This window comes from Falco rusticolus, chromosome 5, assembly GCF_015220075.1.
Source record: "Falco rusticolus isolate bFalRus1 chromosome 5, bFalRus1.pri, whole genome shotgun sequence".
Lineage (NCBI taxonomy): Eukaryota > Metazoa > Chordata > Aves > Falconiformes > Falconidae > Falco > Falco rusticolus.
Window position 1 is genome coordinate 77,565,197 of NC_051191.1, and position 103,257 is coordinate 77,668,453.

Consider the following 103,257-nt stretch of genomic DNA (forward strand, 5'->3'; position numbering starts at 1 on the left):
ACCTGAAAGACACTGTGCTTTGATTGTACCCCCACGTCATTTGTAAAAGCACTTACATTGCATTGGCAATTCACTCTGCAAGGGCCATCTTCTATGTCTGATTTTCAAAAGGTGTACTTAGCACATCGGTCTGTAAAATCCAAACTGTTAATTATTAGCTCCAAATGATGTATATGTTCAAGCTGAAAGCAGGAAAAGCATCAGGTTCTTCACAACAGTGATTTGTTTCTCCCAAGTGAATCCCTCAAAGTATCTATGTCTTTCTATCCCTTTCACTGTGGAATAAGAATCTATGTCCATTTGTCTTGCTAGAAAGGAAAATAATCTACGTTGTACTATACACTTGGAATGGAGCAGATAAAGGAATGTGTAAATAGGTACCTTTGCTTGTATTTCCTGCTAGCAGCCTTTGTGTTTCTCTCCTAAGGTACAATATTGCAATAGTTGTGCTATAACAAAAGGACCCATTTCATTAGTGTAGAAGGAGCTTTCCTGGTAGTGGCGTGAGATTTAGCTTAACCTTCTTCATCAAATAGAAAAAAAATAAATAGGGTTCAAGCAAGCATGACACCGATACAGAAAAAATGCATATTAAAAAAAATCCTTTTTAAGTTCTTTTTATATACCTTCTTTATTTTGGGGCCATTGATTGCACAATTGGATTGCTAATTTCATACATCCATTTTGAAAAGCAGAACACAACACTCCATAAGAGTGTACAGAGAAGTTTCAGCGTAATAGATAGAAGTCAACAGAAGCCATATGGAACATGAATAGGATTGTCTTGCTTTGTTGCCCATTATCATCTTGGTCTAGTTCCATATGGTGATTGAGCTCTGTTTACATGACTTTGATGTGTAGGCATCTATGTTACTGGAGCTGTTAACCAATTAATAAAAATCTACTGCCATATGTGCCGATTCTACACTTTGCTGGTTTATTTGCATTGGAAACTGATTTAGGAAGAACTCTGTTCTCCGTTCTGTTCTGATAACAATAATGTCCTTTTATACAGAAAATGCACTCACAGCCACATTTCTAAGTTGTGCTTATTGAGAGGGAGCTGTTGATGCAAATTGATGCAAAGCTTTGGTAGAAGTTCAGATCAAAGCAGTGCATGACCTGAAACAAGCCAGTTCTTCTTGGTCCATAACTTAGGAACAAATTCTGATTAATGAACTCATGTTGGAAAGCAAAGTTTAAGTCATCACCTTACAAGTAATTTGGGTAGATGTCAAACATGAGGTAGTAAGAAACTCATGAACAGGTTTCTGGACAAGGGCTGATGAAAATGATGAAAAGGACTTGATTTGGAGATTGTTCACCAGTTATTAAAAATTTAGAAAGGGATTTAAATGTCACACGTTGGTTGAAGACCAGATCTTTTATGGATTCCATTTAAATCTTCATGAGGGAGAGGTTTTGTAATGTCTTCCTCCTAGAAAGTGTGTGTCTTTGACACGTGGTACGCATTGAGAGGGAGGCCCTTGGGTCGGTGGACCACTGCCTGGGGCCAGTATGCTGCTTTCCGAAGCCTGTGGTTGCAAAAGATATTTCTCAGAAAAATCCATATCTGTAATCTTTCTCCATTGATCCTTACTTATCTCTGCCCTGCAGGAATTACCAGCCAGGCTCACTTCGCTTTTTGTTTACATTATCTACTAAAGCAACAGATGTGTTTGTACAGCAGTACTTCAGTAGTACTTGGGGGTCATACCACACTGCTCTTCGAGTTATTCTATGCCTCCTAATAAGCTTGTTTGAAACAAGAGTATGGACGACTTGCCAGAGTAAATTGTTTTGCTGCTAGATTCAGTGACACTAACCCAGCAAATGAGGATTTGGCCCACATCAGCCTCTATTTCCTTTAAAAGGAATGACTGAAAAGACCCCGTGGATTCAGGGGACTGCTATCACCACAGCTCATTAATGATAATTACTGTGGAACTTCCTGTTTGAGGAAATCCAACTGCGAGTTCATAAACTTGTGTGAAAGCAGTGGAGGCGAAAAACAAAATTCAAACAGCTCTTCAGTCCCTTAAATCTTGCTTTCGATTCGCAGCTTTCCTTCAGCGCTCAATTCTATTTTGTAGCAATGAAAGGCTCTGACAAGTTGCCTGAATGGGGGAAGCATTATGGAAACAAAACCAGAAACTAAGCAATTCTTTTTTATTGACGTATATTGTTTTTTACTTTAAGTGGTGTAACAGGAATTTCTTCTCACCTTTAAATTAATGTTTTTGCTTTATTATCCGTACAGTAGTACTGCACTGCCATTTTAGTAATTAGAGATGCATTGAAAGAATGCTGGAGGATCCACTGAATTTATGTATTTATGTTGCATTCATCGTGGTTACTGATATATTATACATCATAAAAAGACACAGTGCCCCATATTAAGTCATTTTATGTTACAGGGCTCTCATTTGCAACTCTCTCTAAAGCAAATTTTAACAATAGTGAACTATGTTCCTTAAGCGAACCTGCATATAAATAACAGATTTAGAGATGACAGATAACACACATTTGGTTCTGGTTCATATGAAATGAAAGGCTACAATATATACACACATTAGAGTCAAACTAGGTACACTTTCCTATATATATTCCTATATAGTACTTTCTTATTTCGAAAAAAAAAAAATATTGCATGACATATTAAGCTTCTCCTAGTGAGATATCTCAGCCTTACTCGAAAATATAACCTTGCTGTTTCTGTCGATCTTTCCATCTTTTCCAAATGTCTAAATAATCTTTTACAAACTCAGCTCAGTGCCATAGGACAGGGTCCGTGTAAAGCTGTCTCTAAACAACCTGTTTATTCCGACATGCAAAAGGAAGCAGAGGGGCTAAGGTAAACAGGGAAGAGTTTCATGCTGGCTGAAGGACACGGAAGTATGGTGGTCCAGCTATAGCCCTGGACTTGCTTTCCTCCCCTCCCATTTTTGCTACTCTCCAAGGAATTAAATGTCACTCTCAGCAAGGACCTCACCATGGTCTTCTCCATCTGGAAGAAAGCAGCCTGGAGTCTTGTGTCAATTGGGAGCTAATTAAGGGAGTGGCAACATTCATGGAAAGGTCCCTTTTAAGACCAAACTAATGCTAGAGAGAAATCTCTCTCTGGGTTCTGTAGGATAAACATAACACTTTATTCACCCATAAGCTTCACTTCTACATCTCATTTAGAGGTGGCAGTTGGCTACAACTGGAGATGAGCGAAGTGATATTGTTCTAAAATAGTAAGATTTATTCTAAATCCATTGACTGGACATGTTCATAAAGTGGAAAGTGGAAGCAGCGTTCCTTCAACTGTTCTTTTTGGGCTGCAGGTAAAATGTTAATACAACAAAAATACAAACATAAATAAATGTATTTGAAATGAAAAAGAAGTATATGCAGAGCAATGCCAGAGCATTCAGGTTGCATACATAAAATCTCAAAGGCATGACTGTCAGTAAATCTGGGAACCAAGCAATCTGAATGCACAGTTTTGCAAAGAAACCTGGAAGGTGGGATGTGAAGTAAAAAAATATGACATTTGGCTCTCTCAGCCTGAGGGGTTAGTCTAAAATCCATCACAGGCATGCTGTGCCTTAATTTCAGATCAGATCTAGTGGCCACAGCAGCCTAGGAAAGACTGAAAAGTCTACAGACTTCTGTGTGGTACTTGGTAAGAAAATGAACTGATCCAAGCAACTACAGGCTCTTTTATCTGACCTCATTAGTACACAAAGCTTTAGAACAAACGTTGAAGGAAAAACTAATTAAAGATGTGGAAGTATAGCAAAAACTAGTTAAAATGCAGCAGGACTTCACCAAAGATAGAACATAGCAGACTAAGCCAGTATCTTTGTCTGATAAATCATTTTCTCAAACAATGAAAATACCGTAGATCAAATCTATCTGGACTTCAATAAAACATTTGAGAGGATGCCATGCGAGAAAATATTAATTAAGATGGAGAGATGTGGATGAATGTAAGAAATGAAAAGTAAGGACAATAGTGTGAGCTGAAAAGGAAACTCTAGATGGAAGGAGGTTACTAATGCAGTTCCATAGGGACTGATCTCAGAACTAATCTTAGTTAAAATTTTATTAGTGACCTTGGCACAAAAAACATGAGTGTGCTAATGAAATTTGCTGATGGCATAAACCTAAGACCTGCTGTTATAACAGAAAAGGATTGGAATACCCTGTGGAAAGAATTGGATGAGTCTGCGGACAGGAGAAAGAGAAATGACATGCAATTTAATAGTGGAAATACAAAGTTGTGCACTTAGCAGAAATTCCTATTAATTTTAGTAAAGCGGGGTGAGGAGGAGGCTTCTCCAGATGAAGAGAAGAAAGAAAAGATATTGCATGAACTAATCCCTCAGAAGCAGGAATGAGTCCACAGTGAGCCAATTTCTGTTTGGAACAGGCAGCGCAAAGGGCAGACCATGCATCCAGAGCTGTAAGGGCAGTCGCACCGGGTCAGGCTCCGTGTCCTGTAGCCCCTTTTTCTGACAGTGGTCACCAGCAGAAGCCAGGGAAGGTGGGCCTGGCAGAATTTTCCCAGAGCAGTGGAAGCATCCAGCAATTTGTGACTCAGTGAGGCACTGCCCTTGTGCCTCTAATTGTGTTTTTGCCCTTCCTCCCGCCCCGTTGATTTATCTCAACTTACTTCCCACTCTTTTACTGGGAATGACAATTTCCTACCGTGAGTTTAGAGGGAGTATGAAGAAAATGGCATGATCCCGGTGAAACTGTGGGACAAAAGATCAATCTGGAGTCTTTTGTCAGGAAGATGATGGGTACCTCGGACCTCTCCTAACTGCATGGGGACACGGGGAGAGCTAGAGGAGCTAATGATGTCACGTATCTGTAAAAAAAGGTACACGAAAAGGATAAATGTCAGTCTTTTTTTATATACAGACTGGAAAATTACAGTGGTTACTTCGCGAGCAGATGGAGAACGCCACCCAACGTTCGCAGCGCCGAGCCCGGCCACAGTCAGATGGCGATGCTCGACAACGTGCCAACTAATTTATTTTTCCCCCTAAACATTAAAGAGGCAGTAAAAAGGGATCAATTTCCACATCTCGCTTTTGCATTACTTTTGTTCCCCCCTTTCCGTCACGCAGCAGGCCGGCGGGCTGGGCGGGGGGCCCGGGCAGCGCCCCCCCGGCCCGGCTCTCCCCGCTCCAGCCCGGCTCTCCCCGCTCCAGCCCAATCCACCGGCGGGAACCGAAACCGAAAGGCCGGGGCGGGCGCGGGGCCGCGCCCCGATCGGGCACCCAGCGGCGTCGGCCCCGAGGGCTGCACCAGCCCGCCGTACCTGTGCGGGAGGAGGGCGGCGGTGCCGCGCCAGCCCCCGGCCCCCCGCCCGCCGCGGTTCCCCCGCCGCCCGCCTTGCGGCCAGCGGGGCCCAGCACCGGCCCGCCCCGGGCCTGAGGCGAGGGCGGCCGCCGCGCGGCTCAACAGCCGCCCCCGCGCTCCGCGGCTTCCCGGGGGCTGGAGGCGCCCCAGCCCCGGCCTCGCCCCTCCTCCGGCCGCCCGCAGGTGAGGCCGGCCCCGGGGCGGTGCTGCCGCGGCCCGCACGCCGTGTCTCGGCCGGGAGGAGCACCTGTGGTGCCTGCCAGCCGCCGCCAGGTACGTGAGGCCGGCCCGGCGGCCCGCCCCGGGGGTGCGGAGGGGCCCAGGGCTGTCGGTCCTCGGGAGCCGGCGGCGGTTCCCTCCCGGCGAGGGAAGGTGAAAGCAGCCGGGCTTCCCGGGGGGAGAGTGGCGAGAGACTCGCTGAAGGGTGGGCTGGGGGGGTCGGGGCGGCGGGCAGCCAGGCGGGGCCCTGCGTGTCTTCCAGGGAGCGCCTCGGGGCTGCGCGCGGTACGTACGGGTCCGTGCCGAACCGAGCGCGCAGCTTCTCGTGGTACCGAGCTGCGGTGCTGCCCTTTGCGGGGAAGGCGCCCTGCCCGAAGGCGAAGCAGCCAGCTGGGGGGCTGGGGTTCCCCCCGCCTCGTTCGGCTCCGTTGGGTACCGGCTGAGCCAGCTCCCCCCGCGGGGGGTGCCCGGGCAGGCCGGGCCGGGCCGCTTTCCCTGTGCCCCTTCCGCGCAGCGCTCGCATCTGCGCTGCTTCCCGCAGTAATGAGTTGGAACGAGAGACAGCTTTGTACTGTAGCAGGTGTATATTATATATTGTATCAGGTTGTTACTGTACACCGGTGCTTCCATCTCAGTCAGAGCTGTCTTGTGGCTGTTTGCACAAGGGTATGACTCAACTGAATAGGATTCTGTACGTTCAGAGTATGTGAAATAATGTGCCAGGTTTGATGGTAGGTAGGTGAATTTGTACTCTTCTGGCCATCCCGAGACTTTGATGTGAGAGCTTTGTAGGACGAAAAGTTTCTGCATGTGAGCCGAAAGTTTCTGCATGTGAGCTGTGTTGCGGAATGGGAGCTCGTTTCAGTACAAAACCTCAGAAGAAACAGAAAATGGGGTGAAGATTACAGTAAGCATTATGTGGCTGACTGAATGTGATGGAAGTTGTGCATGTTGAGATACAGTACCATAATTATAAGCTGTAAAATATCTCGTGAAGAGCGTCTCTATATATCGATATACTGTGCTTTTAGTTTTCTTTCCTTCTCTTTGTTGCCAGTCCTTTGAAAATTAATTCCTCTTCACCCCCATTGTAATAGATACATTCAGTTAGTTCACTTTCCAGCATTCTTTCTATATGCGCCGCATCATATATTTGGCATGTAGTTAAAATCTGTTACCAGTGTGCATGTGCACAAGGGGCTGAATTCATGGTGCATATGAAACTTTTGTTCTGACGTTTCCAGATGTCTGAGTGATCCTTGGTATTATGTAGTAAGTTTTCCAGGCAGAAAGGTGGCACAAGGTTTAGTTACGGCCAGTTTAACTCCTGAGGAGGCTGTGGTAGGCTGGGAATAAAGGCTGGAACCGGTTCCTCTTGTTCCCTGCCATTCGCATTCCTGCAATTCCTCCCCTCCAGCCCCCTCTTTCCAAATGCACGAGGTAGAAGTCCACCAAGGGACTGAAACCCTTTAGGGCAGACAAAAGAGGCTAAGCCTCTATTCCGACCCTTGCAGGGCAGGTAAGCAGCTCCCCTGAAATCTAAGGGAAGGGCCCATTCCCAGTTAGATGCCTTTTCCCTTCCCACAAGGGTAATTGAGCACACAGCCAGGAGTTTCCTGTCCTTGATGGTGGATGTTGTGTTGATGACCTTGTTGTGGTTTTAGCATATTATTTTTTTTTTCTTTTTAACAGATAATCTGTTGGCCTGTTAAGCAGTCTATAGGCTGAATGAGTGCTCAACTTCTTTTCACCTGATCTTTGACTTCTGCAAGTCCAACCTAGGTGGCTGGATGCAGGAGTAAAGCTTCTCATGGAGCAGTAGTCAGAGACATTGAAGGTAGGAGCCTTTCTCCCAACACTAAAGCCTTTTCCGAGGAGGGCTGACCCCTGCTTTTGGGGCATCTGAGTGTGATTTTTATTCCCCCCCGCCCCCATTGATGTGTTTTAGACCTTTGGTATGCTGCCTAAAAGACCATGCCTCAAATCTGGCAGTTTGCCGAAAGGTCTCTGAATAGATCTGAGTCGGCCAGTGATGTTTCTGTAACCAAAGAAAATTTTTTTTCAAGTTGGCTTTTACACAAGTTTCTTATTCCAGTATCTTCAGACAAAGATAAGCAGTAATACTAGGTGGAACTAACTTTAAATAAAATGAAACTGAGCTCCCTGTGTGGTTTTCCTCATTGTTTATTTACCTTTTGAATTCCTGCTCTAACACTGGGAGATGTAAACTGTGTTTTTTAAAGTTGTTCTGGATTGAATAAATGTTTAATAATAGTACTGCTGAGGAAATGCGTAAACAGTATTTTTTGTACTCCCCTATGAACTCTAAAGCTTTTTTTTTTAAGAATATGGAGAGAGCTGTGAAGTCATTGTGTGACTGAGCAGAGTATTCTACATACTTATGCGGATATTGGTTTTTATCAGTTTTAAATTCAACAGATTTTTTCAGATAGATTGTTCAGTGTCAAAACACTCCTTAGTGTAAAGGGTTTGTGCGTCGTATAGCCATGTTTATGCTGTGCTGACTGGATTGGTTTCATTTTGAAATTCAGGTACAACAGAATTGTTATTGTTCAGTGAGCATTGTGTTATTGGAACTATAACTCCCATTTTATTTATAATCCTTTTTTAAATTAAAATGACAAAATTTTTTTGTGGGCTTTTATTATTTATTTTAATGAGACTTAACACAACATTATAACTCTAGGCTAAGGATTGTCACCCTGCAGATGATGTAAACCACAGTCCAAGATCTTGCTGTGGCTAGGGTGTAGGGTGCATCTCTGGGAGGTGGAAATTAGGAAATCCAGGCAGGCTGCTGCTCAGGCATGGGTGGAGCAGCCAAGGCTACCAGGGAGTCACTCCCCAACATCAGTTTGAGCAGTTCTTGCTGCTCACCCGGTCGACCAACTCACAGCTGGGGTTTCAGCTTTCTTGCCAGCCTCCACACCAACATAACCCAGGCAAATGATACATACTGACTGTGGGAACCACGTGTGACCTGCTTGTGAGTTACACAAGGTTTGAACCCCTTTGCTTTTGAAGGAAAAAGGGATTACATTTGTATCTGACACCTTTCTTGCATGTCCTGGGCTTCATCAACTCAGCTGAGCTGCAGAAAAGCAGCAGTTATTTCATATCTAGGAATGAAGAGGTCTGGTTAGGATTTATGTTGTTAAAACCCTCACACATAATTTTTGATGAAAAATTAGGCTGGGGGACAGTGTCAAAATGCTAATGACAAAATAAGTACAGGAAAAAAAATTGGAAATTTGGAAAATGTAAAATCTTACTGGTTGTAATAAACAACACCCCCATAAAAAAACCCCAACAACCACCCACTACCCCAAATAAACAGCAAAACAAACGTTTAGAGTATGTGGGTAAAAGTACTGATGATGGGAGGGTTTGAATCAGCAATGTCTAAGACTGAAAAGGAATGAAAGTGCAGAGTAATTGTATTGCCAAGAGACCTTTATTTTAGCAACACGGCTGGATATTACTATAATAAGGCACAGATTCTTTTGTATATAGACACTGTTTGAGCCTGACAGCTTAAAAACTGACAACTCTGTTGGTGCTTTTTCAAGGAGACAATTACCAAAAAAGCTTTCTTTGCATCAAATGAGAGACTGGCAGTTAGTATTACCAGTATTCTAAAGAGGGGCTTAGTTGAACCATCAAATTTTCCCTGACCCTAACTAAAATAAGCTTTTTTTGTTATAAAACATCAGGCATCTTTAAAAGAGAACTAAATATAATCATTGACTTTTATTATCTGGTTTAAAAAACAAGAATATTTGAAGGAACAAAAACTAAAGAAGAAATTATTTCTTCTCTGCGTGTACTGAAAGTCTTACTTTGTTCATACTTACAGAATCTTTCATTCTTTATTACTGAATTCACTTTATATGATATTGATGCAATCCATATTCTTTGAGAGTTTTTTTCATCCTGCTTGCTCTGTCTTTTGGAGGCATAATCTTTGATCTATGATGACAATAATTTTCACAGCATATGCAGACAGTGACTGCAGATGGGGAATAAGTAGCATGAGCTGACGAACATGTAAGAAATAACAATCCTCTAATCATGCAAATATGGGATGCAATGGGCCAAGATGTGCATTTGTAAGAAATTTTGAATCCTGTGAGTACTGCCATTTACTATACCCAGTACTGAAGGTGCCTCTGAGAACTGAGGACTGTGTGTCCAATGACAGGCACTCAGCACTGAATTCCAGCTGTTACTTTAGTTTTCCCGTAGACTGGTGGCTGTACTCTGTTTTCTTTTATTCTTAAGCCAGTTCTTTATGTCAGGCTAGTCTCTGCGTTCTTAATTCTTTGAAGAGCAAAGCATATATGGTTTTGGGGAATACCAAATATATATAGGTATTCCTTTAAGTTGTTTTTTTCAAGCTTTTAAGGCATTCCAAAAGTTTAGGGAGCATGGCAGGTCTGTTAGTCAAGGGCAGCAAGGTAGGATTGGCTCTCCTGACCTGAGGGAACTGCTCTGTTCATATTGTTTACATGTTGTCTCCTGGCAAAGTCATAGGTAGCCTTCAGATCATCTAAGAGAAGAATTTTGTTCAAAAACTTCAAAGTATCTCATTGGAAATTGTTGCAACTGAAGCAAAAGTGGATTCCAGATCATCCATGCTAGGTCTCTTCTTCTCTTCCCTGGATGCAGGCCTTGCTGCTATGACTACATCTACTACGTTACTTAACAAGAAGGAAAGACAGCTTCTCAGTAGAAATGAATGATTCTTCTTCAGAGCATGCTGTCCTGTACAGAAGCTGAAATCGGAATTATGTGGAAAAAAAAATAATTCTGTTCTGAGCCTGTAATGAAAAGTTTCTCTTTGTGCACATGCACAGGGACCTAGAAATCCCATTGCTGAGGCAAACTCATCTCTGGCATTCCTAAAGGTTTGCGTGCAAAGCTAAGGAAGTGCATTGATATTCTTGTAACATACTCTGTGGCTTTTGATCCATAAATAAACTTTTATTTTTCAAAAACATGGTAATTCTGTCATAGGATATCATATTGACACCACTGTAGGTAATCATCAAGGCTGAATCTCAGGATTGGCTGTACGGACTTCTGTGGCTTGATGTGATGGAATAACTGATACCAATTGTAGGCTGCTATTTCTGAGGCCAGCCAATGTAAGAGGATGTAACAGCTGATGTGCTGATAGGAGAAAAAAAAAATAAAAAAGGTGAGAGAACAATCTTGAGTTTCATTACAAGCTACATCAGTGGGCAAAGATTTCTCTGCTTATTATCCCCAGTTGGGACTCATTCAAGTTCTCTCTTATCTCATCTCTTCTCTCTTATCTTGTTCAAATCCCATTTCTTTCACTTAGCCTTTTCAGTAACCCCTCCTGAACTCTGATCTTACGTGCTGCTTTTGAGGGTGGAAAATTTCAGCCCACAGATAAAGTTGTGAAGAACTGAAAATAGGGTCTCAGACATGGAAGTTTCAGGTGGTACCAACTAGGCTGTGATACCAATCCTGTCCATAGTAAAGAAAATTCCCAGCAGTGTAACTCATTGCCCTTCAGCAATGTATGCCTTAAGGGCTTTTCTTGGATTTATGCATTCTGAAGATATCTTTTATGCTTTTTTTACATTAATATATTCTTGGAATATTTCTTTTAACTGTAAATTCTTAGCAAAGACTATAGCTGACTTTGTGTGCAGTGCAGTGCTTGTATTTCACTAGGTTTTTCTGACTTTGAAATTAAGCCTGCTGAAGACTTTGGGCTTCCTCTTTTATATGGATCCCACAACCATCAGGGAATATGCTGTCTTTTGCATGATGCTGCAGGATGGTGGTGATAAAGCTGAACATCAGAGATTCAAGAATAACATTCACCAGGAATCTTGTTCTGTGACATACAGTGACATTTTCTGATGTTGTGACGTATGTTGACTGCATAGCACAATGAAGGTAACATGTAACAAGTTACAACATATACCAAGTTTCTGCAGGTAGACACATTAAAACAAAATTAAACTAAACCTTAAACTCCTTACAGAGTTTTCGGGCATTTGTGTGCCCTCATGGTAGCCCTCAGTGGGGATTTTGCTGGCCATCCTGTGCTCACACTGATGAGCGTGGGTATGGTGGGTTGACCTTGGTTGGATGTCAGGTACCCACCAACCTGCTGTATTACTTCCCTTCTCAGCAGAACAGGGAGGAGAAATAAGAAGGAAGAAACCACTTGTGAGTTAAGATAAAGAAAGTTTAATGAAGCAATAGCAAAAGTCGTGCATATGGAAGCAAAGGAAAACAAAAGATACTATTTTCTACTTCCCATCAGCAGGTGATGTTTGGCCACTTCCCGGGAAGCAGGGCTTTACTTCATGTAGTGGTTGCACTGGAAAACAAATGCTCTCAATAATAAATGCCCCCCCCCCCCCCCCTTCCTCCTTTCTCTTAACTTTTGTATCTGAGCAGACGTCATACGGTATGGAGTATCCCACTGGTCACTTTGGGTCAACTGTCCTGGCTATGTCCCCTCCCAAGATCTTGCCCACCCCCAGCCTCCTGGCAGGCAGGAGGTAGGAGGAAGACACAGCCTTGCTGAGCAGTGCTCACACAGCAGCAGTATTCAAACCCCTGGTGTGTTATCACCCCCTTTCTAGCTACCAATACAAGCACAGCACTCTGAGGGCTGCTGCGGGGCTCAGCCAGACCCAATACAATGGCAGACTTGGGCTAGGTGTGTAAAGGGATGCACGGGAGAAAGCTACAAGGTTTTACAAGGAAATAGGTCTTCTTCCCCCAGTCTCCAAAGAAGAATCTCTGTAAACATCCACTTCTTAATATTCTCCTGATGTCTTATAACCTACGCTAATTCTGTTCTGTCTGATGTGCTCTCAAACTTCTGTTGCTTTACGCGCACACACACACACACAAGTCTACTAAAAATTTTCCACTGAGTTGCCTACCAGCGAAAAAGCTATAGAGCCACCTCTGTGGGAACGTTAAGGAAAACCTATTCCAGTCATTTGTTAAACTACTGAATATAAGTTCTATAAATGCATGATAATGTGCACACTGAAAAACCAGTGTATTGGAAGCTATATCTTGAAATACTTCATGGTATCTTTTATCACACAACTAAGAACTAGAGAAGATCCAGAACATAAAGCTAGTGAGCCCATTCTTATTTTCAGAAGACATTGAATTGTTACAGAAGAATACATAACTTGCCATACAAGAAACTGAAAAGACCAAGGTGTTTCTCTTCACAGACTTTCCACATCCAGCTTTACTATTATCACTATTTTAATTTACCACGTAAGGCAGAAAAAGCACAAAAATTTTGTTTGCTATAGAAGTAACCTGCCATGTTTTTATACATACTAAATATATAAATGAATTGAAACAATGAAAAAAGAAAAGAGTTTTATGGGCATTTTTTCCCTCTAAATCTCATTCTTTCTTCTGCTAAATGTTACTAATGGAAGTCTGCAGTGTCATGGGAGCTTCCACATCTGGAAGCTGCTCCAAGCTTGAGAAGCCACTTGCTTGAAGCTTGGGTTTGAGTTCGTAATTCAGAAATTTGGTGTGTTCCCTACAAAGCTGGCTTTGAACAAAACCTATGCACTCAGGGCTGGTCTCGGTTGCTTCAGAGAATACTGACTCTCCTGGCAGCTCGTTTATATCTAGCTTCAATATGTGGTAGCGTGGAAACCATGATAGCTTTAGCTTTAAATCCCGGTTTGATGTAACTGTGCTCTTTTGCATGGATATAGTGCTTATTGTCACCTGTTGGATGAAGTAGGAATGAAAAAGTCACTTTTTCTGAAAAATACTCTGTTGGTTTAGGTTTATGGGGTTTGCATACTCTGGTTTACAAGTTGAGAAGTGGCAGCTTCAACCTACTTGTTGAATGTTAGCTGAGATTGTGTTCACAGTAGGGTGCTAGGGAGTCCCCTGCTGAAGCCAGATGCTGTGGGGGTGACTTGCTGCGGAAGGCGGAAAGTTCTTGAATTCCTCAGAAGAAAGTTTTTAGTATAAGCGATGATCCTGTCCTTGGGAGGAGAATACCTGACAACACAGGAGTGAAATCCTATCCTAATGCAGTCAAGGACAGTGTGAGTTACAAGTTCAATGTGAGTTACAGTGGTGATTTCCTTGGGCACAGAATCTCGCTCTCTGTATGCATGAATGCCATTAAACCTGTAGGCAAGTTTTCATGTTAAACTCTGAAGCCAGAAATAACCAGTGCCTGAAGGCTTAGTATCGTATGTCTGCTCTAGTATGTCTGCTGTTTGTTGTTTATTTGGCAACAGTTTTCAGATCTTGCCTAATGGTAGGAAAATTCTTTTGTGACAGTCTTCAGGTAGCAGAGTAAGTTGTGGTTTACGTTTGCAGCTTTGTTTGTCTCTACATCTGGACTTACTATATGTAAGGTTTTGTTTGACAGAAGGATTAAGCAGACTTGACAAACTCACAGTTGTAACCTTATCTTTGCAGTCAGAAGCCTACAAGTCAGGATAAAAGTTATGTTATTAAGACTTGCAAGGGAAAATACTGCAGGAAAAATGAAAAGAAAAAAAGAGAAATTGTGCTTGATTCAACAGCGGTCTTTGCAAGTAGAGCTTCTAGTATTGGGTATTGGTGTTATACAAATGCAAGTGATATTATAGGTCACTTCTATGAGTCTTAAATTTAGTTCTGATGTGGTGGCCTCACTGATTGTTTACTGTAACCTGGTGACGTCCCATGTATAAATATGTAATGATTTGCTGCAAGCAAAACAGAAAGACCAATGACTGATATGAACCTGAAAGCTAGTAGTTTTTAAGTAACTGTAATTAGCTTTACACGTTGCATTTCTTATTCCCTCTGACAACCTGGTAACTTTCTCATCCCGTACTTTTCTATTGCTTAAAAAAGGCTTCTCTCCCTTCTGCAAAAGACCCGTGCAGATAAGCTGGTGGTTTACTGAAAAGTCTGTGAAGATATCCAAATATAGAATGGTACCAACTAGGAATCATTACAAGTACCAACTAAAAGAGAGAAACAATAAACTGGGGAAAAATCTTATCCTTAATTTCTTGTAGTTATCTTTGCTCTGAATTGTACCAACAGTAGGGAGATGTTTATGCACAGAAATGTCATTTTAATTATGAGATGCCTTTGAATGGTTAAAATAGCTTCTTGTTCCTGCCATAAATGTGGCAGGGCCCAATTATTATAAATGGGATTATTATAAATTCACCTTTCAGTTTCTTTTTTATTTCCTTTCTCTTCTTTCTTTCCCAGCACAGAGGAAGTATGAACGAATTGGCTCTAGAGCCAAATGATTCTTATCTGCCCTTGGGATAACTTACTGAGGATTTTAAAGTCAGATGGTGAGAAAAATTTACACTAATGTTTAAGAAGCCTCATGAAAGCCTAGAGAAGCCTGACTAAATCTATGAAAAAAGAAAGAGGGGAATCATTAGAAGTCATGTACCAGAGACTGGATGAAAAAGCAGTAGTACTTTACTCCCAAATGACGCTTGCCAGCTGAAGCTCATAAAGAGCTCTGCTATCGTACCGTTACTGACACAGAACAGTACGCTCCTCAAGGACTGCCGTTTATTTTCACTGAGTATCTACCAGGTGGGCGCAGGATGGGGTTCTAGCAGCTATGGCTGGGGGGAGTGGAACCAGATTTCATTGTACTCCTGCTACCTGTGAAAGTAATTTGAAGCAAAATATATCTCAACATGAGGTAAGAGTGGCACGATCTGATTAGGTGAAGAGTGGCAGAACTGCTTCCTGATTAATCAAGCATCTAACGTTTCTTTGAGGCATTGATTCGTGAAAACCTTGAACACATAATTCATTTTAGCTGGACTTCTGTTGAGCATACCTGTGGCTGGTGCTTTCTGACTGTCCCAAATGCTTTCCTCAATCTTGGCCTAATAGGGCTGTGTATCCATTTTACACTGAGGCATGGCAAGTGACTTACAGGTGTGTGTGTTCTTAATATATAAATAAAAGTGAAGAAAAGGATAAAATTTCATTTTTGGAAGGAAACAGAATATGCTATCAAGTGCTGCTGCATTGATGAGATTCCTAAAGTTTTATGCTTGAGTGTGTCACTGTTCCTGAAAACTAATCTGGTAAGCAATGTGCAAGGTTGGTTTTTGTTGGGATTTCTTTTTTGGTGGTTTGTTGTTGGGTTTTTTTTGTGTATGGGTGCTGTATAATTTGAATTGAACCTCTGAGAGAATGGAAGGCTTCTTCATCTGGCCTTGAGTTCTTTCCAAGACTTGGCATCTAAGCTGCTTCTAAAAAAGTAAAATAATAAATAAATAAAGCTGGCTTAGTAATACTCATTCTGGCTGTTTCATATGGTGTTTATTGATTATGGCCAACAGTTAGGACAAAGACAGCATGTATCAGTCTGAAGAAATAATGCTTCTCTTGCCAACCATGTTGGGTAAAGCAGGTGAGTTACATAGCATTTCTGGTGAGGTAAGTTGTGTGTCCACATCCTTGGAAAGGGTATAAATATTCAGAAAATCTAGGGATTTATTTGAAAGGTTAAATTTCTAATTGTGGCGGTTAGAGGAGAAGAGCCTCGCTTGACAACCTTATTTACTTCTGATCATTGCATTAATGACTAATTTCTATATTCTTTTCCTCTGCTATATGGCTTTGCCATTTTCCACAGCTTGCAGTATCCTTGTCCCTTGGCTTTTTTCTCAAACTCTGCACTCTTATGTTTCTATACTGCTTATTAAATATTTATTAAACATATCAAAGGGTATATTGTTGGAAGGTGCATAATATGATAAGTCACTGGGTGCACATGCTTGTTTTTCAGGTCATCTGAAGGTCTTGAGTGCCTGAAAACCTACCAGTTGTTTTTTAACCCTGCTGCATTCTTTGATTTAATAAAAAACATTGTTTGCCTCTTTGCTTGCTTAAATTCAGACCTTCCTGTCACTTCTGTTGTAGTAGTACTTTTGCCTATAACTAGCAAACACTAAAGACTACTTCAACATGTAAGTAATATAAAATTTCTGTATGTTTTCCATTTTTGTGATGTGCTGACAGAGAAAACTAATGAATAAATAATGTGGTCTTGTTAGATGTTAGCATAGGTTTAAGTAAGTGTGTACACAATTGATGCACTCATATCTTTAGATTTGTGTAGTGATTAGCATATGTATGTTTGAAAGTTCAAAAAGATCTGGATACCAGTGTTGTTACATACCTCTGAAGAGCCTTCTATTTGTGTTTCATGGAGATTAATGGGCTAATACGCGTCATTCCTGCAATATGTTACCGGTATTAGATTTCTTATGTGGGAAATAGGATTTATTATTTTCCAGATGTTAGAAATTTTGATTCTTTCTTAGGATGATAATATGTGCTTGTTTTGGGGTGCAGTTAGAGAGAGGAAGGTAATAAACCAGGTGCAATGACAGCAAGTAATTACATGATAGTAAGGAGCTAGCAAGATTTCTTTTGAAGTTTTGTTAAGGCATGGAAAAGATCTGATAGCAAAATCCAGTTAATAAGTCATCATTTCAGGCAGCACGCTACTGCGATCACTTATTTTTCTCCAATCTTTTACTTGAGAACTGTTCTCTAATGTGCATGAGACAAGTACCATTGGATAATTTCTACCATTGTCTTCAGGGTAGAAACCTTTATAATGGGGCAGTGGTTCCACCATCATTATTACCAAATGTACATGCAATCAGATCAGCCAGCAATAAAAATTTGATCCAGATCATGCAGTGATGTATAATCCCATTTTGGTCAATTTAGTCAAAGTACATCAAGGCAGCAAAAAAGCATAAATCCTTGTTTATGTCAGCTTCAGAAGGACAGGAGATACTCAATGCCACATAAATCTTTCTGTTAAAAAGTTAACCTGCCAAAATTGTTTGAACACTCATAGAGTTTCTTTATGCTGTGCCATTTCTTTCAGGTGACCTCAGTTTTTCTCATCCAGTACAGGGAACTTGAAAGTCACGCTTAATATGTTCATTGAACCATGCATGACACGAGATACTTCTCATGCAGATTTTAGCTAATCTTTTTGGAGTTAGTCTTCTGTATGATGTACCATGTAAGAGAATTATGCCTCCAAAAGGCATGCCATAGCCAACAGGACAGAAAGCCTTTTAACCATACTTCAAACTTTAACTTAAGGGTTGGGTCGCGTTGCTCTCCTTCCTCAGCTTTTACAGTTTACTATGGAAAGATCTGCCTTTCCTCCCTTTGCTCTTCTATTTCTTTTTTTTTTTTCTCTAGTTCCTATTACTCCGTAGTCTCAGCTGACAAATTTATTATTTTATTCGGAAGTTTTGCACATACAAGAATCCTTTTTCTCTTCCACAAACATTACCTGTCACAAAATTTTGCTCACAGAAGCCAGCAAAATAAAGTGTATATGAGTTGCTAATGAGTTTAATTTGGTGACAAGATGAGCAAGAAACATTTTACACACTCTTACAATTCTAACATCAAGAAAACAGTGAAGCTCTTGAAATGTAATTTATTTAAAATTTTTGTTCTGTTGTAATTTCAGAGCATCTATAGAAATATCTAGAGTGGGGATGTGGGATTTTTTAGAAATTGAGATTCTGATGGGATGTACTGATGTGAATAGAGGGGAGGTTTGAGGTGGAATGAATCTGGAAGGAGCTTGGGTTCAGGGTTGCGTTTGAAATGGCTGTTGTTGCTGCTTGATTATATTGCTGGTACCAAACGTGAACTATTTTGGGCCCTCCTAAGCCCCTTGGCACAAACAGATCAATGACCGAGTTCTCATCTGAAACAATAAACTGCAGCTTCATGGACATTGTGCATTGAACTTTGTAGTAAAACACTATCTGGCTTTATGGTAATAAATTTCCTGCCTTGCACAGTAACCTACGGTAACTTAAAAATTGGCCAGGTAGAAAATGTTTAATCTTAATGCTTGTGAATTAATAGAGAAGTAATTGTTTCAGGCAAACCAACAACTAACTGGGTCTTCAGTGCACTGATTAAGAAACAATCCAGTACTAATGGAGAAGCAGTGGAATGATAGGTGCTGTTATCATTATTTAACTTGATTTTGAATTGAGATTTATAACTAAACATGAACTATATGTTTAACATATAAAATGGCTTTTGGAACTCACCTCCTGTGCCTTACAGTAGTATTTCATTTTGGTGCAGCCTGGAGGTGGGAGGGGTGATGGTAAGCCTGGGTATTGCTACATTTTGACAAGAACTGGAAACATTGGCTTGTGGTGCATAAATATAAGCAGAATATTAATTTATTTTAAAAGCCCTAATGTATTCCAGCCAGAGGAGTCCCCAGTGAATAATTATGCAATTAGAAAACCCCTTTTTTATCATAATACACCAACCCTTTGTCCAGTAACTTGTCAGATTAATTTAATTAAAAAACAGTCTTAAAAATACACTTGTCTACAATTGAAAGTGTGTAATCCCTTGAGATGGAAGTGCTGGTTAAACATGAGTTCAGCCCAACATAATTCTGCCACATTACTGTGTATTACAGTATATTAATTTAGAGAGCAAGTTCCATAGATGACTGATCATTAATGTTTATTATGATTACATTATAGTAATCATTGTTAGTCAATAAATATTTACGTTGAATCAAAAAATGGTGGTGTAGTGTGTCATATTGCAGCCACTTATCCATGTTCAGATAATTTTGTCCTAATGGTACACCAAAGCATACATGGCTTTCTGTTAATTGGTTATACATTAGGCACTTCTCTTTTTTTCTTTTTTTCCCCGTGTGCTTGCACCGTGCCAGATGAATGAGTGGTTGTGATAAGAAAATAGCTGCAGTGCTTCAAACAACAAAAAAGTGTTTCCAAAACCTCTTTGCTAGTAATGAGTAGAAATGATCTTTTTACTTTAGTGCTTTCAGAACCGTGAATGGCTGATACCTGCAGATACTTACATGCAGTAGGGAAACAGTTTTTATTTTGCGCTGACATGCCTAATTCTTCCCATAAATAGATTTTTGACTCTTTCCAGCAGAGAAGGTATGTCATGGTGGTGGGAAGAGACCATGCTTACATATTTCATGGTCAGTGAAATGACAATGCATTACTGGTTTCCCAGTAGATGAGGAACTCTAGTGATGGGCAGTCTAGTAGAACTTGTAGGTTCAAAGTACAAAATGCTCTGTTTACCTACCTGCTCCAGTCCTGCAACAGAGGTGATCACAAGTATTATAGAGGCAGGCAAGTTGAAATATACTTTTGAGATTGGACGTAGTATATATGTATACATGGGAAAATGCTTTATTAGGTGAGTGAGGTCTGCATGGCAGCCTGCAGTCCAGAGTCAGCTCTCAGAGGAAAGACAGGAGTGGACAGAGTTGTGTTTATACATCCCATGGGGGTGGTTCATGGCCCAGGACAAGCCTGTAAAGGACGTCCCAAACGGTAACACAGCCCCTGTTGCAGGAAGGGTATGATTGTGCTGCACTAAGCAGTAACCTTGTACTTTCCTATCTTCTTCCCACTCCAGCATCTATTACTGTACTACTTAGGTAATTATGTTCCAAGGTTTCTTATATACAAGCATGTCTATGTGTAACCAAAAATAAAAAATAATTTAAAAAAATCCCTAATGAATGCATTGTTCTCCCCCAAGGTGTGCTCTGAGAGCAAAAATAGTTCTGTCCAACAAAAGCTAAACTTAGCATTTCAGGAGTGTGCTACACAGTGTTTACCATTCTCCCTGCTGAGAATTCATTTTCTTGCAGAGTGTAGCAAATGTTGCTTTATCAGTTTTATATACAGTAGATGTTTGCTTTAAATTAATGCAATGCTTGTTAAAAGTTACCCAGTTGATGGCATCAGAAACTGAAGTCTGATTTGTACAGTATAGTACAAATATTTCAGAGCAAGTACAGTATAGCATGTAGACACCTCCTCATCTCCCTTTGGTATTAATAAATTTTTGTTCTAAACAAGGTTCGAGCCAATGGTGGTTAAGAGGATGCTTCAAAATTTCATTTATCATCTTTGTTAAAAATGCATACCCTTTCTGTGAAGTTACTGGTCTCTCCTATCTTTGCTGCTATACATCCATGTGGTAAATGTAGAATTTGCTTTGTATTTGTATGGAATTTGCACTGGTAGCTCAGTGATGAAAATTGCTGGCATACCAGGTTATTTCGCCATCGAGATTCACCAAATGCTGTATCACAGATGAAAACCATTGCTTAGAAAATTACAGTTCTAGTTGCTAGTATAATTGTAAATAATAAGGGAATAAAAATACATTTACTCATTCAGTCAGGCTTCAGCATTAACAGTTTAAGCAGCAAAAGTATAGTGGGATGAATTTTTAAGCCTTAATAGTTCAGGTAGTTGTACAAATAAAAGAAGTACATGCAAATTTCAGACAGTATTCTGTTCTAATTATCAGAGTAGTAGTATGAAACACCTTGTCCGCAGTTAGGGACTTTTCGTTCTCTTTGTTTCTGGAGGCTCTGCAACCTTGGAGATTCATTTATTTATGTGTAGCCTGAGAGCTTGAAATCTGATTGTGCCATGAGTGGGAGAGATGAGAAGAGAGAGAACGTCAGGCTGGAGAACTTGGATATCAGCAAAGCAGAGGGTTTTGTTAACCAGCAGATTTGGTGGTGGTTGCAGGTGAAAAATTATGTACAGAGGAAGTAAAGTAAGGTGAAGGAACTAGGGAGAAGGTAGAAAACAAGAGAGTCATGGTGGACGGGAAAACAGAGAGATGAACAAAGGGGATGGCCAGACAGAAAGGGGAAAGGAAGAAATTGGTGGATGGGAAGACAGGAAAACAAAGTGAGAGGAGTCAAATCAGAGGAGGAATAAATAGCCACTTGAATATGCACAAAAACACAGTCATGGAGGGGACAGCAAGCAGCAGGTCACCAACTCCCCCTCCTTCTTCACATTGCTAGCGAGGATCAGGTTTACCAGAGAGTTGGCATTTAGCTGAACAGAAGACAGGATTATCCCATCCCATCTTGAACTGCAAGTGTTAACGGAGTGTAAGCACAAAGCCAGGGACGAGTTGCCAGCAAAAGCTGGCATCCAAACTAGAGTCCCTAAACCGAAGAGCCGTGAAGCCTTAGGAGTAAGGAAGTCGGTTTGAGGTGCAGGCCCTGCAGGGAAGTCATGCACTGTGGGGGTGAGGGCCACAGAAGTGCCAAATACCCATAGTGTGCTGTCCACCATAATTGCTCTGCCTGGTTGAGACACCAGCCAGGATTTCTGCACGGTGCTGGGTGGCTCTGCCATGGAGAATTATTTTTTTGTGGCTCAGATTTACAATGCAGATGTGCTTTGAGTGGCCCAGGCATTGGAGGAGCATGGAAATGTGGCTTCAAAACTTCAAAGAAACAAAGCCATTCAGGTGTTTGGGGTGGAGTGGGGAGGTGGTGAGTAATTGGAGAATAATGATTCAGTATCTATTCAGGACTAAATACTGAAAAAAATGCAGCTGTGTGAACTTGGGCTTCTTTCCGAGTTTAGAACAATACATACCATTACCAGGTAAATGCTGTTCTCCTATTTTCCAAGTGCTGAATGAATGAGCCAAGCAGTAAATTGCTTTCAGAGAAAGCAGTGCTGTTTGAGCTGTGTGTAACTTGCTATGATGGAGCACACAGACTCGTGACAGGGAGACCGTCTTCCTTTCTTTTTGATTTCCAAGGCTGTGTCTTGATCCATCGCAGGAATTAACCTTTGTATGTGCTCCTTCTCTGATCATTATATGAAAAGAAGCTCAAAATCCCCCAAACTAATGTGATACAGAAAGGATAAAGTCTTTGTTTGGATTCTTCTTAAGGCCATATGCATTTCATTTTTATTTTTACTTTTTGATTTTAGCATAATATTTTTCATCTTAGCCTTAAAACCAGATAAGTTCTTACATTATTTCTGGGACAGGGTAGTGATACTACACCACAGTGTTATTTTGTATGGAGATGGGATGGCTTTAACCATTACAAATTATTTAACTATTTTTGTTACTCTGAAAGATCAGAGGTGTCAGCTTCATGTGTAAGAATGCAAACCATGTTAAAGTTTGTGCACAAGGCAAATGGTGATAGTTGCAGGAATATTTCTAATATTTTGCTTAAAATTTTAGCATGATGTTTTTGTCTGTTGAGTGATACGGAAATAAATTTATATTGATGAAATTAAGAGTAGTGATTATGCTTTTAAAGTTGATGGAAATGTCCATACATAGTTGGATAACCTTTTGTAAACTTGCATTGAATATATGATTTTCTAATAATGATTTTCTAACTGTAAGTATGTATTTACCAACCTGTGTATCATCAGCCTCCAAACACATTTTTTTTTCCCCTGTGTGGTGAATTACTTTTTCCTTTGAAAATGATTTTTTTTTTATGGAAAGTTTGCTTAATGTTTTGACATTGCAGAGAAATGTGGCTAGTTCTGGGAAAACGTGTATATTTATCTTTACTGCATCATAATCAATGGAACCTATAGCAGTAGTAAAATTAATTTGGAATTAAAGCCCAAATGGAAAATTTAATAAAATGAAAGCTGTTTAAATTATCCTGAATTTCAGGGTTCAACAACACTTCTCATCAATATTGATATATGGAAAATAACTGTAGAATATTTAATTTTCCAGGCTTCACAGTATTTTCATTTTGAAGAGTATTTCAGTTCTGTGCAAAACCAGGGATGCAGGCCTGCAGCTTTGTTTGCTGCGTGCAAAGCCTCGTTATGCAGCTGGCATCCTTGCCCAGTGCGGGAGTCCAGGCTGTAGAGTGAATCTGTACTGGCTCTCAGTGTGGAAGAACTCATTGCAGCAAACAGGAGACCCCCTTTATTTTAAGAACGATTTCATCCATCCATCTCTTTTGGGTTTGGGTTGTTTGTTTTTTTGTTTGGTTGTTTGGGGTTTTTTTTGCTTACCTACTTCCTATTTCTGCTCTGGTCAGCATGTTAGGTACAGTTGGGTGTTTACATCACACATCAGCACGCCTCTGTGGCAGAGTATATGACTGACTTTTGGAGACTACACAGGGTCCTAAAGATGCAAGCTGCTGTCAGAGATAACAGAGGGCATGGCTGTAGGTTATAGGCTCCCTCTTCCTTCATCCTTTGGTGTGGGCGGAAGGTATGGCAGCAAGCAGGGCTGTACTGGATCTCCTCCCTACCTGCAGCCTCTCAGCGTGCAGTAGTAGCAGTGCCTTCTCCACTATCATGAGGTGAGGAAAGCCACTGAGGACCAGCTGTTGCAGGAAAAGTGGTTGTTGTTTTTTTTTTCCCCCAGAGGAAATACAATACCAAATGCATACAGCAGTTTAGGGGAATCTGGGTCCTGCGTGTAAATCTCTGCTGTCAGTTAGGTAGCAGATGCAGTATAAACAGTGGCCTGATAGAATAAGCAGCAAGAGAAAAAAGAGTGAGAGAGTAAAGAGGGTAGGTGGGAAGCATTAGTATGGCATCAATAGGTTAAAAAAACCCAAACAAACAAAACCAAAAATACCAGAACAAAACCCCTTTATGCTGCCAAGTTAAATGTGGGAGTTTCTGTGGTATAATTTGTAGAAGCTGCAAGGAAGAAAATATTTTCCATGTTTCACCTGTGATGGAGATCTCAATGCCAACATTAAAAAATACTGGCATTTTAAAATGAGCATGTACTCCATACCCTTAGGTAGGCCATCTTTGTAGCATTTTGCACAAAATAGGAAGTAGGAGCTGGAAGAACAAGAGCAGTTGTTGGCTAGGCGTTAGTGCTGCTGCAGCAGGGATCTGGGGCTTGTTGGAGGAAAAGGCTGTAAAGAGATGGTGAGCAGTGAAGGAGAGCTGCCAGCAGCTGTGCTGCTTGTATACTTGCATGGATGTGCAGCTGCTCTGCTTTTGAACCAGTTTCATTTTAGAAGGCTAATCCATGCATTGTATATGTGGAAATACAGTAATCCTCTTCATTTTACTTATTCTGTCACAAAAATTGTTCTGTGTTATAACAGACCCTTGGAGTAGCAAGGCAGGCTGTTGACATTAGTTGAACTAGTCTCAAATCTGTCCTTAAAATGAAAGAGGCCCAAAGAACCACAGTCCTATGTGCTCTTCCTGGAAGTCTTGGTGTCTACTTGCTATTCGTGGTCTAGCTGATGTTCACCAAAGTGTTGCCAGCAAAGAACGGTAGGTCAGTAAAGAATATAAACATAAATTATGTCAAATACCTGAAATCAATTGCTAATGACAAATACGGACTCTGGTTTTGGTAGACACTATATAGGAAATACGCTGAGGAAAAATACTATTTAGTGCTGACAACCTATGGGATGAAAAGGAAGTTATTTTGAATACACTTTTCACACATACATTATGCACTCAGTTCTTGCGTTGCAGTGTTTATAAATTTTATAGCAAAGTTCCTGCAGTATTATAAATAAAAAAATTATCTTATGAAACCACTTTACATGGTTTTGTAGATGATGCTCCTTAGCAAATACTGAGTTTATGCAGAATTCTCATCCTATCAAAATGGAAATTGCAGACTGATGTTACATGGTGAGCTGTGTCACACCTTTTAAAAGTAACAAAGAACATCAATGCAAGGCAGGAATATCAGGAAGAAAAAAATGAAGAGAAACCGCAGTATTTAAATTTGAAGAAGAATGTATCTGACAGCTGAGTGAACAAAAAGAATAGTCATCAAAGATGTCTGCGCCTTGACAAATGTTGGGAGGAATCTCTTGCCTTTGTTTGGACTATCCATAGATGGGAGTTCATTATCAAGCAATTCTGCGTGCGTGACTGCCTTCATTTTCGATAAAGTAATGCTCTTTTAGGGATGTCAGTAAGTAATAACCTTGCCTGTGGAGAGATAGAAGATGTGGTATTTTGTAAAATACTTCCAAATTTCTATTATTAATAAAAGGCTTGTAGTTTGGCTCTTTTTGGCTCTTTTTTTTACTGCCTTTTTGGTGGAGTGAGGTGGGGGAAGGCACTAAATCTGACAGTTTACTAGAAGCGGGTGATACGTGGCATGGAACACTATTAAGGAGATTATGTTATCTCCTAGGAACAGAGAATGCTGTGGTCAACGGGAAATCAATTTCCGATGGTGCTACAGTAAATTTGTCTTGTAACGGGAAACTTCCTAATTGCTGCCCCAAGGGAACAGTAAGCTGAAAACCAGGCAGATGGTGCCTTCCCCATTTCCCTTATTCTTTGATTCCATCAAAATTATTTCTAGCTTCCTAGTAACTTTGTGTGTTAAACGTCTGCAAATGTTTTAACGCTGTCATAGTTGCCCTCACTTGTACAGTAACTTTGCTATTCAAAAGCCAGCTGTTTTTCAGCAGGTTTTGGGAGAGATTTAAATCTGACCTCTTTAGTTTGAGCCACTACTTCTAACTATAGTGTTAGCAAATAATGTGAAGGAAATTTTTTTTTTTTTATTCCTTGTTATGCAGTGGAAGGATTGTGTCTTTTTTTTTTTCTTCTTCAAGTGGAGGCTTAAGGAGTTGGCTTTTCTCCCTGTCCCATCAATTCATTGAGACTTCCATTACTCACATCATCTGAAAAGCATTCTAGTGTCAAAGATACAGCCTAGTTTTTATGACTTATGATTTTATTTATGATTTACGATTAAAATTCAATAGGATGAAAACGCCTGGTGTAAATTGGTATGTTAGAAGGAAGGTGGAGGCCTGTTTCCTTAGATCTCTGGTAAATACTTTGTTGGAGTAAAGTCTGCGAAGATCAGGTATCTTGAACATTGGCTTTCTTTGTTCTGAAAGTTTGGCTGAATGCAGGTGTAGTCTATGAAGACTAAATTGCGAAACGTAACAAGTAAGTCACAAAGTTTACTGCGGTCAAGTTCCAGCTTGAGTGAAGAGCAGAAAGGCCTGCTTGAAATGCTGGCTGGAGTTGGAAGCTGAGAGATGTGAATACAAGTGTGAGCTGTTGGTTGAATTCGGCAGCCCTTAAACTTCTGTGTCGTTACATTACTATGAAATGTAAACATTTTGTTTAGGAAAAAAAGTTGTGAGGAAATTCGGCAGATAAGATAGAAAGTTCGGCTTTCCCTGTTTTGCAACTACACTTTGCTTCAAAAACATTTTAAAATTTTGTTTATTGGAAGTAGATACTTACATACTACTTACTCCTGACCATTGCAGGTACTCATGAACCAAGTATTTATGAGCAAACTATGTCAATTACTAAATAATCTGCAATACCTGCCACAAATAATTTGCTAAAAAGCCATGCTTTATCACACTACTTGTGAACTGTTAATTTTAGAAATGTCTAAATACCAGTCAGATTAATTAAAAAAAAATTGATTACTGGTTGTAATATCAGTCACTACTTTTTGTTGTTGTTGTTGCATCATAATTTATAAACAACGGAGTTATCATTCTGAGTACCATGTGTTAACAAATTAACATGAACTGAAATATGTCTGGCCAAGAATTGCTTTAAATTTTTTTAAAAAGCTGTTGCTTAGTGAGAAATTGCATAACTTTCTCTTTTGAACTTAATAGGACTGTTCCCTGTGTATGTGCTTTTAAATGGAGAGTTTCCTGTGAATGGAGATAATTATTTTCAACAAGAAACAAATAAGATTGTTATAAAATAGTTGGTAACTGTTTGAAAATCTTCAGAGTGGTAGAACCATGTCATATTTTATCTGCAGTGCAGTATGTTATGGAAATGCATGGTTGCCTTTGGTGATAATCGTTATTACATTAGTATCAGATCTATGACATGTTTTGAAAATTTATAGAAAATCTTCATTAGCCATCAGAAGCTCTTTTAAATATCATAATAGTTAGCAGATACTTGTTTTACTGTGGTACCTGAGAGTTGTAGTCATACACTAGGATGCAAATCTGTTTTGCCTGCATAAACTGAAACCCAAAGGATAGACTTTGCATTAGCTAGTTGGAACGCAGCTCTGGTTCACACACGTAGTACCTGTGCTTGCTCCAATGACTAATCCCTCCTCAGGAAAATAGGTAAACATATGCTTATAATTAAACAGACATTTATTTGCTCTGTTGATGTGCATTTTCTTTCTAGAATACTACTTATATATCTTTTCTCTTGTTACCCCTGCCCCCCCCGAAAAAAAAAACCCAAACCCCACAAAACCCCAACCCCCAACCCACACAAAAGAAACAAACACCCCCCCCCCCCCCCAAAAAAAAAGAAAAAAGTCTCTCACAAACCCAACAAGAAAGGATGGTATCTAGTTTTCAGACTCGTGGGTCTAGAATAAACCTACTTAAGTTTTGGGATGTGCAGGGTGGGCAGCAGCAAGCAGGCAAACTGGTCTTTTTTCAGTCCAAAATAATTTTCCAGTTTCAGTGCTTTGAAGGAGCAACACAAAATCTAACCTCTTGGCAGAGGAGAACAACATACTCGCGTGTACTTTTTTTCCCTCTTCTTCCCCCAGTAACCAAGCCATGAATTTGCCTGTTTTGTTTTTACTGAATGTGTTTAGAAGAAACCAAATTGGTATAAAACAGGGGTTTTAAATTAAATTAAAAGGAGAGTTATAAAAGCTCAAGTTTCTTTCTCTTCTCTACACTCAAGTCTGGATTTTTAATTTAAGGGAAGTACTCATTTTGCTTTTTGGAACAGCTGCTTGGGGAGACAGATCTTCTAAATTGTGTTCTTCACTCCTGATGCTCACTTTGGGTCTTACTTAGTATTCTGTTTACAAAGCACTCCGCAGAGTGTTTGACATAAAGCAGTGATTACGCACAGGAACTGCTGTTTTTTCTTTTTTTATATATGTTAATGCTCACTTGAAATTTTCATGAAGCTCTTTCGTGTGAAATGTGGGATACAGAACGTTTCCTGTAATAAAACTTACATCTGCCATAGAATAAGTGACTTTGTGAGGCTATGGAGTATACATATCCTCTTCATTAGAGAAGTGTAATGAAGAAAAAATTAAGGTTTAAGTTGTTTCTGGAAGTGAATTAATCTACAGTTATGATGTTTGTCATTAAAAATGTGTAATACGTAAGTATTTTGAAGAACAACCCCTCTGAAATAAAAACAGGTCAATTTGTTGAAAATCTTGTTATACATAGCTTTTATTTTTTTTGGACCTCTGTTTTGAAATACTTTTATAGTACTCTATGTAGTAAGATAATGGTGGCCAAATGCTGATGAGCTGGTTTCTCAACAATAATTGGGCAGTAGGATTTCTGGGGTGGTTTTTTGTTTTCTTTTCCTATCTTTATAGTGGGTAAAATATGCCACTTTGTGATGACATTTAATTTTGTTTGTTTTTGTAGGGTTGACCCAAGGGCTATTTCATCCTGCAAGAAATCAGTTAGCAAGATCTGCATAGACTTGTTCCTAAGGGAAAACATGTCTGAGATTGACTATGAGAAGTTAGCTGAAATAGGTAAATATTTTTTATTATACTTCAAATGGCATCTGTGTAGAGTTACAGGTGATTTAATAGAGCATCTTCAGTAACTCAGAGGCTTCACCAACATTTTGTAATACTTCTTGGAGCAATCCAGTATGAGTTACAGCCACTGTACTGATGCGTACCCTATTAAAGCCATTAGGGTTGAAGGTTAGTTTAATACATGGAGCTTTTATGAATTATTGGTCGTTGTTGCTAGTGCAATTCTAGGCTATTGGAATATCACCATCATCACATATTGTGGCACAAATGGGAGTCATTACTCCAAACAGACAAGTATTGAATGAGCATAGAGATTGCTGTATTGCATGTTATCTCCAAAGATGTTAGTTGAGCTGAGCAATATGACCATGGCGTTAGGGGCCTTATATTTTGAAAGATCAGCATTATGTTGTTTTTTTTTTATCCGCTTGAGTTTTGGAGGATGCCAGGCTGAACTTAGAGCAAGAGTCTTCCAGGTCTCTCGCCACACCACCCTGCCATCTCCCTTTCCCCATCCCTCACCTTAGCTCTGATTTCCCCACATCATGAATTTCAGGAGCAGCTGGCTGGCTTTTTTATTTCTAGTGCCTGATTTAGAATCCATTGAAGGCAATTTTCCTGTAAGCCTTGGCCAGCTCTGGATCAGGCCCCTTGTGTTGTCTCCCAGCCTGGGTTAAACAGCAAGAACAGCGTGAGTAGTAACAGATGATCCTCTACTGTAGCTTGTGAAGCAGAGCAATAATCTCCTTTATCATTTGCAGGGAAAAAAATGGAGCTGAGTTCTCCCTCAGTTTGGAACAATGAATCTTCATTTTTTATTTGTGTTTATTACAAAACGTCCCTTGAGCTCCAGTCTTCTTACAAAGTAAAAAACAACAGAAACAAAACAAACAAACAAAAAAGACTGTATGAAGAATTATCTTACTAGGTTAAGGTTAACTAGCTTTTCAGTAGATATGATGGCTGTTGGGACTTTTTTAGACCTCATGAATAAGTGCAGTGCAAATGCGAGTGCATATTTACTTTGCTTCTGTAGTTCTTTGGTGCATCTCAAGGCTAGATAGCTTGATCTCTGTAATTTGTTACAAATCTTTACCCCTGTTTTTTTGAACCTGTCTAATTTTACGCATAATACAAAATACTTTTTTACAGAAGGAGTTAGCCTCTGCCTCTCTGTACCAAAGGCTGTAGTTAATATGCTGTTTTTTTCTGTTGTGTTTCACTTGAATATACATTTAACTTTTAATAAAGCCTGTTAAGTTTCAGTGGATTATGGTAAATGGTTCACAGTTCCTGCTTCACATTCTCACAGACTAGCATTTTCTATTTCTTTTTTTCTCTCTCCTTTGCAACTTTTTGTTTCTTTAGCTGGTTACAGTGCTCAGACATGGAAAAAAACCCAAACTGAAAGCCAAGTGTGCTTTCCTTGTTCATGTTGTTTTAACATGATTTAAATATTTTAAAAAGGAAAAAATTGTGAAATTCTTACACTGCATTATGTTTGTATTATTCTTCCCGGTTCTTGGGACCAAAACATTATTCAAAGTGAAAGAATAATTTTCCAGTTAAGGTTAGTGTAGCTTTTTATATATGATACACTTTTAAAGGATAGAAAAATAAACATTTTGGAGATGATAGTAAGAATTTAAACTTTTTTGTGTATATGAAGAGGACCCTAACGGTGTGTTTCTAAAGGCAGATTATTTATTTATTTTTTCTGTATGACTGCTGATTTATTTTCTGAAAAGGCTTTAATATGAATTCAGACATAAAGAAATGTAAAAGTAGTACACCTGTTCCTGACTCCTCTTTGTCTTTGAGAAGCCCAGCCACTAGTGGCATTTTTCATCCTTGTGAAATTCAATTTTGCTACAAATCACTAAAAATAAAAATGAGACAATAAAGCTTTCATGTGGCTGTTCATAGAATAGAAAGATACTCAGAAACTGTGAGTGGAAAGCATTCCAAAATATTTAGGAAGAGTTTTTCTCTAATACTTACTAGGTACTGGCACATAAATCTGGATTAAATCAATACTTAATATATTCTTTCTCCCCTAGTGTGTCTTGTGTGGTGGTCCAGGCATATGAAATATTCAGATAATCAGAAGACAAAATGTTCCTGAGGCACTTTTTAAAGTGGCACTAATAACGTTATAGATAAAACTGTTAATTCTACCTTTTTAAAACAGGCATGGTAAAAAGAGATAGATGATGTACAGGGGCAGTGCATCTTATCAGATCATTAATTTTTCTCTTTATGTGTGCCTTTTCTTCTCTTAAGCCACCAAGACACTTGTGTGTTTGTTTGTCAAAAACTCCAACCAAAACAAAACCAAAAAACCCCCGAACAAGATTGATTGACCTTGTGTTGCTCATTTCAGTGCAGAGTAGATTTTAGTTCTAGGATCTAGTCCAGAATCTACTGAAGGTAGAGGAAGGATGCCCATTAATTTAACTGGGCTTTTGAGGAGATTTTAACACCTTTGCTTGGCCTCTAGTTGGAGTATATGCTGGATGGACTTCAAGGTTGCCTTGCCTATTGCAAGTTGAGAAGATTAAAGGATTTCAAGGAAACAGTGGATTTTGCGCACAGTGAGATGGAGATTTGTTTGCAATTTGCTACCTTTATGCAAAGTAATGAGTCTGCTCTCAGAGAGCGTTCACACAGGGTGTTAATGAGGAATAGCTGCCAATGCACATGGTAGCATACTGAAAGTTTGACTTCTTCATTTGGGCAACCTTGAAATAAAAGGCAAGAAGCTGTAGGTGGATACAAGAAGCAGGTTGTGGGAGTGTAGAAGATGATGAGATAACACCAGCAGTCTTGAATAGCAAGGTCACAGCATGCCAGCTGTCCAGTCACTGTTGAGACGTTTGTGAGCATCAAAGTAGGTAATAATCTGGAGGATGACATGAAGGTAGCTTTGAGATATTGAAAGGTTGCTTTCCCCACACCTGAGAAAGGGTAAAGAACAAGAAATTGATTTGAAACTGCAACAAATAGTGATAAAGGCCTGTGTTTTTGTCAAACTGAGCTAAAGTTGAACCCATCAAAAATGTGTCAGGGACAAAAGTTTTTCTTTGTTCATTAGCACTTAAGCATTCTTGCTTGCTCGTTTAGAACTGCAGAAAGATGAAGCAGAAGATACACAGTCAGAACAGGGAGAAACATTTATGCCACCACCGCTTATGGATCCTGAGCTAAATATCAATCACCCCTACTATGATGTTGCGAGACATGGCATCATCCAGTTAGCAGGTATGTTTGGGAAATAACTATGGCTTTACCTTACTACACCTCTTCCCATGGTTTTCTTTCTGTACTCCTAAAGGTGATGCATAGGAATCATGTTGATGCTTTCATCCTTCATCCTGAAAAGCAGCTGAATGATTATACGTGAACTCGATGCTTTTCTACAGATGACTTATGAGCCAAATATTTGAGCTTAATCTTGCTTTAAAATACAACTGTAGCAATATATAGTATATTCTAAGGCCTAACTGTGGATTTAACAGGTCTGTACTTTATTTGTGATAAGCTGTTCTGTTTTCCGAATAACCTGAAGTGTTGTGCAGCCACATGTAATCATTTTTCTAGTCTACCCTGGAAGGGGTGTGCAACCAAAGAGATATGGGTTACTGTATAAAAACAAACAAAAAGCAGAAAGGAAACTGTTGATGTAAATGTTAACTGCATTTATCACCTCACTTCCTGTTGTGGCATAGAGAGAAACTATGGGTATATAGCATATTTGCATATTGGATCATTTAATATTTACAGTAATTTGTTTTTAAACCATTCTGGCAATGTATAGGACAATATAGCAGCATCTCTTTAAAGTATCCTTTGCATATTTTTTTTCTTCTTTTGGCTTATTCTTGGCATCAATATGCTTGTTAAAATAGCATTAATTGTCACAATCCTGAACTAAGGAAATGTATATAATAAGAAACAACAATATTTAAGACTGCTCATCTTAATGAAGTCTAAGATTGTGTTGTACTGTGCACACTTCTTGTACATCATACTTTATTGAGCCTAGATTATGATTTTTCGGGAAGGTGATGAACTCAGGTTATACATAGGTACCTTCCTGAATTTGAGCCATAAACAGGATATCATCTAGATAAATACCAACTTTAACAAAACCTGTCCTCTAGTGAGGTATGATTAATAGGACAGTGAAATCTGTGGTCAATTGACTTCTGACTTATAGTGGGAGGAGAATTCTGCCCATAGTACCTTCTCTTCTTGAAGCTAGTTGTACATAGGGGAATAATTACTTTTACCTTCGTTAAAACTAACCCCACAACATGACTCAAATCCATAAACAGGAAAATAACAGATTCACATTCTTCTGATTCAAAAGCTACTACCTGCTAACCCACTAGGATGTTTCTCACTTGATCACCAGTTATGGGGTGGGGAAACACCAAGATATAGAAGTTATTAATGAAACCATTGAAATCAAACTGACAAAGTGTGAAATAGATGTGTTAACAGACGCAGTGGATACACCAGAGTCACTATAACTGTATCCCAAAGAACCTCTTCCATCTGCTGTATTAAGCAGTGCTACATGATAATGCTTTAAAAGAGATCTTCAGGACTTTTTTTTTCTCCTGCTAGTATACTCAACATCAAATTGTGATGGGCCATGTATGTACTGCTTCGAATTTAATCATGCAGAAGTTTTTAGTAAATGTTTGTTGTTGCTCCTTGTTCTTCATTGGCTCAAAGCTGTCCCAGAAGCTGTAAGCACTTGCTATTTGTCTGCTTTAGCTGGTTTTAATTCTAAAGGCTCCTTGTATTTACCTTGGAGGAACATTGTGATTTTTGCAGCTGTGGGCAAGGCTGCTGGGTGATGAGCTGAAACCCCTGATTCTGTACTCAGGCAAAGCTCGTGTTCTCCATCAGGTCAGACTGGGGGAAACGGGACAAGTTGCAAATCTTAGTAGGTTCCCCTTGACTAACCAATAAGACATTCTCTGCTGATTTTAAAAAAATAAAGTTTACTTACTACCAAGGCAAATGAAAACTAACTTTTGTAGTCCCAGAAGGACGCTGTCATTTGACTCTGAAGAGTTAAAATGGTGGAGGAACTCAAAAAAGGGGAAAATTTTAGAATGAGAAGGTGAAATGGAACAGCTTCTTTTAAAAATTTACACTTTTACTGCTGGTGAAACAGAGAACATGTGGTGAAGACAGAATGGTAACCAGCCTGCCCTTTCCTGAGCAGTCCTGCCTGGCTTTGTCTCACGTCTTATTCCTGTGTTAGAGAATGGGAATGTACTTCTGTATGGTCAGGTGAAAGCCACAGTGATTTTTAGACCTACCTGTAGCTTCCATTGTTTCATCTTGGAACTTGCTTTGTATCAGTGTTTTCTTGGAATAAAGTCCAAATGTAAGGTATACTCCCAGTTGAAATTCACCAGAGCAAATGGAGGCATTCACAAGGTGAATCTTGCCTGAAATGTTGGATTATTTCTGATGGTTTTCTCCTTAATACCACAGTCTATTGTAGGGAAAAAAGGTTCCCTAGCCATTGTTTAAGCTCAGAAAAGTGTGACTTCAGCTGCCATTTCAGTCAGAAATAGATGATGGGGTTTTGCAAGTCTACTGGACAATTTAAATGCGAAGCACAAGCCAGGAGCCATGCTTCAGACAGCAGTCTGCACCTTCTGAAGCAGCTCTGATGCTAGGATGAATGTAAGAGGCGAACGCAGAGGTGTGCGTATGAATGCAGAGCACCGGGAAGGTGAAATATAATCTGAAGGCATGCTTCACCTCCACAAAATGAGATCTCCCTATCCCCAGTGTTAACTGGTGTGGAGTCAGGTTTGTATGTTTTCTGGATTTAGATTCAAGTGAGGAAAAGATGAGCTCTTCAGATCTGCCTTTCATCCTGAAAGAGGCCAGTCCCTTTTGAAATAAATAATTTTTATATTATTTGTACCCAGTTTGTAATGGTTTTAATCTCTTTGGGTAAGGAAAAGTATAATTTCAGTGTTTGGGATGGGTGTTTTAAAGCAATTCTGAAAGCTATTCCTGCAGTTTTAATTCTGTGATTGAAAGACAGTGAGAGGTATTGTCTGAAATGTTTGGAGAAAAAGATTAGGTGAAAATATTTGCAGTAATTTATCTATCTCTTACAGTGATCTAGTTTCCAACAGTTAATTTAAAAAAAACCCCACAAACAAAAAACCACTACAAAAATTCCTTTTCGCTGCTCACAAATTAAGATGATTTGTACCTACTTTCCATAACAATAGCTTTGACTACATGCAAATGAGATTTTTTGAGTCGTATTCATACAGTGTGAAAATACAATTAATTAAATAATAATACAGGACATTTTAAAAAGATGTAAGCTTTAATAATTGTTTATTAATTGCAGAGTGATTTAGGTCACAAATACCAATGTGCAACTGGCTACTCTAAGCATATGTAAATGGAACAGTGCTGCAGTGCTGGTTCTTTTGAAGAAGAAATTTCAATCTGTTGCCTAAAAAAGAAACTCAAGATTTTTTTCTTTGTGGCAAAAAGGAAGGGACATATAAGCATACATGATGCATCAAGCTTCTTTATTTTCTTTAGTTTGCTTCTGTAATATGATTGCTGACAAAGTTTTGCAGTACCTTTTTTTTGCATACATGCTCTTTAGTAGGACTCTCTCTGGTGCTTGTGTTTTCGTTAACTGTGAATTACATCCTTTTACATGTTAGGAAATTTTTTTTAATGGAATCAAAGTCCATCATTGTTTTAAATCAGTATTTCCCCTGTTAGCCTTTTATTGCTTTTCTAGTTATATTTAAAAACTTATTTATCTGGTATCCTGTCTTGGGTCTTTGTAGAGACTGTCCATATTTTTCTTCAAGATCCAGTTGGTTTCATGCCCCTTTCTACGTTTGAACCAGTGCATTAGAAACTGATAAGCGTTATGTAGATCAGACTTTGAAAGGTACGGTTGTAATTTAGTTTTTGTAACATGTAAATAGAAACTGAGGTAAATTACCTAATAAGCCTAAGTCACAAGTCCTAATAATTTTCAGTCCATCTCAGTGCTGTATTGCTACTTCTTTTAATACCTTTAGGAGCAGATCTGTGGTCTGTAAATTGCAGTGCCACAGGAAAGAACTGGGTTTAAAGACATTTTTTGTTGTTGTTAAAAAATTCAGTTTTTTAATTTTTCTGGTTTCCACAAGGCAGTATCTCTGATGTTATTTCATGAGTACCCTTTTGGGGAAAACAACAAATTAGCTGGAGAGACCTAAGACTTGGGCACTTTTCAAGAAGGAACCTGAAGACTCTGCTTTGTGACCTATTTGCAGCACAACAGTAGATTTTAATGTGGGCTTTGCACTTTACAAAGCATGTCCTAACCATTTGGGTGATGTTTTTCTCTCAATTGCTATGAGAGGAGTTTCAAAATAAAGATTAATATTAATGAAAAGTATTTCCTGCTTCAGTGAGGGGGGAACTTGCCTGAGTGATAGGACCATGGGTTCAAATCCTTTAGGCAGGAATTGAAATTGTGTTTTCCAAATTCTGCACCAGTTTTCCTCTTGCATCTTTCTCCAACCTTTTTTTTTTTTTTTTCAGAATGTGGAAGGAGATAAATATTTAGCATATTCCTCACTTTGAACATTGGACTGTAAGTTATAGTGTCTTTTTTAAAGACAAAACTGAGTTAATTATGTCAAAATATATGGACATGGTTTCTTGTTGAATCTGAGAAAATAAAACAAGTTTGCTTTAACCATAATTTAGTAGAGCAACAGCCTTGCTAAAATAAACAATGGCTCAAGGTGCCAAATGCAAATGTGAACTCAATTTTAGCTGTGGGTAGCCTGACAATATATCACAAGCCATTCTGCACCTGAATATATCTTATGAAAAAGAAAAACCTAGCACTATTTCCCCTTTACCAAATAAATGTAAATTACATTCCTTTTGTGTTTGACTATTCTGTTTCTTTGCTTTTCTGAAATTTTCTTCAAGCTTTCTGTGAATTATCAAAATATTAGTTTTGCATCACTGAAAGCAGTTTTGTTTTTTCAGTGCTCCTTTTAAGACTAGAGCATTGTTCTAATATAGAGAGTCAGCCTAGAACTGTACTGACATTGGAGAGGCTAGCTTCAGGAACGGCTTTAACTCACCCTTATTTCAACTTATTTGACATAGTTTAAGAGGAGCACAGATGAAATGTAAATAATTAATCACGTCAAAAAAGCAGGCTATCCCTTTGCTTTCAGCTGAGCTGAAAAAAAGATGTGCTATGGCAAAGTATTTTTCTTTAGACAAAATTTTTAAAAATATTACTCACAGAGGAATCTTTGATAGGGAATCTTTACTTTCTGAGGGGAATGAACAAGGTTCCTGAGGCAGGAAATCTCCTGAACATTCACTTATAGTCACTCCTGTTTAGAAAGACACCTGGCACGTACTTGACTTTAATTGCAATTTTAGTCCTTTCAGAATTAGCCAGGTGCAGTACAGGTGCAATCCTCTTACAGAAAGTTGGTTTCTAAATAAAAAGGTGGACAGAAGTAGAATCCAGAGGAATTAATGCAAAATGGGAGCTTTGTGAAATCAAAATGAGTTGACTTGGAATTTAGAGTTGGTGTCATCTGTATTTCCTTGATGGATCTGGTCTCTGTCCCAAAGGATAAACATTACAATGGATATTTTTAATATTTCATCTTTAACTGGCTAGTGTCTGTTGTAATATATTTTCATATGACCAGTGAAGGCGATCAGTACCAGGAGAAAGAGGACCTGGGTCTCTACAGCTAAAGGTATAAGCTTCACCTGCTAATGTTGAGACTCAGCTGTGTAATCTTGGCTGTGTATTTCTTAACTAAGAAGAGTTTGCTGTTATGGATGGGCAGAGACCCATAGTGGGTTAGTTGTGGTGTATTTACTGTCCACTACTCAGCCTAGGCAAAACACAGGGGTTTCATAATGGCTTTTTTGCAACCGTGTATTTCCTTGAGTTGTAAAGAGTAGAAGGAGGCACAGTTTGTCTTACCATTTAACATAGTGTAATTGAGGTTTAGGCTCATTTTCTCTACTTAAATTATATTGAAGCGACAAATATGTGAGCAAGTGTTTTCACTGGTGTGGCAAGTCCCCTGGATTTTGACCCTGCTTCTACTCCCATTGAAACCAATGGAAAAACTTCTGTTGAATTGAGGGCCTTGCTTTGCTGTAATGGGATAATGACATGCTGCAGTGAAGTAAAATGATATTTCACTTTTCACTTATAAAATAGTAATGTTTAGTATCGTTAGAACAAAAGCTTTTAAAGAGTCATGCTGAAATTACAGCATTTGAAAGATCTCATATGCAAATTGGAATGAGCTGTATCGTTAGAAAAAAGCCTTTTCATTTGCAAGAAGCAGTTAGGAAGTGCTGTGCCATCCAAATTCTTAATTAAAAAGTAGAACGATCCTCTTTCCCACTTGCCCTTTCCTGTGTCTTACTGTAACTTTTGAAAAGTTTGGTATCAAAAGTGATGTATGATTCATTTCTGTTTCAGTGAAAACCAGACAAATAAAACGCCAGCAGATAGCTTGTACGTGAATGTGTGTAAATCTCATTGTGGACAGCGTGCTGTATGCACCCTCTTTATTCACGGCTGGCATCGCTGTGCTGTACTTCCAGGAGCGGCTTGGCGGCCAGCGCAGTTTACAGTCCTCAGGCTGCCTGGGGAAGGTCTGCATGATAACAAGTGCCTGACCCAGGGGCAGGAGGCTCCTACCCACAGGCGAGAGATGTCTGCCAGACCTTTTCCCTGCACCAGGGCAGAATCTGAGCCAGGGAATTTTGAAAAAGTGTAGGTGGGTGGCTAGAGGAGTAAAACCAGTGCAGAAAGATAAGGGGAGGAGCTTGTTTTCCAGAGAGGGTACAAGAAGTTATCAGCTTTCATCTGGAAGTGTTCGGTGATGTTAGGCTGTGGAATGAAGTAGGTTAATATGAAACAACGTTTTTGATGTGAAAGCAAAACATTGTGGAGCAAAGGCTGAAATTGCACTTTTTTGCTTTTGTCCCCTGTAGAGAATGAGACATCTTTCAGGTCTAACTTGTTTAAGCCCAAGTAGCAGGGAAATAAGGGTTTTGTGGGACTCAAATATATTCTGTGCTGATTTTAAATCAGCATACTTCCAGTTACACTGTCCTTTGAATGTGCAGGTAACTGCCACTCCCTACTTTACCCTTCAAACTGCACTTTCACGTGTTTGGGTAAAAAGTCTGTCCTCAAGGTCATGGGATTCAAACCGTGTTGGACTGGGAAGCAAATATGACGGGCCTTTCCAGGGTGCTCACGCACAGCCCTTCTCATGGAAGGTAAGGGAATCCTGCCTCTGGTTTGAACAGCATTTCATGTGTCCTGTTAAAATTTGATGTTCAAAACATTATTGATGCCAATGAAGAAGGAACGGCCTCTTCCTTCCTTTAGCTGTCGTCACTAATGGGAAGCTGGCACTGCTTTATTTAGTTTTTAATGGAGTTGAGGCTCTCGGTCACCTTTGCGGTTTGCTCTTGTTGCCTGTGTGGCACTGCGGGGTGGGAGAACGAGGTGCTCTGCTCGGCTGGCAATTTTGAGAAAGTTTCTCTGCCTCAGTTTTCCCATTATTGAAAGTGGGCAATTATGTTTGTTTATGTTTTAAGTGTATCTGTTTGCAGTCTTTCATAAAGCTGGTTATTTTTTTCTGGCTTTTAATTCAAGCAGTCAGATGTGACCAACAGTGGCAATTAGTGACTCATTTAGTAATTTAACTGGAAACCTTTCTTAGATTTATTTTGGTCATGAAAGTGATTATCTCTAACAAATAAAATACTCTACAGTGGACTGTAACACAGCAATTTTTTCACAAACAAGTCATGATTTAGAAAACAATCTTTTATTAATGTTTTAATTTAATTTTAGTACATCATTCATATTAATGCATGTCACATTATAATGCCTTTATAAGTACTCTGAGAATATCAAACAAGACACCTAAAAATAAGTTCAGGAAATAAATTATGGTCTGTTTAAGAACAATATGCAGGCATATCTGAGTACATATAATTGTGGTGTTGTGCATATTCTTCCTTTAGTGGTGCTCAAGCACCTTATTTAACCCAGGAGTCAGAATTTATTTTTAATGTGGGAAGGTACACCAGGTCTTGGGTGAAAAAACACCTTTGAGAAAGATAATAAAAATAAGCAGTCAGCCAGAAAAGGAACAGGAAGAACCAGCCAGCAGAGAAAGCCATGTTTTGGATGTCAAAAGTATAGGACTGAAGTGATAATTTCCAATATTCAAGCAGAGTTAGATCTTTAAGGGTGTTAAAGCAAATACCAAAAGGTTCTTTGGTTGGATAAATGAAAAAAGAGAAATGATCTTCTGTGAAATAAGAATGGTGTGGCCATCAGAGATAATCCAGCTGTAGCTGTTAAACTAAATTAATACTTAATCTTGGTTTTCATTAAAGACAATGAAGTTTAAAAGATTTCCTAATAATCTCAAGTCCTGTGTGTGATTTTCATCTGCTATTTATTACCTAACTCTTGTCACCTGTGTTTAGGATCAGGTTGGAGCAGGGTAGAGAATAGCTAGGTCAGGGATGAGAGAGAAGATCTAACTTGTTTAGAAGCAGTAAAATGCAGGCTGGGAGGGGATATGATTATTGTCTAGAGGGTCCTTCGGGATGGTTAGTAGTACTGAAGAAGCAGTGCTGCTTCAGCTGAGTGATTTCATTGTCACAAACAAATTTGTACAAATTTGCTATGACTTTTAGACTGGAATTGAGAAAGCAGGTTGCTAGCTGTCAAAGCAGTGAGCGCGAGGAACAAGAAACAGAAAAACCTAACTGGTTTTTAAGATAGAGCTCAACAAATCAATGGAAGGACTATGTGGTGCAGTTCCTGGTGATAACACAGGCTTGGAATTGATAATGCAGTTGTTTCCCAGTCCATGTTCGTATGTGAAAAGTAATTAAATGTTAATCTTGCCTCTTCCCTCCCTTTTCTCATTCGGCACCTAAAATGGAATGGGTTTGAATAGATGCTGTCCCATCATGACCTCTGTTGAGCGCAACTAAGTAGGAACTGGACAAAGCAAATTCAGGAATTTTATTTTATTTATTTTTTTCCTTAGTATGGAATCTGTCAGATGAGGACAGCCACCTCTTCCTGAGTTGAATGAGGGGAAGCATATTAATATTAGTGGTGGATTTTCATGGCAAACGTGTGTTTTCAAAGCTGGGAAGTGTTCTGTTTGTTCAGATCAAGTAATTTGAACCTACATCAGTAATACAGATTAGTACAGTTTAAGAAGTAGTCTGAAAGTGTTCTACCCGGTTTTCATAGAAGTGCTCATGTGATTTTATTTATTCATTAAGTGACTTCATTACAGATTTAACTGCCTCCACCTTACTACTTTTTCTTATTTGTTTATTCATTGCAGCTACTTAATTAGGGGTGAAAGGGGAACAACAGAATTATGATATCTAAAAAAAGCCCAGTTCGTAACTCTGTTGTGCTCCTACTCATATCAAAGCCAAACTTTGATGTTTGAGTGGCAATAGAAATATTAAATATAATTTAGTTTGAACATTGAAATTAGAAGAATGTTTCAAATATTAATCCAATCTAAACATTTTCTGGCGTGTTTCTGCATTGCTTTAAAAGGAATGGTGTCTTTCATGTAGGTGTATGTTAAAAATCTTAACACCTCACAGTCTTCAGTGCCAGGTCACCTTTAGTACGAGCGTGACTTAACCTCTGTGCCTCTCTCTCCAGATAGTAGAACTTGAGGGTGGGGTGGCCATGGCATGAATACCAGCATTGTCTACACAGACAGTGTGGTTGAAGCTGTCACGAGTCAAAGAGTAAATGAGCTTGAGTGTAGCAATATATGCTTTGTCAGAGGAACTAAGGGATGGACACTTAGGGATCTGCAGGTTATGAAAAGCATACGTGTGTGCCTTGCTTGTTGTGTTTTAAATGTGATCTGAATGTGCTTCTGGAAGAGAGTATCTAAGAAAGCTTAAGTTGTTTAAAAAAAATATCTAACTTAGATGCATGACAAAACATATGCCCAAACTGATCGTAGGTAGAGCAGTATTCTGATCAGTTCCAGAAAGCAAGCATGAAGAGTTTGGTAACAGCTCACTCAGGACTACTAGGGAAAGCAGGCCTGTGTTCTTCCATGACTGAATGCTGCAGGAGGACTTGTGTTCACTGTCAGGAACCAAGTACCACACACCCCTCCCCAAATATGACTTTCTCAGCTTAGCTCCATCATTTGCCAGCAACCACTTCATTTCAGTGCAGCGGTGGCCACATTGGTTCCTGTAGGCAACGTGATTTGACAGTGAAGTTTTTGCAATATGTTTTGAGTAATGGTGGGAGATAGAGGTAGCCCGAAATATCAGAAGATGTAAGCCATTCTTTCAGATCACTGAGGTCCCATTGCATAAAGAAATGAGTGTTGTCTTTACTAACTGTTCTTTTCAATAGGTGATGACAATTCTGGAAGGAAGGTGATCACCTTCAGTTGCTGCCGTATGCCCCCCTCGCATCAGCTCAATCACACCAGATTGCTCGAGTAAGTTTCTCTCAGTCTCCTGCATGGACTACTTTACGTTTTATATGTGAACTTCTATTAGCTTGTTTCCAGTTGAATGAGCTTTCAGGGAATAGAAGTAGGACCTACTAGCGTTAATATTAAATGAATGATATGTGAATGAAACTGCCAGAGTTACTTCACTTGGAATCTTGACTAGAAGCAATTTGCTATGTACTGAAATTAACTTGTTGTCTTGATTTTTATCGATGAATTCTGGTTATATTTTAAAAGATGAAGTTATGATGAGGACCAATGAAAGAGAAATTCTAGTATTTTAGTGCTCCTTACATATGTTTTCATTAATAACAGAGTTTACCTTAATTTGCTGTACTTTATCTCCTAAATGACTCGGCAAGAGTGTTGTTTAGTCATTTACATCTTAGTGGTTGTCCTTTTTTATAAAAAGATCTGCATTACATACCGTATGTTGTTTATAATTTTTTTATATATCCCACTTCATAATGTTTAGGCTTTTGTGTTAAAAGAGGTTGTAAATATGTAAAATCCCATTCTTCCTTATAAACTTGCTGTAGCAAGGTACCAGGACATGCTTTTGCCATGTAGTTTGTCACTACAAGATCTGTTCTGCCGTGAGTCTCCTGTCCTTATTAGGCATTTTAAACCTATTTGGAGTTCTTGTGCAGCCTGCATTGCCAAAATGTTTGAGCACCTTTCAGCCATCGGTATCCAACACCATTAGAAAGGACAGAAGCATGGTTACCTCAACTTTTCAGAAACAGAGAGGGATTAAAAGACAGGTTAGTTAAGAAATGTGTTTGAGACCGTGTTGCTTCATTTTTATGCTCTTCACAGCTAGGGTATTCCCAAGCCTTAAGCCAAAGCTTCCAGTGTAGCTAAAGGGAGTGTTGGTGCTTAGGAGGAAGAGCCACGCCAGTCAGCTCCTCACCTGAAGGAGCTACCTGCAGTGATCAATAGGAAATGCCAAAGAAGGGAGTGCGACAAGCCATGTTGCTACGAGATCTAAGAAACTTTCCTCAGTTCTGTGAGGAGACACCTTGATGAAACTAGGGTTTCCAGCCCTTAGACTCTTCTGGACTTGAACACTGACACGTTTTCCTGTATCTGAGCCTGCATCAAGTTCACTTGGAAAGCCTACGCTATGCCTAGTCTAGTCTGTGAGAGAACTGAAGGCAGGTGTCTGAATGTGAAGCTGGCGATATAGCTCTCAAATGATATGCTTTTAAGTAATTAGACTCAGATGTTAAATTCTGAGGAAAAGCTGAAGAGTAGGCTCAGACTGGTAGGTATTTTGTGATGAAATCACTTAATTGATTTGGTAGAGCTTTTGTAATGTCCCTGCAATTCTGTTACAGCCTTGGAACAGGTAATTGTACAAAAAATTACAAAAAGTACAAAAAGTACTGGTTATTTTATGCCCACAAAACTCTCTCAATTATTTTGAGAAGTGCGGGCTTTCTGAATACGATGGAATTTACATGCTGCAAAATAAAACACGAGGCACTCTATGTAAGAGTATCTGTTTAGATATATTTTAATTTCAAACTCTTTTAAAAAAGAGAATGACTGTTACTACTACTACTACTTCCATTAAAATACCATTAATACTTAAGTCAGGAATCAAAACAGCATCATTTTAATTGCAATGGCAGTCCTTGTCCCTGGCTATTTGGAGTCTAAGATTTACAGTATGCTGAGGGAATAAGCAGATAAATGAGATTGTGTGACTACAGCATAAGAGTGAAGTTATGGGCTTTTCCATGCAAAGGTGGATAGCCAGTGGTGTTGATACTTGCAGAAAGCCACAGCCTAATAAATGGCACATGGAGCTATCTTATTTTATTGAATGAAAATTGTTTCTATACAATTAAGAGCAATAGCTGGGTCTCTGTTGCAGAATAATAAGATAACATTGAGATGACATGAGAAAGTTGAAATCTGACACAGCAAGACATGAGGCCAGATTGTAACTGCTTCATCATTGCGTTATTTGAATCATTGAGCTGTGTAATAGGCCATGCAGTGTTCTCAATTGTAAGAGAAAGCAAAGAGAAAAGCATCTTAAACTATACCATAAAAGAATGAACACACAGAAATCTGCTTATAAAATATGAAGTATTATTTCAAGATTGGATAAATAGTGTAGTTCTTTAAATTAGTTTTAGGGGAAGTGATCTATGAATGCAGTGCCCACAGTACAAACAGGGGAAAGGCAAATACAGTCAAGAAAACAGTTTACAGTAACAAGTTGTAAGTGGCAGTAATGAGGGGCAATGGATTTTTCAAAACTTGAGAAAGGTTTCAATTGAGAGGAAAACCCAAGGTTTATTTTATACTATTTTGAAAACTCAAAATGATATTTTTTTGCCTGGCTAAAAGGAAATAATTTACAAAGACCAGAAGAAAGCAGAATAAAAATTGCTGTCCATTAAAATACATCTTTTTAAATATTTCTTGGGAAATGAAGTCCCATATTGTCTTCATTTTATAGTGGTTCCTGAGCACCATGGTTTTTGTAACTAAATGTTCTTTTAAATATCAGGCTTTGCAGTGATGTGGAATTACTGTCAACACTGCTACTGGAGGAAGTAACTTGTTAGATAAGTACATTGAAGCAAACGTGAATTTGCAGTCAGTAGCATTCTGTGCAAAACCAGCATGTTTTCTTTCTGAGTTGACTACTTTAAAAATCTCATTCAGTAAACTGTCTTAAAACTGAGATGTTATCTTTCTCCTCAGGTACTTAAAGTATACTCTGGACCAGTATGTAGAGAATGACTATACAGTCGTCTACTTTCATTATGGCCTGAAGAGTCTGAATAAACCATCCCTGAAATGGTTACAAACAGCCTACAAAGAATTTGACAGGAAGTATGTCTCCAAAACACTTGCTTTACTCTTTTGGTTGTGTAATGTCTGTGACTAACTTCCATGAAGGAAATGGATCTTTCCTGACCCACCCACAGCTAACTTGAGTTCATTTTGCCATGGCAAATTCTTACAATGATATCAATGCTGCTGGCTCTCTTGCCAAGTGACTTCTGTGCAATACTAAGGAATGGCCTGGGTGCTGCAGTGGTTATTCAAAGGTACAAGAAGACCAATAGTAAATAAAATAAAATAAATAAAACCAAGAGCCTTTGCCTTTTCTGTGCACTGTATCAACAAGTTACCTATGACATCTTACTGACCGTCATTCTCTATTATCTCACAGTTGTGTTTGAACCTTTGATCATCCCAAGGCCAGGCTGTGTACAAAAAAGGAAGGATGAGTTTTTAACAGTTAGTATCTCACTGGGCTTGCAGCTTCTGTTGGTTGTCATGTGTAAAGCCCTGAAGGGTGCTCATATATGCCTGACCTTTGGAGTAACGACGGCTATGGCTCATGACTTCACATTTTAGTTGGTTAGGGTGTAGCTGAGGCCAAAGCTCCTAGATAAATGGCATTTTAATAGCGTAAACTAAAGTTCTGATGTTTATTCTCTGAAAGTGCACACTTACCAACAAAACAGAAAAAAGTTCCTATTGACTATCCAGTTACTCTTTTACTTGTTTGCAAGTTGTTACTTGTTTAAGTTGACCTCGAGGGCAACATGACTGAAAGCAAAAATATAGCTCTTTCCTGAGAATGAGAGTGTGTGTGTGTTGCAGGGGGTAGATCATACGTGTCTGATTTTTCTATTTTGGGAGCTGGAACAAGAAGTGAATCTCAAAAAAGATGCCATTAAGAAGATTATTGGGTATTTCTAGACCAGGCTGGGAGCAGTCCCAGTGAAAAACCTAAACCTGCTTTGAAAGTTCAAGTTGAGATGTACACAACACCTTTTGGTAGTCTAGTTCCAGAGCTCAGGTTCTTTTGAATCTCACCCAGTAACCTCTTGAAACTCTAAAACCCACTAAGCAAGAAGATGAGGTTGTGCATAGGGTGGAAAACTGTCACCTGAAGCCTCTAACTGGTTTTGTGAGTTGCTGCTCTCCGCTCAGCAACAGACCAAAAAAGGTTATTTTTGCTTATAGGTTTCTGAATATTAGTACAATGCACCTGTTCTTTCTGAGACTGGGTAAGGGAGGACAAAGAGAAAGGATCTCTTATATTTTGTCTTTGAGAGATTTGGACTACAATAATGGTTTTTATAATGCACTGACAATTCCTGAAAATTAAGCATCATACTATTTCCCTTCTGGGAGAATCCCAAGCCAGATTTGCAGTCACTGTATGGGTAGATGCAGCAGTACAAGGGCAGTATCTTCTTTGTTGCCTTTTGCCATGCTTACAAGTGCATAATGTGTTTCTCAGTTATGCTAAAATATCTGTTCTCTCCATTCCCCCCACCCTGACCCAGAGAGCAGGAGAGCCAAAGAGGAACAGAGAACCCCAGGCAGCTGGACAAAACCGTACACCCATCATTTTATTCATAGTTGAAACTTCTTAGCATTCTATCATTGAGAAGCTCAAAGTAGTATTCGCAGCCCAACATGTATGTTCAGCTGTACTAGCCAGAGACAAAAAACACAACAGCACTTTCCAGACTTCTTCTGTGTGTGTGTTTTGAGGTCAAAGAAAAGGAAGGATGGAAGAGAGTGCAAAGGATGATAGTAATTAGCTAGCATCATGAAAGACAGAAGAATTTTGCTTTGAAGGTTTAGAACAAGTCTCAGTAAAGTGTTTTGGGCATTTAATTGTAATCTAGGAAACTATGACGTACGTAAACTTCCACAGAAGCAATGGCTTATTTTTTTTTTATGTGTTTACATAAGCAAAAAAGGAAAAAAGCTTATGCCCATTGCTTCAAGGTACAGAACAAGCTTAACATAGAAACTTAAGTAAAGCAACTCGGGTGTTTTGCTGTTAGTTTTTATTGTTGATTTTGGGGTTTTATCCACAGTGGTGTCAGTCGTACAGGGATAGTTGTTTGCCTGTGTATGATAGTGACTTAGTGAAAACAGTGCCTTTTTTATTCAAAGATACACGGGCCCAGTTAAAACCCCAAAGGAAAAACTGATGTAATTGCTGCATTGATCCCTTTTCCCCCTCTTACCATAACCTGTTACAAGAAGATTTTCCTTAGGAGTTCATGATCACTTTCTTCCATGATCATTGTTTCCTAACAGTGAGTGGTGAACACTTGGGAGGGGTGCTCCCTATTGGGAAGCAAACGTGGCAACGTAATAATCAACAATTTATATATAAAAGCAGAATATTTCATTACAATATGAGTGTTTCTCAATTCCATTTTGCAATAATGTTAAATAAGAGCAGAGTCCTTTTGTGCAGCCTGGTTTCCCTTTCACTTTCAGCCTACTAGAATCTATTGTTTATGTGTCACGATACCACACTGTGGAATCAAGCAAAGCTATAATGGTGAATGGGTTTTGTTTCATACAAAGAGGCCTGTCCAGTATAAAACAGTGTGCAGTTGGCTTCACCTTTAGTAATTACTAGCAAAACAAGAAAAAATAGTAGTAGAAATAAAAATCAGATACAAATTTTACATCTGAAAAATCAAAATTTTTCTCCAACATTAAACTCTTGTAAGCAGAAAATAAAGGGGCATGAAAGAAACTAATTTTTTATATCACAGATTTTTTTATAGACTCTTTGTTCTCTTCTCAATATTTTTTGCAAGCTGCATAATTTCCCTTCTGCCCCCCTGATATTAAATCTATGCCACAGCAGACATTGGTTAGGAATATAATAGTGTTATCTTGGCCTGCTATTGTATTGTCAAAACTGACCATTTTTTAGATTTTTTTTTTTTTTTATTTTACATTCTATTTCTTCTGAATTAGGTCTTTTCAATGTATTTGAAAAGAATGCTGCATAATGTTCCTGTAATACCTCCCATTCAGTTGTAGCTATTCAGTTCTCCTGTCTATGATATTCAACAGTCTTCTAACAATTTCATTTTCTTTTCCTAGGTATAAGAAAAACCTTAAAGCACTCTATGTTGTACATCCGACCAACTTCATAAAAATTCTGTGGAATATCTTTAAACCTCTTATAAGGTACTTGGCAGTTTATTCAATAGATTTTCCTGTTTAGTTTAAGGATGGTTTGTTCTCTAATAAAGTTACTTTTAAAAAGGCTTGAGGTAAAATATGTCAGGTAACAGCACAATACCCATTTAAACTGTCTTGAACAATAATGAGTAAGGTGAGCTTAAGCCTGGGTATGAATAATAGGATAGAGTTCTTTTCTTTCTAAGAAAAGGGAGTCTCAATTCATAGTAGTTTTACAGGTATGTTAAAGTAAATATCACTTTAAAACATAGTTACTCTGTGGGCTATGAATGATTTTTTTGTCCTGTTTGACAGCACTTAACACAATAGAACTGGGTCCGTGTCTGGACTTACTAGGTGGTACAGTAAAGCAGAGAGTGAATGGTTAACCTTTGGTCTGATCTCAAGTGCTGAGATGAATAGGAATGATACTACTTGTGTGTTCGAAGTTAATGGATAAGCCCTGAAGAAGCCACAAGAATTTGAGATGAAGAGTATAATGGTGAAGGTGGATGTGTTTTACTGGTGTGTTCCTTTCCTTTGCTTGGTAAAAATTGATGCTATCTACAGGGAACCGGCAACAATGGGCACATATTGCTAAGTGCTAGGATGGTTGGGCTTTCTTAGTTTCTGCTCCTGAACTTCTGTTGCTTTCAGTGTAGTTCCCACATTTTGCAGATTGCATTCTGAATGTCTTCAGGGCTGGAGGATGAAAACAGCTTATCTTGAGAAGCCATAATGGAACAACTAAAAATGTCCATTACAGTAACTTGCAATTGATACAATTTCTGACTGGTAGAAAACTAATTAATTAGAAAGGGGAAGTTTAACTTCTAGACAGATCAGAACATGTAAGAAACATGTGGAAACAAAAAGTAATTACTGCTAAAAATAATTCCAGAATATGTTGCTCTCGAAACAAGAAGACTAACTATAGATCTTTATTTTAACTGGTTGTATAATAAATGTGAGATATCCAGGACATAGAGCAATGGTGCGAAGTGTGACAGAAGCAGGGTGTCCAGTAGCTGGCGGTGCCTGGGGAGTGGGGATGGATTTCTTTTGTTACTGATGTGCTGTAGGATGGGTATGGAGAACTTTTTAATTAAAAAGAAATAACCATTAAATGCAGAAAAACTCAATGGACATTACAACACTCAGGTGAAACCAACTTCTTTCTCAGAGGCAGCTGAGAGCTCCTTGGACATAGCTCCAGGCAAGCAGTTTTGGGACATGGATGGTTTTCGGTCTGTGCATTTTAATACACTTAGTGGAGCCACAGCTGGAGAACAGCTGTGCTATTTGACTTAAATTAATAATTGGGTGCTAATTCTTACAAAAGAAAAGTTTACAGGTATCTATTCCAAATACCAGTTTTCCCTGGATCTTATTATGTCTGTGTAAGATGAATAGTTTTCTTCTTGGAACATATAGTACACTGGCAATTATTTCCTTGTTTCCTTTGAACGTGAAAATGGGTGTTCCTGATAAGCTTAAGCATTCACATCTAGCATAGAAAATTTAACAGGGCTTGTCATCTTAGATGCATCATCATCCTGATCTTCTGAACACTCTGCTTTCATCAGGATTGGCTATTCTGTTTGTACTTGACTTTTACCACTGTGTACCTGGATATTTGTTTTGAGTCTAATTTAGTAACACTCCGTTATTAAAATATGTAAGCAACAGAAGCAAAACTATACTATTTGTACACTAAGACTGACAAGATAATTGAAAGTATGAGTAAACTCTGAAAAGGTCCATAAGCCAGAAGGCGGGAATTAGCTGAAGCTAGGAGGAAAACTCTTTACTCCTTAAAATGGTTTAATTGCCAAATGCTCACATGCATTTGTGCTTTGGGTTGACGCAAGTAAGGGAAGACATAAGGATACAATTTTAAAACTGAAGTGTGAAAGTGCCTAAATTCTACTCTTGTTGAAGACTAAAACTTCTTAACGTTGTTAGTTTGCTAGAATGGTACAACTTAAAATTTGTTCACAGTACCTTTTCCTTCCAGTTTAGAATAAACTATCTTAGCAGATCGTTCTTTAAGTGTCAGTATTAAACCAAAGTTCACAAAAAGAAAGGAGAAAAATTCTCTGGACTTTCTTTTTCCTAGCTTTGCTGAATTGTAGCCGAGACTCATTTGCAGATAGTGCTTCTAATAAAAATAGCAGATGTAAAATAAACTTCATTATCAAGAAACATGCATGTATTTTCCAGGTGTTTGTTAGTGCTTTTGGTACCTGTTAGTACATGGCCTAAGTACTACTACGTGAACATGTTTGCCAAGAACTGGATGGATGACAGAATTATTAGAGTGAAGAACAAGAGTAATAAGCACTTTAGCATATTTGTATTTGGGAATATTTTTAAAAATCTAAATCCTTGAAATTTTCTAAGCTTCAGAAGTTGACTGATCTTTCCAGTCTCAAGAGAGACAGATGAGCAGGAAGGTAATGTGTTAAGTGAAATTTATTTTCTCCAAACTGTAAAAAAAACTATAAGAAGAGCACATTTCTGTGTGTGAGCTAACAGAAACCACCTGCCTGTTCTCAAAACAATATGTGTTTAGGTGGTGATGTAGCATTTTTAAGGAACAGCAATAATTCCTAATTGCCCACACCTTAGTTACAAATTGTTTGTTCTGTAACATGTCCTGTGTTACCAGAGGAGATTAGTTACAGATGGCTTAGGTAAGATGTTGAAATCACCAGGTGTTTTAGATAAAAGGCACAGTGAAGAGCTCTGAAGTTGTACACACAGAGACTGGTATCTGTCAGTGTCCCAAAATCGCTTGCCTGTTAGCAAAATTTTGCTCATTTCAATTAAAAGCTTCTAAAATGCCGAAGTGACTTATATTTGTACCATCTCCCACTAGAGGGAGTGTGTGTATGTAGATTTGACAATCCGGGGATAAATTCATTGACGTGAGAGACTTTTTCTCCAGTTTTACTATCGAATTAAGCTGCAGCAAAGAACACTTTTTATCATAATCAGCTATTATTTTGCTTGACACTTCATTACAGGACAGATATTTTGTATTGTGGAAAACTATGAAATTATTTCAGGCCATGTGTATGAATGTGTCACTGAACCTTGTTTGAACATCTTGGCCTGTAAAGTAGTGTGTTCTGGCTGAAACTCAAGACCTAACTAGTGATACTTGGTGCTTCAAATTTGGAACTCTGTTTTGTACAACTCACAGAAAAATCTTATTTTTAGGATGTTTCCTAGAAGCTACCCAGCCCTTTTCAAAATAGATAAAGCTGATGGCCCAACACTTCAAGGATATACACTATCTATGCTTTGAAAATCTTGCCTGTTGCTTACTACTTGATAGTTTGGCCTGCAGCCCCGTTATTTTGTCTTTTGGCAGGAAGGAATACCTAAGTAACACAAATGTCGTTCTGTTGGCTGTGTAATGTTTTCTCCAAAGCTAACAGTTCTTTTACTGAGCTTTCTAATGCTGTGTGAAACCTGTTTTTCGGCGGCTCTTAAAGCAGTGTTTTTCATATCTATGTAAATCACAAAACATTCAGATGGAAGTCAGTTATTTTTATTCAAATCAGACTCTCAGGCATGCACTGTATATGTTTGATCATATGAAATGAAATACATCTTATGTCTCCTGCTGCTTCAATTACAGTCTAATTTTGAGTTCCATCAGTACTTGCATTTTTGTAATAGAAACAAAACCCTTCATAAATGTTCCTCCCATGCTGATTTTTGTATTTTTGTGATTTTTTTTTTCAGCCATAAGTTTGGGAAAAAAATCACCTACTTGAACTATTTAAGTGACCTGAGAGAGCATCTCAAATATGACCAGCTAAATATCCCTCAAGAAGTCATCCGGTACGTGGCAAGTTTAAAATATGTTCTCACCTTTTCTCAGGTAGTTTCATCCTGTTCACTGCCTTCCAAGCAGAATCTAATCCTATTTCTTCAATGATTAAAAGTCTAATTCACCTGTTTGTGCATGGTTGGGTTTAATTCTGAAAACCACATTGTCATCAAAGACATGCTGAAGTGTATCAGGTGTTTATAGTGTTCTCTATAGTTTTCTGCAGATGTGGAACATCTCCATCTCAGCTGTGGAGCATTGTCTTAGTATAATTGCAGCTTCATGTGAGTGCTAGCAAAACCAGTCTGAATGTCATTACTGCTTATGAGTATCACGTGATGTTTATGGATAAAATCGTAATTCTGATGTCTTTGCTTGCATATTGTAACAGATTAAGTAACTTCCTTTTGCTAAGCAAAGTGTCAATTGATTTTAAACTTTATGGATATGTCTTTTGTTAGTGGATCCATTACTTTTATATGGGGTTTGTGTATGTATGTGTTAGGGAGGAGTATTGGAGAGGGCAGGAGAGGAAAAGGAAAAGAAATGCGTAGGGCTGGAATTGTCAAGTGCCAGTGTTAGTATCAATAACAGTCTTTTCAACACAGCGCTTTACATGGAAATGCTTTGATGTACTGACAGGAAGTGATTTTATGTCACTGCTGAATGAAAGTAACTGGAAGCTTTGATTATGACTGTTATTGATGCCTGGTGGGTTTTTACACATCTTTTGTGTAAATATGGAGTAACAGAAAATACCTTACAGCTCTAAGGTTATAAATTGGATTGCATGGTTGCCAAAGAAAGGGGAGTTGTATTTTGAGTAGCAAATAGGTTTGAATTTTGCTGTTAAATTATAGTGTGTTTCTATTTTTTGGGCACATTTATTACTGTGCTCCACTGGCTGAAGCAAAAGAGCTCTTCTGTCTTGCTTAAGTATTCTACCAACAAATACTATGTAAAATTTTCCCTAATGCTTAAATTAAATGCAAGTTCTGTAAGACCTGCATTATATACACTATTGTAAGGAGACTGGCATCATGAGCAATACCAGTAGCTGTTCATATATATGTATATATATATAGTCTGTCAGCTGTGCTGCACGGAAAATCAATGATTTCTTGATTTTTGCAGACATGATGAAAATCTTCGGGGGAAACAGAAGGGAAAACTGCCATCTGTGGTTAAGGTTCCTCCACCACGGCCACCTCTACCTACTCAGCAATTTGGAGTCAGCCTGCAATAGTAAGCCATGTGATTTCTAAAATACGAGTTTTCTATACCCTGCAGCCTTCTGTAATGCACAGATTCACCAGACGGAATGTCTGCAGATATTTTATTATATGTTTAGTTTCTCATTCTCTTTGAAAGCCACAGAACTGCAAGGCTAGACAGTAGGTTTTATGAATTCAGGACAGTTCTCATAGTCCCAGTGACCTGCCTGGTCTTCGTGTTTCCAGTGTTTTTGTGGTAGTTAGTGCTAGTATGGCTGCACAAATTTTCTCCCAGTGGACAAGAATTTGCCCATATATGACAGAGCCCTGAGCTAATCTGTTGCTGGTGCTTGCTGACAGTATGAAAGTGTTTTGTAGATATTTAGATGGTGGATAGCAAAACCCAAAACAAACCTTCAGGCTCCAAAATGGCTGCATAAAGCTAAAATGGATGCTTGAGCCTTTATATATTGGGTTTTTTGTTGCTCACATATTGTTCTGATAAGAGTTTTATGAAATGAACAAAATCACTCTCTTCCAGAAATGCCCTGACAGCTGTTTACATAGATTACAGCACTGTATGTGGTATAAAAAATGATTTACTTTACACAAGGAATGGGATGGCAGTAGTACTTGCACAATTCAATTTTGGTAAAAAAAACAACAAAAAAACCCACAAAACTTTCTAGCTTCCTACCCACAGTCATTTCTGTCATCTTTCTATGGCATCCTTCTCAAAAACAGCTGAAGAATATTGTTCAGATTCAGCAAAGGCAATTTAGGCTGTCTGATACGTGGACATTTGTCAAATCCCCTCCCACTCCTAGTCTACTTTTCTGGTTCTAATGATTCAGCTGTAAATGAGATATAAAATCTAATTTTCCCCTGGTTAAATGTTAAAGCATTAGTCCTCTCTGGAAGGCCTGAAATTAGTACAATCAATATCTATTGTGTAAGAGCTACTATGACATTAACTTTTATGATACCTCTTTAGAGTTCAACCTAGCTCTTGAAACATAGTTAACTCACTTCCCTAATTCAGAGGATACCTTTTAGGTCGGCTCCACTGGGTCATTAAGGAGGGCAATGGTTATGCTGGTGCTGCAGTAGTAAACCCAGGTCTGTTAGCAGGCATCAGGGCACACTGTTCACTTGCCTCCAGCCCATCCTGGCTGCTCAGGCAGCTCTATGGAACTTCTTGCAGGCTTCTGCGATCAGACAGCACGTTGTGTGCCACTCTTACCATCTGATAGGCATATTTTATTTCTCTGACTGCCTGAACAGTAAACAGTGTCTTTTGCTGGGCTGCATGTGGTGAGGATGTGGTGGCCACCCTTCCTGGTTCTACTGTTTTTTGGCTGTGTTACCATCAGCAAATCATGTCCTTGCTGCATGCCTTAGCTTTCCCTAAATATAAACAGGGTGGCTATTCCATAAGGAGCTTTTCTGTGGAAGATCTGTGAGTGGGGAAACGCAGAGTGAGGCATTACTATCATTTTTGACACAGAGTTCCAGTGCTGGAAGCGCTGACGGATAAGATGCCCTTCATGTGTGGGTGTAGTTCACAGCTCAGGTGTCCAAAATGGGTGTACACGGGGACATTTATTCCCTCTGTTTGCCCACCTGTGTCCAGATTCCCTCTTTCAGAAAAGATGGTGTGGTGTCGCCACTTAAAAATTACAAATAAACAAGTCCCCTACAACTTCTAAATGAGAAGTAAAAGAACTAACTTAGACTGAAGAAAGTTAAAGTTAACAGAGGAAGGGGAGTGATAGGAGTTGGGATCTTATAAAATGTGCACCAGAAGAAGTATCAACTTTCATCTTGATGAATGAATTGGGTTTGCTAATTCCCTCTCTTTTTATGGTCTCTGTAGACTCTAATGGCAAAATGACAGTGACCTCCCGCTTGTCTAGCAAAGAGGGAGGTTTGAAGTCGTCTTCTGGGTGAGGCTTTTCCCTTTTTCTGGAGAGACCTACAGGGGGACTCTGATTTTATTTTGTATAGCCTTATGGGGATATGTGCGCTGTGTATTTCATTACAGGCAGTAAAAATTGTACTGTCAGGGCTGCTGCTGTGATAAAGCTGTTGCAGTTAAAGGACTGTTTCTCTGTGGAGTCTTTTTCTTTAGTTTAAGAAAAGAAATTATAAGGCCCATAGGCCTGTGGTTTCATTGGATTCAGTACTTCTGGGATGGTGAGTTTTATTCAGCCAGTAAAATGTTGGTGAATGGGATTTATCCAAAGCCCTCATAGTTGGCCTAATTTTGCTAAGATTTGATAATAGTATGTCGATGACTTCTGGCTGTGGAAGGTGGTAAAGCCATACCCTTTTGCATGCACCTCCCTAAAAACTGCAGGCAATGCTCTCTCTGATAATACTTCCTCATTTAAATTTTTTTCACTTTATACTGGTTAATGCATTTGCTATCCAGAGCTATAATTAAAAACTAGAAGAGCAAAAAGTGACTAAACATTCATTAAAAATATCTCACTTTTGTCCAACAGGCGGGGGGTGGAAAAATCCTGTTTTGTTAGGACAGCAAAACGAAAATGAAGGAAGTTTCTATCTAGACACTGATAAATGAGTGTCTGGGACCAGTGCCTTGTCTTGGAGGAATCTGTTAACTCACAAAGACATTTTTAACCTTGTGGAGTTGGATTTTCAAATTGACATGAGGCAACTGAGCATTTAAAAATCATGGAATATCTGTGAGAGCTAGGAGTATAATTCTTTGAAATGTAGTCTATGCTGAATTTAGTTTAATTTATGAGAGAACTGAAGGGCTTATTATCAGGTTAGTTCAAAACTTTTCTTTCTTATGTTACCTCCATCCATGCAATCCAAAATCTGAATTTTAAATGGCTGAATTTGATCTCTTTAACCCCTCAGGGTCAGCCTAAGCTCTTTGTGGGCAGGAAAAAATGAAGACACACCAAGCTGACTTCATCTTAAGTGTCCATCCAGCTTTATTTACATTTACTTGTCTGGATTTAAGTGTGTACTTTGTCAGGCACAGGCATGAAGTGGAAAACCTTCCTCCTTCTGAGCTCCTGTGAGGACTCAGTAATTTGATCTTTGCAGTTAGAACTTGAGTCTAGTACCAAGTTGTCCTGAAGTTTCCATTGAAATGATGCTAACTCAAACATAACAAGTGAGCTTAGTAAAAGCAGTTAAATCATCCAAAGCTGGCTTATAGGATGTCTTTAGAACAAAGTGTGGGGGACCAAAAAGGAGTGGCTGTCTCCCTATTTAATTCTTTATGCCTACATGTGTAGAGCGGACTTGCCTAGTTTGTTGAATGACAGTCCATAGCATGTCTGATCCCTAGCCTGGATTGTCTGGTTGCCAAATTGCACCCTTAAAGGTTTATACTCATGTTAAAAACTATGTGATTTTTTTTTGAAAACATGAAATAACACAACTGAACTAAAGTTCATCTTCAGGGGGATATTAGACAACGGTGCTCCTGAGGAGGTTTTGTCCACACTGAATTTTTCAGTTATAATGTAATGGGAATCCATTCTCAGATTTGACAGGTACTTAAGAATGTGTAGCACAGAGTGGGTGGGATAGTTTGCACGTTTAGTGTTTATTATGTCCTTCTCTAATTTGCTAATTCAAGCTGCTTCTGTGCAGATAGAGTGAGGAGAATAACAACCATAAGGAGCTCGTTGCAAGGTTTGTCATGCCTCCAACTGAGGGCAACGGCAGATGGTAGCAGGGAGCAGTGTTAGAACAGGGCAAGCGTACAGTGATACTTCTCAGGTAAAATGTCCCGGCTTGTAGTGGTCAGAGCCTTGCAGAGCAGATTACCGCAGTACTATAATGAATTTCAGTTACTCACCAGTAGCTAGCGCTTTGGTAAATTCAGACAGTTCAAAGAATGTTCTTGTATTGTGTTGATATAGCAAGTCTATATTCCTGCTCTTTCAGCAATGCTGCCTTCATACACAAAACGTAGAGTAGCAGGAATTAGGTATTCAGAATATATCCTCACTAGTTTGCACTGCATGTCAGGGTGGAAAATAGGAGGTTTGTTCTAAAAGTCATCAGTCATTTTGTGTTTACAATGGCAAGGAAAAATTTGAGGGACTCTCTGCTTATGTTGATCAGATAAATACAGTTAAAATGCATGAATGAAGCTTCGTAAGTTTGTATCACTTTAAAGGAATTAATAATTGACTATATGGGCCAAGTGGCATCATTGTCCCTCTGTTGTATGTTCAGCAAGCTCCTGTAAACCCCTGTTGCTGCACCCGATTGCCTCTGTAATCAAGGAAGGTTACAGCTGAGCTCCAGCACAGAGCTGACCTTGACTAGCAATTGACATTGTTCTGTTTTCTCCAATTGGTTTTAAAATCTAAAATTAAATATCTTTTGTGGTAAGACAAGGAAGTGTGTTGTTTTTCAATCTGTTGCCATGGATGGGGAGAGGGGGCAGAGAAAATGGACAGAACTGCCACAACTGTACACCTTTTGCTTGTTGAATTGCTATCGTAAATATTTCAGCGTGCTTTCCTTTTGGTCATAATCTTTCCGCTTGTGCATGCTGTGCATGCGTGACCAGGGAGGAAGAATGCATTCTAAACCAAATCTCAGCATGTCTCAGCAGGGGAAAAAATGAAAAGGAGAAGGAAAGCAAAGAGAGAAAGATTATCAGCGAAGAATACTTAATGACACTTCAGAACAATGTATAAAGGCCTTTCATGATAACTGTCCACTGTCTAGAAAGGAGTCATCGAATATATAACATGTTGTAGTAACTAATCATATATCCTATAGTGAGGAATACTCATTCTTCCAGGCTGCTGTGTTTGCCAAGAATAGATCCCTCTTGAATCTGATGTGTTGCTGCAATACGATTCAGGTTTGTGAATTGGTTACAGAAAACTATACTGTGCACTGAAATGCTCTGTTACGCTCATCTCTTAAGCAGAAAGAGATTTTTCATTTCAAATTGCCTGTAGTAGTGCCTAATCTCCAATGTCAGTTTGCACTGTCCATCATAAAGCACAGCTCATCACACCATCCTGAATATGGCAAGAAAAATGCAGATTACGTGGCAGAATCCACAAAGAGAGGATAGAGGTGTACCTTCATTGACCTCTGAGCTCGTCTGATTTACATTAGTTGAAGAAATGTCCCTATTATTTTCTATCACCTTAGGTCTAGTAAACAGAACTCTATGTCCTACATTGTGGAATGCTATGAAAATATTCATCCCAGCTTTCCTCAGTGTTGCAAAAACAGAAAGTCCTTTGCATGTGACTTTCAGTGAACATCCCACTCTATTTTAGAATATCATTTATCTTGAGGACTTCTTCCATTGTGCTGGGAATGGAACCTTTCCTTCAACAGAAACAGTAATCCTGTAGGAAATGGTAGAAGTCCAGAAACTATACCTTTTTTTTCCTAGAAAAAGAAAAATTATGCGTAGGTTTTATTATTACAAATTATAGCCCAGTTATTTGTCTCACCTCTCTAACAGATAAACTAGTGCTCAGCAGGAACAAGTGCTGTAAATAATCAGTTTTCTATTTATACACTGAAATGGGAAACACATTTATGGGTAACAATAATAATTAGAAAACATTTATAAAAAGCTGCTGGGTTGCTATTTGGTGCCTCTGGAGTGAGCAGCTGTAAGAAAGCAAAAACAATCAGAGCAACTTCAGAGAGGCGGAGAATGGTTTCCATGAGCTTAAATTGTCAATAATAAAGATGTAACCGCTTCCAAGCAAATTAAAGCCTTGATGATATTCCCATTTAAGTGAATTAGGCTTTTGACTAATTTTAATAAAAGTTGCCCTAAATGTTTAGGGTACTGATCTGAATAATGAAACAAAATTATTTGACACACAAGGAGTGTGTTATAACTCCATTAGAAGGGCTAAAATAAGCGTGATGGTTTCTTCCCGCACCCCCCACCCCTCCACCCACCCCCTGCCCCCTACTTTGATTTGCTGCAGGCTTTTCCTTGCTGGTATCCCAAACATTGACCTTGGTACTGACCTCATTTCCCAGCCCCTTTTCTTGTTTCGCCCCTTACTGGGGGATATAATTTCACTGGGGATTTCAACTTTGCATGCTGTGCAAAGAACACCAAGAACTTCCTTCCTCTTGTGGTTTATTTGCAAGGCTAATTTACTAATGGGGCTGCACAGTCTCTGCTTGTTTTATTCGATGTTGTTGCAGCAGGGTTGTTATACAACCTTGATCTGCTGCGAGAGAAAATAATTCACATACAGAAGGTGCCTTTCAGAGCAGTGTAGGGGGTTCATGTGTTTGCGTGGCTCTGTTCCCTTTGCTGTGGCCAACTTTTGTATGAGAGCTCGTGGTCCTGGAACAAAGTTACTTCTTAATTTTTCCACTCCAGGGTGTAGGTAGAAGGCAGGGGAAGGGGGAGAACAGTCTTGATCTTGGAGCTGGTCTGAGAGAACTGCACAGCTCCTGCTTGATTGTAATGCTAACATTGGTCTTCTGCTCTACGGTGTCACCAGTATGCATGAAACTGCTGTAAGATTGTTGAAGCTGGAAGGAGCAGGAGAGACTAGGAGTGATGGGGGACATATCCGGAAAGGGGCTGATAGGATTTTGGTACTGGGAGAGAGATTTTACAGAGGTACCTGATACTGTGGGTAAGAAGAGGATGCTGCTTTGAGGACCATGTCATAATCTTGGTCTGGGTAACATTTCAAGCCATGGTCTTCTCTTATCTGAGGGTTTAGCTCTCATAAGATGTCTGTGATAATGAGGAAGACTGAGGTTGGACTTGGTCTCACAAGTCAGGTCATAAATCTTTCTTCTGGCCATTATCATGTTGGTATGATACTGCAGAGAATGATTACTCCAGCAAGACCAGTACTGTCTCATACTAAAATTAATGGTACATTGCCAGTGTGTAAGGGCAAGAAGTTGTATCCTTTCATCTAAAGATCATACTTGCAAGCAGCAGCAAATGTTGAGAATTACTAATGCATAAAAGATCATACTTCAGGATTGTCTGAATTAAACTCGTTCTTTGCTGTTAGTCTTTTTCTTCCTGCAAGTGTGTTGCATATGCTGTAGAATTTATTGGGTCAAATGTCTATAATTATCATGGTATGAACATGGTTTTATGAAACTTGCTATATTTTTTTATCAAAATTCCTGTATCTGTTTACATCAAGGAAAATTCCCCTTTCCTAAACATTTTCTGTTAGATGTAGATGCAGCAGTGTCCACAAAGTAGTATTAACCCACATGTAATGCAGTATTGAATTTTATACACTTTAGATTCTGGTATGGATACTTTGTTGAAAAAGAGCAGGAAAAAATTGTTCAATGGATTGATTTTTAGTAAGGTTCACAGAAGAGCTATGGGCTTATATCAACCAAATTTGGCAGAGGAGTGGAGCTCTCACAGATGCTACAAACTTCTGAAAATCATTGGCTGGAAGGAGAGAAACTATAGCAGGAATTCAATTTTATGTTGTCTTTGGTCTGCACCAGTAAGTGTTTAAATGGTCATTAGGTAGGAGTTATTCCTTACTTTATGAGGAAATATGAGATAATGAGGTGAGGGGAGAAAATGAGAATACTCCATAAGGGAAGCGAGTTTATGAATGACATAAAGAAATGATCTTTGATTACTGTGATGAGGACAGAGGTAGGACATAGGATACAAATCCATAGCAGATCAACTTCATTAGTTCTTCAGCTGAGGTAACAACTCATTTCCTTTCGAACAGAAGGTTGGTCTAGGTATTTCAAATAGCAGAATGAGCACTGGGAGCTGGATTAACGTGCTTATTACAATTATGTATCAAGTTACATTGTTTTATATAGCACTAGAGGAAGTGACACACAAAGTCCTTGCAGTAGAGAGAAAATACATGGTCTGGGAGAATCTAGATAACGTAAAGACACACAGATGTTAGTGCCTGTCACCTTAGTACCTAGTGGTGGTGAAAATAGGGAAGAGGAAGAGGAGGACTGAGTAGGCAATGGAACCATAACTGGGAGAAATGGCACTGGTGGCTCAGCATTGTGTCCCTGTGGTGATGAATGAGGTCAAAATGTTTGATGGCTGAATAATCAAATAGCATGAAGAATATTTCCCTGACTATTTATGAGTAAGAGAGGCAAAACCACAGGGTGATTCAGTACTGAAGTGTTGTGGTTTAAGCCCAGTCGGCAGCTAGCACCATACGGTTGCTAACTCACTCCTCCCACAGCAGGATAGGGGAGAGAGTGAGAAAACTCATCAGTTGAGATGAAGAGTTTAATAGGTAAAGCAAAAGTTGCACATGCAAGCAAAGCAAAACAAGGAATTTATTCACTACAGGCAGGTGTTCAGCCATCTCCAGGAAAGCCAGGCTCCACCATGTGTAATGATAACTTGGGAAGACAAATGGCATTGTTCTGAACATCCTGAGCATGATGCCATGTGGTATGGAATATCCCTCTGGGCAGTTGGGGTCAGCTGTCCGGGCTGTGTCCCCTCCCAACCCCTTGAGCACCCCCATCCTGCTCGCTGGTGGGGTGGGGTGAGAGGCAGAAAAGCCCCTGACACTGTGCAAGCACCGCTCAGCAGGAGCTAAAACATCCCTGAATTACCAGCACTGCTTTCAGCACTGATCCAAAACACAGCCCCATACCAGCTACTATGGAGAAGATCAACTCTATCCTGGCCAAAACCAGCACACTAAGTCACGATTCTGCTCTGACTCTTTCTCATTGGAGGAATGCCCCCCCACACCGCTGCATGTGAAGCTGGGGGTGACCAATGTCCTAAGCTTGGACATGTAAAACTAACCAGTCCACGTACCTTTTTCTACCTCCCTTCACTTCACAGGCATATGGAAGGCAAAGCAGGGTGTGGGGGGCAATTTCCCTACCCCTCCATGCTGACTTATGTTGCTGTAACATTTATTTTAAAATAGTTTTTATGTGTAGTGTGAACAAAATATAATACTGGATTGTTCCTTCCATGCAACAGTGGTACAGAAGTTGTATCAAATACACTCCAGTTATTATCAGTTGGTTTATATTAATAAACGAATAAGCAAGCCTAGTCAGAAAGAGAAGTAATCACAATACCTGGAAAAGAAAAAGGCTCTAAGACTGCAGGTGCAACCTCAGCTAGTAGCTCTAGATTAAGACTATATTTACATGTCGTATAAACATCTCGCATTTTTTGTAAATGAGCTTCAGCATTTGCAGCCTCTCATGATACAGTCACAGATCTCTGCATCGTTCTGTGCTGGTCCTTTAGAGTTTGTCAATAAAGCTGGTCACCTTTTAAATATCAAATATGAAATCATATATGTAAATATATATTAAGTCTAATTTAAAATCTGAGATTGGGCCATTTTTTTGTTGTTGATTGCTATAAAAATGTAGCAGAATACTCAGCAGATACTGACTGTCTCTTTTGTTACACTTTTGAAACTGCCAAAGCCTTTTTTTTAAAAAAAAGGAAGATAATTGCAGAATTTTCTTTGCTGTCTAGATCAAGAAAATGCTATGTTCGATTTTTTGCCTCAACTGTTCACTCATGAAAGAGAAAGAAATCTCATTTCATGGGAATCATTCAAAGTGTTAATAATCTTGCTGCATCACTTTGCCTTCAAAATAAATAGTACAATATCCTTTTAATTATGCATACACTGTAGCTTAAAAAGAGACAAATGACAAAGAAAAATCTGCGTGATAAAAGGCTCCTAAACTTGCAGCATCCCTTGATCAAGACTTACTATGAAGCATTCGCTGCAAACTCCTTCCTTGCCTGCCTTTAAGCTGCCTTGAAACCCCATTCCACCGACGGCATCCAACCAAATCCGATCAGAGCCGCCACCACCACGGTTATTGCATTGTGGTTAAACGCAGCCCTGCTGGGGCGTGCCAAATGAGGGGAAGAAAACCAGAGCAAAACCAATATCAAGTGGGGGGGCGAAGTTAGCCTGGAACATCATTCTGCTGCTCTGTCCTTGACTCCCCTTCAGTACAGTAAATAGCACTCATTTATTACTCTCTTGCCATCGCAGTTGCAACAGCTTTTCTAGCAAGAAGAAAGTGTTTAGGAATGGCTTTTTGAATAGAAGTCCAAGTCGCTTGTTTCAATGGCTTGTTCAGCAGCCGTTGTGGAGGCCTCTTGTGTTTCGTGCAGGCTCCTTAATTTGTGGAATTTAATGTATGCTCTTGGATATCTCCCAGATTTTTGCTGAGACTGTTTTGTCTTTGTTTCAACAATTTGTATATAAATTCTATTTAAAGGCTGTTACTTTTTTTTTTTTTTTCCTAACAGTATCAAGGACAAAAATAAAGGCGAACCAATCCCCCCAGTAATGAAGGAAACTGTGTCCTACCTAAAAAGAAAAGGTGAGTTTGTCAAAAGAGGATGTGCCTTTCAGAACAAGGACAATAGTATGAAACAATATAACACTGCCTGATTCAGCAAAGTTCACAGCTACACAGGGTATGTTTATATTCTGAAAACCTGAGTGGCAGCTGGGCACTGCCTTGAGAGCTTTGATGGATAGGGAATGCTTATTATCAGATTATAGTCCCACTATGGGGAAAAAAAACCTTCAAAAACTTTTTGCTCTTAAGATTAATTGGGGGATAGCAAATGAGAGATATCCTGAAACACACATCATCAACCCCTGTCACATTGTTGGTTTTAAGTAGAACTCCCAGTAAAAATCAATGAGTTCTGTTTCTATAGAACCAGTGGCTATAAAAACTCATTGAAAAACCATGTTTTACAGGTGTAAGCCTGAAGTCCTCCTTTCACAAAATATTTTTACTGGCTTTTACAGACCCTTTGACTGCAGTTCATATCTATAGTTACTTTATAGAGATAGATAGATTATAAAGACTCATAATTAAAATGGGAGCATCCAAACCAGGGTTCTGTGTATCATCTTCATTTACAGAGCAAAGAGAAGGTAGACTTTGAACCATTGGCTATGCCACTGAGCTCTCCAGCGCATACCTTACCAACATAATGGACCAGTTACCAGGTGCTATCTGTAGGGTTAGTGCACTGTATTCCTTACATAGGGACAAAGGTGCACACAGGGAGAAAGTCAGAGGTAAGGCTGCAGTCTTGAAATTCCTTTTCCCAGTGTAATGCGTTTTATGTTTTGATCCCGGATCTTTAAGGCAATCACAGCAACATTTCCATAGCCCTTTGTGCTCCATGGCCTTAGAGTTTCACAAATGTTTGCTAAATCTTACAGTACTAGATATATAGCCTAAGTACATTTATCTTACAGGTGACAGAACAGGAACAGAGCATAACACAGTTTATGATGGCACAACATTACACAGTGGTAGAACTGGGAATGATTCCTAAGATCCCTGAAAGAAGGGTGTGAATTTTTAATAAGTGTGTCAAGTGAAGAAAATAAAAATGTATTTGGTTCAGTTTTGTGTTGTTTTTTTTTTCTTTTTTTTAAAAAAAGGAAACATCACCGGCATTTAATATGCCATTAAGTTTGGTTGGTGTTTGAACAAATTTTGAGGAGCAGCGTGATTTTTGTTAAAGACAAAAAACAGTCTCAGATCTCTATATTGCTGTTATATGAATTCTATCTGTGATTTTTCTCATTTAAAGAGCTGTTTGTATTAACAGCATAATATAATAATAAATAATGCAAAATACAAATTTTGAGTAATTATATTCTTCTGTAGGCAGGCTCACCCAAAACCTAGATCCCACAATATTCCCAATTCTTAATTTGCATCCTTGAGCTGTCATTCTCAATAAGGTAAATTTCCTTATCAGTATTCAAATAGTATGGATCTTTGATCTCAGTTCATTTTAACTATTGCTGCTAGGGTTTGGTCTGAATTTATCTGAACTGTGAGAAATTTCAAACTTTTTAAAAACTTGTACTGAAGAAGCTTCGCATTTGTGAAGACAAGGGGGGATGGGGCAAGAAAAATCTGCTTTTTTGCTGATTTTCAAGAGAAATCCTGGCTTCATTTAAATCGGTGCAAGGTCATACTGATTTAAATGACAGACTGCACACTTAGTGTCTTGCCCTTATTGCTAGGCTACACTCCTTTGTGTGTCAGCTTACAGCATGGTAAATAAGAACATTAAATAACTGCCCATTTTACTGTTGTTTGGGTTTCTACCTTAAATGAAGCTGATTAATGGTATGCATAGGAGAATGAGAGATACCTACTGCAGTGGATACCTGCTTCCAGTTTGCAAGCAGTGGAGCATAGCATCTATAAGGATGCTTGCATACAGAACAGCTGGCTCCTCACCTCTTGAAATTGCTGATTTATCTTCAAAGTACTTGCAGCAGCCAAGACCCAAGTACTGGACTGGGGCCAGTTCTGCTATTAAAGGTACCTGCTGATCTGCAGTAGATGAAGAGTTCCTAATAGACTTTATTGAAGGTCTCTTGGTCCAAAATCATGATTTCTGTTCAAGCTCATAAAGCTGTTTGGATGTGCTGTTTCCAGACTGGTGCTAATGATGAAAACTTTGCAGGTGTAGCTTGTATCAAATGTTATGGTTGGATACAGGGAATGTAAATAGTTCACTACTAAGAATGTTGAAGGTAAGTGATTGGCAGCTTGAAACAATCCCTGTAATTATAATTGTAAGTGGATAATTAGAGCTTGTGTAGTGTATCAGTGCATGCCCCATCTGCAGATGAAAGCCAGACTTTTTGTGTTTAAAATTGTTATGAAACAATCATCCTTACATATATTTACCTTATTTTAATACGCAAATACCTTTTCCTCACTAATCACAGGAGTCAAGAGAGCTAAAATGAGGAAGAATGTGCACTGACATCACTTCTCACAGCTGTTATTACTTAGAAATTGAGTGAAAATTTAGTCACTAAAATGTTAATTGATTTAAACTTTTGGCTGTGCTTGGGAGGAGAGCTTTGCATATCTGGCATTTCCTTAGACCTCTTTAAAGATTTTAATGAAAGATGAGGTTTGTAGCCATTATTATGTTGTGCTGGTGACCACTAACTAGTAACTCTTGCACTGATCTGACACAAAACCTCCTCCATGTCTTTTGTTCTTTCTGAGTGTTTTGTCTCATCACTACTGCACCAGCCCCATACTCTTCCCTCTCAACAATTGCTGAGTCCAGCCCAGATACCCAGTTTTCTGAAGCAGCAATGCCAACTGCACAGTACAAGCAAAAAATAGCAAGTTTTAGCTGTCATGGTTGTGATAAAAAAAAGAGTTGGCTCAACTTTATCATTGCAGAATTTCTCCTAGATGAAATCTTTGTTATTCTGAAAGCAGTAATCATCCTTGGGTTTTCTCCAAACTTCATCTTTTTTTGGCTAAATATTCATCTGTTCAGTGCAGTATCAGCACAGTTTATAAAGGATAGTCTCTGAAGAAATACGGTGGTACTTCTGAACAAAGCCCTTGTCCTACTTTGTGCATCTACGCGAGTCAGCGGCATGGTAACGCTGGCTACCGACACGTAGTCCAGCCCATGCACTTGGTAGCTGGACTGTCTCATTTTGCCCCCAGCTCTCTGTCCGTCTGTGCCCCCAGGAAGGAAGGGCATGGGCTCTGTCAGCATTAGTGTTTTCCAACTAAGCCTAGGTTTGCTCAGAGCTGTCATATTCCCTGTCACAAGGAGATTTCCACAAACCAGATTTCTAAGGAGAGATGGCTTGTCAGGTAGAGTGTTTTCTGACATTCTCAGCCAGCTGATGCTTGAAAGCCAAGTACCTGCCATGCAAAGGCTGTTAAGCAGTAGGTGATAGACATGCATTTTTTTGCGCTTGATTATAAGTGTGCAGGTATCTGTTGTACCTGCTGTCTGCTATGATTTTAACTCTTTCTCTAAATCTGGAATATCTCAATTCTGCCATCAGCTCCAGCGAGTGTCGGTTCCTGTGCTGACAGCCCCAGCAGGCTGACTGGCAGCATGCTTTGCACTCCAGACGCGGCCGTGAGCACGGTGAAAGCTTCAGTTCATCTTCCGGAAGTGACAAAAATTCACTGTCATTACCCTGTTCCATTTGATTTTGGCATAGTTTCCAGCCTCACAGAATTAGCAGGGAGTGGGTTTTGTTTTTCACCCTAGGTGCAGGCAGTATTTCCACGCTTCCTTCCCACTGCTACATTTTCACATCAATGTACCTGAAATCAGTTTCTGAAACTCTGACTGAGATCACAAAGCTTCTGCAAAATCATGCTTCATCAACAGGGTTAAGGTTTCTTGAAACGTCAGAGACCCTCTGACATCCACTTTTATTTCTTGAACAGATCTGGTGCAGGAGCTTTGGTGGGATTCAAACTAGGCACCAGCCAGCAATATTATGCTACCAGGCTAAGGAAACTTTCAGTCTCTGAAGTTCACCCAGCCTTCTTCGTCTTAATGACTACGATCCCTCTGACGGATTGCTTCATGTCAGATTTTTCCTCCTTGATGTTTTAATTTTCTGCCTCTGTTTCAGGTAACACTGTTTGCAGAAGTGTTCTTCCCAGTGTGGAGGCATCCTCATCTGTACAAATGAGCCAAAACTCCCCTTGTACCAAGTTACTGAACAGGCTCTGACAGCAGCAAGCATATCCTTATCCCCAACAGCCAAATTAATATTCTGACAGTGAGTGTGGGTTTATTCCTCATATATTTATGAACTGCGTATTTAGATAGCTATTTCTGAGCAAGATGACTCTCACTGGATCCAGTTAGTAAGTCACCCAGTACCTTAACAGAGACTAAAGAATCTGCTGTAAGCAGAGATTCCTTTATGTCTGTATTATACAAGCAAGATCTATTATGGCTGATGCCTCAGACACTATTACAATAAACTGTTTCTTAATTTCTATAATAATTCTCAGGTTATTTTTCAAGAAAGGAAGAGAAAGCCATTTCACTGGCTACAGGAGCTACACTTTAGAGTGAAAAATGTTTTTAGAGTTTTTAATACTGGATTTTAAAAGTGCTTAATTTCCTGCTAACCTTCACAGGGAAAAACTGATTTCCTAAAATGAGTTCTGAGTATCTGAGTAAAATCACCAGTTCATCAACCAGCAAACCAGAGAACATTTTTTTCCCCATGCTTAGCCTCAAAACCACAACTTGTTCATCTGTCTAGTTTATAAACGCAAGGCTTGACTTGCACTTGCACTAAATAAGAATTTTTTTTATTATTATTATTTTGGGGGTACTACCTTATCTCTACCATGCCATGAGAAATTACCTTGCTTAATTAAATATTCACTGTCTTGTCAGAACAATTCATAAGTGTTTCTAACCTGTTGTCATTCCTTTGGTGGTAATGATCTTGATGCTTTGCTCACAGGCTCTTTTCTCCAAGAAGCCCAACTTACGCCTCAGGGTAGTAATTTTCTTTCGCTAGTTGATATGTCCCCATGTCCACAGTGACCTATTTTGTGCTGAAGTGAGACTGTAAACAGGGGCTGTCACTTCTAACTAACTGGTCTGGTAACCAGGTGTGTAAATAATGCTGTGCTATGGAGTATGCTTCTTTGTATGTATGGTTTCCATAATGCTCGGGGATGGGGTTGTGCAAGTGACTGAAGCTGCTGCCCACACCAAACTGGCAGGGCAGAGAAGGGCCTTCGGAGTAGTTTTCTCTGTTACAGACTTTAGGATTCTGAAATGCATTTATGCTTTTAAACCCTAACAAGATGTCACAGCAGAAGTTCCCTTTCATGTCTTTTACTTATGTGTCTGTTTTTTCTAGAAAAGCAGGTTACAGACTGGGTATAAGGTATCATGATAAATTTAAAGCTAGCTGGTGTGTGGCAGGTGGTTTTGGTGTTTGTTTAGGTCAGTATTAGTACAATTCACCGTGCTGCCTTAGTTTTTAAACTCTGACGTGCAGTTTGATACTGCAGTACTGATATACACTAAAAATAAAACTGCATGGCAAAATGCATATTTTGTTGCAACACCCCCACCCCCAACATCTGGACGTCAGGTGACAGCTTTTAAGGGAATTTTTGTTTAATTCATTATGGTGGGTATAAACCGCAGTGTTCAGACCTGCATGAAGATGTCAAATAAGTTACAAAGGGCAGGAGTGTTACTCAAGCCTATCTCAAATATTGATACGCTGTCATTTTTATTGGTCTTATGCAAAATACCAATTTGAAATAGGTAGGATTATTATTGTTAATGTATTTTATGTTTGAGTGTATCCCTAAAGGTATAAAAGACGTGCTTGTCAATGTTTTAAACAGTTTAAAACCAAAACTAACCTGCTGGGATTATTACTAAAATTTCCAAAAGTTGGTAACATTTGCATTCTATAGAATGACTGTAAAAGAGTGACCATATAAGGAAACAGCTTAGAAAAATAAAAATGCATAGAGAACTGATTACTAAAGAGACCATGTGAGATCAGAAGCAGCTCAGAAGTGATGGAACAATAAACTCACAGTGAAGGAATCACACTACAGAACTATAAAGCAGAAAAGATAACTGTCTTCTATAGGAAAATTATCTCGCAGTAGCCCCTGTTGCCAAGTGTTTCTCTCTTACCTCATCTCTTTTGTTGACTGCAAGTGCTCTGCAGCACAAAGTGTTTGTTTGATGTTGTCTTGTGGTACCACAGGAAGGTCCTGGGTGATGACTAAGACTTCTAAATGCAATGGTAATAACCATGCTATAGAAGTTTAATGACAGAGTAATAGATGTCCCATGGTATGATTATAATGACAACTAAAGCCGTCCTTTATCTGTTCAATAGCAGTGATTAATCTTTCCTCTTCATCCCCTCCGTGAAGCACAACAAATCTTGCTGATGGAGAAAGTTTTGGTTCCATTTTTTAATGTGAATGAATCCATCCTGGTGGTGAAAGTCAGAATGGGTAGAGATGGATGGTTATGCATTCTGAATATATTTGGATTGCTGCAGCTTAGCGAGTGCCTTTTGGCCTCCACTTCTTGTGATCAATCAAATATCTCTTAAAAATGCAACACTGGGAAGGCTTGACGTTGGCCATATAAACATTTCTGAGTTCTTGGCTCTTTTGTTTTCATGTGAATGTTTTTACCTGGGGTTCATGGAGATGAGATAAATCCCAAAACTGGTTCATGTGCCATCAAATAAAAATGAACCTTGTAATAAGCACAGTTTGTGGGTTTGGTGCTCAGGCATTGTAAATAAATTATGTTCAGAGGTGCCAACTGTAAACTGAGAATATTCATTCATAAATCCAAAGGCTAGAGACTACGCTGTTCAAAACTGCAAGGACACAAATATACTGTGGGTTCTGTGGAGGATGCATGCTTCTACATTCTTGCTGCTGCTCTTCAGGTTTTCAGTATGACTGGAACTGTCCCGTCTTTCTTCTTCTGCCCTTGATCTGCTGTGTACCTTCTTGCAGTGTAAATCATCTTTACAAGCTGCAGACGTCACTTGTTATATATTCCTCGCACAGAGTACAAGGGAAAGCAAGGCTATGCAGTCTCCTCCTCAAACTTGTACTGTAGTCTAGCTTTAAAAAAAATAAATCTTGAATTTGTCTTGGGCATAAAAATTCACAGTTACCACCACTTTGAGCATTTAAGATGTTACATTGAAGGTGGACAATCAAAATATGCTATAAACTCAACAGTCCTTGTATTAGAAATAAATTACTCCTAAGTTTAAAAAAGGAACCTTACTAAAATTAGGTAATCTGCAAGAAGATGTCTAAATCAGTTCTATTAATGAAAACTGCTTCCAAATCAGGACGGACACTTCCTGAGATTTGGCAGGACCCCAGTCAAAAGAAACATTTCCAAACTCAATTTGGGACAGAAGGAATTCAGATGCTCACTCTTTGCTATTTCTCTTCTGAAAGCAGACAAATTAACAAAGATTTTTGATGCCAGCAACCCTCAAATCAAGGATGATTGAAAGAAAAAGAATGTAATTTTCTCATCTCTTTCTTTGACAAGTTTGCAGCAACATGACAGCATGTGTTGCTTTAATTTATCTTTATCAGTTTTGATTTTCTGTGTCTTTCCTGTGGGACAACTGATCGGGGGGTGGGGGTGGGGGGGGAGGGTAGAAGGGACTTAAGTATTTTTAGCAACAGTTTATTAATTTGGAGTGTGACACAGTTGTGTCATTGCACTGTGAAATTTTGTCTACTGTGGTAAATGCCATCTTACTTCAATGTGGAATGAAGTGCCTGCCTGTTTTCATTTATGATAACTGACATTTAAATAATTACTCAGTTAAGTTCTCAATCGCAGAATCGCTTTCCATTGAATACAGATGGCTCCTTCACTGGTCACATACTATGTTTTACTGTATAGCACTGCTATTTAAGATAAAGTTTCGATCTTTTTGGTCTGGAGAGTTTAGTGCAGGGTAGCAAGAGTCCACTCATCTCTCTATATATATGTCTGCTTTTTTTGGTGAGGGGCAAGGAGCAGTTTGTGCTGAGTGGTCTCAGTAGAGGCTCTGCAGCATTGATAGAATATGTGAGTGACATGCAGCTGCGTGTTTATCAGAACCGGAAAGCCCAGGCTAGATGCTCATGTCAGTCAACCCCTAGCAGTGTTCTGGCAAGCACTGGTGCTCCAGGGTTGCTGTTCTCTATGGACTGCATTACCCATGCTAATATTGGCAAAATAGTTCAACTTGTACACACACACAAAAAAAAATAGTTCTCTGTAAAGAGACAGCTGACATGAGTCATGCTGTAAATGGGATTTGATTAAAGAACACTACTAACAAAAATTAAATTGTTTACTTAAAAAAATTTAAAGGACAAAAATGGATTCTTTGAGCTGTACCAACTAGGATTGTCTTCAGGAAATTTTGTTTCCTCATCACATAAATCTAGTGGCTCTGGCATGTATTTTGTCTGCAAAAAGAAGACAAAGTGATTGGTTTTATTTTAATGTGGGCACCTTGTGTTAGCTTAATTATGGTAGTTTCAAGAACTGGTTTTACCCTCCCCCCCAGTGACTAAAAAGGAAGAGACAGGATTGGAGAAAGTATTTCCTGACTGTGTCTGAGGCTGCATGTTTATCCATCACAGTGGAATAACCAATGAGAGAGTTCAGATCCCTTTCCTCTTCCCCATCCCTTATTTTGAGACCCAGCTGGGGGCATATGCTAATGCTGTTCAGGTTGTGTGACATGGGAAACATCATCATTCAAATCATGTTTTCAGGTAGCTTTCCCCTGCCCTGCTGAAGCACTGAGAGCAATCAACAGACTCACAGTCTTCTAAAAAAAAGTATCCTTATCAGTTCATATGTGTCACAGAAGTCAGAGAAGTCAGACAAATATATTGCAAAAGGGCTGTGCCTGTACCCAGGCTCATCGTTTTCCCCCTTCAATAGCATAATTGCTGTTGACTCGTATTTCTCTTTACCAGTAGGCTGAAGTTATGACTCACGCTTTATTTAAAAATGGTACAAAATATATTATTTTCTCATAAAATGTATTATGGTCTCAGTATCTTTTACACAAAAAAGATGGGCTCTTTTGCTGTTGCAGGTTTTTTTTACTTTAGAAAGAGAATATAGTGTTTTCTTTTTTCCTAAGAATTGCACTAACCTACATTTCATTAGTGGCATATCGCTTGGGTCGGTTGCCCACAAATGTAAGAAGGATTGGAGAGACCTACTTGGGTAGTTGGCTTGTTGCCACCTGTGATCAAACAAACTCCTGTATATTGATTCAGTTTCAGCTGACCCGGTTAATGAATTCTGGAAGGAGCGTGGGTATCACCTGTTCCCCAGATTTCTGCACCGGAGGGTAAAAGTTGCTTTTTCCCCTCCAAAAAACATTCAGCAAGAGCTCAGCGTTGTGTGCCATTACAGTAACATTGATGGGATGCAGGGCCAGACAAGTACAGCTGCTGTCTACGCTACAGATTAATGTTTTTAATTAGACTCTTGAAAGCTTAGCCAATAAAGGCATAAACATCTTAAAAATTTATATTTATTACACTGTCATTTATACAGTGAGATTCACATCAGATTAAAACATTAACTATTAAACCAATTCCTGCAAACTGAATTGCAAGCGTTTATGATGTCCATTTTCTGAGACTTGTTTCTACAGAAAACCTCTAGTCCACTGACAGGCTGCATAAAATTTTACAAATTCTCAGGAAATGATCGTTTTTCTTGTTCACTGAGGGTAATGCCTTGACATGTTCACAACAGCCTGTTCACAGCTGCCACTTCCAAACCCATGTCTTTAGACAGGTTGCGCTATAAATCTAATGGAACAATTTTACTACAGTGATGTTATTTACCATAACTTTATTCAACTGAAAAATGCTCTGATCAGGAATAAAGCAAGTGGTCAAATAGATTGTAATCATTGTCCATTTGTCCTTTAGTAACCACACATGTTCCTCTTAGATACTGTAGTTTGAGATGTCATACTCCTTCCAGAACTGAGTGCGTGGGCTAAATGTTCAACCTTGAATTTAACAGGCAAGGGCATAAATGCTTAGAAAGTAACTAGGAGCTCTAGTCAGTTAAACTCCGGTTAAGCCTTTAGGTCTAGTCAGTGGAATACTTTCAAGTAGAGTTTGGGTTTCTTTGCAAAAGCCTCTGAAATGTGTTTATGAAAATTTACTACAATAGTTCATTATCAGTTCTTTTAGTATACTTGTCTGAATTCATATGAACGATACTAAATGCTGTTCTGTAAGAAATGTTCATTAAGGAATTTTGTATTTTTTCATGTATAAAATATGCATGCAACCTGAATGAATTTACAAGAATGACTGAGTATCTTTCATTAATGTATGACTCAAACTTTTTCTAGAACATCATAAAGATTCTTGATCATGTAAATAAACGCTTGTGTACTTCAGTTGAAATACATAAACATGTATTTCAGTCTGGCTACTTACCTGCTGAAAAATAAGCATGAGACAATAAAAAAGTTAATCTGATCTTCCACACTCACAGAGAGAAATATACAGTGGTCACTCCAAGTCAGTGGGTGGTCTGCCACCCTTCTGAAAATGTCAACCGTTTATGTCTTGTCAGACCCACGTAAGCTAAAATTTTAAATTACTCTGCTTCCACTAGAAATCTCCAATTCAGACTACATGTGAGCCAAATTGCATTACCTGCTGGGTAGAAGGAGCAGCACAAACAGGAGTGAAGGAAAGGGGGAGGCAAATGAGGATTTCACCGAACTCAAAATCAAGAAGTACCACAAGTCTTAAGAAAAGTAATGCTTCTTGTCTCCACCCTGTTTTGCATAATAATTCAGATAAATAACTTACCTGGAAAGCTGTGGTCTGAATTAGTTCCTTGAGTGGATGCATTTTATTGACGTTTTTCCTCTGCAGCTGAAGTCACATTTCAGTTAGTCCACAACATAAAAGAAAATTAGATAGATACCCTTCAGGAGATTTATGAGAAATATTTCAGAACTGCCTCAAGACTAGAATCAGGTATTTGACAATACTATGGGCAGGCAGAGTGTTAAGTCCCACTGACTCCAGAGAGAGGTGGAAAGAGCCAGGGTCTGATCCAAACTACCTCTAAGCCGTGGAGGCCAGTAACTCTCCAATGGTAAGAAATCCAAAGGTTCCTCCATCCAAAGATCCTATGAAATGTTTCCCAGACTAAAGGATCTTGTCTCATCCACTGGCAGAAGAGGGAGCTTGGGTAATCTTCGCAAATACCCCTCTTTAGCTTACTAAAGGTTTAAGGCGAGAAGGACAGCAGATTTACAAGTGTGGTTTGGGGCTCAGTTTGCAGGTACATGCATTGAGAGTGGGTACATAAGCAGCCTGGTAAATCTAAACCTCCTGCTTCAATGTCATCAGGTGCAATTGAAGGCTACTTTTAAAGAAAAATTATAGTTGGCAAGACACCATAGAACACTTAAGGAAAGGTATTATTTGTATGAGTCATGCTAAATGAAGTGCTGTAGACAATGCTGAAACGTGATTTGATCCTACATTCTATTCTCAAGGACTTTATTTCCAAAAAGGTGTATCGTGTAGCTTTGTTCCCAAACCTTCTTCCTCTGTTCTGCTTTCAACTGAACCTGTAGAGAAAAAGAAGTGAGTGACAGCTTTTACAGATGAGACCTGCATTAATTATTTTTTCAGGACTACAAGTAGAGGGCCTCTTCAGAAGGTCAGCTAGCATCCAGACTATCAAAGATGTTCAGAAACTCTACAATCAGGGTAAGCTGTCATCATACCATTGCCAGTAATAGTGTGAGGGCTTTGTTAATCATGGTTTTGTTAGTGAAGCAGAAATGCTAGCCTTTTTTATAATTAGTTAATCATAAAGCCATTTGTAACATAAAATAATAAGAACACTCGTGCGGAAGCCTGAAAGATAGCAATGGACACAGTAGCAGGTCATCAGCTGATGTCAGACCAGAGCTTACAAAAATCTTTAGCAGCTAATGAATGATAAGTTTTGAGTCAAAAATGATCTATTTTTTCATAAACATATTGCATCTACATGCTTTACTGTGGTTACAAAGTACAGTGTGTATGTGTCATATTGTCTCTGGTGTTTTTCCAGGGTTATGGCAAAGTAATATACCTAATAATTTATGAAATGTAGTGAACTAATCTTGAAAGTCACTGACTTCCCTATGAAGTCATTTTATGCAGTGCCTTTATGGGGACTATCTTTTATAGCAAGATTAATAAAACTCTACGGAAAATACAAAAATAAAATGCCAGGAGTTCCCAGCAGCAGAAAGCCAAAATGTAGCATGAAACAGTTTTTAAGCAGTAGTTTAAAGAAAAATTAGAATGTATGCTTGAACACCTTTTTTTCTTTTTCTCCTTTTAGGCAAGTCTGTGAATTTTGATGATTATCATGATATCCATGTTCCTGCTGTTATCCTAAAGACTTTCCTTAGGGAACTCCCTCAGCCATTACTAACATTTGAGTGTTATGATCATATCCTTGGAATCACCAGTGAGTATAAATAAGTTTTAGAAAACTTCATACAGCAAGTTGAACTGGACCTGGCTAATTCATGATCACTGCTGTTTGCTAACCATGACACAGTCGTGGGTATATGATATTACTAGTGCTTCAGTGTAGCCACAGAGGGACAACCTCATAATCTGTACCCCAGAGCAAGGTGGTCAAGGTTACCAAGATCCTTTCTACTTTTTTAAAGATTTACTGATTTACCTATATGTCATACTGTATTATTAAGAATTTGATTGGACTTCTCACTGTCAGGACTCCATTTTTATGTCGTGGCACAGCACTGAGTCAGTCTCAGTGAAACAAGTTATGTTGAAGCAACTTTAGTTTTAGCAGCAGGATTGGCAGAATTGTGGAAGCAGAATTTAGCTGGTCAATGGTATGCATTGTGTTTTGTTCCTTTTTTCATGGGGAGAGGATTGTTTTTATTGCAACTATTCCCATGGGATAATATACTGGGGAAGAAAGGATCTCAAGCCATGAGAAGACATTGCATCTAAAGGTCTGGCACCACATGAAACTATAAATTATAAAACATTAATGATGTGGCCTTTGTCAGGAATTAGGAGCTTATAATGCTGGCAAGGCAGCCCCCTAATACATGGTGTTTGAATATTTGAGATCCCCATATATCTGGGAGTTAGTACCTAGTACTTGTAGAGACTGGTATTTTGCCGTCCAGGCTATAGTCAAGGTAGCAGGGAACCCATAGAGCTTCCAGTCACAAGCACACGTTTTTCCAAAACCTGCATTTTGAGGAAGTTAGATCTGAATGGAGTACAGCTTCCAACAGAGTCCATGAGCGTATCTCTGGTAATCATGGCTCGATGCTGTTGCAAACTGTAGGTTATCTATAATGTCACTATAATGACTTGCTTTTGGGGTAGGGCACTAAAATAATTGAGGCTGGGGATAAATCTCAATTGCTACTGTAAAGTGTAGAAGTCCAGCAGGTTTACTGTACCTAGAATTTTCTAGGTAAAATTCTTATACCATATGCCCGTTGCTAGCATCTGCATATACTGTTTCATATCATTAATTTTATTCATGTATTTCCATTTAAAAATTTAATCAAGTCGTGTGAAGAATCCTCTGAAGTTCTGTACTGTTTTACTATTTGCAAGTCTGTAGATCACCACCTTCCAAATGAAGTATTCATCTCTTCACACAGTAGATACCTCAAGGCACTGAGAAAGACAGGTCTGTTCACGGGAAGGTAGTAGAAATGGGAAGGAATAAGGATAGTCCCTCAGAATGGGAAAGAATAGGGGAAATTTGGAAAAAAAAAAAAAAAGATGCATAAATGCAAATTTTTACTGAATTAGTCTTGTGCTGACTTTCTGGACATGATATTACTTTTTGGTAGAGCTAAGTGAAAAATGACAAGTCTGAAAAGAATCTGAGAACAATGTATTGTCCTAGGAACACTGGGAGGTTTTGCCTGGCAAAGTGCCTGTGAAACTTTCATTCCATGTTATTTTTGTTTACTGGCATTTTAAAATGTTGACAAAATACGTTGGGAAGTGGAGTTGAAGAGAATTTCTCCTTGGGCTTTCTTGTTATGCAGTGTGACGTCTGCTGTCTTTTCTTGATGCCGTGGTGATATCCTGATTTTTAAAGATCTTAGGCTTGAGAGCCAAGCTGGACTGTAGCAAAGGCATATTCTCCGTGAATACAGTGCAGAAGGGAGCTTTAAAGAGGTGTGATCACAGACAGCTGTCTTGGGATGACTTGAAAATTCTCATTCTGTCTTCTGGAAGACACCAGAGCAGTGTGTGATGTATCTATTACATCTTTTAACCTGCAAAACCAGAAATACAGTATCTCTACTTTACAGTACCTTGAAATGATAGTGCTGTTGATGGGAGCTGTAAAATAAATTAGCCGAGTGACTGACTAAAAAAATTAATAAAACCTTGAAGCTTGTAATTGTAAAAGGATGTCTTCTTTGGTCATGGAAAATGCTAACAGGAGTTCCTTTACCCAATATTGCTACGCTTCCTGCATTATTTACTCTGCAGAAGGCTGACAAAAAATTTCTTGGGACTCAGATTATTGTGTTTTACAGGAACTCATAGCTTTGCAGTAGGAAAAATGTCAGCACAACTCACCACGATATAGCTTCATGTATTTAATTCACAGCTTAAGGGAACATTTAACATGCTGGAATTTTGTGCATGCACATGTACTTATGCACACCTCTAGCTAAGTCAGGGAGAGGGAGAGAGAAATGCAACAAATACAGACAAAAATCAGCATAAATGGGCTGCTTAGGTCAGGCATGATTGTAATCATCAGACCTTTCTCCAAATTGGTGTTAAACTTCCAGCACTAAAATAATTACAGTATTCGAGGAAAAAAAAAATAAAGTCACTTGGTACAGCATTTGAAATATAATTCAGTGTTAGTGTAATTCTCACCCAGACTGTCTGGACGATGTGAGGGCTTTGGGGTCTGGTTTTGGTTTTGCCCATCTGTAGAAATGAGTTAATGAACCTGCTTAGGTTCATCTATTCTTATACACCCAAGTGGCCATCACATAAATTTTTTGTCAAGATAGAATAGTTGCCTGCGAAATCACAAAAGTGTTTTTAAGATTAGTAGGGTGCTAAAAGAGCATTTTGGGCAGGACTGTCTCAGGAAGAATAAAATCAGAGCATAAAAAGTAGATGTCTGGATTCAGTGTGTGGAGAGGTAATGGTATTCAAATCAAAACCTTTGGAAGTCCTCTCTAGCAAATAAATTATTTTGGCTATTTCACTGAACGAAGAATACTCTGCAAGTTAGTCTTAGCCAGATATAAGATAGGGACATTCAAAGGGATAACCCTAACTGTTACTGTGGTCATGGAGGTTAATAGAGCTGAATTTTGTGGTCAGTTTTACAGGTGGCTATCAAAAGTAATTCCAGCAGATATAAATAAGGTATTATTTTTTGGTAATATTTTGATGTTTTGGAGTTAAGACTGACTTTGACATTGCAGGTGTGGAGAGCAGTTTACGAGTCACCAGATGTAAACAAATCATCCAAGAACTTCCTGAACACAATTATGTTGTTCTGAAATATCTGATATGCTTTCTCCATATGGTGAGTATGGGCAACATTTCCAAAATAGTGCTGGTCTTTTCATTCTAAATCTTTTCTTGTTAATTGTACATTTAACATCTCCACAAACCCCAAAACTGAATGGTTTGAAAAGTACGGCGAGGTTGTTGTGCGGTACTTGCCAGTGGACTGAACTCAGGATACAGAACCCTTCAGGTCTATAATAAGAGTCAGTGGTCTGGCCATCCTTTCACCTTGTGTAAACCATGTTTAGATGTAATGAAACCACTGTGTAAATTTAAGTGGAACTATGCCTGCACTGGAATATTTCAAAGTCCTGTCCCCTCCACTCCACATTCACAAATGTACGTTATTATTGATTTAGGTTGGATGAGGTTTTTTCTTATTTTGGAGTGAAAAAAAAGCCTGAGAATAGCAGTTGTGTCATTTTCAGTGCCAGAGAAGAAGTAGGTGAAATCACCTTTTTTATCCAAAGTATGAATCTTGGGCAACTAAAATACTGAATAAATTAGTGTCATTTTAGAAAATTATATAAATATTAATGAGCTTTAGAACAACAATCAGCAAAACATTTTATATTTAAATCTTAACAGTAACATTTTCCTGTTTAAAATAGCCTTTCTTTCTGTAATTTACTACAGTGTTAAAAGAAAAACTTCAAACATGCCATTTTGCCAGGATTTTTGGTATGCTTCAGGGTAAATGAAATCATGTGTCTTTTATCCTACTTTTTGATTTGCTGATTTTTTAAACCCATATTTTGTAACCCCACAGTCGTTAGGGTTTGGGGAAGATAGTTCAACAGTCAGCCTAGTGACATCCTTTGGTTGCCGGTTTATGTGCAGGAAAAAGATAGTAATTGGATTGTAAATTTCCCTCCCTTCTGCCTTATCCAATGCATTGCCTTTTCCAGATTGCATTTTTCAGACCCAGGTGCCTAAAATTGAGGGTCATGGTATAAGCTGACACCTAAATGAAGTGATCTAGCCTTCAGAAGTCCTAAGAGCCCACCAAAGCAATCATGTGTGTGGAACGATGCTGATTTTTTACTAGTGGAGGAATTAGCCCTCAGTAACTGTTCTGGGGCTAAAATTATGTTTGCCATATTCTAGCCAGTAGCAGATTTCAGAAACGGGTACATTTAATCCCCTTTTTCTACAAAACACCAGATAAAAGCAAGATTAAAGGAAACACATTGATACAGCCCTCAGACAGCACTTGCAAGGTTCCTGTAATACCCACGTGTTCATTTACTGTTGCATAGCTGAACTCTAATGCTGTTAAGGAAATCCTCATGTCATTTGCTATTATTTCAGTAACTGATACCTCTCCTCAGTGTTATGAATTGTATAAGTGACTTTGTTCCAATAATAGATGCACCATCTCAACACGCTTCTTAAGAGCTGAGCATTTGAGGTGTTAATGAGGTGTGCAAAAGTACTACATAGTGTCTTCTGTAATCGGGCAGCAGAACACAGCATTATTTTTGATAATGCCTTGTTACGTAAAGCACAACGTCAAGTTGATACTGGTGCTCAGATCTGCAATTTTTGCTGATCCATGCCTTTTCATCCTTAATGTCTCAGGGAATATTTGCATTTGGAAAAGTCAAGGGAACATGAAACAATCTAGGAGGTAGAGATTTCTATTTCTTGCAGATTGGTGTGCTGCACAAGCTGCCACAATTCAAACTTTAACAGACTGCTCTACCAATAATCCTGTTTTTTACCTGCAAGCATCAACCTTCTTACATATAAGAGGCAATTTAATTCTTCCTTGAGCTCAGCCTTGAGTAGTGCAAGAGGTACTTGTGGTAATTTCATGAAGTGGGATGAATTGTAATCACTAGATACAGGTTTTGAACACTCCAAGTTTGATACAGGCTTGTGGAAGAAGGGGCGGGGGGGGGGGAATCCCGATTTTCTTTGCAGTCTCAACCCACTTACTTTAATGAAACAGCTCCTTCTAGTCCAAGGGTGCTGCAGCAAGACAGTGCAAATCCTACAGAAGTAACAGATTTGAATTTCAAAAATAGGTCCAATTCCTTTAACCTTAGATTAACAGTGATTTTGCCAGTAATGAGCGCAGTGTACTGTGAAAGGTATAAACTGCCCATCTCCACTTTGCAGTGCATCTGGCCGCTAGAGAGGGATGTGCAGGGTCCTCTTGAAACTGCAGTGGACCGAGGTCCCTAGGCAGAATTGGAGCAAGAGGGAAAACAAAGGCCAGTTTTCACAAATCAGTCCCTGAATTATACCTGTAAAAAGTGTCCATACTTGCTCAGCTGATCTCACAAGAGATGAGTGTGCATAAGCATTTGTGTTCCGCCTGTGTTGCTTGTGCAGTGAAGGGGGTTTGTGAATGCACATGTGAACTTAAAGGGCTGAAAGAAGTCTTCTTGCAAATTCCTTGGCAAGTCACTCTGAGGGCTACAGTTACCCAGCTCTGATGAGGGCCAGAAACCATTTAGTAGAAAACTGTAATTGTAGTTTTCTGTAACAGTCAAAGGCTACACAGACAGGAAAGTTTGTAGAGGCAATAATATAATTTAGATTGTGTTTTCATAACCATGTTTTTGGTTTTGGTACCAGGTGATACAGCCCCCTCTCTATGCTTACACAGTTTCTCTCGCTGCTGCTTATGCCTGATGCAGGGGAAGGGTGGCTCAGCTGACTGAAAGAACCATTGCAAAAACCTGCCAAACTCAAAACTCTAGAAAAAATGGGTAAGGTTTTGGGCCCCATGGACTATGCTTCAGATCTGTAACTGAAACAACAACATGTTAAAGCTAAGCTGGGAAAAAAAAAAAAGCTCTGAATTAATGTTTTGTCTCAATCACTTATCCAATTGAAAAGTGTAATTAGCACCAGCAAAGCTTGGGGGTGGCTGGAGATGATGGGGCATGTTGGGAAGGATTAGATGACTAAGCCTCATGGAGCAGATACAAGCAGTTGGCATGTCTGCAAAGCAGCTGAGTGGGGGATAGACACACATCCCAGTCAGTTTGTGGGGGCGTTTTAATATCTAGACATTTTCTTTTGAAAATGTTTTGTAGAGTTCCTTTCAGCATTGCGTCTGAGGAACCAAAGAGATGGTGATGTCCTGATATTTTTAAAATGGGATGGTAATTCGCTGTTTCTACCCTCTGTATTTCACTGTTTAAGTTCATTAGGTAGTGTAGTGGCTGTTTAGTTTCACTCCTGCAGTATCCATGAGAGTGCTGGGATGCAAGTATGAGGAATCCAAAAGTCATTACAATTTTGCTGGGGTGAGCTGGATGTTTATTCTGGGATAGTGAAGAATGTATATTTTGCATTTGTTGATGTGGCACTAAATCTTCAGTGGTTATTTGCAATGTACAAGTTTTTATCTTTCTAGTGGACTTCTTTCAGTACAGGCTGTCATTACTTAATGATTTTTCTATACGTGTTTCAATGAAAGGGGGAAAAACCCAACAAACTGGAGCTGTGTAGCTCTTTGTTGCAATACTCTTCTGTGATGTTCAGATGATTCCTTCAAAGATACAGCCTGGGTCCTTGGAGAATTTTCTTTTATTAGCTTGTCAAATTGACAGAGCGAGTATATTTTCAGTTGAAACAGAGACAATGGTTACTACCTTTGTGGTTGCTAACTTTGTGAGGGACTCAAAGGAGGAGTCAAGGAAATTAGTCCAAATGCTAAATATGTCATTTGTATTTCTTAGATAGAATGTAGCTTTGGGGTGCAGTTACTTATAGAAGGGCAGCCCATAAAGGGTTTGGCTGACTGCATGCTGCCCTTACATGGTCTAATGTTGTAAGAAAACATTTAAGAAATGTTTTAATTAAGAAAATGTGTAAGAAAGCTCCTTGTGATGGTGGTGTAGATGAGGTGGATCTGTCTGTGTCATTTGCGAAAGAAATCTGGCATTGGGGTAGTGAGGGGGTTGAGATGGTGTGAAGCCTGATCCCCTCAGGGAGGCATAAAGCCACTGGTGTGACGAGGCTTCCTTACTGCAGCTTGGTGAGCCGGCAGAGATTGTGGAGACAGCTGGGTTCAGCAGCACGCTTTTTCTTGGATCTGCTGAGGAAGTGATTGCTGTGCAGTTTGGAGTGAAGCAATGTGCCGTGTCATGTCTTCCTTGAATTCCTAAGTGTCGGCTTCATTTATGACTCCCAGATAAGGCTTAGTGTAGCTCTACCTCAGATGATAAAATATTTCATTTTATCTTAAAGATTTTCTCTCTCAGGGGAGAAGCTGTGTCATGGGTATTTTTGTTGATCATTTCAATATTGACTGTCTCCTTGGAAGGTTCACGGAGTGGTGGCATGTGGGAAGAGATGGTTTCATCCTGGAGTTAAAAACATTCTTTGAAATAGTTGGCCTAAAGAGAAAAAGTAGATCTAGCTCTACCAGCAAGTCGTAGTGGTATTACTTTGAGCTGAAACATTTGCCTTCAAAGGCAGTGGTTAGGTTGAGTTGGGTGTGTTTTGACTAGCACTTGAAGACAGCACCTATACATGTGTTGTGAGATGGAGCGTGTCAGGAAACACTCCCCAAACCAGGAGAAGACAACGGCAACAGGTTTGGCTCCTTCCATCATCCACTGTCCTCCAGTACTATACCACGTGCTTCTGTGCTATCACAGGGTACCTGCCCTGTATGCACTTAAGGTACCTTCCTCGAGATATACAGCACCTATCTTTGATTTTGTGCTGTAGAAAACACAGTGTGATAGACTGTAGCTTTCACATTATTTTACAGACCTTCAACTGAAAGAAACACCAAAAAATAATTTGTTCTCAATCCTCAGGGGTTTCATGTGTACAGCTTTACATAGTTTGGATGTAGCCACTTGATCCAAGGGCCAGGATGCAGTCCTTAACCTTGTTATATTTGCTAGTGTCCAAACAGCCACCTTCAGGGTAATACCTCGGTCTATGTCTCTTTGTTAACAAGGGTACTCATCGTTGTCCTAACCATTTTCCCTCATCGGTTATTTTGGAAAGTAGTTTAGCTTTTGCTGCATTGCCGTAGTATAATGAACTCATTTGAGCTGGTTTCATCTGAAGCAGATTAAAAGAACAATTTGGGCTTGTTGTTTTTTCTGTGTAGTTAAATAGTGCATTGGGAGCAATATGTGAAGGTCAACATGTATACCATGTATACAACCATGTATGCGAGGTTCATGCTCTAGAAAGAATGATGTTTTGCACAAGGTCATGAAGCAGGCATTGCTGTTTAACCTGATGACTTTTTATTCTCAAGCTGTGAAGTCAGTCCTTTGAAAAGGTGGTACGGCACCAGTACCTTCCTTTATCCAGGCCTGCTTCATGACCTTAAAAACAATTGAAGCCCTTTAATGTTTGCAGCAGAAGTAGCAACGCGGTAGCTCTGATGTCCCAGAAGGGTAAGGCAAATATTGGAGGGAAAAATACTACCTATTATTGGAAAAATTAATATGGTAAGGAAGATTTTGTGCTTTTGGGCACATAAGTGCTTCTTCATGTCCCTGAAGGAAAAGACTTCCATCCTGTGCACATGTCTAAAGGGCATTATATCCCCTGATGGCTGAGCAAATAGGCTCCTTGCTAGGTAAAACACTGAGGAGGAGGCGGTGCTGTAGGAGATTTATGGGAATGAAACGTGTATTACCAGGCAGAGGGCAACTGGAGTTTATCATATGGTAGGAAGTGTTCCCATGATCATGAAGTTTCTTAGATTTTCCTTCAGTGCCCTCAGGCTTTTCATAGCACTACAGAGCTGCCTTTTCAGGAGGCTTTATGGCAAAACAGAAACGGAGAGACACTGAGAAGTAGGATTTTTTTGCTTTCCTATTCCACTTGAAATTGTAGCAGGAAGAATGCATGGGGGATTTTGCCCAGTAATTCCTTGTTCTGTTCTGAGATGACAGCTTCAGGGTAACCTGTACATCACAGTTTGTGACTACGTGGTCTTCCCATGACGGATTATGGATGAACAACTGCAACCATCAGCCTGAGAAGAGCTGGCTGAGTTACCTGGGTCAGGAGGAACCAAGAGAACTTTCAGCTTGCTAGCTCTTTACAATAACAGAGAACTTTTCAGATAGGACACCCAGACCATATTGGCTTTAGATACCAGACATACTATGCAGGAGAGCAAAACACACAGAAATTCCCTGTCAAGCTCACACAGAGAAAAAAAAAATACTCCTTCTACCTAGTTCTGGGCTCACATCCACAGATAGAAGTAGGACACATCATCGAGGCACAGAGCAGATTTCAGTGCTGTGCATTTTACCTACGGCACATTTTCACTTCCATTGCTTCAGAGGAATTGGGTGGATATAGAGGCACTTGGAAGTGAAGTCCAGTGGGAGAAAAAAAAAATCCTTCTAAACCCTTGCAAACAACTTTAGAAGTCCTCAAGGTTTATTCTATAGAGGACTTACTACTGAAGCAGATGGGATAGCTGTTTGCTTATGCTGTACTTCCCTGCTCCCCAGCAGAGATAACAACAGATTCCGTGTAGAAGGATTGAAAACAATTAATTTTCCTAGCATAAGGAAACAATTCAGCCTTTTTGCTTGACTTATTAACATCTTGTCTTGTACCTGAGGGACACAGACTCTAGTGGCCCTGTAGCTCTAGGCTGCAGAGTCAGCCCTGAGGCTGTTAAGGAGCCGGTGATGTACCTGTGACCAGGGTCTGCTCTCGTCATTGATTCATCAATACAGGATGGCATCTTGTCCTCACTCGCTGAGACACATGTCTACATATACCTATTCATATCTATGTTTTTCCAGGTCTCACAGGAGAGCATATATAACAGAATGACAGCATCCAGCTTGGCCTGTGTCTTTGGCTTGAATTTGATATGGCCATCGAAAGGAACAACTTCCCTGAGTGCTCTGGTACCTCTGAATCTCTTCACTGAACTACTGATAGATTTCTACACGAATATATTCAACTCCCGAACAGTGCCTGATGAGATCCTGCCTTAATGCTTCCAGACAGGAAAAGGGAGTCTGGCTGCCTGAGGGGAAGGTCTCCATGCTTCAGCTGGTGGGAGCTTTTAATTCAGGGCTCTCTCTTGCAAAGAAAACATTCAATACAGAGTAAAGTTTATGTAGCTTTCTAAATACCAAAGATTTTGAGAGAAGCACACAGCCCCATATATTCTCATCACATGGGGGAGCATATGTACGTGAACATTCAAAGGCCAATAGGTCAAAGTGAATCCACTTATTAAACTTGAGCAGCTGACAAAACCTGGTATGTTAAAAAAAATCATGACACTATGTTGCCAGTCTGTCATTTCTTTGGGATTCTGGAGACCTTACTATGTGGCACTATTTTTTGCATGAGCAGAGCAAAGTTCTGGACCACTCCTGAATATACAGCTTTCTTCCTTTGTTGTTTTTTTTGTTGTTTTTTTTTTTTTTTTAATTTGAATACAAGTTTGTTAGAAATTTCCCTATTAAGTTAATAAAGGTGGAATTAATTTTGAAGATACTAAAATTTCTAAACTCTTCTTCCATGTATTTAAGTGCCTTGTTTTACACAAAAAGATGTGAGCAGTTGTGACACATCAGGTTTGCAATTACCATGGAGAATAAAGTGTTTCCTGGATAATTTGAGTTGTGCAGACAGCTAACTAATTATGCTTGCAAATATCTAATATATGCAGTTAATCACTGTATCTGCACATGCAAAGTGTGTGGAAGGGTTTTTTTCTTATAAGTTCAAATTGGGAGCAGTAATGGTTTTTTTCCTCTGGATGCTTGGAATTTTCATCAGTGGAGTTCTATCAGTAAGTGCATAGTACAGAAGATAGACTAACTTTGTGAAGAGTACCCCTGATGTTTGGGCTGCATACTTTTGTAGTTTGAGTTGATTGAGTTGCTCTTCAAATCAGTTTCTCTAGAAAGCAGTAAGAGTAACAACTTGGATAATATACCTAATACCAGTTTTACACATTGAAAGTCTATTTTGTAGATATGCGAATAATTAGCCAATATAAAGGTAGAATTATCAGTATTTTCTTCTGACTATGCCATTAATATCGCTTGTATTTGATGAACTCTTAACGCAGTGCTATTTCATGGTTTAACACTTGATTGGTAACAGTTACATGTTTTTATATATATATATATATATATATTTATCATAGCTGCCTGCAAAGCAAAAGAAAATTAACCAGTGGTAAAAAAAGTAGTATTTTCCCTAATGCTCTGGTCTTTTTGATTCTGTACAAAGCAAATGAAACAGAGGGACTATTTAGACTTCAGTAAAATTAATAGTCTCAGGAGAACAATTTAGGCATCTCCTCCTCTGCAAACACAGAGCCACTTTTTATCCCGTAGGTTCTAGCAAGTTGAGGGTTTGTACTTCTGGCCAAAATCTCAGCAGTTACAAATTGTCTGTCTGTGTAAAGGGTGCAACACAATCTTATTGCAGAGGGTGGAGAGGATTCATTCTTGTCAGCAATTTCAGGAAATAACCAAGTGTTCAGAAGGCTCTGGAATGCTCTATGTGCCAGGCTTTCATTTGCCCAGTAGGTGTCATCTATAGCATTAGGCAATGATTAAAATTTGAAAAATACAGAGGCTTTAGAAAAAGGTGTGTGGAAAGGACCCATCTCATGTCACAGTTGTGTTTTCCCCGCTTCCTCAAGTGTCTTAAAGACAACTTTTTGGCTTTTGAATATCTTTAACTAATAACCACCCATGACTCCCATTTAAATATAAAATCTTGCATAGTACACAGAGAGTAATTAATAAGCATTCATGATTGTTCCATTTGAGCAAAATGAGATTGCCAGGGATAAAACTGTTGTAGTTTTGTATTGCAACTTACTGTTTTTACATCTGAGTTACCAGTGACAGCACCTCAGCCTTGTTGTATTATAAAACCAAATACAATTACGTTCAATACTGCTCAGTGACTTGGCAGTATGGTTCTGTGCATCAGCACCCTGTTCTTATAGGAGAGGAGTATGGCCTCTGGGAATTAACAAAACCTAAGTATTTTGCCACTTGCTGACCTTGGTCAAAATACATACATGTTAGTTTTGCTGTCTGTAAAAAGAAGGAGCACCTGGCATTAGAGAAAAGCTTTGCGATTAAATGCTGGTAGGTCCTATAAAATGGTGGTTTTCCATTTCCTCATGTCCTCTTTCCATAAATCTGGCAACATCAAATGGCATTTGGTCTTCAGGCTACACTGCGTAATGGGAATGTGAGTCCTGAACAGTTTTAGCACAGTAACATACCCAAGCCCTGTGGGGTGAAATCCTGAGTTTGTAGAAGTCAGCTTTGCTCAAAAAGTCTCCAGAGCCAGGGAGGGGTCTCCCTCATGGATTTAGTTCTCCAACTCACCCAAAGTTGGGAGAGAGCAGGAATTTGGCAGCAGCAGTTGTGTTGGTGAAGTGAGCCCTCAGGGCAGGGCTGCTTCTGACCCCTTCACTTTTGCGACTATAAGTACAAGAAAGGAGCATCCCTTCAGCTAATTTGCCTGCCTGTAGATGATACTTGAAACCTGACTCACGCTTTCAGTATTGGTCATACACCAAACTGCAGGTCTTCCTTTTAGTGCTTTGTAAACTACCATTTTCCAGCAATTTCTAGCTCCGCTCATTTAGTGAATGAAGAACAAAATGGCGTTTTCTCATCTCAAGGTGCCGCCTTCTTCTAAAGGACAGACACCTGTTATTTGCCAGTGTGGGTAACTTGATGCTGCTTAAGAAAAGCAGAGGCTCTGGTTCCGATTGCCATTAGCACTGGTGGGGGCTAGAGGGAGGCAGGGGGACGGGGACTCCCGCTCCCCTTTATCTTCCTGCCTCCCCAGCAGGCAGCCCGAGACAGAAATAAGGAAGGTACTCACGTCCACCCCAGCCCTTCCCTGCAACCCTGCCTGTCACAGGGAAGGGACTTGCCCGGATCAAAGGTACCTGGGTAACAAAACCCTCCTAGAGATGAGATCCCAGCTCTGTCCCCCCCGGACCCCAAAGGAACTGGTGAAATCGTTCACATCTGCAGCAGAAGCCCCCGATCTCTGTCCTGAGTGCCAGACTTAACTATGACATTAAATCAGCTCTCATGAATTATTCAGAAGGGTTTGGAGTGAAATTCATGTTAGAGAAATATATGTTTCAAATTTCCTGACTCTAAGAGGAGTCCTGGAGGTGTCCCCTGCAGTTACTTTGATAACAGTTTCTCTTTACAAATGATAATTGCACGATTCCAGCTTTTGTACAGTGTGGCCTTGTGAACTCTTCTCTTGTACCAAAGAACAATTTTCAGATCATTTCCATAGCAAAAAGAAAGTGATTATGGAGATAATCTGTTGGAAACACACATGCTGAATTTCAGTTTAAAACAATAAAATGCAGTCGTGGAATGAGAAATCAAGTGTTACCTAACTGACAATATACAGAGAATAAATTGCCTAAGCATTTTAGTTTACTGAGCTGTTAGGAGTTGAAAATTGGTCCCAAGACTAGTCTGATTATCAGGATGCCTCTAGTAACAAATGCCAAAGGGGGAAGGGAATACTTTTCTACCCTGAATCTATGAAGAAATGGAAGAAGATTGAACAATGTCATTAACCGAGGGGGGTCTTTACAGTTCTTGGAAAAAACTTCCATAAATGATATCGCACGTGTGCAGATGATCTGTCTGTCTGTGTGCGTTGCGCTCCTTGAGCAGCATCCATCACAGAATCTCTCAGAACCTTATAAACTTTAACATATTCACTCGTGAGGAGACTAATAATAGAAAAGCCCCAGATGTTTTAGTCACGTGTTCAATATGTACTTAGGTGGCAAGTTGAACCTTTAATAGGTTTGATGGCACAGTCACCCATCACACCCCCCCTTCATTTCCTGAATAGTTTATCTATACAACCTTGGAAAAACGTAGGTTTGCCAACACTCCCACTTTTCAAGTGGCCACGGGGGTGTTGGGGCACAGGGTAAGAAAGAGGGAGTTCCTGCCAGCACCTGTAATTTGTGAAGTGAGATGCTCACGTTCCCTTGAAGCTCTGCTGGCCACCGGTCCCCTTCCTGCTCATACTCTATTCATAATTTCTTACATGTTTTTACCTACAAAGAGAAGTCAGAAGCAAACATACCCTGCTTTAAGTAGGCACATCTCCATTGAAGCCAAAGGTATGACTATGAAACCTATGTAAGTCCTGTGTTAAATGATACATGTGGCCAACATATACAAACGGTGTTCTGCCTTTCCTGTTGGAGTAAAATACTCATTTTCACGATTTGAAGAGTTTGATTTTAGTCTTTATCCATGCATATCACAGAAAGCTAATTTTGATGCATTGCACCTAATGTAGCAAAGTTTACTTTTTTTTGTAAATGTAAAAAAAAAAAAAATAATAATCTAGCATGGTCCGAGAGCAGTGGGGGATTGCCATGGGGTACTATAAATGCTGTCTTCTATCTTGCAAACTGGAAAGTGTGAGAAAGAACTGCCTTAACCAGTGAGATTTCTTTGGGATTATGTTGGTGATTGGACAGTGAGCTGGGGCCTGGAGACTAAGAAGGAAACTTTCAAATGCAACCAGGAAAAAAAGTCCTTTTCCACAGTGGGCCTATAGATACCCAAAACTTGTTACTGAGAATTGCCTCTCTGAGGCAAAAAAAAAAAAAAAAAAAAAAAAAAAAAAAAAGAGTCCTGCTTTGCCTCTCTGAGCTGGAGATACGCTCACACAATGGTACACGAGTTCTCCCGTTTCTTCCTAACTGGGTTCTGTTGCCTGTAGTGCTAGGAAAGCATGGGAATTGTCTGCAGAAGGACTGTAGCCCTGCTCTCCTGGCTATTCCTCTCTGGAATAGCTGGTAGGAGCCTTAAAAATAATTGGAACCTAAAAATAATTAAGAAAAAGGCCTTAAAAAAATAATTAACTGATTGGAAAAATATTTTTGCTGGAACATGACAACTCAACAAAAAATAAAAGCATTTTCTTAAAAGGCTTAGTTTTGGTGCTGTTATTTCAGAAATCATGAAGTTCTTCCAGAAGGCTGCCTTTGTGCCTCTGAGCCACGGAGCCCTGGGCTTGCCCGGAGCCCAGCCCCAGCTCTGCCGGCCTCTGCCATGCTCCAGAGCTGGGGAAACGAGCATCGCTGTTTCCCATTCATAGTCTCTTTTGAGATGACGTCACCTTTCCACACATGGCATTGCAATTATTGCCAGAGGTAAGGAGGGAATTCTGCTGGAGCCAGGGGAGATGACACACATAGTTGACTGATCATTAAAACTGACTTTTTTTATTGTGGCTCTGATTTCTCCATGGTGCAATCATCATGCAGGAACTGCTTTCCTGACTGGCAGTTTGTCTGTAGTCCCCAGAGCATGAGCTTGTCACTCGCAGGTTTAGGGCTTGTGCCTGTAGTTGGGAGCGGCTGGATCTGATGCCCAACCCAAATGCTTGGGGGACAAGATTGCAGGCTGCAACACGGGAACATGCTCCTCTGAAACACAGCCTGGTCCACTACTGCTTTGTTTTCTTTTGCCTCGGTCCTCAAAACCTTACTCATTTAAGCTACTGATACCCCAGACGCTAATGCCAGCCTCTTTAAGCCTAATATGAAATCGGGATTTCTGTCTTTTGGGTTTGGATTTTTCCCCTCTGTTGCATGGATTGTTTCTCAATACTGAATTGTACTCTCAAATTATTTCTGCACTTCAACCTTTAATTGCCCACAAAAGCAGTTTACAGCCTCTTACTCTTCTGCCATGAAAATTATCCCCTTAATTAATGGGACAATAAAAAGCAACTGTAAAACGCACCAAACTGCATCATCTCTACTGTCTGAACTGAATTTCTGCAGCAGTCATGGAAGGGTCTTTGGATGGGTGGATTTTTGACACTTCACCCCAGAATTTCTTGACCCAAAGCTCTAAAAATAAGGGCTTTAGCAAGGTACTTAGTTTTTCTGTTTCAAAAGCCTCTGACAAAATACCTTCTCCCCCTGCTCCATCTGCCAGTATTGTCTGGTTGGTTCGGGGTTTTTCAAGTGTATTTTCTCTCCCTCCAAAGCTGCATCTTCTGCCTGTTGCCATCTCCATTCTTTTGCCTGCAGTCTGTCAGCGTGAGCTGGGGGGTGGTGTCCACACTCACACATGCCCCCCTCCCTGGCATTTTTGTGGGTATAGGAATGGTCCAAGGCTCTCGTGGGTGCTCTGCAGCTGGGTACACTGAATGGAAACTGCAAGAGGTTTGGTTCTGTGGGGAAGTTTCAGATGACAGTGTGAGTGACATTGCCCAAATCATGCTTTCCCCTGTCTCTGAAGCAGAAAGATGGTTATGCTTTTGATAACTACATTGAGCTTTTCTATCTAGTAACACAACACTTGCGATGAAGGGGAAAAGTTAGGAAGGTCTTTTCCTTTCCATACTTCCCACTACTCCCAGCCCTCCTCACCAGCCTCTAACTTTTGAAGAACCTACTGTGCTGTGCATACATGAAATGCAGCCACAGCAGATGTCCAGTAAAGCTAATACTGTATTTAATAACCATGCCCAGAATAGAAACAGCATCTCATCGGGCTGCATAGCTCTCTGCTCTGAACACCTGCATGGAGCAAGGCATGGGCTGGTGTCAGGGTCTGCCTTGTTCCCTATTAGGGGTCATAGAGGGAACTTGCTTCCCTCCTCCCTTTCCCTTTCAGTACAGGAGCTCCCTCACATTCACTGGGCTACCAAATATCAGTAGCCACTAGCCCCAAATGCTTTCATGTTAGTCCTATCTGCATGGAATAATTACTGCTGCTGCAAAACAACTACGCAAGCAAGGTGTCAAACTATCACAAGCCACTTCCACCTTTGCAGAAGGATTAGCAGACATACATTCTATTCCCATCCCTACATTCTATTCTGAAACATGAATATTTTTTTTTCCCCCTCCTCTTATCTTTGGCTTGTGGCTGACCTCCCAAGCGCTACTGTGGCAAAATCCTTCCAGGATCCAGAGTGCATACTGCCAGCCCTGGATGGGTAAGTGGCCACAGTACAAGGACAAAACAAATCCATTCCATTACAAAATAACATTAAAATTCAGTGAGATAATATCACTGTCTTCTGCACCAAAAGAGCTTTTACAAAATAATATAAATGAGAGGATGAAAATAATGAGAGGCTTTGTAGAGCTCTCTCACGAGCCTTGACACCCGGCATGCTCCTGCCAGGAAGGCAATAAACACCCCATTCTCTGCATGTCACAGTATCACAACTTCTCCGTATAATTACCACTTGAAAGTTAATAGGACTCTGCGCCCAGCATGACAGCTGTATTTTCTGCAGTCACTACATGTCCTGTGCCCATGGCTGTCACTGGGGACCCAACTGTGGAAGCACTGTCTTGGAGGATGAGTTGTTTGAGGCTGCCTCAGAAATCAGGAAATTTCCCTGTAGGAAACCCCTTTGCACCAAGGCACTGAAGATGATGGGTAGTGCAGAGATGGAGAGGCAGTTCTTCCTCCTTCTCCTCACAAGACTTGTGACAGACAACACCAGTGAAAAGCAGGAAAGGATGGGTCAGGTGAGGAAACCAAAGCTATCTGCTAACAGGCTCATAGAATCATTTAGGTTGAAAAAGACCCTTAACTACATCAAGTCCAACCATTAACCCAGCAGTGCCAAGCCCACCACTAAACCATGTCCCTAAGCACCACATCTACACGTCTTTTAAATAACCTCCAGGGATGGTGACTCAACCACCTCCCCGGGCAGCCTGTTCCAATGCCTGACAACCCTTTTGGTGAATCAGTTTTTCCTAATACCCAATCTAAACCTCCTCTGGCACAACTTGAGGATTTTTCAAAGGCACTTCTTGCCCTTTATGCCAGTGAGCTTCTCATCTCCCTGTAAGAGGTTTGTGGTGCCCTGCCCTGCCTCTTGCCAGCGAGAGCCCCAAAAAGACTGAGCCCCAAGCTGCTTCAGCTTCTAAAGGAGAGGAGAAGGGGAGGTGAGAAAGGGAAAGCACCTGGGCAGACATTTCTGGTGAATACACGCTAAATGCTGTGAGTGGGAAGACTTAACAGTGTTCTGACAGCTGGTTAGATGTCTCCACCTGTGCCGTGCCAGATTTGGTCCCTTGCACAACAGCGCATCCTGCATCTTGCCTTCATCGCAAGCACCCAGCCCACCTCCTTCTCATGAAGCCAGTCTTGGTCTTTAAACCAGGCACTTCGTCTGGGCTTAGGGCCTAATCCCATTTGCTCCCTTCTCTGTCCATGGAGAGCAATGGCTGATAAGCTAATACCAGCCCATCGGGAAAGCTTTCATTCCTGCATCTTCTCTCACTCAGGACTTTGACAATCATTTTATTTGCCCAAGGCTTCCTTCTCCACGTTGTACAGAGAGAAATTAAAAGAGATGACTGAAAACACCCAGAAATCATCTAGTAAAAAGAGTCAAATTATTTAAGAAAAAATAATTCCCTTTGTGGCTGTTTTTTCTCTGGCTGCACTATCAAAACTGAGCTACCAAAGCAAACTATCATTAGTTTTTAATTCAAGATGCCTTCAGAGAGCTGATGGCTGCCTGACAGCCAGCTTATCTCCACTGGCTGCTGCTGGGTGCGGTGGCGGCAGCTCAGCCCAGAGGTGTGCCAGCTGCCAGCACCCAGGGCCCCAGCACCCTTGCCCACTGCAGGTATGCCTGCATCCACCAGTGTAGGAGCAGCGCTCAGAGCTGGGCCAGCAGCGCCCTGGGGAAGGGCTGTGGCACAATGGTGAGATGTTTCCTCTGCATGGTTGTTTAGGGGAGAAGGGGAAGCTGTCACAGGAGGGTCCCCAGTACATCCATCATTACCAGGAGCTCCAAAGCCCTCCCATCACAAGGTCCACCACCCTGCAGGATGGTGCCAGTGGCCAAAGAGTGGGAGTCAAATCTCACCTCCAACCAGGAGCATCTGAACTTGGCATCCATATTTTAATATTTATGATGTAGCAATAACTGAGATATAAAACAGCCTGGCAGCTCCAGACAGCATCTGCAAGATAAGATACACATACACTGCTTAAATGCTTCATTTCTCCCTGAGATGGGAGGGAGCAGAGGACAAACACTGGAGCAAAGCTTTACACACACACACTGATCATCTCCCTGGCAAGAATCCTGTGTGCCATGGCCATGGTGCCTGGCCAGCTGGCTGGGCTTGAATGGGTGTTTCTCAGGCCGAAACATCTGCTGTTGGCATGGTGTTGGGTGGTGTTAGGGTGGCTTTGGTACTGCGCCGAGAGGGTCAGTCCCTTGGGATCAATCCTGTCTTTGCCAGTAGCAGTCTCAGGGTGACCCTGGGAGTCCTTGCACCCCTGGTACCTGCTGACCAAATCACATTACAGACGCCAAAGGAAACCAGGGCTTAAATAGGTATGTTTGGTTTTAGCTCTGGTGTAATCATGAGGATTTGGGGGCAGTGATTTGTGTCTGTCTGGGCAGAGAAAAGCAAGTCTACACCCTTTCTGTAGCTTTCCCCAGAGGTCCAAGTCTTTGCCCAGAGCTGCTGAAAGGGGAAGCATAAAGCTTTTGTGACCTCTACCAACAGGTGTCTGGGCATCCCCAGCTCCTGGCACCTCCAACTGTGCTAATAGCTGGGGAACAGGTCCTTAGAGTTCAAGAAGAGTTAATGTCAGCCTTGATCAAACCTTTAAAACCTACCTTGATCAAAAAGCCTGATGCTCATCATAAGCTTAGAGCAGTGGAGCCCTGAGGAAACCCCACTGCTGGGAAGCACTGCCAAAGCTGGGGAGCAGCACCCCAGGCTTTTAGGTTAGCACTCTATTTTCTGCACTTTTTTTTTTTTTGAAGATGCACATCTGTGGCACCACTAGTATTATTATTATGCCCAGATAACGTGTTGAATGATGCTTTTTTCTCTCCAAGAGGATGCAGTGTGATTTATTTTCCTAGGCTGCTAGCTAAGCTCAGAAACAAAGTCTGTCCAGCTTGCCCCTGGCTGATACCCTTTGGGCTGGCACTGTGTCCCCCTCTCATAGCACTGCTGCAGAGAAACAACCCAGCTGGACCTCTGCCAGCAGCCAAGGAGTTATTCCAATTACCTGTTGCTCTACGCAACCTCATTTTCCAAAATTCAGGAGGGCAAAGTCCTGCAGCGCATCCCTGGCTCCTTGCAGCTGTCACGGTCGGGAGTCCCACCACCCTTCGGGCATCTGCTGGGGGCTGGGTGAACTGGTGGCCCAGTTCCATTGAGGGATGGAGGAAGACCCCCCTTATGCCTGCTGGCTGGGGAAGCGTGTGGGGCCATCCATCCATCTATCCTCAGCCCTTTCTGTTGCCAGGGAGACCCGACTAGTTACAGATGGGCCAACGCTGGCATTCCTATAACATAATCTCTGTATATCCCTGCTGACAACCTCCTCAGCAAGTTGCTGCCGCAAGCAAGCACTATCCATACATCAGTGCCCCCTTATAGGATAAGAGCTGCATACACTCGGCACAGCCACACCAGCTCCTGCTCCTCTGGGCACCTGCTGTTTTTGTACTCCCTGATGACATGGTTGCATTGATGTCACCTTCCAGCAGCTGCCAGCCTGATCAGCTGAGCCAGGATGCATCCAGATTTCAGGGGGAAATGTCCCAAACTCATGGTGCCCTCCCCAGGTGACTTGCCCTTGCCCTGCTCCCAGCTGGCCCTTGCAATGCTCTTTCCAATAAACTAACTACTTACATCACCCACTAAGTGAGCTTTGGGCTGAGGATAGCAATTTCACGGCCAGAGGGATAAAAGAGAAAACCAGGCAAACCACCTCACACGAAAGCCCAGTGATCCTCACCTTGATCTGGAAAAAAGGGCGACTGACACAGGCTGAGCACCACGTGAGTGGGTGCCCACCCATGGCACAGTGGGGCTGGAAGCCCCATTTATTTATAAGCCTCACAAAGCCGCTCCTGCCTAATACACAGCTCAAAAAGGAAGGCCTGTGCTAGCATTTTACCATGGAAATAAACGTTTATGTTACTTGATAATACTTCATCTCACCAGTATGTGGAGGCTTGATGGCATTTGTACAGGGATTTATTTGTATTTACAATTGTACAGCACTGAATTGGCACTGGAAAGCCTTACTCAGCCCCACGGTGCTTTTAAATTTCAGCATGTGGTTTCACAACAGCCAAACCTGCCACTGCTTTTACACCGTAGGTCTCTGGGTTTGAAGGGAAATTTTTGGAGTAAATGCAAATCCAGAACCACCGAGTTGAGACCCCTGGAGGCGGTGACATCTGCCTGTCTTTGATAAGAATTTCTGAGAGTAAGAGTAAAGTACTTAGAGTGAAATTAAAAGCTTTGATCTGTTTTTTTGTTTCATTATTATTTCATGTCTGAGGCCTTTACATGTGCCTTTCGATTCTTATTAGGCTGCGACATTCAGTGGCTGCTCCAGCACTACAAGGGCACCCAGCACCTGCTGGGCAGCCAGCATTGCCGGAACTCATCTCCTGGCTCTGATCTGAGCCCAGTTAGATGGAACAGGTCACGAACACACACCTAGAGCAGCATTGCCTCAAAAAGAAATGCCCCTCTGGCTCCAGCACGCTGGGTAGCCCTGTGCAAGGCAGCCCCACAGCAGCCCTGAATGCCCAGGGCACAGGCAATGGCAGAGTCACAGAATCATTTCGGTTGGAAAACACCTTTAACATCATCAAGTCCAACTGTTAACCCAGGACTGCCAAGCCCACCATTAAACCATGTCCCTAAGTGTTACAATTGAGTTACAGCAGTCAGGAAATAACACAAATAAAAAAGTAAGCAGCAAAAAAAGCTTTACCATTGGTCAAATGCTACTGTCCATGCTGTTTCTCCATCCCCCAGAGACTAGACCACACTCCTCATCTCTGCTTCATCTGGGTTTTACTTCTACACTCAGAGCTATTTAACCACTTTGCTGTAGGATCACAGCTGCACATCGTCAAAGCAAGGCCACAGATGCATATCATCAATGTCAACCAACCCACTGTCTTCATTCCCCTACACCTAAGCGCCATATCTATGCATCTTTTAAATAACCTCCAGGGATGGTGACACAACCACCTCCCCGGGCAGCCTGTTCCATTGTTTGACCACCCTTGCAGTGAATCAGTTTTTCCTAATATCCCATCGAAACCTCCACTGGCATAACTTGAGGCATAACTTGGTTTGTTCCCTGAGAGAAGAGACCGACACTGACCTGCCTACAGCCTCTGTTCAGGGAGCTGTAGAGAGCGATGTGGTCTCCCTGAGCCTCCCCCTCTCCAGCCCCAGTGCCCCCAGCCACCCCTGTAAGAGGGGCTTTTTGAGTGAATGCACAAACCCCTGGTGTGTCACCCGAGTATGGGAAGGCAACGGGGGGTGAGGGTTTTGGTGCTCCTGCCTGCTGGCCCGTAGCTGTTTCAGGACGGGGACGGGGAGGAGCAGGTTGTGTGGGTGTTGAGCTGTCAGGGGTGATGGGCTGGCAGCTCCCCTGCAGAAGAGTCCCTTGTTGTGCTTGGGTGGCCAGGCTGGCTGCCGTGGACCTGCAGTCACTTGCAAGGGCTTTTCCAAAGGCTCGTAGCAAGAGCCAGAAACGTCTCTAGAAGAGGCTGAGGGATTCGATGTAGGATGGCAGCGCAGGGAGATCCGTGTGCTAAAGCTCAGCGTGACATCTTTTGGGAGGGGAAGGGGAGGCTGCTTTACCGAATCTCTCATGAGGTTTGTCGGTTTGCTTCATGCACTCACGTGTCAGACTCCCACAGAAAGTGGCAGTAAGGCTGAGGTGGGGATCGCCTGTGTGTGTGACACGGAGGAGAAGGGATGCCACCTGCCACGTCCTTCCCCTGTCTCGACTGGTGAGGGAGGACTAGATTTTGGGCAATTTGGGCTTGTGGGCAGTTTGTGTTTGTTTTTCCAGGTGGATTCTCAGCCCCAGCAGGACTGCTGAATGGCTCTCCACGTGTCTTGGTGAAGCGTGGGCAGTTGGCAAAGATGGTCAGCCACCCCTGAGGTGCAGATGGAGGAGGAGGCTTCTTGCTCATCTGCGTGGATGGGACCAGCCCTGTAAAGTGAATTCAGATGCCCCAGCACTGGCAGATCCCCTGGACCAGATAGACACCCCAGTATAGGCAGATCCCCTGTCAAAGGAAACCCACTTGCACAACCTGTTAATTCTTACTTTATTTTGACTTGTGTTTCCCTAGTTCTCTAATATTTGTAATTTCACCTTTAAAAAACTTGGTAGTTCTGGTCACTGTCGTGTTCAAAACAAGAATTTTAAAACTCTCCTCTGTTGTGTTTTTTGAAAGTAAATGGCAAATCTACCTACCACCTGTGTGTCACTTTGTTTTTTGGTGATGAAACTAGATGACTGCCAGTCCTACTCAGTTTTAATTGGCAACAGCATGAAGGTGCAACCCTCAGTGAACGCCTGTTTGTTCACACTGTTTCTGCTTTGGGCAAAGCAGCTCATGCTTTCCAGTGTTGGAAGCAGGCAGTGGGTGGAGTGTCATCTTTCCAATGGATTAGTCCTCCAAGTCTGTAGCTGCTTAGTATTGAACTAGGAAGAAACCAAGGTATCTGAATAAAAAACCTCGGAGGCATTTTTAAGGTGGGTTAGAAACAAGGGGAGTCCTGCAGGCTCCTTTTCTCATAGTACCTGGTAGGATCTGATGCTTGCTTCAGCAAGTCCATTGACTCGTTCCCTGTGTGTCTTGGTGGAACAGGGGCAGATTGGCAAAGACAGCCAGTCACCCTTCAGGCGGAGCCGGAGGAGGCAGCTTCTCACTCATCTGCTTGGATGGGATGAGCCCTTAGAGCAAAGGCAGATCCCCCAATGCAGGCAGATCTCCTGGCACAGGCAGGTCCCCCATCGAAGGAAACGCCGTTTGCACAGCCTTAGTTCTTACTCTGTTTTGACACCCCAAGCCATGCTTCCCAGATGGGGACACACATCTGAACCAGGACCCTTTTGCCTTCACTGAGGCAGATGAGGAGCACTGCCAGTCATCTCGGCCATGAGTAAAAGTACAGTTTTTGCACCAGTGAAGCTGCAGGGAGCAGCCCAGACAGCTGCCGGCAGCCACCATACCCCACCGGAGAATTTAGCAAGGGTTGGTCACATCCCACTGTGTGTCTCCACTATGACTTTTCATTCCCCACCCAGCACAACCCAATGGGAAAACCACCGGTTGAGTGGCTCTGAGCTGTTTGTGCACAAAAGCTGCTTTGGGAACACAAGCCAGGGAGGAGAGAACTCACAGAGCCTGAAACACTTTTCCCCTTACCATGAGGTGCTAAGCCCATCCCCGGCAAGACTTCAAACACAGAGGTGACCATCCTGTGCTGCTCTGTGTGTCTGCCTGTCTTTGTCCCTTCATCTGTCCAAAGCAGGGATGGAAAACACGTTTCACCTTGTGGTGCCGGGCGCTGGCCAGCCTGACCAGGGACAGGCAGCTCTGCGGAGAGAACAGGTTGATGCATCGCTGCTTGTACACCTACTCACTGCTCCGCTCCGAACGCGGGTGACTTTCAAAGAGCCCTTCATGCTCTGGATTTGTAGATGGTGCTTGTTTTACAGCTAGTTATACACTTTTTGTTCTTAGTTACCCCAAAAAATAAAACCAAAAGACTTGGCTTGATGTCCTTCAGCTATTAAATAAGTTTGAGCTATCAAACAGACATTTCTAAGGTCCCAACAGTCTAAAGCATTTGAGATGCATTTGCTTTGCGTAGACTGTGTGGAGTGGAGGGGCTGCCTGTTGCAAAATCAGAGCTTGCCCAGAGCCAGGAGGGTTAGCATCCACAGACCATCACAGTTTTCTTGAATTTTCTGCTGATTCCTCTTGTCCCTGCTTTCACCTCCCACCCCACCATGCCACCAGCTGCCGATTTCTTTTCCTAGTTGCTATTTCTTGAGAGGGGACTTTCACCCATGAGGTTTATGCCAAAACCTGACTTAAAGATCAACACCCTTTGCCTTGGGTCTGAACCCAGAAACTCCTTGTTCCCTGGGCCAAGTCCAGGCTTTTTAATCAACAGGTGAGAGAGGAGGAGATGGAGAGGGACCGCAAATGTTTGCTGGAAGCAACAGCCCTGACGGTCCTGCACAGGAGCTGATGCTAGACATGAGGGATCGATAAAGCCTATTTCCTTTTGCTTAAGGGCCAAATCCTGCTCTCGCTCAGCCTTTTCCAACCCAACTGACTTGAGCAGTGGGCAGAAGCCATGCACCAGAGGGGCATCTCCATTACTTTAAATATGTCTTTTTTGACCACAAGCATGGCTGGTTTTGTTTTGGCGAAAAAATAAAAATCACATTGGAACAGCGCTGCTGGCCCAGCCTTTCCTTTTCTAGCCCAATTTCAGCACTGCTCAGCACAAAGCCACCGGACAGCTGATGTCAGATCAAGTCCCAACCCAGGTGAATTCACACAACCTGCGCTCAGCTGGCTGCGTCTCTCTCCTGCCCCCAGTGCTGGCTGGATGAGGCCCCTGGAGCCCCTCAGCCAAGACAGAGGGGAAGGGCAGTGCCACCCAGCACCGTCTCAGCTCTGCTTGGAGATCCGCAGACAAATTTCACTGGGAGAATAGAAAAACATGTAGAAAAATGCTGTGTGAAAAGCCCTTGGATCAACTGTTCCCATCAGGCTGGAGCCTCCTGGAGCCACATAGGATCAGATGAATAAGCCTTGCTGCTGGATGTGGCTAACGGGGCTTGGTAACATTCATGCCTGGGCAAACCATTTCCACAGGTGATGGTGATGGAGCTGCTGCCACTTCTGTCAATGGCTGTGAGGGCGAAGGGACATGCCAGGCTCTCCTTTCCCCTCCCAGCTTGACAATTCTACTTTAATGACAGACAAATTTTATTCTTTCAAAGCATGATGGGGGTGTCAGCTTGTTAAAAGAGGATGGGCTGGGCAAGTAAAACAGGGAACAAGGAACTTCCCAAGGTACCTTGTAGTCCTGAGTAGTATTCAAAGTCATGTGCAAGGTAGAACTTTTTTTAAAAAAAAAAAAATATAAAAGGCAAGTAGAGACATAAACTTGTTGGGACCTCTTCCAAAGTGTACTCAAAACATCAGCTGGAAAGCCATTAAATGTCCTTCATCTAGCCATGAGCTTAAGAGAAGCTGGATAAAACAGAGGAGCCGTCAGAGGCAAAGTACAAACATACCCATGTAAGCAAAAGCTCTCGCTGGGATGGCTTAGAAGTGCTTAGCAGTATCACACGGCATAGCACAGGGATTAGCTCCTGAGCTGCTAAGACTCGTGCTGATGTTCCCTAACACAGCTCTGCCTTTGGCACCTACCGCCCAGCACAGACGTGGAGTCCAGCATTCCACTGGCAACAGGGACGTGCTGCAGCAGCTGGCACCCATCAGGTGCTCAGTCCCACGACAAGGAACATCCCAAGCCACAGGGAAGCCAGGTATTTCGTTTCACCTGGCAAATTTGCAGCTAGAAATGATGCACCTTCAACCTCCTCCACACTTTAAGAATGGGACCCAGGAATAATGCTGCGATGATCCAGGTGGCACCTCCTGATAATGTGAACTACATGGTGGGACTTGGTTTATTTCTTGCAGTCATGAAGTAATCAAGGAAGATAAGAATGTAACAATAGTCAGTGGCTCAAAGCATATTTTTGTTATGATGCAA

The 103,257-nt window shown here is 40.4% G+C and overlaps 1 protein-coding gene across 4 annotated transcripts; it reads left to right on the forward strand.

Annotated features, from left to right (window-relative positions):
- The first annotated feature begins 5,294 nt into the window (after positions 1 to 5,294).
- On the forward strand, positions 5,295 to 99,585 carry ARHGAP8 (Rho GTPase activating protein 8). Of its 4 annotated transcripts, XM_037389067.1 has the most exons (14): positions 5,528 to 5,631; positions 7,270 to 7,414; positions 28,883 to 28,995; positions 32,128 to 32,265; positions 42,521 to 42,608; positions 45,348 to 45,479; positions 48,528 to 48,614; positions 52,365 to 52,463; positions 53,587 to 53,697; positions 63,958 to 64,031; positions 75,726 to 75,803; positions 76,429 to 76,557; positions 79,559 to 79,662; positions 86,408 to 91,093. In XM_037389067.1, the coding sequence occupies exons 3-14, from the start codon at positions 28,959 to 28,961 to the stop codon at positions 86,603 to 86,605; spliced, it is 1,275 nt and encodes a 424-aa protein (XP_037244964.1). In that variant the 5' UTR covers positions 5,528 to 5,631; positions 7,270 to 7,414; positions 28,883 to 28,958; the 3' UTR covers positions 86,606 to 91,093. The 4 variants fall into 4 exon arrangements, with proteins under 4 accessions (XP_037244966.1, XP_037244965.1, XP_037244962.1 ...); XM_037389068.1 differs by lacking the exons at positions 7,270 to 7,414; positions 86,408 to 91,093 and adding an exon at positions 99,512 to 99,585 and having other exon boundaries at positions 5,525 to 5,631; XM_037389065.1 differs by lacking the exon at positions 7,270 to 7,414 and having other exon boundaries at positions 5,525 to 5,631.
- The last annotated feature ends 3,672 nt before the right edge of the window (positions 99,586 to 103,257 follow it).

What these genes read in the sequence shown, in the direction of transcription:
- ARHGAP8 (XM_037389065.1), top strand. Translation starts at nt 28,959, where the DNA reads ATGTCTGAGATTGACTATGAGAAGTTAGCTGAAATAG. An exon ending in TGGCATCATCCAGTTAGCAG is followed by an intron (nt 32,266 to 42,520) that starts GTATGTTTGGGA and finishes TCTTTTCAATAG; the next exon opens with GTGATGACAATTCTGGAAGG. An exon ending in GTCCTACCTAAAAAGAAAAG is followed by an intron (nt 64,032 to 75,725) that starts GTGAGTTTGTCA and finishes TTATTTTTTCAG; the next exon opens with GACTACAAGTAGAGGGCCTC.